The sequence below is a fragment of the Streptopelia decaocto genome, assembly GCF_964273445.1.
Source record: "Streptopelia decaocto genome assembly, chromosome: 4".
In the NCBI taxonomy this organism is placed as follows: domain Eukaryota; kingdom Metazoa; phylum Chordata; class Aves; order Columbiformes; family Columbidae; genus Streptopelia; species Streptopelia decaocto.
In genome coordinates, this window is record NC_138658.1 from 48,955,175 (window position 1) to 49,099,353 (window position 144,179).

Here is a 144,179-nt window from a genome sequence, read left to right on the forward strand (position 1 = left end):
AGGAAAGAGCTGAAACTTTTAAGTGATAAGAGAACAATGAGTAATTGCAATTAATAGCTGAGAAATGCAACACCAGCAGCGCAGTCCCCGTGGGCAGGCAGAGCAGAGGCGGAATTCAGCAGGAGCTCCATCCATAGAGCACCAAGACCAAGAGCAAACACCTACAAAGCGGCTACACCTGAAGGTCACCAGATAAGAGCTTGAATTATTAAACACTGCTAGAGCCCTTCCCGGCACCAGTCCTGAGGCACATGTTTGGCCACCACTTGCAGGTCTACTTGTGAGGGTGCAGCTCTCCTTCTCCTTCCAGTCTGGCACCAGCAACCTTCCCCGCTGGACCAAATCTCTCAGATGTGAGACCACATTATATTTAACAGTACACCTGTGTATCGATATATACACACACACACCTTTACCGTGTTATAATATTTTAATAAATACATTATTGTATAACATAGTAGGGCCTAATAAATAGAACCACAGATGTAGACTCTACATTTGGAAAAATACTATTAGTGCTAGAATTCTTTCTGTATTTGTATCTTTGCTGAAGACAAAAAGAAAATTTTAAAAAGCAGGATTCTTTGGGGAGTGATGGTTGTTATTCATTTGGAAAAGAGGACAGAAGAGAATGAAACTGATTTACTAAATGACAAAAGTTAAAAGCCAAGTCAAAGAGTTTCCTAGGCTGTTTCCCCTCTTATAGCCATTTTCCTTCTGTTTCATTGTGGATTAAGCAACTTCACAGTCTGAAAGTGCTGAATTTACAATGTTCTAAAGCTTTAAATTATGAACTCAGTATTGTATCCTCAATCATACAGCACTGTTAAGCTGAAGTTAATATTAAAAAAAGCCTTGTCAATAGTTTTTTTCTTTATTTTTTTTTCCTTTTCCTACTAGAAAACAAGGTTAAGATTTGGCTTTTATTTTAAGAAATTTTTTTTTTTTAGGAATCTAGTAAAATTTCCTTCAAATTCAATTAGTAAAATTCATTAGTAAAAGTCATTAACATTTTTTTAATCTTGTTTTAAAATGAAGTTTTTCAAAAATCCTAAATGTGTCAGTTTAGATATTTAGAACATCAACCGTCTCTCAAAAATAAAAATGTTAATATTTTGGTTAACTCATTCTGAGGCTTGAGACTCTCATGGCCCAAATAAACACATAAGATGAAGAGTGAAGTGAATTATAAAAAGCAGCTATAAAGAACAGGCGACATCTATTTGACAGCCTTAGATTGACCAAAAAAAGGAAAAGCTGTGCTCAAGTATATCCAACGATACACAAACACATGATATTGCACCCAAAACACTACTTAAAATCATTATTATTCAAGAGATAAGTAGTAACAAGTTAGAGAATAGAAAAACTGAAGCTGACTTAATGGGCAGTTAAGCAATATTTTTCTTCTTTAGAAACAAAGGCTCGATGTGCCACACAGGAGTCATGCTCTGCTCTGAAGACCAAATGGTTCATTTCCTCACAAACCTTTCTAGTGCAGTCAGCACTGTATCATCAGTATGCTCCATACAGATCTAGACACAGATCTACAGTATATAAATATTTATAATTTATAGAACATATCTTTCTCCACACAGCAAAAATAGAAAACAATGTTAATTATTATAGCTGTGCAACTCAAGCAGGGGCAAGCTTAAGAATGACACTTCCAAGCAGCTACAGAACATGAAAAGACTTAACGGTTCTACTAACGTGGGGAACTTGCATTAGCAGTTTGCATATCGCAAAAGTCATTAACTGAAACTTGTAAGAGCTACGCAGTAAAATACAGTAATCAACAGCACAGTCTATTATACAATCTGTAAAGAACTGCTTGTGTACATGTAATGGAGAGTCGTTGCTTGGGCTTTTGTGGGTTTACTGCTGGATAATCGGACTCTGTTGTGCGTCACAGGATACTGTTACGCTTGCCACATGCAATGAAGTTCTGCAAAAAGAAATGTGCATGACAAACTCAACATGCAGTTCAGTTGTGTGGCTGGGCAAAACTAAGCGAGTCTGGTCCCCAGGAGAAGTGGGATTAGACAGCTGTGGCCAGTTGTGCCCTGTGCCAAAGAGTGTAAATCTCAGAGAGCCAAAGGTTCCTGAAGATCGAAAGTGACACAGACTGGTCCCTGGGACAAACAAATCTTGATGGGAAGGGTCAACATTGCAGAGCACCCTGGAAGCAAAGAGAATGTTTTTGTTCTGTTTGGCAGATGTAGAGCCACACAAGAAATTATGGTAAAAACATGAGTCACGGATTTTGGGTGTCCAGTTTAGAATGCCTGTGCTTGCTTTTTTAACAATACTCAATGCTATGTGGTTATTGACACATTTAAAACACAATTGTTGACCGCACCTATAATTTAAGCAATTCTATTAATTTGATTTAATTAAAATTAATTTAAATTAGTTAAAACTCCTAACTGAGGCACCTACAAACTGAAGAACACAGAATCTAGGGCCCTAAGTGAACAGGTTAGATTAAGTGATGTAGTGGTACATAGAAAATCCATGAGGATGGAAAGGAAAGTCACCAACAACTGGAGTTTCTTCAAGGTATACAGGCTTAGATGCACATTCACAAACTCCATGTACATATGTAAACAAACTCTTCCGTAAAAAAATACCCTTTGACTCCAGCATTACCCATGGGCAGCATACTCCTTAACCCTGCGTGTCTCCATGGAAAACAAGACTAACTTTAAAATCTCAGTGCCAAAAATGGGTTCTTAAAATGCTGTCTTACTCAGGGCCCATTGCCCTGAAGTGATTCGGATCATCTGTTGGATCACACAGGACCTGTGAGACAGTAGTTACTGTTTGATGGTCAGATACAAAATCTCAATAATTTCTTGACAAAAGAAGAGATGAGGATGAGGAAAAAAGAGACATTGGTACCAAAATATTGGACGAGACTTCCTATAATCAAAAGAGAGTTCAAATCTGACCACAAAGCTGTGATCAACCTGCCACTAGGAGTCTTCCTGAGTCATGATAGTACAAAGCCAAATGTAACACTTGAAAAGTTGTGTGTATTGCAAGGGTCACCTAAGTATGTCATAATGTTCACATAAGCACAGACTCCTGCCTTGTCCAGCCCCAACAAAATATCAGGCATAAGCAGAATAGAGTAAGGAGAGTATTTCCTCCAGTCCTCAGTGGAGCTATCTACCTCAGCTGCACATCATCGAATTAGGACAATACTTGCAAAGCCCAGCTTGCAGTGCACCATTAAGTGAGATTTTCTTCATGTTTGTTCAGTGTGACAGCCAAAGAACCAGAGCTACAGAAGCTCTATTCCTGTCCAGGAGAGCTGCCCTTCATTAATCAGCCACTGTACGGACAAAAAGCCATCCTGCGCATCTGAAAACAGACACCACTTGTCATAAATACCCTGGAAGAGAATCTGAGAGCCACCTAGTGCTGAAATGGCATTACCCTGTACTGGTTTTGGATATGAGCTACAGCAAATTGAAGGCAATTTCTCAAACCAGTCAAGCTACAATTTGTGAATAAGCATACTGCACATAGAATGATGTGAAATGTGGTCTAGCAGCTAAAGCTACTGTCACCATTCCATTTGATAAACAAAAAGCATTCGGCATCCTGTCAGAGTCACAAATGGGTCTTCATCTTCTCTTTCACTTGAACAACCTAAAATAGTTCAATGAAAATAGACGGGCTGAGAAAAAATAACTTCAGTGACCCTTCTGGCTTACAATGTCACTGCTTGGTCTTGACACAGCCTCTGGTTGGAAGGGCTCCTGAAGAGCACCAGGACAGGTGCAGCTTTCCAGCAGCAGGAATCCAGCCCCTAGCTGCTGGAAAGGGGGTTCCAGCAGGCAGGTGTCCGAGCGGATGTAATCCCTGGTCAAATGGAGTCTTTGCTTCCCATCTGAAGAAACATTTGTGTGCTCCAAAGCTTACCTACTTTTTTTCCCCCCTCATCTTATCTGAGGAAACACAATCACCCGAAGCACACAGTTTGTCAAATATCAGGTGTTGGTATCAGGATACCAGACCCCAATAACTCATGACAGCGTTCAGCAGGCTGAGTGGGTGGCTGAAAGATGAATCTACTTGCCAGAAAAATAACATAGCAGGGTTTTTTAGTACAACCCACCCTTGTGCTGTCAACAGGGGACCTTGGAACAGGGTGGTTGGGAAGAACATCAAAATCCACATGTACAAGCTGAGGGTGCTTGTCCTTCCTCCACACATGAGGAGCGGATGAAGCAGTGACTGCCAAAGCTTCTGGGCTGAGAGCAGTATGGCACTGCTCATTACTACAGCCCCCACAAGGGCCAGCACAGGCTACTGCAAAATATCTACCAAGAAAAATCAGACCCATTTTTCCCTTAGCAATTTACAATGCTCTGACAGCTCTGTGAAGTCCAAGTACAAGATTTCTTCTCAAGAGAGATGTGAAAAAGTGCCTTATTTGCCACTAGAAGCAGAAATGGGAAGAAAAATATAATATCTTTTGATCTTGCCATAAGAGGCAGCACCTTTTCACATCATTTGCAAGATTAGGAAGGTACTAATGCTTCTCACTGGGCTAGGTGGGAATTAGGACCTGATCTTTTACGTACATCAGTATTACCCACTGAAACAAAACTAAAACAAACAAACAAACAAAACCACAAAACAACTACAACAACAAAACACCCAAACATTTTAAAAAGACAGAATTGCAATAGTAAGCCTTAATTAGTTTTCAGTGCCTTTAGCTAAGCTTTCCATTTGAGTGAAAGATGCTTTAGTTAAGCCACCTTCTGCCTCAATTTCTCTTGATAAAGTCCCTGCTTATGCAACAGATGTCACAGATGCCAGAGATCACAACTTCCTTCAGTACGCAATCATGATTCACATTGAGGGCAGATCCACTCTGTGTTCTCAGTAAAGCTTGGGTTTGTGGGTAAAAGAAAATCCAGTAATACCATTAAAAATCAAATAAAATAAATACGGGCAAAGAGGTTAAATCCTTACAAGGAACTTTAGTCCTGGCACTTCCTTTCTTTCACCAGCAAATGGGTCAATACCCTTCACCAACAACAAAGATTGAAAAAGTACTTCTTTCGCACATTTTATTTTACACATCCAACCAGGAGTGGTGTGGTGCAGTATGGTCTTTGCATCCACAGTGCTGATTATGTGAGATAACAGAACAACTGATTGCAGCAATGGGTGGTCATTCTCCACATGAAAAGACCAAGAAATCCCTTATGATGGATCTCCCAAAGCACAAATGCGAAGACACAGCTGTGTTTAGAAGACCATGTAATCTTCAGAAGACAGACTCTTCACCAGTTTCCTCCAACCTTTAATTATTTTTGTCCCATACTCTCCAACAAGTCTCTCCTGTTCATGTGATTTCATCTTCCCTGGCTCTTAGTCAGCTTATCCTTACTTCTGCAACGCCAGTTTGCACTTGTCAAGGCTTTTGGTATATTGGGAGTCTCTGCCAGCAACGTGAATTTCCACCTAACAGCTTACTCTGTGTCCTGCTCCTTACTAAGTCCCAATAATCTGCCTCAAGGTCTCAGACTCCCTTCACATTCTTCATGTCATGCATTCATGTATCATCCCACTCATCGCACAGTCCAGTTTCTTGTGAAATCCATACCTGTGATCTCCAACTCTCCTCTTCCCTATGTCACTTGGATCTCAGCTTCCTCCCAAGCCACCTGGTCTTTAGATCCCTCACACTTTCTGCCCAAGCACCAGCAGAGGAACCACTACAAAAGAACAGAGGAATGGATGTCAGATTTGATCCTAAACAAGAGGTTACAAGGAAAGTACTGAGCCTCTCTGCTCACACGCTTGCTTTGGAGATGTCACAGGCAATCCTGCCAGCCACAGCATTTGCGAGGAGAGAAGGTACAATCTGGTCAACGCTAGAGAGTATAGATGTTGAGGATTTATAAGGCTAGAAGAGACCTCAAAAGAGTAATCTGTTCCATCACAGTGCTCCAGAAAGAATCCAACTATATTTATTTATATATATATATATATCTATATATATATCTATATTTATGTTGCTTCACAACAGCTTTGTGACATTTGAAGCTTATTATGTCTCATTCACCCTGCTACTCTTCTTCCATTGGAGCTGAAATAACTCCAGACCTTTCAACCTTCCTCCATAGGCCATATTTTCTAAATCTTTAATTAACTTCATTCCTCTCCTCTGGATTCACTCCATTTCATCTACATCTTTCTTGAAGCATGCAACCCAGCCGCCTATGGTGTCACAGCTGAGGAGGACTATTATGTGGAGTGGAGGTATCACTTCCTATGTCTTCCATGCTGGTGAACTATCTATCTATCAATCTGTCTATCACAACACGATGTTTGTCTTTATTGCAGCAACTCCTCAAGTAATCTACCGTAAACCACTGCTCTTCTAAAGAATTATCGCCCAATCCCTTCCTTATGCAGTTCATAATTACAGTGTTTTTGTCCTGTTGAATAACTTAATTTTAATTCCATCTCTAGTATTTTCACAGTCCCTCTCTGATGAGATGTCAACTGCAGATGCAGCAAGCACCACTGAGGTCACCGTTCAAAATAATGTGTAGTCCTGGGTGTTGAATAAAGGCAGAATCTCTCATTTCATTTTCTAAAGTTTTCACAGGTGAATGCGTAAAAACTACAATTTTCTGAAGACAGAAAATCTGGGCAGGCTTTCATGAAGATGGTAAAAATGCAGATCTTTGAAAGAGAGACATTGCTTTAGCAGTATCTGGAGCCTCGATACAAACCAGAATGGCACTACCATGTTCCCAAAAGGTCCTGGGATAGTTTTTTTTTTTTTTTTCAACAAGGCAAAACACTGGTTTAATTAATAATTTGCCTGAGTTAAAACAAAAATTAGTTTGAGTCATAAAGACATGTGATGAACCTACAGCCCATATGGTTAAAACTTAGCAAAGCTATAAGCAACAGAAAAGAGGTTTTAAAAATGGGAGAAGAGTTCAATTTTGTTGGCAGATGATCCTGCTCAAACCAACTGTATCACAGGTGCACCAGCAGGTATCCACAGATACTAAAGATTCACATGAGTTTCTATCACTATTTTTCTCTTCTGGGCCAAACTGTTCCACAAATCACTGTAATTGTACTGTTTTTCTTTTTTCCCGTGCTAAAGAGTTTCAAAGGTGGCTTTATTAAAGGCCGTAGAGAAAGACAGCATGTTACTTTGAAGAAAATCAACTTTCTTTGAAGAGCAACATGAAAGTCAGTATCTTGTACGGTTCGGTTCACTTTAATTCTTTTCATCGCACTCCCTCCACATTTCAACTCAACAATAAACGTAATTCTTATGTGCAGCATCCTCCTACAGAAACCTCACCACAAATCACAGCTTTATGAAACTGCCCAAGTCTGACTGCTGACTTTCAAAATGTGCTGAGTAATTAAAAAAGACATTCAGGCAGGCTGGCAACATGCACAGCATTTTGCACACTCGAACACTATAGTGTGAGTAAAGCTTTTACTTATTTGGATCATTTTCGTATCATTTTTCTTAAGGCAATAAACGTGAAGAAAATAAAGCCTGCATATGTATTATTATTAAAATGATGAGCTTTTCAAAGCATCGATAACCATTTCAAAGGATTATTGGGATATGAAGTGTTTGGCTTAACTGATTTGACTGTATGTGTTGGTTATCACAAACGAAGGTGGTCAACAGAAAAGTCATAACTATCCTTACTTAGCTACATCACTCAGTCCCATGAACTAAAATCAGCTGAATATCACAGTATTTTCTTAAATGGCCTTGTTAGAGGCATGAAACTTGTATTTCTGTAATTTGGCATACAGCATGAATATACAAAGGAGAAATCCAACCATGTTTAAAAATATATTGATGTATTTTATACATTTATAGTAGCATTTGAATCATCTCTTCATGTGTTGCATAACCGCAGCATAAGGCATTTACCCAGGATAATATACAGCACATTCTTTATATTTTTCTTCCCTCCAAACTTAATTAACAAATCACTGTGATTCAGCCCATGTGACACACTGGCTCCTGAACAGTATTAATATTTTTTTTCTTATAAATCAATTTTATTTCTTTGTAAGACTTAATCAGTATAAGTGTAAATGCTGAATGTAAAGTGCGGGTAAATGCTGTACACTTCCATCAAGATATATTTTAGTCTTAAACAAATAAATTGTGTGATATGCAACACAGAGAATCAAAAGAAGTTAAAGTCCCTTCAGGAAGTGATGGGAAAGAGGAAGCATAAGATCTACACAACAACTCGCTGTTTCCTAAAGGCAGAACTCACAGAGTCTCCTTGGAAACAAACACACTTTTTATCCATCACTAATTGATTTAAATAATAGGTAAAAAATTAGAATTTGGCCCCTCTGGTGGAAACAATAATCTAATTAAAGTTAACACTGTAACTTCAGGTTGCCTTCTATCACATTATTCAAAACCAATGAATTCTATTCTAACATGCACTTCATACAACTTCATTTGTTACATGTGATCAATGACAATATATAGGTCTTTAGAGCATCTCAAGATTTACACCACACTGGTGGAAGCTCTTATGCAACTACATTGCCCTGAGTCTGTTGACTTCAAAGAAATCGACTGTACTTTTCTAACATGCCAGTAGTAGGCTTATCCGTATTTGTTGTAACTCTCCTATTTGGGCCTTTACAGAATAAAGATTGTGCATTGATTTTTTGCAAGGGAAAAAAAAAAATCCCTCCTAACAATCACAGTCAGCGATTTTCAAACATGAATAATTCAGAATAGGAAAAAAAAAATCTTCTACTGGTTTGTGGGGAAAAAAATCAAAATACAGTCATTTAAGCTTACACTGTCTACATAAAAATTCCGGTTCTGTCAGACTTCATTGTGAAACAACAACCAAATATATTCACAAACTCATCATCACATTTCAGCCAACACTTATTATGCCATGTACTTCTTATTTAAAGAGCTTACCTGACACACCTACATTAGGAATATATTGAAGTAACCCTAAGCTACATTACTCACACAGATATATCAATTTTCAGTGACTGAGATACCTGGCAAAACAGTATTCAGAGTTACTCGGAGGTAAAGCAGAAGAAACTACAAAAGTTATTTCTTATTGTTGTAATCAGAAGTGCAAAACTTAAAAGGCTGCTTTTTAATACCTGCAATTAAAATGAAATATTCCTACCAGTAAATATGTTTTGTTTACACTTTTAGAAACCAGATGATTAAAAAAAAAGCTTTTACCTAATACATTACCAATTCACAACTGCTACTACCTGCATACCCTCGCAAGAACACACACCAAAATGACACTTATAAGTACCAAGATTGGAGGAAAAAGAAAAAAATAAGAAGTCAATGTCTTAGCACAGAAGACAGCAAGACATTCACACTTTACACCAGCTGTGTTTGTTACCAGTGCACTTTTTAAAATTCCATTACACAGCATATAGGAAAAAACAATCATTGCTCATAAGTGTGAAGCAATCTCTCTAAAATGCAGGATCACTCAAATGGATATGGAATTAAAGGGTCTTTAATTTTACAACAGGATGCCCCAATATACATTTTCATATTGGAGAAAAAAGACCCAATAAAAAACAACAGCAATCTCTTTGTTACATGCCATTTCTATTGATAAAGATTTCAAGGTAATTCACATAATTATAATTAAACTAGGACATAAATATACAAGTCACTTTCATATAAAGTTTTGATACAGTTCATAGTGTTAAATTCAAGCTCATTGTTGCAATAAAATATTGAAAACCAAACATAACCTCTAATCTGATAAACTGATAACCAAGGAAGAGTTGGATTTGTTAATTTGATTCATTCTTGACCTGGATTCAAACCATGTGAAATAAGTTATATGCAGAACTACTGACTACTGCCTATATTTAAAAATATCAATGGCTTTGTTGAAGAAACTCACAATAACATTTATGCCTACTGATTAATGTTTCAATATAGTTAAAAGACTTAATTGTCTATGCAAAGTGCAATTAGAATTGTTTTGGTGATGGGATTTTTTTGAGTGTACGTTACTAAATACCAAATAAAAGTCAGTTCTGACTCCAATTTGTCACCTTTAACCTGTTAAAATATAGGACCTGATACATGTTACTGCTGTCAAATGGCTTAAAGAGCTCGGATTCTAAGAGCTTTTCTCATACAATTGCTATACGCCATTTAGGCTATGTACAGAAAATCTGTTTGAGAATATAATGAAGGATAGTATCTATATATCTATTATCAGCATAATATCTGTTATTAGGCCTGTGGTTGTAAATTACTCTCCCCTTTCTCCGTGTTCCCATCCCCCATCCACCCAAGAGCAGATCACTTTCAGTGCCATTATTGTCAGGCAGATTAAATTTTCAGGATGCACCATTGTGGTTCCCAGGTCTCTATTTACCCTTTGAACTGTGTTTTTAACTGAGCATTTTTACACTTAAAATGACAGAGCTGAGGCATAGTAACGTTTTGTGTACCATAACTGCAGAAAAGCAGATTTGTAATTGACTCACGTTAATAGAAGCAAAATTAATTTTTTTTTTAAAATCACATTCATTAAGTATCTCTTGATGACATAGAAAAGATTTGCTTTAAGCATATTTCCCTCTCTAAAACAGACGTTTTCGAACTGAAGAGATTGTGCGAGGCAACAATTTCCCACACAAAATAACGTTACCTCCAGCTTACCTGCCCGGGTTCTGCACAGAAACCCTGTGCCGCTGCCTCTCAGCCGTGAAAAGCAGCAGATTTCATAGCTCATTAAAACGCGATGGCAGTTACATGATAAATGGGTTACGGGAGCTTAAACAAAGCAATGCTGCTCTGGAGAAGCATCGTGTGAAACAAAGTCATCTTTCTGACAGCTCCTGCTTTTCAGCACAGCTGAAGGAACACAGGACTCTCTGGGAAAGCGCTAACAAAGGAAAAAGAGCAGGAATTTGAAAGAACGAGCCCAGCCACTGAATTCCCCGGCAGCAATCAAGTAGCATCTTCGGAAAATGACCCGCACGCCTCCTTACACCTTTCATTGCACAAAGGCAGCTGCACATCGGTAGGTAACTACTTACATGTGCTATTTCTTCGGCTATCCTCCCTGGGCATCCGCCAGCCGCCCGCCTCACACACCACCACGATCGCTCGTCGTTGGCGTTAACAAGCGAAATGCCACATGTAGCAAAAACCGCCTCGGATGGGCGACACAAAGCGGCAGGGACACGGGCACACCCCCACGCACGACAGCGAACGCCCCCGAGTCACGGCGAGCGCTGAGCGAAGGCAGCGCGCTGCCGCCGCCCGAGGGCCGGGCTCGGGATGCGGAGGGATGGGGAGCGCCGGGGGCGGCCGCGCTGCTCCGGGCTGCGGCGGGGCTCCCCCCGCTGCCGGCACCGCCACGGCGGTTGCGCGGAGGAAAGACGGCGGGGTCCTACCTGTTCTCCCTCTCTGAGCCGCTCCGAAGGGCAGAGCCGGTGGCTCCTGCCGCCGCGGGGTGCCGGTGCCGCCACCGCTGCCGCCCCCGCCGTGGGCGCCCCATGGCAGCGCGGCCGCCGCCGCTCACGGGCGCCCCGCTGCGCCGCGCCCCGGCCTCCGCCCCAGCCCCAGCCCCAGCCGGCACCGCGCCCCAGTCCCGGCCCTCGCCTTCCAGCTGCGGTGGTCGGTTCCTTCTGTCAGGAAGGCTGGAGCCATCCGCAGTCAGCGGGATCCCGCGGACATGTGCGCTATTTGGCACCCCCACCCCGCGCTGCCCGAACAGGAGGGATCCGCAGCTCCGACTACACCCCAGCTCTGAACCCGAATTTGTTCTCATCTCAGAGCTAGACCAAAGTCTGAATCCAGTGCCTGGCTAGCGCTATAACCAGACAAATACCCTTCATTTACCAAAGAATAGGAAGAACTACAAGAAACAAAACAAAAATCAGCTGTTCCCCAACACAGCAGTGTAGAAAAGAACCTCCCTTCTTTCCCATGTCCTTAAATCTGGTATTTGTATCAGCTCTTGTGGGCACCCACTCTTCCAATTCAGCTCTCTAGGCCAAGATTTTACTAGTGCTGGACACTGCTTTGCCTGAGTTTCCCGAGATCACAGTGAAACCAGATGCTGCACTTAGTTCCATCCATACTCGGCCACTTTTTGAACCAAAATTGATTATGTGATTGATGATCTCTCAGTGCTGAGAAACAATGTGTTTTGCCAGCCAGCTCTCCAGCTTGGGACTCCCTGGACAGAAAGGCCATACAGCTTTGGGTCCTGAGTGCTCCTTAACTTTTTGGCCCAATCAGAAGTGGACTTTCTGCTATTCTTAAAAGGAACTGGGTCTCAGAGAAGAATAACACCCATGCTGGGTCAGACCAAAGAGCCATCTCACACATTTTTTTTGTCTCTGACTATGCCCAATGCCAGATATTTCAAAGGAAGAATGTAAGTTTTGCCAAGCCTTACTGATAGTCTCCCACTCCTTAATGATTTCCAGCTCAGTGAATTACTGGGCCAGAAGTTATATTTCTGCAAAAAAAAAAAAAAGGCATATGTCTCTGAAATAAATACTAATTGCTAGAAATCACTTTTTCACCTTCGGTGTTCTGGAGATGACCAGTCATACAAGCCATGAGAGGTACAGTCCACTCCCTTGTCAGTTCCCTCATAACTCAAACTCATAGTACACAGGGCACACGTAACTCAGAAATTAAGCTCATGCAACAAATCTAGTATTTAGATGACCATTAAGTAAATATATTGACCACTACCTTTACATTAGCAATTACATATATACATATTTATATTCAAAATATATGAATACAAACCATCTCAATTACCGGAACTGAATTTTGTGGCACTCCATTGAAAGACACAGGGGTTTTGCTGCATTTTGCTTTGCTGCTATTGCAGCACTTACACATTTTTAGGCAGTAGAATTGGGTGGTACTGATAGGAAACTTCAAAAGTAGCCACCAGAAAACAGGTGAATCCAGCCTTTGCCAGTTCCTTCAGATCAGTCAAACTGCTCGATTACATCAGACCTTTCTTGACAGAGGTTGATCTTTTCACTTTCCTGGACGAGAAAATATGCTAAAATGAGTTGTGGTGTTTTTTTTTCTTTCTTAAGAATCAACAATTTCTGGAAAGCGATGGAGTCACAAACCTCAGTAGCAAAGCGATGGATGGGATGCAGGGACACAGGACTTTAATAGAAATGCTTTCACTTTAAGTTTATTAGACGTATCTAGAATTTGCATGGAGAAACCCCAAGCTGTTAAGTAGGTGCTGTCATCACTAAAAAAAGACATGGATCCACTAGGTGGCACAAAGACACCATTTAAAGGCAAGAAGCAAGGCAAGGAGTGCCCACCTCCTATTCAACATGTTTTATATATGCATTTATGCCAAGCAAATGGGCACAGATAACGATTGCACACACAGCTATAGTCCAGTAACCCACACATCTCTTTTCAAATAAAAACAAGCTCAGATGTCAACATGCTCCTCTAGACTTAGAGGCTCAATGAAATTCTCCTCAAAGAGCCGTATCTGCTCCTGCAGAGCTCGACTTGCTTGCGGCTGACTGATCACGCTGCAACTCATTTCTGTGTTTCAATTTAGGAAAACACAGCTGTCCCTGCTCAGTGGTATTAAAACCAAGAAAAAGCCGCTGACATTTTGATTTTTTTCCACTTTCTCCGTTTGCCATCACGCCATTCGAGTTAGTTTAAGCAAATAGTGTAACTCCTGCATCATAACCTTGAAATGGTGAAGAACACACCACCGACAAACCTGGTGGAGCAACTCTGCTTGGCTGCCGCTGAGCTAGCAGCACACACAGGTGGGGTAGGCAACTGTCATGTGATAAACTCCAAAAATCACAGTCTACCTGAGCTCTAATGTGGAAAAATGTCATATTAAGACAAAACAATGGTAATACAATTATATTTTATACCAATAATTTTTATGGAGTCAAAGATCATAATATAATGAGGGACAATTTCTCTGCAAGTGCATAGGCACTTACTTAGTCACACTGCTGTTAGGAAAATGTCCAGAGTCACAGAATTGTTGCCCCTCTGGAGACAGTCTAGTCCAACCCCATGCTCAAAGCAGGGTCATCTACAGCAGGCTGTCCAGGACTGTGCCCCATTGGGTTTTGAATACGTTCATAATGGAGATTCCACAACCACTTGGGCAGCCTACTCCACGGCTTGGCCAGTCTCAGAGAAAAAAAAAAAAGGCATTTTTCTTAGGTTTAAATGGAATTCCCTGTGTTTTAATTTGTTCCCATTGTCTTTCCTACCTGCCCTAGATACCACTGAGAAGACATTGTGAAACTTTTTACTCCCACCCATCAGGTATTTATGTACATGGAGATGTTCCCCCTCAAGCCTTCCCAAGGCTGAACACCCCCAGCATACTCAGCCTCTTCTCATGTCAGAGATGCTTCAATCCCTTAATCACTTTTGGGGCCATTTGCTGGACTTGCCAAGAAGAACCATGGCCACGTTGTATCGGGAGCCTTATGGTTGTGGAGCAGCTTCCCAGCTGCTGTGTGGGGCATCTGCCGCCGTGCTGCGCTGGTGGGGCCGTGACAGAGGTAACAGTGCCGCCTGCCAGGAGAGAGATGGGGTTTTTCACCTCTGCATCCCAAACCAGTGCTGATGAGATGCCAGTGTTTCAGCTGTTGCTGAACAGTGCTTGCACGCTATCAGGGCTTCCTCTCTTCCCCCATTCATACTGCAGGAAGAATGGCAAGGCTTTAGCTCCAGGAATTAATACGCTGCAGCTAATAGGATCTTTGTGTTGCCCAAGAAGGGTCAGAGGGTGAAATGACACCAGAATGACCGTATACATAAAGCTGAAAGACTTGGGCACCGAAACTGCACAACACTAGTTTCCTACGCTGCTAGCAGAGAAAATGAGGCAGTACAAGAATTCTTTCCCAAAGAATGGTTAAAAAAACCCACCAACCAACCAACCACAACAACAAAAAACCCAACAACAGTCTGTGGTCACATGATGTCATTTAGGAATAACAGCATGCAAATAGGTCATGTCACATGTGCAGCACTTTCTGTATATTTTAAATTGAAAGATTAAAGCCCTAATCTTAACCTTTATCAATTAGCATCACATAGGAATCTCACTGTTTCTTGGATTTAGAGTGACAAAAAAAGAACAAATTGGGTTTTCCAACTGAACCCTAGAATAGTTTATATAACTTTAGGTTAATTATCTAACTTTAGGGACATACTGCAAGACAGAAAAAAAAAAATTCTAAGACTTTCTTAAAACGACATTATAAGTTTAATTGAACAATTTAAGTTTTAATGAATTTATAGAAACTGTTCTTTTATTCTCCCCAGACTCCTTGGCTTCTGACAATACACTTCCTTTGTTTTTATAGAGAAACAGCCCAAATGATTATTGCTTCTCCTTTATTATTTTTCTAATGTAATTTGTCCCCCATTCCCAACTGCAGATAACAACAGCAGGCAGACAACTTGAATATCTGGATTTTTTTTCCATTATTTAATGTCTGCCCCACTCTGCTTTCAACTCACCCCAGCTGAGGCCTAAAATAGGTCACGAGGCTTCCGTCAATCTTCTGGACTTCCCAAAGGTGAGGACAGCACAGAAGCTTCTTGGAGTGGAGCCCAGAAGAGTCATGTTAATATCCCGAGTTACACGGGGCTTGTTTCATACATGAAGAATAGGGTAGTCCACAGATTTAAACCTTCCACAAATTTGTGCTTGTTTTGTGCTTCATGAAATGAAATACTTGATTTTAATGCAAAGTTGTATAAATAATACTTTTTTTTTCTTCTAGTTGCATCCAAAATTGTATCTAAAATAACAGTAACAGGAGGTAAAATGACAGTTCTACTGTAGTCTAAATATTAGTGATGCTTTAGTTTTAGAAAGCTGCACAGGCTTTGGTTAACAAAATGATACCATTTTTCTTACACTGCCTGTGCTCAACAATCCATTAATTCTTCCTAATTGATATTCACGTAAGTATTACTATTAATTGAAGTGTTATAGTTTTAATTGTAGTGTCAAAATATACATTTTTTTTTGCAAGAGGAAATAGAATATTTTCAATAAAATAGAAAGCTTGCTCTTTTTTTTTTTAAGATTCAGATTCCAATTTAAATGGGCTTATATACAAAACAAGATATTTAAAAGGCACCACTGAAGACATCAAGAGCAGAAAATGAGTTGTTCTCTCATTCTTACTGAACTGCTTCATCCTGAATAATTAATGTCAATTAGCATCAGTGGAAACTGCTGACTTAATTACAAAGAGTATGAACAACTAAGTAACACTCGGAGATGATGATCTCCTCATTCCTGTAACACGAATGAGAGACATAAAAAGTAAAAAGTATGAGATGCACCCACTTTAAATAAACAATTCTTCTAATGGCTCAGAAGCCTGATGTGGTACAGGTGTTTTCAAGTAATTCTGGATGGGTGTCCTAAGGTGGTTTTAATCAGTAAAATTTAATACATATAGATACACTATATAACAAAACTGACAAAATACAATACATGAAAAATAAGATCTTTATAGTTGGCAGCAGCAATTATTTATCAATGGATATATGAGTCAATATTTCATGTTAACACAATGTAGTTTATAACTTCTAACTGCAACATTTGTAGTGCAAAATAGACAAAATCTAAAAGGAAAAAAAATCCGTGTCATTTAATATGTTCTTTACACCTTAGAGATGCTTGTAAGGCCAGCTGGCACTCACAGTTTTTAATTCAAAATCAGGGAAGCAGAACACTATCTATTGGCCACTGCAAGAACATGCAACAACACACGCTCCCACTTCTCATCATCTGTGTGATCCCTGTGAATACACATCAGGTCAATGTGAATGGCACGTAATTATTAGGAAACTGTTTTCTTCAATAGAAGAATGATTTGATATACAATTATCTGCACAGATGGACTTTAAGAGCATATGATAAGATTGTGATTGCTGATCGCATCTTACTTCATAGCACAAATTTGAAGTGCTCCTCTGCTAAATATACCAGATATTTTAAATATTAGTTCTCATGGCATTTATCTAACGCGTGTCACAACATAAAGGCATGTGTCACCTCTCCAACAGCTTGAGCTTAACTGTGTGAAGGATTCCAGGTTTTGTTCTGATCTTTTATAACCAAACTTAAAAAATATTTCCAGATATCGTTAAAAATATTGAATATAAAATACTTTAGAATTAACTTTAAATTTTATAATACTTAAAGGATTTCAATACATCTGTAAAAATATCATTTTTCTCTTCACTTTTTATTTAATATTGGAATATTTAAAATGCATACTCACACAAAGATTAAACAAAGAAATGATCAGTTATTAGATGACAAAAACATTAAGAATAACTGATTTTTTTATTAAGAAAAAGTACAGTAAACAAAATGCATTCACAAAACAGATAATCAATAGTTTTAAATACCATGAAGAATGACATGTAAACAGAAAACACTTGTTAAAAGCCCAAACAGAGGAAATTGTCATAAGTATAAAACGTACACTGGCTCAACATTAAGACAATTATGTATGTTATTCTTCTATGGTAGCTCACACTAAGATGAGCAAATTTCTGTAACCATATGAGATCAGCAAATAGAAATAAAATAATAAAACAAAACCAAGAGACTGTCACATCAGCTACTTGTTTCCTTCTTATAATTATTATGTTTGCAAAACAGTAGTAAAACATAGCCAGCCTCGATACACAACCCATCAAACAGCCAGCAAAAAAATATCCATTCCAGCCAGTTGGGAAAGCAGAATTTTGCAAAGTTGATTACTTCACTGGTTCTCAGCAATTTCAAAGGTAACCACTGATTTGAAGGAAACAGAGGTAGAATACAGGTCAGCCTTCATTATTTTTTCAAAAAAGGTCCTTGTAATAAGGTAATGCTTCAGTTGCTCAAGTACTGGTCATTCCTTGAAGCTCACATTTCTGGTAGAGAAAGAAAAAATGTCAAAATAAAGCTATCTAGTATATATTTTACAAATGAAAATTAGGATAAAAATTAATTATTATATTTATTTTCGTCATTCTCTTTTGTTATTCCTGAATATCAAGTATTAGCATCTATCTAAATCTCTACATTCAATACATTGACTTACTGCTCAAATGCTTAAAAAAGTACATGTGAGACAAGGAGGAAGAGAACATTTTTGAGAAGATTAAAGCAGATTAGAGAAAAAGACAGTTTTAACACTACAGAACAGTCATTACAGAGCACACTTTACTATCATAAGATCCTAGGAAGGAATAAATAAGTAGGGTGAAAGTAATACAGAGATCATTTAAATATAATAAGCCATTGGTAGGTTTAAACTGCATATTAATCCAGTCGTTAAAAAACATCTTCCTTAAAAATACAGAGTTCATGAAAATTGGATATTTTCTGATAAGATATTGTACAGAGCCATCATTGTTAAAACTAAGTATGCAAATAGCGGGAAAAAAATAGTTCACTACATGGTATTCTTCAAGTATAGCAACTGGACTACTTTTACTGCTCTTGGGACTCACTGTAAAGCAAGGAAGACTAAAGACAGTTCTCTACTAATGATACTAATTCTCAGAAATATGTTATCTATCATTATCTCAATCTAAATGTTGGTTTGCAACATAACAGGGTCTGCCTAATAGCTCACCAGTAAAGAAAAGGCATAACTGCTCTTTCATCCCCACTACCAATATCTCATTTGCTATGGTTTCCTTATTTTTTTTTTTTTTTTCTTTGTCCAAAAACTTGCAGAAGAAAATTGCTGACAGTGTGGATCATGTCATGCCGACCTCAGTTCTCAGGAAACCTGTGTTTTTGTTAACAAAAGTAAGCTTAAGAACCAGCTACATGTATTTACCAAAAAAAGTAAAGTTTAAAATCTTGTCAGTTTGGAATTGTGTTTATTGGAGTTCAGCATTTAGCTACTTAGATTAATGAGCTGTTCTAGCACACTATATAGCTGTTATAGCATATGTATTTCCTATAAAAATCACTGTTTGTATCTCCCTGTCCTTCTGCTCTTCACTGCAATTTATTATGCAGTATAGGACACCCAGGATATAGAGTCTCAGGCCTGTAACACATTAACAGACATCATCTAAAGCAACAGTGATCTCTAGAAGAATAAAAACGTCAGTGAAAATGAACAAGTGAGTTAATTTTGATTTCTTTTTTATGGACTCTAGTGACCATGATCTTAGACATTCACAGCATTCAAGCACTAACATTGAAAAAGTGCACTAATTATTTTTATGCGCTTGTTTTGGAGACAGTTTCAACTACTGTATAGGGTTCAAATGCATTTTAGTTGGACTCTCTCCTATGGAATGTCTTTTCTTCATAGCTGTACTTGAGAGAATTTCATGGTATTTCTCTTAATACGAATAATTTGTTGTTTGGAGATAACTATTAACAATAATTATTTGGTAATATATATTTGGATATAATTAACGGCCATAATAAGCAGGCTATATATATTTGGAAGCTGTCAGCTGGTGCAAGACCATTAACAAAAACAGAAATAGGAATTCATTTCATTATATGGTCTTTGGAGAGCACTTTTCATCTATCATTTCCAATCAATATTTTCTAGTAGGAGAGTCAACAAAAGAAGAACTTAGCACCACCTAAAGTGTGCAAGAATTTCATACAATTGGAAAAGTATAATTTAGAACCAGTTTAAACATAACTCCTAAACAGAGACAATCTGCTTAAATCAAATTGCTTACTTTTCAGCTGCTGCTTCATCAGTTGTCCTGCCAACAGTACGTTCTGGAGAACGTGAGGGAGACCTTAATGTTGAACTGAGAGGAGGTGAAGCACGTAATGATGATGTAGAGAGACCATGTCGACGCATTTCCTGAATTGCACGCTCTCTACCAACAGATAGCAATTTTAATTACAAAACACTTTGGTACTGCAGGATGTTTAAGAAAGAAAAAATTTCTTTATTTTTACTTGGTGATTTTCACAATACTTTGCAAAGAGCCTTCTTTCCTTGTAATGTCACTCAACTTCTTGTTTTAATGAGAAGTGATTTTTAATTTTTTTAGATGCAATGGTAAACTCACAAAATTTAAAGGGAATTCATAAACTATGTAAGTTGTGGGTTTTTTTTTTTGTTGCCTTTTTTTTTTTATATCTGCCATTTTCAATATAAGAATGAGATTTTGCATGACAACTGAAATGTAATTTTCCATAAAAGTTCCTCAGTATTGAAAAAAGCAACAGTTTTAAGAGTGAGAAAGAAATAAGAAGAGTTACCTCACTGAAAAAAAGCATCTTACCGTTCAAAGCGTTCAGTTGTCAGTTGCCTTTTTAAAAAATCACAGTCAGTCTGCAGCTGTGCAACTTTACTTCGAAGTATGGACACCTCTCTATTATAGCTGCTTCTAAAAAAGATCATGAGAAGCAACGAAGTTTTCCTTGGACACCATCAGCTAGGAGCTTAGACCCAATAGAGCAAGATAAAACTAAAACAGATGCTGAAGATGTTCTTTCACACAGACCAAATCAAAGACAAATTAGAAGTAGCAAGAAGCAAGTGAATGCAACAGAATGTTTCTGGAAGAAGCTACAGTGAGAAATGAATGAGAAGCTGGCAAGCCTCTCACTACAACCTTACTATAATACATCATGGTTTTTTTCAGACAAGGGTAAACACAAACATGTTTTATAAAAACAGACGAAACAATTAAATCATTAATTTATTGATTTACTATGATGCAATGTCAGATGGTCTTTATGTGTACACTTAAAAAAAGAAAAAAGGAGTAATTGTCTACAAAAAATACAAACACAACAGATATGGCTTCAGTAAAATTATATTGAGTAGGCTGGAACTATCTGGCTAGAAATGAACACAACTGAATCAAATATAAGTAAATGCTGTATTAATGCAAGCTCAGAGCACTAAAACCCAGAGTTTGAAAGCTTATCAATTACACCCTTGGTGTTTGGACCCAACTGTTTCAACTGCAAGAATCAAAATGCTTGAAAAATCTTAAGTAACGTGATTAAATATTCTTCTCAGCAAGAAAAAAAAAAAAACAATATGAAATAAGTTGTCTAAACTAGAATCTAGATCGCTATGTTATTCCACAGAGTCTTCAAAGGCAATATGAGGCGGAGTGCTCAGAAGTCACTTTTGGAGAAGCAGAGATGTACTAGTTTATTGCTAAAGCACTGGACTTGAATTCTGACAAATGAGATCCAGTCCTAGCTCAGTCACAGGCTTCCTGTCTGGCATCCGCTGGTCTCTGACTCCAGAAGATGCAAACTACTCAAGAGATTCAATCCAAAAAGTACCGCAGAATATTTTTTCCTGTGTTCCCTATTCATCAGTAAAATTCCTAGAATGGTGTCTTGATCCAGTATGTCGAGAACAGATGCAGAAGACAAGAGGACCAGCTTTCGATGATATCTTATTCCAAGTCCCTCAGAGACAGACATATGCTTTCAGGATGGAGGAAAGAATTCAGGGCCCAATATTATGGTAAAATAAACAAAGAAAGCAAACAGCTTTGTGAGTTCTGAGGTTATTCCATGTCAATGACATTTAAACAAAATCAGATTCATAAAGTAAATCACTAAAAAATTAAGAAATATTTTAATTTGGAACCCCTATGCACAGTAATCATCATAAGAGATTACATGATGATACCCTATTTTTTTCACAAGGCATCTTGCTCATTAACAGTAGATACAAATAGCTTTCAACAAGTGGCTTAGCTATTAAGTATTCTCTGTTTATTTAATACTTAATCACTGTAGAGCCTCAAGATCTCATTTACTGTACTATCACCCAAACAGTGCTCTGAGTAACACAACTACTCACTCTTTACAGCTCAAAATCACAGCACTAGAGAACTTCACAAGCTAAATTTCATTTTGAGAATCCTTCTAAAGTCAGAGGTTGTATCATTATTACCTTTTATAAATCAAGTGGAAGTGCAGGCACAATAAGGCCAAAACTGTAAATAATACTAAAAAATATAGACACGTGACTTTTGTCAGAACTGAAATTTTGCCAAGTAAATGAATTTTTCTGTTTCACAAGACACAAACATAATTGTTGTATATTTCAGGCAGAGCTGTGAGCATTTCAAGTTCCTGATCTTTAGACTGCAACTACTACAACCTGTATGATAGAAAATAAGGTATATACAACTAATTGTCACACCTGAACATTCGCCTAGTAACATGCAGAACCTTTGAGGTAAACAGAGAAAAACGATTCAATAGACTAGCCACTGTTCCTCTAGGAGAACATTTTCCTTCTTCCTGCAATATCCCATCCTATTAACAATGCAAGTACTGACATTCGCCACAAACAAGGGAACCCTACAATGTGTGTGGAAAAATAGTGAAAAAATTACTATGAAGTTACTTAAACAGAGTTTTATAATGTTTGTATGCAAAGAAGCTAAAGCTAAATGAAAACCTCCTTCTTTGCCTTTTTTTTTTTTTTTTGTGGTAACTTTCATGTTTATGTTCATAGTCAGGACATTCCACTAGTTTATGTTCTTTTATGCTATTATTTTTTTTCCGCCAAGTAAACAAAACTCAGCAATTCTAAAAAACAAATTGCACAGGGGAGATTATTAGTGTTGTCACCTACAGATTCATTGAGATCACTGCTGCTTGAGGTGGACCATCACCTGTGGTAAACCACAGCCTTTACGTAAATCAACTAAAAGCGTTTTTCTTGCACATTTGGTCACCAAGTTACATAAAGCTTTTAACTGTTTAGGTATGCTATATTATATCTCATAAGGAAACATTATCTTCCATTACCTTCCATACATTTCCCCTCTCTCCTTACCTCTGTGTTTCCTAAGTGGGTTTATCAATTTTTCTGAAATTCTACTTTGACTTTACTCTTCACTACCATCTACATGCAGCTGCTGCTCTTCCTTCTTGCTATTTAATGTAGAGATACCACCTATAGTCACAGGCTAATGTATCCCCAGGAGAATTATCAAGGGCCCCAAGCCTGTCAGTATTCAAGATGCAGTTGGACAACGCCCTCAGACACACGGTGTGAACTGTGGGGTTGCCATACGCAGGGACAACAGTTGGACTCAATGATGCTTGTGGGTCCCTTCCAACTCAGGACATGCTGTGATTATGACACATATAATAGAAACCTCAAATTCCCTGCTCCATATCGTGAAGAAAATTTTTTAAATCCTCCACTTTTCTTCTATACGAATTTCATATACACAAATATCCCCCTTTTAACTTCATTGCTCCAAAAGGATTAGTCTTTATTCTGTAACTGTTAAAACATTTTTCTGCTCTAGGTAGATGCACACAATAAGAAGTTGCAGTCGGCTACAATGGAAAGTGCTGGCCACATTTAGTGTAGGTGGCAGGTTTAGTTCTATTTATACTTCAAAGGAATAATAAATGCTGAGAGTTTTCCTTAACATTTCATAGTAATAGCAGCAAAAATACAGTTGCTTTTTTAAAGCACTATGACTTCAGTATTTATTATGTAAGTGATTCCTTCTTTAATCAAAGTAAGGACAATGGGCATCTTCAAAAGGTAAGCAATTCACATTTACCACGGACCTAATTTACCTGGGTTTTTTTGTGAGCAGTAAACACATGGTAAAATTTTACTTTCAATTTGCTTTCAGATGCTTGGTGAATCCACTCTAAAGGAGTTAGGACTTCAGAGTACTATCCAATATAAAAACATAAAGCATAGTTCAAGACTGAGAAAATCTGTGTTCTCTTAATAATTCAACCATATTCAAACTCTTCAAAGCCAAACAGGAATATGATGTTTCGCTTAGAAAGCAGAGTTGAATTAACTTGTTTCCTGAAGCTAAGAAGAAAATGAGAACCTGTGAGAGAGGTGGTTAAATATTCTGAGAACTGATACACTCTGATGCAAAGGTTAAATATGCAAATCATACTGCAATGCATACATGCATTTATAGATGTACTCAGCAGCTAAATAAATTTAAAAATTATCATGGGTTGGCTGTTTCTGTAGTGGAAATAACGTCCAGTAATGTCTGCAACAGATCAGCTACTTTGCTATTAGGTAGTTATGTTCACTAACAGGCTCAGAAGGAAAGGATTTTAGTGACTGCACTGAAAAGATGCGAGAGTTTTGTCAGACAAGTGAACTTCAGGCAAGGTGTCACCTCCTCTGGCTGACTGATGTGAGAAAGAGTCATGACCAGCAGAGAAAGTGAAGCAGACTTTCTGGAGTCAGACTGGGGACAAAGCCAGAGCAAAACTGAGTGCTTATTCTCAAGACTGTGAGAATTCAGCAGGGTGTTCCTTCCTTTCAGCGTAGGTTTACTGCTTGTGCTAAACTGATGTCCACCAGGGTGCTGATTATTGAAAGTGATATGAAAGACCTGTAAAGAAACTTTAAATAAACAATGCCATGAAAGGCTAAGAGACATCGCTGCAAAAATCTGCTCAGCCATCAAGAATTTGACTCTGTGAATAAGTGTTGTCAAACAGAAAAAGTTTCTTTGTAAACCACGTAAGAAACACATATACTTGTTAAAACTTACAGTTTGCTCTCAGCAAGTGTTAGCTTGTCTTTCAGTAATTGAATTTCGGAATCTTTCTCATGGGATGTTAAATGGTTCTGAAATTCTTTGTCTCTACTAGTAGCCAGCAACGTTTCAAGATTCTGAACTGTAAGTCTCTCACTGGATAACTGCTTTTTCAGCAGCTCTGCTTCTGATTTTATATCTTCTAATTCACCTAGAACCTAGGGCACAAATTGTACACATTATTAATATACTGGTTTACAAACACATGGAGTTCTCTTTTGTGAAAAGCTGTTATAAAAACTGAAATTATTAGAAATTTCATAAAAATGAACAGGAAACTGAGCTCACAAAACAAATTAAAGCCTACAATTATTTAAAGTTATACTTAGTTAAAAACTATTCAAGCTGTGTTACTGGAAGCTGGATTACTGAGCGCTGGAAATGCTTGTATAAGCACCTAGAACATAATTGGCTTTTGACAGCAGTAGGCTTTTGCACAAGTACAAAAATAATCTTTACTATACTTCATTCTATTCCACTAGGTTAGCTCACAAATAGCTTCTTGGCTTTTGCTGAAAATGTTGGAATGCTTGTTTTCCTCATCAGTTCTATGAATATAAAAGAATTCTGTGGGGATGAGAACTACTGTTCTCAAGGTCTTGAATATTAGAGTAACAGACTGACCAAGTCACTAAGTAAAGACACAACAGTCAGCTGTAAAGAAAAAAGTTCAGAAATTGTGACTACTAAGAACTGTTTAAACTATTTCAAAATATTTAATGAACTTCAGCCAAGTCTAAATTTCAATTATTGAAAAATCCATTAGGGAAAAGTCTTTAGTATAAAAATAAGAAGTGCGCTATTCACTTTTTTATGAAAGTTGATAATTTGAATAAGTTTAAAAAACAGTACAAACCCCAAATAAATATAATTTGTCTCTGTGGTATAGCAGAAACTACTGCTGCCACATTTTGTAGCGATAACAAATGAAAGAAACTCCTCCTTGTACAACACTCACAGATATAGATCTGTATACTGCAAAATTTATAATTTATATAAAAATGTAAAATTAGTGATGTAAATTGACTCACCTTGCTTGCAGAAGTAATTTATTCTTTTCTCTGAAAACCATTAAAAGTGAAGGAAGATATTTTATTGTAGCAAATTAAATTTGCCTTTGCTGCTTACCTTTTCATAATCCATGCTTTTGGATGTCAGCTGTCGAGACAAAAGTTCTTTGTTAGACTCAAGTTTCACACAGAGTTCCCTCACAGAAGCCAGGTCCGCCAACACAGAAGACTTATCCAGTTTTTCACGTTTAATATCCTCTTCAAATTTGGACATATTTTTTGTAATTGAGGAGATCTGAGATTCATATGCTTGATGTGCAGCAATATGCTAAACAAAGACAATATGGAGATATATATAAATATATGGATACCCCTTCAGTGTTAAACAGTAACAGTTCTCTGTTGGATAACAGGGTTTTTTTTAATACTTTCTTTTCCCTTCAAAATTAATTTTCCCTATAAAATTATATTACATTCATTTCCTCTCCCTAAATCACAGGTAAGAACAACTAATAAACCAACTGTGCAATTTTTAATCACCATCTTGAAGAATTATACAAGTACTATACAAGAGCAGAATGAGGCTGGATTCCATCTTTGGAAAAGAATTAAAAGCTTAAAACCCCCAAGATACAATATATTTTTAACTTAGCTTACAATATTAAAGTCTCTAACTCTTTCTGGTTAATTAAAAGCATGAGACAAAATATGGTCAATTCACAACTACTATACTCTAAAACTTTATTGATCTTTATGAAGGTATTGCTTCTAAAATATGAAGCTCATTATTTTCTATGCTATGTGTCTAGGTTTCAGTATTATGGAATCCTGATTCTGTATTTGGACTGCTACTACAAGATTTTTACCTTTACTCCAGCCACCAATGCTTCAAATACTTAATTCAAAGCTTCAAAGAAATTTAAGAACTAAGCTTACGAAATACTCATAAAGCTATGTGCAAAAATTTTGAAGCAACTAAACAAAAGGTTCTTACAGAGACAACAACATAATAGCAATAATCACCCAACAGAAGAGATGTAAAGGTGTTAAAATATATGCTGTGATTCTAATGATGGGAAAGCAGGGAAGGGAAAAGGAAAGCACATCTAACCAAAATCAGTTACTGTTTCAAGAACTCAGTGTCCATATTTGAAATATTCACATATAGGAATTATTTTCCATTAAAGCACTAAAAATAGTATGCTGACTTTATTAAAAAACACTTGAATGTATCCCACTTTCCTTAACAGAATTTTATTGCACAACTTATTACCCCTTGAATTTCTTTTTCCAGAAGTTCCACTCTCTCTTGGAGATGTCTCCGATCTGTATCTACAGAAAGCAGTTCAAGTCGTATTGAGTTGCTTTCTCCTTCAGCTTGATGAGCCTTCATTTCCCAGTCTTCAGCTTGTGTTTGGAGCATTCGGAACTTCTCTAACAGTTCTTGGTTTTCTTTTTCCTAAATGAAACGGTAAATCATTCTGCAGTGATCACTGTACCTTCAAGTTGCTTGATCTTATGTCATGACTACTCCTTATATTTTTTTTTTCCCCCCCCAGAAGAAAGTAGATCTTCCTTGATTTTCTTAATCCCACTATCTGGCAATTATTCAAGGGCATCATTGCTTTTGCAGGTCCAAATAGTAAGTTAACACAGTGATGGCATTCTGTTTTATTAAACTTGGCAGTTGTTACTGAGTTTCAAGGCTCCCAGGAGAGGGGTTATTTTGGATGTCTCTGCATTATCAAGGGTCACATTACTGAGATGTACTGATCTGCCTACAGATTATACTTCTACCTTCGAAGCCGTCAAGGTCTCAAATCTGGAAATTTCAGTTATATAATTATGAACCCTGGTTTTCATTTCTTCTTTTTCACGTATTGCATCTTCAAGCTCAGTACTGATAGCCTAAAGAGATTACATAAAGGCAAAACAGTGCATTAGAGTAAATTAATCACAATATATTACTGTATCAGACTAAAAGTAATTGCACATGCCCTAGATTTTATTCTATCCCAATTTAAGTAATTTAGTCAAAGTCCTTTGGGGTTTGTAAGATTCAGAAATATCCCCTATTACTTTAGATACACCGAAGAGTTTTTCAGGCAAGAATAATCATGAATATCATACCAGTTCATAAAATCTGCAGCTTCCCTGATGACAAACCCTAATGATCTTTGGAAAATTCAACACACAGATGTTTGGGAGCTAGGACTTTTTTAGCTTTAAGATTCACCATCCCTGAATGAAGGAAGTTTTGTGTCACTAGAAAGTCAACTTTATCATAAAATAACATTTATTTTAAAGTAGAATTGCAAGATAAAACTACTAGATGCATTATTAAGATCATACCTAGATATCAAAAATGCACCATGGAATTTGTTTGAGATTTTGCAGCTGCTAACTCTGGCCCTCTCAGGTTCAGCTCTCACCTTGCTCTGAGTTCTCTATACTAGAGAGCCCAAAAGGCAAGTATCATCTTCTATTTCCCCCACATTTGATAATGAGGGTAGATGATATTGCTTGCTTTCTTTTTTTTTTTTTCTGGTATATTAATATTAATTAACAGCAGCCTTTTTACTGGGTGCCTTATGTAGCATATGCTGAAATCAGTTCACTTGTCTGTGGTAGCCTTCCAAAGCACACTGGCAAAGCTTTAGTCATCATATTATTATACTATTCAATATTTCATCTTAGTAGATACCTGTGAATGGCATCCCTAATTTCAATATTATACCCACATATCTATGTATATAAAACACTGAACGTTTTTGTTATATATCGTCCATGCGCACATTCTATTATACAGGGACAATTTTGTCATGCACTTGGAGCTGGGAGGCTTTTGGTCAGTAGTAACCAACTGGTGCACAAAACCTACTCATTTTATTCCTCAAACTGCGTGAGGGATTAATAAGACTGAATACACTTCAGGCTCTCCAAGCCATGGATCACAGACCCAGAGAATTCCAAGGAAGAAGAGACGGAGCAATGATGATTGGCAAGAGTGCAAACAGACTCCTCAAGGGTCCCTTATGCTCCTGAGTGAGCCTTACACACCAGTGACTGGTTTAACTTGCAGACCCCTGGAGAACATCTCAAGATGAAGATGCCACAACTATAATAATGATGGTAATCAAACAGTTTAACTCACTGAAACTCTCTACTATTTCTGTCTTGTAAAAATTTTATTTAACCTACACCATCAACTTGAGATAGCTCATCTTTCAATAAAATATTCAGTGATACCCTACGGAAATAGGTAATTCCTCAAGGCATTAAAGATTTTGTTTCAGCTTTGATTCTGTAACTGACGTGAGTTTAAGTGTTGCCTTTATAGCATGCACTTTACAAGAAATTGCATTTAGCCATCAGCAGCTGAGAGGGACTGTATACCTCCTGTCTGGAAAGCTGACCAGGAATACACATGAACCAACTCATAGTCTACTGAACAACCATAATTCACTTCCCACCTGTGTTTTGGCCTAAAGCTACTGGCTAGCTATTAGCAAGGAGGTAGATTGTAACTACTAGAGAGCTAAGGAAATATGAAATAATATAAAACTAGTACAAAGAAAAATATATAACATAAAACTCTGCAAGTAGTCAAATAAAGTACCTGAACAGAGTCTCCACAAATAACAAAACCCACACACACAAAAAGCTGCAATATACAGCTGAACACCAAGATACCACCTCACCATGACACCTACCTTACCAATGCAAAGACAATCCAATAAGAACATTTCTCCGGGGAAATAGATGGCACCTTTGAATTCACCATCTAAAAACCCCACACAACCTTGACACAATGGAAAGGGAACCCCTCCTATTCCCATGGACTGTGCATCCTTATTCATTCCTGAAATCAGGAAACAAATTCAGACTATTCAGGACTACCATCTCTTAAAAATAAATTTTCTTCATTCCCTGTGTCTTGCAGCTTTTGAGCCCTCTTGTGTTTTCTACACCGACATTAACCCAATTCATCAGCAAAAACAAAGTTCCTGCAGAGCGACACACATGAATGGAAACTAACCTTGCCAGAACTGGAAATTAAAAACCTGTCAATCTCTCTTTACAGTCACCATTACCAAGGCTCAAAGAACACAAACATTAAAATTTACATTCCAAAGCATTCTAATCTCAAAACATGGCACACCACAATCAATACACCTAATGCTGCATGGACACTAGGTGGATGACACTAATGAATTACGATGCACCAAAGTGAATTCGGATGTGCTAGCAATCTCCTCTCTCTCACCTGACTAATAATCCACTATCTGCTTTTGTGTTTTCTTGCTCTCTCTTAATAATCCCTTTTCCACAGATAATAGACGCATTTTTTTACCAATTAAACACCAGCTATCAAGTGATACAAACGATTAACACAATTTCATTATAGCAGAAACAATTATGCCCTGGATTTATTTTATTTAGATTTCTTTTTCTAATCTGAGTAATTACTTTTGCAGTTTCTGCCCAGCCATTTTTAATAGCCCAGTGTTCAAGAAATACCAAATCAAAAGTGAGGATATAGCGGTTTTGATGTACCAAGAAATAAGCAAGAAATAATTCAATACTTCAGTATTGTGTACTGCCTTCATACCTGGTTCTCTCTCGCCATCGTAGTCAGGTCATCTTGCAATCGTCTGTTTTCGTTCAGAGCTATTTCCTTCACTCTTCCTGTTTCTGCAAGCTCTGCATGGGACGCATCAAGCTGGCGACGTAAGCTAGATACCTCACGGTCTCTGTTGCTCAGCATGTCCTTGATATGGCTATTAAGTGAAAATCTTATTTAAGTTGTCCCTTCTTATACTATATCACATACTGCTGAAAATGATCAGATGTGGATTTTGGATATGTTTGTTTTTTTGGTTTTTTTGGGTTTTTTTTAATTTTTATTTTTTTTAAAAAAGGTAAATTTCTTGCTCTCTGAAGGCTGGAAAACTGAGTCTAAACAAATATAAGCTAAGGATTTAAAATGTCAGAATGCACAAATAAAATGGAATTCATCTTCAACTCGGAAGATGTCTCTGGCAAGATGTATCTTATTACACAAACAGCAATTAAAGATACTTATGTTTATCCATGTTTAGTAGTGGTTACAGTATATTAGCCATTGCATATTTTATAAACCATAAAGGAAGAAGACAGCTTACACTTGAAAGACAACAATCAAAAGAGTAAGGAAGAGATTAAACAGAAAAGTAGAAACATAACTATGTGAGTTTCAGTGAACTTCTGCATTAGTTTTTTTGCCAGATACTTCATGCATTGATGTACCAAATGCTCAGTTACAATGGTCTTCAAATGTTTCAATATTGGTGTTTAAATATTTCATTATTAAAAGCTACAGTTTTAAAAGTCATGCTTAAAAAGAGGCAAGAAGATCAGATGAAGCCCAGCTAAAAGCTACATAAATACATTTTAATTAAGACTGTACTGGTAGCTTAAGGTGGAAAAATTAGCTTGCCAATAATTAAGACCCAAGTCAATCTAATAATATCTAGTGCAGTACTTAAAGTACCAAAAAGGTACTTCTTAACCGAGAATTATGAAATGTTACCAATTTAGGAAAAGAAATATAGACAAACACTTGTTAATGGCTATCTTAGCAGCCTGCAATTTAATTGCAGGAGAAGTCTCTTCAAAAGTTGTGTACATCTCCCTCAACGCAGTACACTCCTTTACTTGACTTAAACAGAGTCAACTCAGTATCACCAAAACAACTAAAATAGCCATTTACTTTCAGTTTAAAACCACTAGATAAAATAAAACCACTGAAGAAGGCATCACAGTCTTTACTCACTCTGTTGAGGACTCCAGCTCAGAGAGAGTTAGACGTAAATGAGTAATTGTTTTTTCCTAGAGAAAGAAAAGCACAAGTTGTATGAAGTATTATTATATTGCAACATAAGAGGATACCTCAAATCAAAGAACTTTATGTTTATACATTTTAACCCTTAACCAATAAGCAATTGCATCTTTGCACAATCAAATTTCTAAGTTTCTTTTCTTTACCGAAGAAGGATTGCCTTGTCACCAAAAAAGATGCAAGTCAGCTATAGGTTCTCCCATCTCATGCTAACACCTTATATCTCAATAAATACCTCCAAGTACAAAATGTAAAAAATACTTCTTTATTTTCTTGGAGTGTTTAGGGAATACACTAACACTCATAATTTAAATCTTAATGAGTTTGCAAATGACTCTTTGTATTGGCTAGGTCCAAACATAGTGTTTATGTGATGCCAAAAGCTCTGCACAAGCTTTGTCATTGAGGCAAAATGTCTCCCTAAAATTTAACTGTTGTAAAAATCCCCATATGGATCACAAAGTAGTACTTTTACTGCACATACCTTGTTAGCCAAGTTGTCATCTAAGCATGCAATTCTTTCTGTTTTTTCATCTACAGTTTCTTGAAGACTGTCCTTTTCTTTGTCCAAAACAGTGATAGTATTTCTAAGCACATTGACTGCTTCATCCTGTGAAGCACTCCTCTGGTTTAACCTATCTATAAATAAAATAATAAGTACCTTCTATTTAGAAAACAGGAAATAAGCATTAAAATACCTAGTGATTACCTATTTTCTCCTCTAACTTTACAATTTCTTCTTGAGCTGACTGCAGTTCATCCTTTTTGAGAGACAATCGGTGCTGTAAATCTTCAACAGACCTCTGGAGCTGGTCATTTAAGAGCCTGGAAGATCAATATACAGTTGAAAGAAGTTTGGGATCTATTCAGGGTCATTAACTTATGGCTCTTAAGCTGCTTGAAGTGCTGGAACAGTTCCAGTGTAACCTCATGATAGGGTTATGTCATACCAACCATACAACCCCAGTATGGGGTTGTGTCATACTAACCCCTCTGGTAGAGAGGTTGCTCTGAACCCCTGCAGCAAGTCCACCTCAACACTGCTGCAAAATGGAGCAATGGAACCTCGGTGGAACCACCATGATAATCTGAAACATTCACTTCCCCTGATTTCTGTTATCTTCATCATGTGACTCTTGTTACTTGTGTCTTTTGACTCTTTGCTTTATAAAGATTTTGATATGTAGCTCATAGCAGTGATTATCAGCCACACCACATTTAAAGCAGCAACCAAATTGACAGCTACAGTTTTGATCATACTTTTAAGAAATAAAGAGCCTGAAGGATATATGAAAACATCTACCTACATAGTTGTTTTGCTTAGCAAGAAATATCAGTGACCTAGGAAAAAAATGCAAAATGAAACTCCAAGGTAATCAAATGGACTATTTACAAAATAGGTCATGAAATAAAAATCCCTTGAGAAGTGGGATCTTACAAAAGCTACAAAAGCTTTTCATTTAAAAACAAAACCCCACCAATCTGGAATATAGCATGCCCACAGATAAAGATTGCTCTCTTGCTCTCACTCAACTTGGAATGAAACTTTGCAGGGGGAGGGGAAGGTGCTTGGCAGCAAACACAGCTATAACAAATTGCCACCATGCAGAAAGTAGAATCAAATGCTGAAATGACTGTAGCCCTACTCCTTATCGCCTCATTTTTATAATATCAATACTTTCCACTAAAAGGAACCCAACAAAATATTTCACTTTTAGGAATATTGTCACAATTTTACCAACAAATACAATGTTTTACAAACAGCCTTCCTTGTGCAATTGGGAACATTAGATGAACTCCAAGGCCTGCTTCTCAGCTTCAGTTCTTCATAGTTATCTGCCCTGCTATTGTACTGTTACACAGTGTAGTATAGTCCCATTTAGGTGAGGAGTGGAGTGGCGTGTGAGCCACAGACCCTGGTTTCACATGAAAAACATCCAAAATATCTCATCTACAGCATTATCTATCCTGTAGTGAACTCTTACATCAAAGGCTCTAATTTCCACCTAAATCAAATACCAGATTTCAAAATTTCTGCCCAAATTTATTCAACACTCTATTTCCACTTTCTCTAAGCCGCCTTCTTGTTCCATCACATTTAGATAGCTGAGCTATTTAGATAGGGAGCTCTTTTCTAAAACAACTTTAGAAGAGTGCAGCAATGATCCCACAGGTTTAAATGGGCCTTAAAAATCCATGGGTATACTTGATCCTCTATTTCTGAGCAAGTTGGTCAGATCCCCAGAGATTGTGCCTTTGGATCGTAAGACATCAACTGTCAAAACTGTAGTATGTGTGTGACGGTATTACCACATGAAAGAGAATGACGCAAGAAAAACAGCTCAACTAAAATGCCATTACAGAATGACTGTGAACTACTCAGTTGTGGAATATCAATGTCTAATGCTTGGCATAACATTTTCAGGATTACTGACAACTCTGTAGAACTGGCACAATTTGGTCCTACTGCTGCAGGCTGCAAAGGCATCTGTCTTCCTTTTAAAAAACAGCAGTTGGAAAGCCTTTTAGAAGTTTTCTGTTCTGATATATTCACAAGCAGAGGAAACAATTACAGAAGGAGAAAACTTTCATTCACAATTAGCCATAAAAATTATCAGTATATCTGGTGCTCAAATAAGTCCAGGAGGAGCTTCCTGTGAAAAGCCAGCACAGCACTTTCTTCAGTCATACTTACTTTTCCTTAAGACAAAACCAATAGCAAGTGATTTTGAAAATATTTTATGTTTTTTCCCAGGAACTCTACTCCACTACACAGTCATAGGATAAGCAACATTATGTTAGCATCTGTAGAAGACCGCCACATTTTGTGTATTAGACTTACTGAAGTGAGCAAATCTCAGTTTTAAATTGAGAAGAATCATCAGATGTCTGGGCAAGTTTACTGGACTTCAATTTTAACTCATTTTCCAAAGAGTTTATTCTTTCTTTCAGGATAGAAATTGTAGTCTTCATTTCACACCTTTCCATCTCAAACTGCAATTTAAAAAAAACAAACAAACAAAACAAAAACATTGTATTGTTGTAGAAAGCTATCACAACTTGGCTTTTAAATAAATTGAGGTGCAAAACAGCTAACAAAATTAATTGCTTGAAAAGTCTATCCTAAAATAGAATAGTAGTAAAATAAATAAAATAGAAGTAATAAAAGCTTACTTCCTAAAAATGCACTTACTCCTTGAATATTATTCTCCAATTCTGAAATATCACGCTGCATCTTTGATTTCTCAAGGTTTGCTGCTTCTTGCTGAATCTGAAATAGAAATATAGAATTACATGTAATAAGATACAGATTTTTAGATTTAACCACAGAAATATAAGCTTAATGTTTAAGAAAACATTGCTCTACATTCTTTGATGAATCACCAAATGCCAAGTTCTCTCTATTAAACTACAGAGCATTAGCTGAAAATAGACCACTGCAGTTCAATATAACATCACTGAGTTTGGTTTTGTTGTTGTTTTTAAATAGAAAGTATATCTCTATTTGGTCCCAACCAAATTAATATTTGCGATTTGTTGTAGAAAGATTACTGAGCCACAGGGCAACATGAAAGGTTTCAAGCATATATAGTTTAGTGGCTCAAGCTGTTTGAAATTAATTTATGAAATTATCATCAATATGAAATGTAAGAAAAGATTACAAAGCTAACTGGTCTTTCTCCAAGTCTATGAAGTGTTTTTTAGATTGTCTGTTCTCTGACTTTTGTGCACAAGTGCAGTGAATTTATTAATCAAACTCTGAAACTTCCTAGAAATGCCCGAGATAAGCATTTTTGTGAGAATATTTCAAAGTGGCATACATACAAAATGTTGGTGGTCACCTACAAGAAGAAAGAATGGAGCTGGAAGCATACCTTTTCCACTGCAGGCATATGCTTTAAGCAAAGAAGTCGGTTACTGCCACTGCATTCAGATACACTACGGTTCTCTGTTTCTGTGGTAGTAAATCAAACTATGGAAACACTCATCATACAGTCAGTCTTGACATATGCTGCCTTTGGATCGGTCAGTTTATATGATTTTATATTTCTGAATCTTCAGGACTTTAAAAAAAACCCTGTATACATTATATTAATGACCTAATAGTTGGGGAAACTCCGCTGAAATCATATGCTCTTGACCACAACCAAAAAATATATGAATGCATATTAATACCAGACATCAAAAAGTCAGAGTAACAGAAAAATCATTGCATTAAGAAATATTTTTTAAAGGTGAAAAATAACAACACTTGGATTGCTACGAGTTTATGTTTGATAGTTCAGTTATAGGACATTTAAAATATATTCTGCTACAAAATGCAACAATAACTAAAGATTAGTTATATGAAAAAGTCCATAAAGTCCCCAGTTTGTGGGATAAGAGCCATGTGACACACAAGCATCTTCAAAGTAGTGCACACACACAAAAGTATTCTGTGGCTGGGGCTTCATACCTGGGTTCTTCACACAAGGTGATGCCGTACTTGCCCGTAGACACTTAAAGCGTGTTTTTCTCTCCCCTATGCCCACCCAGGAACTGAGTTTACGACGACAATTCAGACAACTCATTGAGCTCTCTGAAGTGAGTTTGAAATCAGATAAGTTCAAAAGTTATTGAAAAGGGGAACTGACAGACAGCCCAACACAAACATGACGTGATTGTATAAGCATTCCCTATATGCCACCTCACTGTAAGCAATGAAGCTATAAAAGCTCACCTTCAGTTTTTCTCGGAGGCTTTCTTTTTCTGCCATTAGTCTTCTAAAGTCAGTCAGTGCAATGTCTCTTTCTTCTTCCACCTGACTTTGAGAAACTAAATTATGTTTTGCTTCTCTTCTCATCCTGTTCAATTCACCCTGAGACTTTAAAAGGTTATTGTTTGTTAGCATATGTGGCTTGCAATTAGTACAGTGTATACACTAACAGAAAAAAAAAAAAAAGTTGCAATGCTGTTCTTACAATAGAGGTGCTATTATAGTCTTATTTTTCCTTAGATAACTAAAATATATTCCCTAAATCATGCAGTGGCATGACAACTTATGCTGCCAACATATTCATCACCCTTCTACTGTTCCAAGCATAGCCTAAATTCATGATGCTTTCGTATCAGTTTACTACTACTTCTTTCTTGCTTTGTAGCCTGTATCTTACCCAACTTTCTCATGTATTCTACTGATTCTTTTTTCCTGATCTTTCTCTTTTCCAAACGGCAGTACGGTACATTATAATAGCTTTGAAGTTAATACACTAATTTGGACTACTTAAGTTTGTTAACAAGTAATGATGATAGGTATATATTTTATTATTCTTGGTTGTATTCTAGTAGGTCTATCTCCTCCATTTCTGTTACAGAGAGAGGTTATTTCATTTTAAATAAGCAACAGTACAACCAGTATTGATCAATTATTTCAATGCCAATTATAAGCTATCTCTTCTTACCTGCTCATAAAGAACATTTAATCTATCTCTTTCTGCAGTCAATAATTTGACATTGGATTGAATGTCTATCATGTGTTTTTCAAATCTGTCTAACATGGACCGTAGGTCATCCCTTTCTCTGGTGATCAATCTAAGGTCTTCACTCTGCAAAGTGATTAATAAAATTTATGTTAAAATTAACTGATTAAATTATTTTTATAATTCATATAAAAAGAAGAAAGAATTCATGCTATTAGTAATACATGAAAAATACATAGATAGTAAAGTTTAATTGCAAGAAAAAAACATGCACTAGTGGTATAATTTAAATAATAAGAACTGTTAAAGAGAAAAAGCAAAATGGCTAACAAGATATCAACCTTTTTCTGCTTATCACATAGTTCTATTTCAAATAAACTGATCAATAATTAATTAATATGCTACCATAAAACGCGAATAGGAAAATAAAGTGCAAGTTCACTTGAGTTTCAGTTAATTCTTATGTTAAGAATGTAATTTTAAAAACTACTACAGTAATTTTCTGCTATGGAATTTCAAAATATATTTGATAGCTCCTTCAATGGTTCTACAGCACTTCCATTATTTTTTCAGCTTGTCTCGATGGCAAGAAATTTACCTTCTCTGGAGTCCTACGGCTTGGGCTGGGCCTTCGTTTTATCATTTTCTGAAGATACTCTAATTCTCGCTTATAATAATCTCTGTCGTCTTCTAAAGTCTTTACAAATGCATCTAGACGAGATGGAGATTTGTCTCCTAGGGCTATACCATATTCTACTCTCATTCTTTCTATTTCCAGAACAAGTTCTCGTTCTGCAGAAAAATAAATAAAAACAACTGTATAGGAACCTCATGAATTTCCGTGACATTTGCATTTGGGACGGACTAACTCCCAGCAATTGTCTGTGCTGCAAATTGTCTGAAAAGGATGTAGGAGTCCTGGTTGACTGCAGGCTAAACATCAGTGAATAGCGTGTTTTAGAACCGATAGAGGCCTAACGGCATATTGGGCTGTATCAGCAGAGACACAGATCAAGGGATGTGATTATTCCCCTTTACTTAGCACTCATTAGATCGCATTTACAATACTGTATTCAGTTTTGTCCCCTCTAGTACACGGAAGATGTTGCTAAACTTGAGTGACCCCAAGGGAGACCCTCCAATCTGGTCAGGAAGCAAAATACTTGTCCTGTGGGGAAATGCTGAGGGAACTGGGCTTGTTCACCCTGGAGAAGAGGCAGAAAGACAACACCAAAAGGGTCTTAGAGATAACACAGAGCCAGTTTCTTCACAGTAGGTAAACAAGGAACAAAGCTGATTAGTCGCTACAGGTAATTTACGGGTAATTACAAGCAATACAGGGGATTTTTTCTTTGTTGTTGTTTTTTTTTTTTTTTTTTTTAATTACTCAGGATAAATGAACATTGGAATGGATTGCTTAGAGATGCTGTAGAATCTCCATTCCTGGAGATTTTCAAGATCCAACTAGTTAAAGGTCTCAAGAAACACAGTCTGAATTTACTTGCACAGAAAGACAATAAAGACAGTTTTGGGCCAAAGAAATTATTTTGTATGAAACTGCCATAGTATTGTGTTAGCATGACCTGTGAGATCACAGAAAAAAGCTCAAATTTCAGTTCTCACAGACATATAGAAGACATCTTTCTGTGAAAAAAGTTTTCCCTTCAATTCTAACTGAAAACCTACAGTCGTCTTTTAATTTACATATATAAAATATTTTGGTATTATTAATTGTATCTTAACTAAGTAAGGTTTTTTATTTCAAAAATAATAGGTAGATAATTTACAGGGATCATCATTTGATGATTTACCTTTTATTTCTAAGTTCTCTGTTTTTTCTGTCAGCCTTTGCTTCTCTTGCTCGAGCTGGCTTAACAGCACTTCAAGATTCTCTTTATCATCTGATTTTCCAAAGAGTTCTTCACTTAGTCTCTCATTCTCCCTACGACATGAGCACAACTCCTGAAGTAACAAGTATTATTACAAAAATTAGAAGTGGAAAAAAATATTTACCATTTTGTTAAACTTTTAATATTCAATACTGTTTACTTCTGTTGAACATGGATGTTCTACACTTTAACATTTGTTAAAGGTTGTGATTGTTTTTATACTACTTTTTACTACTTCAAAGTAAGCATTACTTTTTACATAGTTTGCAATCAGTAACAAAACAAGCAAGATTAAACCTTGTTTAATTCAAGAAACCGACCAGAAGGACAGTGGGATGCAAACATGGAAAAAACTAATAACTAAAGCAGGAAATAATTTTTAATAGCATTTAGTAACACTGTTGGTGTTAAAGTACATAACAATACAGTCAACCCAACTCTGCAGCTAATCAAATGCTATTTGGAATGTCTTTCCTATAATCTGGTGCCCTGAAAACTAATTATTTTTGTATTTTCAAGTTCAATAGAAGTACTAAAACCACAAAACACTGTACTCAACTAACACACAACTTATTACGTGCTTGAAAGAGTTTGGTCTTCAAGGATTCGATAATACTGATGCTTTTCATCTGAGCTACTATGCTTTGTTTCTGAGAGAGCCAAGTATTGCGTAATTATTCACATGCTGATTAAGAGACAAAGTAATTTCTAAATGAAGAAAATCCTCTAAGATGTTGTAACCCACTTGTGATAAAAATGATTGTAATGGAAATTACAACTTCAGATAGCAGACATAAGGAAACGTACAATAAGGAGAGAGTCAACCACGCTGTCTACAGAGGTTTCTTTTAGTTTATTTTTGCAACAATATGATGTAGTTAGTAATTTATTACAGTGGAGTTTTGGGGTACTATAAAACTTCTCTTGTTACTTGTTAATTTTTATAAAAGAATCACACAGATGACAGCATGATAAAAATGCTACAAACAAGAATTGCAAGCGTTTTACTTACTGATTTAAGCCTTGTTACTGTTTCTTCAAGATCCTGTATTTCATTGTGTTTTCTTTCAATTTCTTTCTATCAACCAAAATTAACCTATATGTTAAAAGTTACATATTCAAAATGGCAACAATTCCTTTGTTACAAAAAACCTAAGGAAACAGACTATTCTTGTAAAAAATAAAGTATAATTAGTTCCTTGTAATATGCCAAAATTTAACTAGTAAACATCCTATGAACTGAAAGCACAAAAAATTTGTGGTATGCACATCCATGCTCTTTTGGAACACAAAAATTAAATAAATCATTGCATGACAACTCACAGAAAAAAAACCTGCAGACACAGGCATCACTGTTGCAAACATCTATTGCCAATCAACAGTATTAAATATGTCAGAATTTTATTTTGTACTAAGCTAACAGAAGAAGGAAGATAGACTGCCTCTTAACTAAACCCATCTCATCTAATACAGTAAAGAGACAAAATTACTGTGATTAATCATCTTTTAGTGAGAAATTTTGTATAATGTTACATAAACTGAAAAAAATAAATTTTTAGTCTTCCTTCACAAGCTCACAGATCATGTGCTACAATTCAAAGCTATAAAAATAGGTAAGAGCTAAGCAGATCCTTCACCCTGTAACACCCCAGTGATTACCTTTGCTTCTTCTATTTCCTTATCTGCAGTCTCGAGCACAATTTCCTTGTGTCTTTCCAACTGCTGTGCCAAGTGGTCTATTTCATTCAGTTCTTGACACAGTTCTTCATTTTTGTTGCTTAAATGCACTACTTCACTGGTCACATTTTGTTTACTGTCCAGGAGGTCTTGAATGCGATTTTCAAGTTCTTTGTTTGTTTGCTGAAGATATTCAACCTGAAAGATATTTTTCATTAAAACATTAATATGTATTATTAAACTAGGTAGAAAAAGTTCCTCCCAATCTTCTGAAATATATTATCTCTACATCCATAGTAAAAAAGGGACATCCTGTTAAAAATGACAAGATTTTCTATTTTTAGAACTTAATGGTTATCCACATGAAAAAATGTGACTTGTAAATTCACAAGGTGCAAGGTGAATGAATTGATTACTACACTGATTTTCATCTCATCTCCAAAACCTGAGGTGTATTCTAAAAACGAAGTACTGAAAAGCAGAGGTCTGTATAGAAAGCTGTCTTGGGCATTGGTCTGGTAGACCCAGTGTACTAAGAGTTTCCCTAAATTTCAGAAGATATCAGGACACACTCTTTTCTCCACCTCTGTAGTAGTTTCCTCAAAACTCCAGAAAGAACTATTATTGTAGACACAAAAGAAAGTCTGAACCCTCTCATAGTCGTGAATACTACTACATAGACGTATCCATCTGTTTATCGTCAGTGAATAAAAGTGGTTGGCACTGAGCCTGAGCAAATAGTCTTGATGACCCAAAACCTGCTTTATGCAGCTCTAGGTTCACTCTCTCTGTACAATCAATTTGTGTTCAGCATGACTTACTCATTCAGGACCACTGAACACAGCTGTACTGCTTCCAAGCCATAGCTCGTTCTGTAATTTTGGAGCACTGAATCCAAGCTAATAAACTCTGCAACGTGGCTCTCATGCCACTGTACATCATGCACAATCAGTATACAAAACATCTAACTCAGCTGGAAAAATGAAAAATTGATGGTATAAATCCAGAGATGGGCTTTACTTGATCCATACTCCAGCCTTTCTTCCTGTCTTGTATTATTTTATATCCTCATTCTGAGACCAATATTGAATGCATGCTAATACGCACAGTAAACACAAATGTCTTTATCCTAAGCCTCTCCTTTCCTTGCAAGTTATGTTGGAGTAAAGGTGGGGACCATTTGAATTCAACGAGGAAGATTCCCCACTGTCTGATGAGATTATCTACTGAACTACTCCTTATCCTAAGTATGTGTACCATTGTTAGCTCCTAAAGCATAAATGGAATGAAAAAAAAAAAAAAAAAGCAAGCTAGAAGTTTTGTGGGGCTTTTTTTAGGTTGCTAGTATTTTTAGTTTTGACTAAACAACAGTAATAAATCCATTACCTGCAAATTCAAATGGTTGATAAGCTTCTCATTACTTTTATTTCTCGATTCTAGAGAGAGAACCTCATGAGAACGCCCACCATCCAATGCCAGCATGAGACGCTCTATTTCTTTGTCTCTTAGTTCCACCTTTGAGGAAAAGAAAAAAAGTTCTTTGGTATGTTCTATAACATTTAATAGAACCTTTCTTCGTACAAACACCTATATAACATTCAGTAAAAAGATACGCACCTAATAATGCAATTTTTATCTTTACTATCATTTTTTTAATTTAATTCTAGATTTTTCTGAAAAAAGTTATTTATTTGAAAGAAAAATAAACAAATCAAATAGAATTCATTAAAAAAAAAACCTGAAACAATTCCTACTAGCTAATTTTCTTGAAGAGAAACCAACGATTTTCATTTAAAGTGAAGCTAATGAATATTGCAAATTAACCATCTGAGACTAGCATTTAAATTTAGGGGAAAAGCTTTTAAATCAGCTAATGCAGTGACTGCTTCAGTCACTGAAAAACAGGGAATACTGGAAGAGGAAAAGCAAGATGTGAACAAAAAAATAGGATGGTGTCCACTAACCCCAGACACTGAAAATATAACAACATATGAACAATTGATGCAATTCCCTCACTTAAACATTATGCGTATCTTATCAATCCACTCTAAAATATTGTAAAATCTGTTGTTCAGAAATTAACTTTCAGAAATTAAAATGGAAAAAATATAATGAGTCCAAACAGTGAAAAAAATTATCCTAAGATATCTGTAGATTGAATTACTATTTTGGATCTGTTCTAAAAAACCCTAGACACACACAGACTCTATTTATGACCATCAAACTTAGCTTATTTAATGTAATTTTAATACACAAAATATATCAGCAAAAGCAGTAGGCAAGTACTTTATCATTGCTGCTGTCTCCAAAAGCAAAGGAAATAGCTCAACATAGGCAAGTTAGAATAATTGTAGAACAATTACGTAAGTAATTCAAGCCCTACAATGCTTTCCCAGTGAGGTTAAAGCACAAATTATAATCAAGGCCATTGCAATAGCTACTACACCTAAATAATAATAAATCTGTAAATATACCTGTTTGCTATAATTTTTCACTCCACGTTCAGATATCTCCAGCTTTTCCTGTAGCTCTGTTACTTCTGCCTGAAGTTCATGAATTCTGAAATGTAGCAATATACTTTTATAAAGTGGATTCATGGAAGAATCATATGTTTACAAAAATTCAATATTAGTATTTTCTCTTTGCTCCTAAACATAAATATTTCAGAAAAAATAGTTTTGTTCATACAAAATATTAATGCAGAGCTGTTGTTTGAGACTTTGTAGCACATTGACCTTGGCTGGCTGTCAGACCCTGCCCAGTTGCTCTCTCACTCCCCCTCCTCAACAGGATGGGAGAGAAATAAGAGGAAAAGGCTCATGAGTCAAGATGAAGACAGGGAGATCATTTACCAATTATCTCCTCTGAAGTGTTGTTCTCCACAGGCCACATGGACATCCTGCATGACCACGGTCTTCTCCACGGGCTGCAAGGGAATCTCTGCTCCGGTGCCTGAAGCACCTCCTCCCCCTCCTTTTTCATTGATCTTGATGTCCTCACAGTTGTTTCTCTCATATTTTTATTTTCCTCCCTCTAAGTGTTACTGTGCAGCACTGTTTCTCCCCCTTTCTTAAATACATTTGCACAAGGGAGCCACCAGCTTGACTGATGGGCCAGTGGGTCTGTTTTGAAGCCAGGTGGAACTGGCTGTGTCCAGCACAGGGTAGTCACTGATATCTTCTTAGAGAGGCCACACCTAGCTAATAGCAATGTAAACTAGCTAAATAAGAAAAAACAATTGACTTGAACCTTTCATAGTACAGGTTCTCAAGACAAAAATAATATTACAAAAATCAAGAATATTTTAGTCTTCCAAAACAAATCAGTTTACCCTTAAGCAAAGCATTATAGTCAGCTTTTTTTTCCAGTGTATCTAAAATTAGGTATGACAGTAAAACCAATATAGAAATCTCAAGAGAAATCCTTTAATAAAACAAGCAGCTTATTAAATATCCATTTTAACTCTGCCACAGGCAGCACTGTCAATCACTAAGCAAAATCCTATTTAAGAACTATAGAGCTCTTAAAATATCATCAAATACCATTTTGTTTGAAGCAAATTTGAAAGGTAAAAGGAGGGTGGAGGTAGAAAATCACTGCAGGTATTTAACACCTACACTTCAAAATTTAAAAGTTTGCTACATTACCGATTGTCAGCCACCTGGAGAAGGTCTGCGATATAAGGGTCCTCTGGCTGAGGAACTGGGTAGGCACTAACGCCTGATGGAGGGACAGGCTGGTCTATCTGCATGCGTTGTCGCCTGAAGGGAATGTGTCTTTTTCTGCCACCTAAAAGCCCAACCCCAAATGCCTGTTACTTGAAGTTAAAGCAAGGGAGTCGTCGTCTTTAACACAAAATTAAATTTCCCATTTATTCCACTGCTTCTGAACTAGCACATGTCACCATTTTAATCTCTTTGTAATAAGTTGATAAAATTTGTACATTCTAGACAATACCATTCTTGCCCGTTAGTATCAGTTTTTTCATTCAGTTTTATAATAAAGAAACATGCAAAGTTCAGTATAAGTAATTTTCCTCAGTGTTTAAAACCCCAAATGTTCTACAGTTCAAACTTGTTGAATCTATTAGTGATTTACCTTACTAAAGAAGCTAAATTAAAACATCACAAAAGACCTTTTGTTTTCACATTTAAGAACTATTTTATGACTGGACTAACCTCTGCATAGTTTAGTAATGTTTTTTACTTCTATCCTATTGTCATTTCTGTGAATGAATATCATATGAAGCACAGTAGGTTATTTTCTTGCATGGTAACTTTATATTAAAAATAAAGCAAAACACAGTATTATTTCTAGAGGGAACAATTACTCTTTCTCACATGATTAAATAAGAATATACAATACTTGATGATGTAGTACAGAAAAACCCCAGAAGACTGATGACCAATGGGCAAGTAGGCAGAAAAACAAAAGTGTAATATGGCATCTTTGAAGCAAAGGACACAGAAAGGTGTGGAAAAATAGAGAGAAATATTAATTTCATCTAACTACCTATTAATTTCTCTCAGATGCCAAAACTACATAGGTAATTCACTGACTCAGAAAGAAAAGACTATTTCAAAATTTCTCAAAGTACTTCTCACTATTTCCCTTACCTTGAAAAAAAAATGAAGAAAAATGAAACTGTGGAAAAAGAAATTAGCCTGAAAATAACATCCAGAATATTTTAAGTTATCAAAAGACCCTTTAAATAATGTAAGCTTTCGGAGAGTTAGAATGTTATTTTGTAGACATATTTTGCACCTTGCTACTTTTAGATCTTGGTTACAAAAATCTGTATCAGTCACACATCATCAATTAGCTGTCAAAAAGATTCAAGTATCAAATAACCTGCCTCTGACTAAATTAGGTGCAGCAAAACCTGTTGATTAACAGTGCTTTCCAGTCATGTTTTAACTTAATAGTCATGTATTGAATCTAAGTTTGTATTCAAAATTGTCCCTAACACATGTGATGTGCTAACAAAACTTATTCCATGCAGAGAAAAAGACTGTGATTCAGAGCCAAAACTTTCAAAAGGTAATGTTATTCTATTGGATAGTTACTTTACTGTAGTAACTTCTCTTCCTAGAGATAAAATGATTATGTTCAGAAGAGCCAAAAAAAGCCCAGAGAAAAGTTAAAATACCTGTGATTATGTACACTCACCAGGTGTTTGCACCACTGCTTGCAGATTCTTCTCCTGAAGCTGCTGGATTTTTTCAGTCTTGGCTTTGTTCTCTTTTTCCAGCATTTTAATCTTATGTACATATTGGTTATTCAGAAATTTCAAGTCACCTGTTTCATGTTCAACTCTCCTTAAGGAGGCTTTCAGATCTTCAAAGGAGAGAAAAAGCAATATTATCTTTCTTATGCATTATTATTTTTTTGTAGTAGCAACAAAATAAGCCTAAAAAGAATTCTATATTCTTTTTCGATAACATGAAATTTTCAAATACACATACATATGTGTACTCATATACACGCAAACAACAAAGTATATATTTTAAAATGTTATACAAATAAAACCCCTTTGGCACATTTAACAGCAGTATTTAATTTTAAATTTAAAAGTAGCATTTCAGTGTATGAAAGTGTGTGTTAAAAAGTTCTAACATCTTCATGTTTTATTAAAACAATGACTTGCAGGACCTCAGATGCTGTTTAACTACAAAAGAAATGTCTGTGCATGAGCTTCATTCATTAAAGACACCAAAGTCAATGACAGCTCACACTCCTAAGTACAGATAAATGAATCTGAGGATCAAAGATTTAGACACAATTTTATTTTGGCATGCAAGGATTAAAAAAAAAAAAAAATCATAATTTTTATATTACCTTTAACATGACGATCAGATTGTTCTTTCAGTTTTAGTATTTCTAAATGCAGTTCATTATTTTCCCTGGTAAGTTTAGCATTCTCTGTTTTATAAGGTTCCAAAATAGCATCATAATTGCTGCATTCTTTTTCATTTTTTCCAGCAGATAACTTTGCACTGCGCAAGCTCTCAGTTGTACGAACTAGGTCACTAGAAAAAAGGAGCATCAGACACGTTAGAATTGTTATTAGCTTTTACACTGCAGATGCAAATATTTATTATGATCTGAGAACAAAAACCTTTCCCTGATACCATGTTAGCTGTAGAACAAATGGGTTCAAAGGAAGGCAAAGACATCATTAATGTAAGAAAAACTGGAAGACAGGAATCGTTCACTTAAATAATGTTGATCGGAAAGGACAGGGCAAATATAAAAAATAAAGATATTTAGAAAGCACACCAGGAGTTTATAGCTGATAATTTAATAAGCTCTCTTTTCTACATAGATATTCAAAACTGGAAAGATTATTTTATCCTCCAAGCACTATGGAAGTTGTAGCACTACTTACCACAGAAGAAACTTGAAGTCAATAATTAAAACGGCCAGAAGGTTACTAGTCTTTACATGGAGATCAGAAGCTCCATAAAGACAGATTAGTGGTAAGTACCTATAAACACTTCTGTGAAAATCATATCAAAGTTAGTGATTGAGAGATTAAACCTGTCTGTTAGACACTAGAATGAGACTTCAATGTTGAAAGCAGATTACTCCACATCTGCATATGTACGGTTCTTCTGTCAATATTAGATGCTAGAGAGCAACAGAACCAGAGTATTTACATGTGCATGTTTAGTCAAATATACTTGGATTACTAGGGAAATTACGCTGCTTGTAATTATATCAAAGCCATGAAATGGAAGATATATTAAGGAGGTCAACTGAATATTTGTTTTTCTTCTGTTATGTGTCCTGTAAAAACTGCAGAGATAGCAACTTCAAACTTCTCCAGATGAGATCATAAACACGGAGCTGTGAATGTTTTATTTTAAGCCACAGTACAGACAGCAGGGATTATTTTTATACAGTTAGTTATAAGTACATATCAATAGTGACTATTGTTAGCTCCCTTACGAGGTTCGACCAAAGATCCTTAGAAACAATTCTACTGAATTAAATGAAATCTTCAGATGTTCTCACCACTTAAGCAAACACATTTGACTTCATCATACACAAGAACTGAATGTTAGCTCTCAAATAGTATTGCTTGAAAATTATCTTCTGACTAAGCATTCTCCCTTTTATGTCAAAAATCAAACAATACCAACTATGATTACTATGTTTTTTAATGAATCTCCTTTTGAATACCTAAAAAGCTTTTCCACCAAAGGTAAACTCTCCACTCCCAATGGCTGTCGATAGCCCAGTTGATCTAGACGTTTCCTGAGATTAATGAACCTTCGCTCTGCAGTTGTAGTCATTGTAAACACACGTCCAAGGCAGCTTTTGTCACAGTCAGGAAAAATAGGACACCTGCAAAAGATTTTCTGTTACAGCATTTATCCTTTAAAGAAGGAATAATACCAAAAAAAGTAATGGAAAAAACAAATTTTGTGTAGGAAATACTCTGCCTAAGCATGCCCTTAAAATTTAAGTAAACCAAAAGAGAATCACTGTGCAACTGCAATAAGTTTTAAACATATTTACATATTTTTCCTTATAAAGAAATATTTGTCTTGGAAATTAGTTTCTTCCTTCCCAGTGTCTTAGAGTATGTATGAACTGAACTGTCAGTTCTATGTCCAGTATGTAAGAACTGAACTCTGAAAAGATATTTCTGTAGGAATACGAAGAAGTAGATTCTGAGTTTTTTGAATCATAGTCATCATGGTATCTTCCACAACGCAAATTAACAGATTATTCTCAAAAACCCCATATACTTATTTCTTTCATGTATGAATCATACTCTCAAAGTTTACAAGGCAGTACTTAACATAACTTATGCCAATCATTTGTAAAATTGCATAAAATATGTAAAATTTTAAAGACAGAATAACTTTGAACATCTTTTTTCTATGAGGGAAAACAAAAAAGAAAAAAAAAACAACACCAGTGTACAATAGTCCTACCTGCATCATTTTCTGGTAAATACAGTTCAAGGATCAGAGATTTAGTTTGGGTTTATTTTTTGTTTGTTTTTTCCTTTGACTGATTAGTTATATTTTCATTATTAACTTGATCTAAAAGAGGCTAGACCAGCACTACTGTATCTGAATCCAGATGAGAATTTTGGTTTTGCTATGTACATTTGAGAGAAAAAGAATTTGTACATGGTTATATCCTTCTGGATTTAGAGACGGAACGAGAAAAGAGATTAAATACTAAAGTTGATGCTCATCAATATGTGAAAACATCTCTTCAATAGTTAGAAATACTTTCGAAAAATAGTTCTTTCTGTAAAACATTTTCTCTCTCATTTCTTCAGAAGTTTCAGTATTAACCCAATGGTTATCATTGAAACCATGCTGTTTCACAATCCCCAAGATTTAAAAAATATATTAAATAAATATATGCAGGTATTTGAAAATAAAATTATAAATAAATAATAAAATGAGAAAGCATACAAGCTTCTCTCAAATCTGAGGGAGGAAAGTAAGATTTCATCTCGTATCAAAAGACTACAAATGAGTCTAGCAATGGGACTGTATTTGCCAGATACTTTTCCATGGACGACAGAAAATCCCCAGTCTTATGAGCACAGTATCTAACCCAGAAACTGCCAAAATGTTTGCTTGAAGATGTCCGGGATGTTGAGAAATTAACTAGGCAATGACATGGAGAATAACCCCTTATATATTGCACTGGGATTGTTAAAGGAGGAGGAAGCATACTTCCTTCCACTAAATGGTAACCGTCAATGTACTGGGTTGAAGTCAAGGTACTAATGTGTCCTAAATGTCTTTGGCAGCCAGAGATTAAAGCTAAAACTGATGAGACACTGTTATTTCTGCATTAATGTCGAGGATTCTGTGTTGAATTCAGGAAAACAGCAATTGCATTACTGTATCTAGATTCCGTCTCAGGAATACATCTTATATTACTACAGAAGCTGAGAACACTCGAGCCCGTCTCCTCCTTAAGAAGAATTGTATCAGCTAGAAAGATTAAATTAGTTTAAAACATCCATCAAACTTGATTTAATAGCTTGTATTTTGGAAAGAAAAAATATTTTTCTACTATTCATATTGAGAAGGTTTTACAGAAGACACATCAAGAACAAAACTGTGTCACAGCTTGTAAGGGAATAAAGTTTTTCTACAGTAACTGTGGAGAAAATAAATGGGCAGATGTTAGCACTCCAGTAACTGTGACTAGGAAGTAGACACTGCAATGGGCGTTTAAGTGAGGTGTAGTGACTTAAATATACTCTAATATTGAGAGGTACCAACAACTTTCTGGGTAAATCACTCTCCTTCCTAAAGACTGCCACTTTTTAATTCAAGACATTGTTGCCACCAGAATCATACATTATCTTGTATTCCGTGGAGCCACATCTGATCCAAAATTACTCCAGGAAAAGAGTAGCTGGAGTATAGGTCCAAAAGATGCCCAGAAATGAAAGTAAGAATTGGGGGTCGTTATTTCAGAGAGCTTAACAGAGTTATTAAATTCTTCAAAGACAGTAATTGTTGTACACTCTTTGTTGAAAAGAAACTATGTGTCAGTAATTACAGACCTCTGTCATTACAGACAACCATAGCATAAATCTCATATGCTAAACTTAGTCTATCACTAGTTTTATCATGACATTGAAAAGTATTCAGTAACTTCTCCATCAGGAAAACCTGGTTTTCTGGAAATAGAAAATGAATATATAAACTGCTGTTGAATACAAGATCCATATGACCCAATACACCATAGCTTTGACAGTTGCCACAGCAAGAGTATAAAAATATAAAAACCATAATCCAAATCTTACTCCTACGTACCTCCTCTTTCTACAAGCCTACAGTGCAGGGACTTGATGGGCCTAAAGTTGAACTTAAATAATTATAATAGTACCTGATAGACCTTTCTTAGACATGTCTAATTGTTTTCCTGAATCTTTTGCACTTTTACATTGAAATAGCCTGTGGCAATGAATTCCTGATTTTAACCATATGTCTGGAGAAGTATATAATAAATTCATGTATGTGTGCATCCCCCAACCTTTTTTTTTTTCTTTTTATTGACGTGGTTTAGCCCCAGCCAGCAACTAAGCCCCATGCAGCCACTTGCTCACACCTCCTCAGGAGTATGGGGAAGAGAATGAAACGGTAGAAGTGAGAAAACTTGTGGATTGAGATAAAGACAGTTTAATAGATAAGGCAAAAGCTGTGCAAAAAAAAGGAGATTCATTCACTGTTTCCCACTGGCAGACAGCTGTTCAGCCATCTCCAGGAAAGCAGGGCTCCATCACAGGTAATGGTTACTTGGGAAAACAAAAGTCATCACTCCGAACATCGCCCCTTCTTCTTCCCCCAGCTATATATACTGAGTGTGACATCATAGGGTATGGAATATCCCTTGGGTCAGCCTTCCCAGCTGTGTCCTCTCCCAACTTCTTGTGCACACCCAGCCTACTCACTGATGGGTCATGTGAGAAGCCAAAAAGGCCTTGACTCTGTGTAAGCCCTGCTCAGCAGTAATGAAAACATCCCTGTGTTATCAAGGGTGTTTTCAGCACAAATCCAAAACATGTCCCCATGCTAGCCACTACAGAACAAAATAACTCTGTAAGACATACTAAATATTCATTCTTTATTCATGCTTTCAGTCATTCATTATAGCATCTCCTGAAGATCGATCTTCCAAAATTTCCTAGGAGCTGGTACATCTTGTCCCTTTCCCATGCTTTTTCTGAAACTGAGATGACTCTGAGCTGCCACAGAGCAGCCATAAAGATTCTTTGCTGTAGCCTTCTCTATTCATGATTCCTGACTCATCATTTGCCTTTCTGATTTCTCTAAACTATTAATTAGATGCATTCACAGATGCTAACATCTCTTTCTTCTGAGCGGTAGCTGCCACTTTAGAGCCCATGATGTGTATTTACTTTGCCATTATTAACACTGTTCCTTAACTCCCACATTATTACTCAGTCCAGTGATCCTCTTTCTGCAAACCTTGGACTGCTCTTAACACATTCATATAATGAGCAAATGTTGTCCCTTGCTATTTAACCTGTTCTTTCAGATCAGTGTTAGCAGGAAATCTGCACATTCACCACAAGGTAGTGCTTTCTACCTTTTAATCACTTAGTGAGCTATTAAATGACCTTTTGGCCATTTCTTAAAAGCCTTTGGTAAAGAAGCTTCACAACAGCTTTTTGGAAATCTAAGTTTTCTACAACATTCTTAACCAGTCAACTCAATACAGAATACAATTTTCTTTAAAGAAACTTAACAGCCTTGTGAATCATGATTGAATAACGATGAAAGATGTGCTGGACTTACTAGATTTGTCTGTAAATTGCAAAGTACTGGAAAGCAATCTTAACAGCTCTGGTATTTCCCACAAGATAGATTATGTTAGCTGTCTAAATAGTTCACATAATTCATCATCTAAATATTTCATGCAATTTAGTGCCGCTACGAAGAAAATGCAATTTCCATTTCAGATTAAAAGCACAAAATCAGATAAACAAAAAGGAAACATTAATTGAGGCATTTCCAGGCAAAGATTTGTCCAGATGTCTAGACAAGTGCATCTTTCAGCTATTCACAGAAGAGCAAATAGTTTCAATTTTTCTTCCCTTTATGTTCACAACGACTAATAAAGAACAACTTCCATGTGCTTTATTTTGTGACATGTGTGGATGTTTGTGAGTAGCCTTCTGAAGACCTTGGTGTTTATGAAATGCACGTATTTGACACCTGTGAACTGTTCCCTATTGTTCTAAGTCACCAGTGACTGAAATTGAACATTGACATGAAAGATGAGCAACAATGGAACTTTAAATCCAGTTCATTTAGGCTATAAGCATAGAATCAATTAGCATAAAATTGTGTGAAAAAAGTAATGTTGTTAGTTATTAAAATAACCATTACAGGTGGAACACAAAACAGAAAAACTTTAGCACCTTGAAGCACCCCCTTTTCAGTCTGAAAACAATGCAGCAAAATTCACAGTGAGTATAAGTTAAAAACTGTTCCAGATGCAATACCTGTGTTATCAATAAGAAATGTAATAATAAAAAAAGCACAGCAAAGATGTCTCTTGGCCATGGAAGACGTAATACGGACATTGAGCCATGTGGAAGAAAAATAAAACTACACAGCTGACAATGGAACACAGAGAAATTAGCACAGACAAATTTATATGCTCTGAAATAAGTTTCCTTACTGAGTCTATAACACTAACACCGAAAGCAAGCATTTTTCATTTATCAGAACTGAAATGCTAAAGGCTTTCTCTCTCTCTGTGTGTGTGTGTGTGTGAAACATGTTTACAAAACATCTGTTCCTGTCCTGTAACTACTGGTCACATAGCTCATTCTGCTAAAAAGAGCTTGTTAGTTGTTTTCACTTGGGTGAAAAAGGCACCTAGTGGATCCCCCATTTGACTGCAGTAGTGCTCTAATACCTGCCTCTATACAGTCCATGGATGGCCACTTGGGAAGAATATAAAGCTGTTGTCAGAGGGGGTAGGGAGGCAGCTAGGAAAGCTAAGGCCTCCTTAGGATTAAACCTGGCGAGAGGGGTCAAGGACAACAGAAAGAGCTTTTTCAAATACGTGGCAGATAAAACTAACACCAGAGGCAATGGAGGCCCACTGATGAACAAGGTGGGTGCCCTGGTGACAGAAGATACAGAGAAGGCAGAGTTACTGAATGCCTTCTTTGTCTCTGTCTACTCTGCCAGAGGCTGTCCTGAGAAGCCCCGTACTGCTGAGGCCCCAGAGGAAGTCAGGACAATGGAGGAGTTTGCCTCGGTTGATGAGGACTGGGTTATGAAGCAATTAGGCAATCTGGACATCCATAAATCCATGGCTCCAGATGGGATGCACCCACAGGCGCTGAGGGAGCTGGCTGAGGTCATTGCTAGACCACTCTCCATCATCTTTGCCAAGTCTTGGGAAATAGGAGAGGTGCCTGAGGACTGGAAGAAAGCAAGTGTCACTCTAGTCTTCAAAAAGGGCAAGAAGGAGGACCCGGGTAACTATAGACCGGTCAGCCTCACCTCCATCCCTGGGAAAGTGATGGAACAACTTATCTTTGGTGCCATCTCAAGGCATATCAAGGATAAGAGGGTCATTAGGGGCAGTCAACATGGCTTCACCAAGGGGAAGTCGTGCTTGACCAACCTCATAGCCTTTTATGCAGACATAAAGAGGTGGATAGATGACGGCAGAGTGGTGGAGGTGGTCTACCTTGACTTCAGTAAAGCATTCGACAGTCTTCCACAGCATCCTTGCTGCTAAACTGAGGAAGTGTGGTCTGGACAATCGGGTAGTGAGGTGGACTGGAAACTGGCTGAAGGGAAGAATCCAGAGAGTCGTGGGCAATGGGGCAGAGTCTAGTTGGAGGCCTCTATCTAGTGGAATGCCTCAAGGGTCAGTACTGGGACCAGTACTATTCAACATATTAATCGATGACTTGGATGAGGGAATAGAGCGTACTATCAGCAAGTTTGCTGATGACACCAAGCTGGGAGGAGTAGCTGACACGCCAAAAGGCTCTGCTGCCATCCAGCGAGACCTGGACAGGCTGGAGGGTTGGGTGGGGAAAAATGTAATCAAATATAACAAGGGAAAGTGTAGAGTCTTACATATGGGCAGGAACAACCCCAGGTTCCAGTATAAGTTGGGGAATGACCTATTAGAGAGCAATGTAGGGGAAAGGGACCGGGGGCTCCTGGTGGACAACAGCATGATCATGAGCCAACACTGTGCCCTTGTGGCCAGGAAGGCCAATGGCATCCTGGGGTGTATTAAAAGGAGGGTGGTTAGTAGGTCCAGAGAGGTTCTCCTTCCTCTCTACTCTGCTCTGGTGAGACCACACCTGGAATATTGTGTCCAGTTCTGGGCCCCTCAGTTCAAGAAGGACAGGGAACGGCTGGAGAGATTCCAGTGCAGGGCAACAAAGATGATGGAGTGGAGCATCTCCCTTACGAGGAAAGGCTGAGGGAGCTGGGTCTCTTTAGTTTGCGGAAGAGGAGACCGAGGGGTGACCTCATTAATGTTTATAACTATATAAATGGTAAGTGTCACAAGGATGGAGCCAGGCTCTTCTCAGTGACAACCAATGAGAGAACAAAGGGTAATGGGTTCAAACTGGAACACAAGAGGTTCCACTTAAATTTGAGAAGAAACTTCTTCTCAGTGAGGGTAACAGAGCACTGGAACAGGCTGCCCAGGGGGGTTGTGGAGTCTCGTTCTCTGGAGACATTCAAAACTCGCCTGGACACATTCCTGTGTAACCTCATCTAGGTGTTCCTGCTCCAGCAGGGGGATTGGACTAGATGATCTTTCGAGGTCCCTTCCAATCCCTAACATTCTGTGATGCCAAAGGCTGTGCTGTAAAAGACAGTTACTGTAATACCATTTTTGAGATACATTGAATGAGCCTGCATATTTTTTGAAAATTTGTTTCCAAGTTGATTTGCTGGGAGTTCACTTCTGACTAGATATGCACACACCATGTTTGCTACAAAGTGTCACCACTTTACCAAAAGAGAACAACTCTTGGTCTAAAAATAAACAGGTCTTTTAAAGAGTCACCCAAACCTGTAGGTTTACACTGCAGTACAGGAAAACCCTGTCGACTAAGAGCCTGCTTATTCACCTGTCTCTCCAAACTGGAAGCTTTACAGACATTTCAGCAAGCCGAATCTATACCTACACAGGGACAGTTAGTCCCTTATTAAACAGGTTTATTTTTAATTTTTCCACCCTCCCCCGGGTCGGTCTTACCAGACATACCATTAAAAGCAGCTCTTGCAGGGCGCACTACTCAGGAGCAGCCGAGATGTTTCACTGAGGCTTCGGCAGAGAAGCAGCTCCGGCGCGGAAGGGCAACTGCAGAACCCAGAGGGAACGAGACCAGCCTGTAGGCCAGAGCCTGAGAGAGGCTGCCCAGACTGCTCAGCGCTCCCCAGGGGCCGAAGAGACGGAGGCGGCCCAGCGCCGCGTTGTCCTCAGGGCTGCTACAACGGCCGCTGCCGGGGCCGCGGGAGCTCCGCTGCTGCCCCTGCCACCCCCTGCCTGAGAGGGCCCCGGTCCCGCCGGCAGCACACTCCTCCTTCCCGTGTGTCCGCCCGCACCCCGGCGGACACAAGCCGTGCCCCGCAGCGCTCCCGGGCCGGCGCTCCCGCCCCGCAGACCCCGCGCAGTGTCCAGGCCGCACCGACTGTTTGAAAATGGCGCGCGGAGCAGCGGCCGCTTCCGACCCGTCACCGCAGCAACGGGGCACGCGCCGGCACCCGCGGCCTGCTGAGCCAACCGCCGCTCGCGCTAGCCACCCCGCCCCTTCCCGCGCGACCGGCAGCCCTCGCGCGGAGGGGCGGGCAGGGTGACGTAGGGCACAGCCGGTAGAGGCAGTTCGACAGAGCCCTGGGGGACAACGGCCCGGGAGCGGCGCTCCGCCGCATCGGGGCCACAAGTAACCGCGTCAGGAGTCTTCGACCCGAGGTTTAATGTCTCCGGGTGTAATTGCCGCTCTGTGCTGAGGAACGGCCGCGACAGCCGCTGCGCTCCGGTTGCAGAGAAGGGGAGAAACAGACGGTACCGCCACCTTTGCTCCTGCTCTAAAGGATCCTACTTGCACTTCCTGCCTCTTGTGCAGTTGCCTGTTGCACAGTTGCTGTGGCCAGACTTCAGGGATTGCAGTGCCTGATGTACAAGTGCCCGGTAGTCCTCTTACATAAGCCATCTCTACTAGTTTAAGGGGAATTCCTGCCAAGTGTAACCCTTACCTCCCCTTGCTGTTGCTTTGGCCACCTTTAGTCATGTGCAAAGACACGGTAAGCAGGTTTTATAAAACTTGGATCAAGTATTTCATTAGTGAAGACAACTAGGTTTTAATGAGCTACAAGGCTTAACTGTTAGTATGCTCACCTAAATCCGCATGTCTCAATGGTGCCAAGTTGTCATCTAGCAGGTTAGATTGTCTCAAGTTTTAGAACATACTTATGTTACTGGGTTTTGGTTTTTATTCTCACATCTGCATCTCAAAAACCCCAAATCTTACCTCTGTCTGCATGTTTACCTCTGTGGTCTCAGTTTGTGTTCCACATACAACCCAGCTCTATGCCACAACTTAGCAATTTCCTCAAGCTGTACAGAAAAACTGGGTCCTGGACTACAGGCAGGGCTTAAACCATGCTACATTGCACTTACTAAAGGGAAGAAAAAAAGTGTGTTGAGAAATAGGACAATTCTACTGCAATTCCCAGAGACAAAACAATGGAAACAACTGCATTTTTCAGCTTTTAGAAATAACACTCTGTAGCAATAAAGAATATGATGAACAGCATTTAATTAACAATTATAGTCACATCACATCTCAGAACACAAATTCAGTACTCCCACTGTACAAATTTCCACATCTGTACTTCCTAGAACAAACAAAAAATTTGATAGTCTTTAATACTTACATAATTTCCAAGATGCAAAATATTAGTGAAACAGTAGTATCCTTTTTGCATACTATAAAGGTAGTGCTTACTGCTTTTAGCAAGAGAAGGGATTATAAATAAAAGTATCTGAACCTTAGGGGAAGGGAAAAGCTATATCCAATGTGTTTCACAGAATTAATGCTTTCAGATGGTACTTGAACCAGTAGAAGAGCAACAAATTTCCGAAGGTTTCATTCTGCCCTGAAAGATGTTTAAAGCAGGAGTGTAACTTGACATATATGGCAGTTAACTACACATAACATGGAAATCCACCTTGTAAAAACAAATAGCATTTATAGTGTTTGATTCCCTTATACACAGGCATAAACTTTGCTAGCTTCTCTTTCCCTTTATAGAACTTAATGAGACTGTGCAATACTGGAGCAGTAGTCTAAAATATCCTGTATAGTGAATTCCATAGTAATTCCTGATCCAGGATAGCAGCGAGCGATCAGCCCTTCAAAGTGCTTGTATTGTCTTATAAACTCATCTTGCATGGAATGCCACACGACCTGCCAAAGAAAGCAAACTTTAGGAACTTCAGTCAACTGGCACAATCACTATATGCAAACTGCAAAACCTTGGCTCATTAACTGATTCTCACTTCAGGTGCCATTTTAAAACTAAACCTTGCTAATGATGTTCAGTAAAATGACTTGTTGCATTAAAAATAAAATGACTGAAGTTTTTTACCCATTAAGTTTAAGACCTTTTTTACAGGACTCCTACCAAATATGCAAAGCGGAAAACAGTAAAGAGGAAAGTGCCCTAAAAGAGGTATTGCTTTTGTCCTTAAAGAAAATGCTTCAAACCAGAACAGTGCTACTAATTCATATTTCAGACTTCAAAAAAAGTGTTAATACGTGTTTAACTCTTAAATCTACTCATCATTTACTCCAGTGAGAAAGTTTACTCAATATAAGAAAACAAATAATATAACTAAGAGAAAAAAATGTAATTTAAAGTGTATTCTGCTAAGGCATACCGGCTGAATTTCATATCAGGTTAACAGTTCATTTAAGTCTAGTTCTCTCTACTTCCAGTATATTTTGCAGAACAGAGATCACCCATCAATGCGCACCTGGGAATCCTAACGGAAGTTTCTTACAACTCTCTTTCTACCACGACAGTTCAAATCAACGGTATAACAAATAAAATCAGAGCAGGATTACAAGAAATTCCATTCAAAATTCATGTTTTTTCAGAGTTATGCTGAAGCTAGGCACTTCTCAGAGCATACGTATGCAAAGGCACTAATAAAAGCCTTTATGTAAACATTAGAATGTTTTTAAGACATTATTTAGATTACCTGAAGTAAGTTTTCTTCTTCACAGAGATGTTTATCTACCTTCTTGTAGAGATTATCCAATCCCTTCTTCACTTCTTTACCTGGATATTCCTTTATAACTTTACGAAGCTCTTGTTTATTAAAAGCCAGTTGATAGCTTACTTCTTCTTCTCGTATACCTTGTGCCACACGAGCTTCAACACCTTCAAAAAAATGCTAACAAACAATAACAGCATCAATGATTATCACAAATCTAAATTAACTTAATTTGACAAGCATATGTGTAGTCAAGTCTTGATTCTGCTTGATGACCATTGTGTGTTCCCTTCATTTTTGTTTTGTTTTTTTTTTTAATGGGGCATGAAGCAGTGCTCAGCCAGAAACACGAAAGCACAGCCCAACAACAGAGCATTCTGTAAGCGTTATACTAGTGTAAAACTGAAATAAATGATTTCTAGAAGCAATCAAGCTTTGCTTTGAAACATCATAACTAACACTGAATCAGCCTCAAAAATCTTCAATTAATGAGGCCACAGCCTGGAAAAACACTGGATCTTTCAGATAAACTGAAAGGAATTCCTATCTGAATAGGAATTTCTCTACTTAAACTATAACTGAACTACAGCAATATTTGTTCATAATAGCCCTCTTGTCTCACTGTCCTGCACCAGTTGGCTCAACATAATAAAAATGGGGGGATATGTACCTACGAACATGCATGTAGAGCCATGTGGAGTTAACTTTCTTTATAGCAGACCATATGATACTGTGTTTTGGATTTGTGGCTGAAACAGGGCTGATAACACACTGATGTCTTGGTTATTGCTGGACAGGTCAAACCTGGCCAAAGGGTATTCCACAGCATGTACCATTATGCTCAGCTATAAAAATTAGGGTTAGAGGAGGCAGCAGAGGTGGTGTTTGTCTTCCAAGGTGGCTGTTGCTCAGAAACTGGCTGGGCATCAGTCTGCTTGTGGGAGGTAGTGAGGGACTGCCTTTACATCACTTATTTTTTTTTTCTCTCTTTCATCTTCACTGATTAAACTATTTTTATCTCCACCCCAAAATTTTCTCACTTTTGCTCCTCCTGTTCCTCCCCTGACCTGCTTGGGGAAGGGGGAGGGAGCAAGTTCCATGGCTGCTTAGGTGGTGGTGAGACCCAATCCACAACAAGTGGGAAACGACAAAAAAACAGTTTAATTTTCAGAAAGAGAGTAAGTCTTAGACTTTTCAGAAAATGAATGGCTGAAATCCTGTTTACAGAAAAAGCAATGAACAGTGGGAAACATTCAGTGGGCAGGACTGAGTCTGCACATAAGTCAGCATTCGGTTTAACACTTAGTTCAACTTCAGACATACAGAACTTTCCTTACTGTTGAACAGTTCAGAAACTACAATAATTTTCTCTGCAGCTGAGGTGGGGAAAATGATCCCAAAGCTTCTGATTACTTTTCTCCTTGCTTTTTCCTTCCTCAAAACCATTTGCTTAAGACACAATTGATGTTTAGTCAGTACTATTCATTGCCATGAAAAATCTGGTTATTTTCATCCAGGACTGTTACCCTCATAAATACTCTTCTTAGGTATGCTCAAGTCTAAAACAATAGAGATTATGATAGATGCAATGATAAAGAGAGCAGATAGTGCAAATTAAACACTTGAGAAAGAGTATTCTGTACCATTTAAATGTATATGAACTCAAATATACTTACATTTAATTTCTCAAGAGGCTGTCCGAGTGAGTAGATTACATAAGACTGAAGATGATCAGTGTATTTCTGTTTGGCTTCTTTCTTCTCAGCCTCAAGACAAGAAATTTTCAAGCGAGAAAGTGTTGCAAAAATATGATGGAAGTTCTCCATCATGACCACATCTCTGGGTGTTTTCTGGCTTTCATTAGCTACTTTCTCAACTGAAAGACAAAGCAAAATATTTAAAACAACAAAACGACAACCAAATTCAGAAAAATGTAACCAATAACCATAATAGTGTCAGAATTTTGGATTTTATGTTAATGATAATAATTTGCATGAGTGATTGTCATAATTGCCACTAAATAAATTAGTATCTGAGAGCCTTCAAAAATAGTAACAGATATGTACAGGCTCTAAGATCATGAAATTTGTATGGCAAAAAAGTCACTTATAAAAAGATACAAAATAGAGACTACATATGGTCATTTATGTAAGTGAAAAATAACCTACATTCTGTGGAGGCTTACAAGCATGCTTTCATTATCCCTAATAAATTTCACATGATAGATCTATTTAAAAGTGTCATTTCCCTCTTAGCTAGAACAAAAATCTTCAGTAAGGTGGTGGGTTTTTTAAAATGTACTTCCCAGTCTCTCAGTTATTATTATTATTAGTTTTCTGGTCAAAGTTACTGTCAATCCCCAAATTTAATAATAAAAATGGATAATCTTGCACATACGTCTTTTACTTTAATGTCCCCACTCAAAAACAAAACCAAACAAACAATAAACCCAAACAAACAACAACAAAAAAACAACCATAGGGCAGGCAAAAGAAATTCTACCTATTGTTCCCTTATCGCACCTAAAAGTAGGCTGATAGGCTGAAAGAGGATGGCTTCAACAAAGTGCGCAATTAGGTCTCTATACCCGCTCACCCATTAATCATTTTGCTGAGACTACCAGGATGCCCACCATGAAATTGATTCTGGGTATCAAAGTATCAGTAAAGATCACAAATTCATTTCAATAAGAACACTGAATTGTGAAGTAGGGAGCTTGCTACTGCCAATTTTGTTCCACCTGTACACTCTTCTAACTACCTCTCCCAGTTCTACCTGAAGTACTACACCTTTCTGATCTTTCTCACTTCAAACATCACTTGTAAATTAAATATCCTGCTGCACTAAACATACTGCTTTCACTGATTTTGTACATAATTTTGACTTGGTTTCACCTTCATTCTTCTATCCCTTATCCTCTCCCATCATAATTTTTTGTTCTTTAAGTTTGCTCTGTACTTGTCTGAAAGAGATTTTGTTTCTTCTTCAGTGTTTGATTGGCATGATATTGAACTTTTAAAACACAGTTTTCTAAATTCTTCCTACACTACTTATCATTGTACAGTTTTGCTTGTCTATTGATATTTGCTTAGTTTCATCACTTGAATAGTAAACTCTTAAGGCCAGAAAAGCTGGGTGTAATCAAATAAACATTTTCAAAATGTACTGTCCTATCAGCTGGGATGCTCCTGCTGACAACATATGGACTCTACTGTACTACGAAGTAATGTCTCTTCACGATTTCCTAATATGTTCAGAACCACTATGCTATAATTTCCTCAAACCAGCTTTACTGCTACTACCATCTCCTCTTGCCCAATCTTCCCCTAAAAAAGAGATACGTTTCAGTGGCTGGGAATTACTATACATGGAGCCATTTGAAAATTTGCAGATAAATCAGGGCAGAGAGGTCCACTCATCTGTGTCCTCACATTTTAAAAGGGAATGTCAATTTCTCCTGAGTTCATTGGCTTGCATATCCCCTCCCACCCACTTTTTTTTTTTTTATGTTAAATAAAAGCAGTAGAACAAGGGTGTTGCTGCTATTTTCCAGACTACAGCTGGGAAAATAGGGAGGACTGGAGAGACATTCTGCTGTGTCAGGTTAGGACACAAAAGACCTAATCTGCCAAAAAAGGGTCAAATTCATAGCCAGAACTTGAGTGATTTATTTTGGATAGGGCTGGGAAGATAAACAGCATTACGGCAAAATTCCCAGGATCCCATCCAGATTCTTCTCTTTGTTTAAGCTACACTGGGGGAGAAAAGACAGGAAACCATTTCAATTTGAGCATGTTGTGCTTCTCTCCTGCTAGAGTCTTAACCACTTCCCTCTGTCATAACTGAAAGTTAGTTACAGGTCTGTACAAAGGGAAATATCTACAGTTTGCTCTTAAAAAACATATTATGATCAAAAGATTTACACTTGCTCTCCTACAGATAACAGAGAAAACCAAAACTTCACCACAATATCAGTCATGACATTTGCAATGAAGTCGTAAAAAAAAAAGTCACCTGTTAATTGGAGCAAAATTATATATAAACAGGAGGAAAATCATTTTAGTAACTATAGCAACCTCAGAAGACCCACCACTGACAAAAACAGCTCTAATAAGTTTTGTGTAGGCTTTATCTAGATCTCCTCGTCGTTCTGCATTTTTGAAAATCGATTCGGCGAGGGCTGCGAACTCTTCAAATTCAGCAACAAATGGAAGGATCCCAACTTTACTCTTCTTTGAGATTTTTACTTCATCCATCTGCTTCATTTGATTACTCTTAAATTTAAAACACAAACAGATGTTAGCCTCTAATACACGACTTCAGGCCATGTAACAACTAGTAAAAGAAGATACAGACATACTGAAAAATAGACATTTATTCAAACATGGAAGTAATTTCATCTTTCAATTAGTGCATCTACTTAGTCTTCCTCCCTTTCTCCACTCAAAAAGTTATGAAGACATACTATAACTGGGAAGAAAAAAGGAAGATAAGCAAGCAAAATCTTCCAGCTTTTCTTCTCATTCACTTAGTTTAAGGAAAAAACCCCACACAAACCCAAAACAACTTATCCACCAGAAACAATTAACAATTTTCATTCCATAATCTAAGAAAGAACTTGGCTTTTCTGATTCAGCCAAGCTAACAATCCCTTTTGCTACAGGAAGTTTCTTTAATCTTCTACTGAAATGTTATTTCTGGGTATTATCCAGAAAAAAATCAGCTTCAAAATATTTTAAGCATTAAACTGATCAAGAGTGGTCAGTCCTATTATGTTGAACTAGAGTCAAATTAGCTTATGACAATAAAAAGTTATACTGGCACCTACGTTTTCACTAAACTTGCTATATTTCATATAATGATAATATTGTATCAGTGAAAGCAAGTTTCTGACAGTAGAAGCTGCCTCTGCTACTGCCAAAAGATTTGGCATTCTATCTAAACCAAGTTTTTGTTAGATATAATATAGATATAACTGAATACACCAATGAGACATGTTTGGCATATTATACTCAAAGTGGGAAAAAAAAAAACCCTTGTAAGACCATGAGGTTTTGTTTTGGTAAGTAAAAAAGGCTGGGAGCTATAATTTACTTGACCGACTTCAGAAATCTCAGAGTACAAGTTTAAACAAATGACTAAAAATGTCAACTACCTTACAGTAGTGAATGAGTGTTACAAATGCCTAATTATTGAGGAAAACTGGAATGGAGAGGAAAAAGAAACAACCACCAATTATTTTGTATTTTTTGAAGCTTTGGCCAGTAGAAGTGCAATAAAGTTACTCATTTTTACTTCAAATTGAAAGCAAACATTTAACTATAAAGAAATATAAAATCAAACGAGGAAGGAATGGGCTTCCTATATTATAGTTAGCTTAATTAAAATAACTAAAGAACTTACAATGCATTTATCAAAGTTCCTTTTGACAGTCACCAAAACATTTCCAAGTGTTGTGCTGAGAAAGGAAGCTGGGTCCACGTTTTGTGCTGTCCATACATGATGACTCATCTTAACTAACATATAAAGGGAATTAAAACTATCAATCTTGTCCCCCAGCGCTATAAGATTATTCAGCTCAGGTTCAATACAACGAAATATTTTTGTCATCATTTGTCGGATCATGTCCTTCCTATTAAAAATGCATAAGATAAAAATATTACTCTGACAGTTTACTAGGCTATTTTACATGTTCTTTGATTTACTGGATATAGCACTCTCATTTGCATTCAACAAGTCTCATGATTTTCAGAATGCTGCTAAGGGAAGAAAGGCCAATGCCATACAGTAAAAAAGAAAAATCAATAGTCACAGGTATAAAATATTCCAAAATAAATTTTCTGTGTGGAAGCTGCCATGCACTCTAATTCGGAACTTTGCTAAGCATATTTTCCAAAGTATAATATTACAGTTCCTAGTTTCACTTTGCAAACTATTAGAGAATTAAGGATCGTTTTTTATACCACTATAGACAGAAACATCAATCCAATACAAAAAAAAAAAAAAAAAGATATTTACTGACACATTCAGCGTCTAGGTACAAATCAAGAGTTCGCTATTCATTTTCACTGAAAGGGAACAATTTCGGATTATAGAGAAAAAAGTTTTATATGCCAAATAAATTCACATGTAAGCTTAAGAATCGATAATAAACAGCGGCAGCACATACTCAGATGATATAGTTTGTGGGACACCAGAAGTGTATGAACGAGATAAAGTTCCTCCATCCATTTCTTCCACTTCATTCTGTAAGAACAAGGAATGTATACACAGGAGGCTGAAAGCTTGTCTCTCATTTTGTATTTAAGTGATAAGCATATCTGACAAAACCAACCTAATCAGCAGGTGGTGCTTTCTGCCCCCACCTCCCCCCGGCCCACCCCCAAGTAGCAAACACAGTGGTTTGCAAGGTTCAGGTAGTTTTCTGGTCATGTTCCCCAGAATACACCACAACCCACAGTTACTCCCATTGCCTTCCTGCGTAGCGTGATGAAGTGTTTATTGCGACCTTATGAGGAAACAAAGCCATGGTAAAATAAACATGCCAGTCCTTTAATAGATTTTGTATTCATCAGCCAAAAATAAAGATTCTGCCACCTAATGGAGAAAAACAAATTGCTGATCACCTGGATCACAAAATTGCCAGATAAATTCAGAAGTTATCTTTCCAACAGGTCTCTGTGAGGCCTGTTCAACATTTTTCACTTCAGTGACAGAATTAAGAGTCGTACCGTTGTTGTCCCCGAGATGCTCTGATGTTGCTGTAGTTTGAAAAATTTACTAATGAAGTCCTGTTCTGCCAGACACAGAGGCTCTAGTTCACTTAATACTTGCTCAAAAATCTAAAGAAAAACAAATATTTTATCAACACACTGAATACCATGCACAGCTAGCAATACTAATTTAAATTGTTTGTTGCACAGGTTGTTCTACTTTCTATCTTCAGTAAGCTTTAGAAGGCTTATTCCATTTAACAGAAAATTGTACTTATATCTTTAAAAGTGATACCTGCATCTTCAACAGTCCTTTCTCTTCTCACCCATATAACAGTGGGAAAAAAAGAACAATATTTTTTTCCCACAACTAGAAGTTTTCTAGTCACAGCCTGAAGACGGACTTTTGTGCTATAATGAAAACATTCACATTTTAATAGTAAGTCACGGGTTCTGTCACCCTCTTTTCTGCCTGGGTTGCTGAGAGGAAGAAGAAAAAATTAAAAGCCCCAGGGAAGTAAAACAGGCAGATAATACTTTGTCTCAGAAAAGGACTGAGCAAAGACTTGAAGTAGTCAGAAGAAAAATACTCAATTTCATCAAGTAATTCAATAGAGAACAAGAGAATTATTTTTATCTTTTACTCTGATAACAGATCCTTTTCCCTCCATAGTACTGAGGAGTTAATTCCACAGGAAGCGAGGAGTACTATCGCTTTTAAAGGCTCAGGAAAACAGAACACCAAAACCAACCAAACCAGATGTTGAGGACAGGAGGTTTTTAAACAGATGCTGAGGATGCTCCAATAATAACTTAGCACCATTGGTTAAAACTGAAAACTTATGACAACTTGGATGTGAAACCAGCATAAATAAAATTTCAGAGCCATGCTCAAGTCCTGGCTAAAAGAAGATTATTCTTTCTTTTCTTTCACTTTTGCTTGCATACTGGCAAAATGAACACATGAATTTGTATTGAGAAAAAAAAAATCAGTTGAGAATCCATCAGTTCAATCCCTATTTGCATACTAAAATTAATAAACCATTTGTATGCTTGATATTTTTTTACAAATCACTCACAGCATACAAATGAACTAAATGGAATCTTATAATCAGAGAATAATACTCTGATCTATATATTCCTTAGAAATGCCTTTATTAGATGTGTGGTGCATACAGAATTCGAAATTGGCATGTTTTAAGATTTAAACAGTACAGATTTATAAACTATATGAGGAGGATACCCAACACGCTACTAATACAAACTAAGCAGGAATCCTTTTTGCAACTTTACCTTATCAAATTTTGTTCTATCAGCCACATCAAGGTCAGAGGCAGACATGTTTCCCATATCCAACAGTGAGGATGACTGAGACCTACGGCTTCCTGAACTCTGAACAGAGAGTTTATTTAGGCTAGAAGTAGACCCAGTCAGTTTTCCAGAACTTCCATGAAGACCTGTGAAATAAAGACACTATGAAGGAGGGAAGCAAAGGCAGAATAAAATACTCAAGAAGAAAAGGTTTGTTACAGAGTGCATGAGATCAAGAGTTGCTAGTAAACCTACATTAAAATAAACTAAATTTTTGTCTAAGCTACGAATGCTTCTGCTATAAACACATTCTTTTCTTGTTACAAGGTAACTGAAATACTTCAGCAAGTTTCAAAGCATCATGTTACCTATGAAAGCCCTCATTGCAGAGTCTGGAAAAAGGTATAAAAGGAACAAAACTGTGAAATACAGAACACTGGGACAGATACTCTTCTTGAAAGCTTGGAAGTAAGGACTAGTTATGATCTTTGAGAATGTGCTTTGGGCAAAGGTGCCACAAGCAGAAGACTTAATCCACAAGAGGGAAGAAATTAAAAAGCTTTATACACATACAGGTACTTTTTCATCTTGAACTTGGTCTTTGTGCTGTTAACATCCTTTTGTCTACATAGTTTGCTCCAGCTATTTTGTTGAATCTACAATACCATAGTAACTCTACTGCTAATGCTCCCCTCTCCTTTTGATCATAATTAATATTCTGACTTTTTTTCTGGATATTGTGGGGCCTTCTAGGTGAGGAACATATATTTTAGTTTTTTTCCCAAGTTTTCAGAAATGTTGTAACGGGATGGAGAAAGCTAGTAACAAAAACAGACCAAGAAATCATCAATGTTTGACCCCCATGTAGACTTCTCACATCTCAACCACAAAGAAGTTTAAAAGCAATCCTGCAAGTTTCATGTAACTGCTATGTTGGTATCTAGTCTAGGGACACAAGACAAAGTCTATAGATCTAATAAGAGTTGTTACCTCAAACTACTGCAAGAATTGGGAAACTACAACAAGCTCTCAGGCACAAGCTTACAAAACCAGTAGAATGGAAAAAACCAAAAGATGTTGCCGTTACCTGCAAACCTTCTCAACTTCTATGTTGGGCCATTTTAACTGTGCTTCATTTTTGCCTTACAAAAACAATGATTCTGCTAATGCTTATTTCATTCTGAACGGACTGCTTCAGTGTTAGGTAGATTTTCCATGATGTAGCACTACATCTTTACATTGACACACATGCATTGACAATACCAACTAATGCAACTAGTTATACTCACTCTCAGTTTCCTGTTTGACAGCACTTTCTTTTCGAGGCAGTGTAGCTGGGATGGATTAGGTTGCAAGCATCAAAGACAAAGACAAGTTAAAATGCAGTTTGCACAAACCATGCACAAGATGCAAGTTAAGCTCTAACTGGAAAGAAACATGCAGAGAACTATAAGCAGCAAGTAACTAAATTGCAAACACATTTAGTTGGAGAGGTACTATTCTAGAAATTCAGTATCTAAGCTACATGGAAAATAGACTAAGTTTATAGATATTAAACTTTACTTTTTCTTATACAGTGTGTTCAAAGAACATTTTTGGCAACATATTTAAGTTCTCCCAAATATAAAAGTCCATTAAATTAGGGTTTTATTTGTCAGAGTTAATATTGCAAAAGACTCAGTTTCCAAGACCAATCTTCATATCAATAATAGACATGAAAAAATTTAAATATATTTATGTAATTTTGTACTGAGTCAGAGATATTGTCCACCTCTTCAATTTAAAAACCACACACCAACACTGCAAAATTATTCATATCAACAGTAAGACTGGCTAAACTTTTCTGTTGTTCACCAATCAGGAAGCTTACATAGAGAATACATCTTTTGTATTCATGCTGCACCAAAAATTGATGACTGAAAATTCCAAGAGGAGGAAAAGAATATCAATTATAGTAAAAAAGGTGCTTTTTTATTTTTCCTGAGCTTTGTTTGTGGTTTTTGTTGTTGTTTGCTGTTGTTTTTTTCCTCAGAATAAAAGTTTCCTCAAGTGGACTTCAATATGAAATTTAGAGTAAAAGAGCATCTGTAGTAGAGAATAGCTAACCAGTAAAAGGTATTTGCATACATACACTAAAAGCAGTATGTGGTATTAAGAAGATCTTGATGAGGATGGATGCTACAAGCCCCCAGAATGGAGCAGGCAAGCAGAACCTACTGTAATAGAATGAGTAAATACTTCTAAATGCCACAAACATGTCTTAAATACCAGTTGTTCTCAAGTAGGCAACACTACTGACAATTACAATATCAAACTCAAATTTAATTCCAGCCTAGTTTTCAGATCTTGGGGGTTTTGGTAGTTTTTGAATAAAAATGTTTATGCCTGATATATTTGGCATATGCATCTGTCATGCATTGGTCCCACTTCTTCATCGTCCTCAATTTCCAAAAGTGTGGGACTATATCACAGAGTGTGAAGAACTACAGGTAAAGATCAGGCCTTGAACAATCTGTGAGCCACAGTTGCTTTTGAGAAGGCACATCATATAAATGTATGACAGTAGTAGCACTCTTTCCCACATTGATTTTATGGTATTTAAGTATCAAAGTCTTGGCTTTATCAAAGGAAAAAAAAAAAAGAAAAAAGACTACTTAAGACAAGTGTGAATGCTCACAACCCAGATTTTTTTTTGCCATAAAAATGCAGACAAAGAACCTTGCAGTAGCACAGAATGCCAGAATTCTCCCAGCATCCCCTCTGCGTTTGAGGCATTCAAACAGCAGTGCTATTCCCAAAGCACAAAAAAAGGCAAGAACACACACCAACACAGCTTGGAAACAGGTCCTCTTTAGTGTCTGAGTACAACTGGAGCACTATGCACCTACACTATTGCTTAAATAAGTTTACTATTAAGAAGTGATGTATTTTGAATTAACATGCATATAATAATAGTTCAACCACTACCTTTAACATAGAAGCCTTTGACATTACAAACCATTATAAACTGTTACAAAATAAATATAGAACTTGATATTTAAATGGTGAAATGAAATCATTTATGTAGGGAACATCTTTCTAAAGATATGTAATTTGCTTTCCTTCTTTATAAGACTGGTACTGAGGACTGAAGTTTTTTTGATCTAATTCATTGTCAGATTTGCCTCAGACATGTGGCCATTGATAACCATTACTTAATGGCTTAATTACTATTCATAACTTTAATAATTCTAGGAGAATCCCCACTGGATACAGCTTCCAGTCTGGGGTTTGTGACTGGTTCCTACCAGTTTCTGAGGACTGGGCACATTGGTCAAGTTTTGCATCAGTTTGTCACCAGCATAAACATAAACATACTCTTTGAATGATTGTGAAAATGTTATTTTAAAAAGAAATCAAATTAGGAGAACTGGTTAAACAAAACCTTTGCTACTGTCCTCCTTGCCTGTTCTGTGCAAAGTTCAAATATGCTTGAAGTTTGCACAAATACATGACAGAAGCCTTCCAGAGGTTTATGAACTGAAGGACCTCTTTCTCCAAAATGCCTGATTGCTCCATAATATTTACAGAAGTTAGGAAATTGCTACAAAAACTGTCTCCTCACAAATGCAAATCACAAAAGAAATGCCAGGATAAAGTGTTTAGAATGTTTTAGAAATCAGTTTATATTAGGAGAAAGTGTTTTGTTGTTGAAGCATCAAGATTTATGAATTTAACTGTACTGACAGTGACACATTATGGCACCACTGGCTCCCCATGTCCAACAGCTTGCCAAGACTTATCTTTCCACTCACCTCACCACTCTCCTGCTTTCTTCCTTTTATTACTGTTTTCTGTTCTCTACCATCAAACTCCAAAGCATAAGTTCGAGACCCAAAATAGGCTTGACAGAACTTACTAGCTAAAACTGCACATCATTTCTGAATTTGGAGTTTGGAAACTGGTGAACTGTGGCAAATATAAATATTTTAAACAAATTTTGAAATAGCGCACTTTAAAATATAGAATAGCCAATACATAAAAACACCTATAGCATTGTTGCTTTCTAGGTATTCAGGCTATTTTTTTTAAAGCTTCACTTCCATATTCTCACTAGACTACTTAAACCTAGCAGGAATACAGACACCCTTAACCAGAAAGACGTACAAGTTAACGAAAGTATAATTTCTAGTCTCAGACTACAGAGGTAAATCCCACTGAAAACACAATGAAATACACAAGAGTCCTTCGTCAGATTTAGCATTAAAACTAGCTTCTTCAAAATCTACCCAAAACTTATTAAAAGCAGAAGGAACACACATATGCTGCCCAAGTTTTCTTTACTTACAAAGGCTGATTTTTCAAATTTGTTCCAGTAACAAAGCAGGATAGTTGAAGTAATAAAAAAATGTTTGGCAGTTTGTTAAAAATTGAGAGCAGATTTGAAAATCTGAGAAATATCCTTCTATCTTGACCAATTTAACAAGATTCCAGTTGTGCGGCTTTGGCCTTCTAGAATTCAGAAGTTTTACCAATTGTATTTTTCATCCAACTTTCCAGAAGTAAACGAATTTACACCATTACATAATTTGCCCTAGATGTCGTTATGAGTATTTTATAAGGAAATAATGAGATTCGAAGCAAGATATACGACTCTGGGAGGCTTACCAAACTTTTTTCCTTCTCTGGTTGTGCCCGTCATCTTGATCTTGGCAACTTCAAAGAAATCTTTGATTTCCCTTTCGTATAGTCGTGATAAATAATCCATATAATTCTTAAAAGAAAAATTTATAGTTAACAGGTATACATATTGACTTTGCCCTATTATAGTTAGATAGATCTTAAAAAACAGCAATCCAGCAAGTAGGTAAGTTCTACTAAACAACAAACTGGTTTGGACTATATATGAATTTATATATTTATGTAGCATGCACAAAAATATATTCATGATATTTAAGCGTGTTATATTCATTTTCCTAGTGAGTTCACTGCGTATCAATCAGAAAGCGTTAATTCTCCTCCACAAGAAAAAATACGCAATGTGGTACATACAAATAGGATTACTAGCAGTAATATATCATAGAGTTCAATTCAAGGGTAGGACGGAGAGAATTCAGCACCATTCTCTGCAGCCTCTTTTACTAGACTCTTTCCATGCCCCAAAGCACATAGGATGCCATTCCTACACATTTTCATGAGCACGTGACCTCCTTTATTACTACTCTTACAAGGAAAAAAAAAACCACACCAAACACCTAGAAAACTTTGAGAGGCACAAACTCTGTGTCTACTTACTACAAGATTTAATCAATCCCAAAGTAATTTGTTTGCAACACTGCCAAAAATCAGCCCAAGTTTTAAACAAACAAGAGACAACTGAAATAAGTTTGAAGATTATCTGGTTTGTTTAGATTTTTAGTACAAAGGTTATTATAATGTTTTATTTATTAAAGATCGCCCAAGAATTTTTTTCCTATGTTCTTCAGAATTTATTTAGCACACATAATACATAAATATATTTTGGCTTCTTTGTTAGACGATCACAAAGATGTCAACCATTCTTTGAGTATTTGCCTTACACTGAAAGCAAAAGAACAATTACTTCAAAGTCATTTTAAGAGTAATTTAAATCTTCCATAGTTGAGTTTTTAAGAACGATAGTACTTGAATAAAAGAAGTCTGGCTCTATAAAGATTAACTTTCCCTTGATTTCCATCTAAACATTTTCTCTATTTCCGCAGTATTTTTTTTCATTCCATGTCAGTTTTAAACAAGGTAGTTAGAAGATACATATACACAAAGGTAAATGTTTCTGCTTAATGTACTTTACAAGAGACCTCTGAAGTTTTTGATATTCCGAGTGAAATTAAGGTCTCTTGAAATAAAGATGTAACATAAGCAATAAGCACATCAACATGAAAATAACTTCTTTTTCTTACTAGACATTAAAATTGTAAACTTGTTTTACATAAATATTAATATCTTATGACACTTCAGAAGAGAGACATAAAATCTTGGAGAAAATACAGGATACAACAAAAACCAAAAACTTAGATTTCCTGTTCCAAAGAGGAACAAGAAAAAAGGAGCAGTGAATTAAATTTAATATAAAAGAAAATTAAAAGGACATGCACATACACACAAGTTATTCTTTTGACTCTCAAACCCAGTATATTATGTACATTCTCTAGCAGCATTTGAGCACTTCACATACCTTTGTTAGCCCTTCGTATTTTCCATAATCTGTGTTCTTTAGCCACTCCATCAGTTTTGCATATCGAAGTAAATCTCTGTGAAATGGATGGTGATTGGGTAATGTCAATTCAGCAGAGTGCTGGGCAAGAGTAGAACTCTGATCGTGACCCTTGGTAAAAGAAAGCATTAAAGTGAATCTGGAAGCACTATACAGTAGTGCCGGAAGTTTCCTGAAAAACTTAAAATGAAGAGAGCATCCCTCTCAGACAAACAGAAAAGCATCAAAATATCTCACATAGAAACTAAGTCCAGAGACGTAGATTGAAAAGACGCCTAACATAATACAGACACTGAGGTACTACAGTTGTGGCAGGTAATACATCTTAGAAAACTTGTTTATTGTAAGGCACTTTGCCTCCAGGGTGAGTTAATTCGACATTTTTGCAAGAGAATGCAAGGTATACCTGAGTGAAGATTTAATGACAAGTGTTCAACTGTTTCTGAAAAATTCTAAGAGATTATTACATTATTTCTCTAAACAAACAAACAAACAAAATCCATATCTGCTTCTTTTTGAAGATTTGGTTCCCATACAGTGTAAGACATTTCAGGTCCACAGTCAGTCAGTGACCTCAATGTTAATGATGAGCTTTATGCTACACCTCTGAAAATCTGCTCCAATTCAACCCACTGTAGTCCACACTTTTGCCAAGCCTTAAAAACAGCAGTACACACATGTTCTCTCTCCCTTTACACAAATACAGACATGTGCACACACACACTTTCAGTAAACATTTATTAAACAGTTTACAACATGCAGGACAAATCAACCCATTTAACAGCAAGCTACTAACTTCACACTCCTGCTTTTATCTGACTTGTCTCTCAAAAAAAAAAAGAAAAAAAAACCCACAACAACAACAAAAACCAAACAAACAAAAAACCACACACACACAAAAAATCCCCACTATCCTTTAAGTGAAGATCACATCATAGTGCTTGAACAATATATGATTTAGCTTTATTAAGATTTCACTTGCTGGAACTCGCAAGCTTCCTGGACAATTCTGGAAGCAAGCAAGGTAACATCACACTTCAGTCATGCAGCACAACACACAACCCTTTGCCCTGCGCTAGTTGAAGGGAGGATATGACTTAAGTTCAAAATGGCTTTACTATTTCCTGTAAAGTCTATTTTACTGGGTTTGTAATAAATACTGCAACAGAACTTGATCTTTAGTGTGCCATGGCAGCACACAAAGATTCTCCTAATTGGTCTCCAATTCTTGTAGCATAACATGTAGGTGGTTCATGTATGTCAGTCAATGACAGTCCCTGACCCAGGAAGCATTCCTGGACAGTTCTGTCTTGGATAGGACAAGCTGGCAGAATATAAGCTATACAGTTTAAAAACTTATGTATGTCTGCAAGTCAGAACAGAAGCCAACACACAGTCAAAACTAAAGAAACTTTGGCTCACTTTTCTCCATTGCGATAGGTACTAATCAGTTCAAGTCTTTGGTTAAAAAAAGCCATAAAATCTTCCACAATACAGTCACACAGTTATATATCTTTATTTTTTGAAAGAAAAAGGTCTTGATATTATTTGTAAAAGACCAATCTTTAGTAAGTAGCACAATGCAAACATGCCAGGTTCTAAGTAAAGCTGGCATTACTTTTTGTATCCAGCACAAACATTAACTTACTTTAAGTCCTGTTTTCTTAACTACATAAACTGAGACACAAATGGACCCAAAGAAACAAGCCCTAGATGACTTCATTCATTTATTCTCACAGACAATGAGAAGAGTTACATTGTTAATCTCCCTCCCAAAAGCAATCTTGTATTCTGACTCCAACAAAAAGCTAACTTTGTGAAGTGTAGTTCATGCAACATATAATTTGGAATTAGAATCCAACCAGAATCAGCCACACAGCTGTTGATGTAATTAGCAACTTCAAAACTCTATACTGTGTGTACTCCCGGACATGCGTATAACAAGTATTTTCCACAAATCTTTGATATGCTTTTTATGAAAAACAGGCATAGAAAACCATTTATGGTTCTCTCTCCTGTGCCCTGGTATGCAACATTCCTACAGCATGCATTTTAATGTTCAAGTTCATTATAGCTTAACATAATTTACCTGGTGGTTTTCACAGCTTTCTTCAACTAAGTCCAAAGGCTAGTTCATATTACTGTTAGGAAATACTCAGCTATCCAAGTTCTTACTGCTTCTTTCATCTAACAATTTTATTAATGTCCCTTTATTAGACACAACTTTTTATTTTTGCTTAGTAGTTGCATTCTTCATAAAGCTAGATGATAAATCCCCTCCCAAAATAAATTTCTCTCTGTTACCAAATGATACTGAAAGCTTGTTATTCAACTATTTCTTAATTTCAAAGCTTCAAACTATTTCATATTTAAAGACAGAAAGCCCAGAGTTGCCTTTTATTTCAATGGTGAACCTGGTTGTTAATAAAAAAGAAAAATCTTTAAAGACACACAGTAAGGTTAATCAAATATTATTAGGACACAATACAGACAACTATATTAACTGTTAGTAACAGTTACTGCAAACAGTTTTTAACATTGCAGTGAATGGCAATCCAAAGTTGCATTTCTGTTTAAATCTTTCCATATTTATTCTCATTTTTATGTAAAGGAGATGAAGTGCCTTAATATCTTACAACAGTAGTTCGAATCACAGCACTGGGTTTGTTTGCCTTTAAAAAAAAAAACAAAAAAAAAACCAAAAAACAATTTCATACTTCTAAGGTTATATATATAGTTCAAAATGTCAATGCAACTTTGGTCTTCCATTGAAAGAGTTTCAAATCAGAATGTCTTGCTTTTAGTAGCAGCTGTCTAGACATCATCATGTTTTCATTTGCCATTTTAATTTAGAAATCTGTATCTGCCTCAGTTTTTTCTGAAGTGCTTTTTTTTTTTAAGAGAAACATTCTAAACAAATAATGCAATTCCTCAGATGTTGAAAGTAACAAAGTATTCCAGCTGGGCTTTACAAAAATGGGTGGTTGAGAATTTGCTACATTCTATTCATCAGATCAAACAAACAAGGTCATTTTAGTAAGACAACACAAAAATCTCTTGTAGCTCCAACGCTTGAATCTGTATCTCAAAATGAAGTATACAGTGAGGCCATGGTTTATTTACCAGCTGATTAATACCTCACAGTCAACAGCAGTTCAAATCTTTTCAGAGGGAAGTTTATATGAAAGACAATGTGAGGCCACTATCAGTACCAGAATTAAAAAAAAAAAAAAAAAAAAAATTGCAAATTGGTAACAGCATTCTCAATAGCACTGAAAACTCTCTTGAGAGGTATTTCATCTAATACACATAGTATTACACAGCAATAATAATCTCTTACCATTTTAAAAAATAAAATCCTCAGAAGAGAGCATCAGAAAAGGCATTCTATTAAACAGCCACTTTTGTACGCAAGTCCAAAATCCAAACTTGGTGAATGTATTTACATAGGACTTACACTAAACAGCTTCTACTTGTTCATTTAAAGGCCAGGACACAGTTTGTGCTCAGTTTTTCAAAATATGAAAACTCACAAGAGAAACATACTTTCTTACGAACAGAAACTACAGGCAAAAAATATAAAATGCTGTAGAACTGGAATTCTGCAAAGGAAATAAAATGTAGGAAGCACATTGCCATAAAAAGCCAGGCTTGTACTCTCAAATGCAATTTTCTATAGAATTATCCAGCCCAACTCTATTCCATTTTCTGCACACAGTCTAGTACATAAAACAAAAAACTTCCAAAACTTTGATTGTGCTAATATGTATAAAAACTGATTTTTTTTTTTACAAATATTACAATGTAACACAATTGTAGTATCTGTACAGTTCTACACATATTACAATTTCCTGAAAATATACACCTCATTCTGTGTTTTAGCAATTTCTGGAGATCACACTGGAGGAATGTTAACTCATAAACAGATAAACAAAGCTGGAGGCCTAATAAGAATAATGGAAGCATAGGTCTGATGCTGTGCAACCGGTAAGGATAAATTTCTTTTTGTAAAGCCAAAGATGCAGCTGCTAGGTAAGTCAAGCTCAAAAAAATTAGTTAGAAAAACTTGTATCAAACCCGATGTACTCACTGCAACTGAAAGAGAGCAGCGCCTGTTACAGAGCTGAAGGAAGTTCTGATTAAACTAATTGGAGATAAAAAAAAAAATACAGAAATGAAAGAAAACTGATGCTAAGACAGACACCCAGACTTTAGGAAACAAGCCTTAGGACAGTGATTTCTGAATATTTGAATTTAAGACTCAAAAACCAAGGTTTATTCATCTTACTTTTAATGGTTTTGGGTTTTTTATGGCCCTTGAAGTTCAGACAGCAAGAACTCCTATGTTCTCAGTCTCTGACATTCTTCAAAAAATAAGTGCTTTTTCTCCTCAATTAACCAAGCCTTACAATTAAAATAAATTCTTATATACCACACAATGTGTTTAATTCAGATAGCAAACCCATCAAAGACAGGGTTTTTTTTAAATATGAGACTTCTGTAGGAAACTATAGTTTGGTATGCTCAGTATGCCTGAAGTGCCTCTAGCAGTCCATTTGTTTACTGCTTACATCACAGAACATGTCCAATTTTAGGTGTATTGGTTTGCTTGTCAGGAAAAGTTTGTGACTGAAAATTTCACATAAAATAGTAAGAAATAATACCTGATGAACAAATACGCTGTTCAAATGACTGGCAAGTCTCCGTGCAAATTGCTCACGCAAGTCACTAAACCGCTGCTGTTGCTGTTTCACTGCTTGAAGCATATCATGTCCTAAAAACAAAAAGAACTTCACAGAGTACAAAACATACAGTAATATATTGTATGCGGGAACTACAGGGACCAGAGGCAACAATTCCCTCAATCTACAGAAAGAACACCTGGGACTAGTTGGAAAGGCACATACAAGGTACTACCATAATAAATTTTGTACATTAGATTGTAGTCTAACAGAAACATTACCTGGACGAAGAGCTACATTCATACACTGCAAAAGGGCATCTGCTGCATTAGTGCAAGCCTCAATGCCTCGAGAAGATGTCAGATCTCCCTCCTGAAGGGCCTTTATATGACCTTTAGACAAATCCATGTGATTCTACAAAATAATGGATAGTATTGTCATAGAATCATAGAATCATTTAGGTTGGAAAAGACCTCCAAGATCATTGAGTCCAACTGTTAACCAACTCTACCACTAAACCATGTCCCTAAATACCACATCTACATGTCTCTTAAACACCTCCAGGGATGGTGACAACCACTTCCCTGGGCAGCCTGTTCCAATGCTTGTCCATAAGCCAGAAGCAGCTTAGTTTGCTATGCTGCTTAACAATAATGATAAATATAACACAATTCCATCATTATAAAAATATACTGGTTAGTGCAATAATAAAACAGAATAAACTGATTATTTTAAATGAACCTCATATATGGTTGCTAAAGAGGGTAGCAACCTACAAGAATTTTATACCTGATGTGAACAACCATAGTGAACACAATAAAAATGCTTACCACTAAGAACTCTATTTCTGACAGTAGCTTCACATTATTTGTGTTGCTGAGATGGATTAGGTGGTTGCTTTCTGAAATTTGATCCATTTGCTCTTTTACACTCTGAAGCATTTCTTCATAACTGCTCAGCTTCAGCTCAATTTGGTCAACTTCCTTTAGAGCTTCATCCAGCAACTTCATCAAGATATTCACCTGTTTCTCTGAGGCCATAATTGACTGGATATTTGCCTGTACAGAAAATTAAGCCACAAGATTTTGAGGTACTTTCTTATATCTTAAAAGCATTCTGCTATATCCTTCTGTCTCCATCACTGTCAAATACTTTCCAAAATTCTTGATGAAAGAGACAAAACAATATAAGCTTGCAGCATTTCTCATTTAAAGTGTTACTGAACACAACAGTGCCTCAATCCATGACACTTATTAACTTCATCAAGAAAAGAGATAAAACCAAAACTTTGCCCAAATTTGTAGAATTGAAGTATTGATCTGCACAAAAATAAAAACCAAACAGTAATCCCTACTATATTGGAACATTTTTAGTTCCAGAAAAAAAGCTTAGGTGATAAGATCACCTCTTTGATAACAGCCGTTTTCAAAATATGAGAGAAACATCCACTCAACAATTTGAGGAGGTTGTTGACTGTTCTCTCAAAACTGTAACCCCTACATCTCCCTTAGATTTTAAGTGACCTCTAGAATGTTGGGTTGTTTAAAAAGCAAAATAGCCAACAGTATGGTACCGCTACAGACAGTCCAATACTGCAATGTTGTTAGGCTACACCAGTTTCCCAGTTACACTGAGAGTAGTATTTTAGGCGTAAGAGTTCACATCCATGGACATGAACATCTATTCTCTCTCTCCCTGCACCCTTGCCTTCAAGAAAGGTCTATGTAGAATGCCTCTCCTGTTTCTTCTCAAGTCATCATTCCAAACCCTGTGACTGACCCCAGAAGATCTCACGGTAAAGAGCAAAGTTGAAGATCTTTAAAATCTGATCATAGGATGTAGCTCTGCTACATTTATCTTTAAATATGCAGCAGAACATGTTAGCTACCTTTTCAAAGAACGCTACATAGTCAGTATCAATGAAAACAGTTCAACATGCTAACACACTGTACATTACAAGAAATGTTTACCCCATCCAGCACTTGTAGCTCTCTTGACAACTTCTCTGCAAAGGCTTCTGCATTAGAAATAGCATATTCACAGCCTTCCATCATTATTTCAATATCCTGTTCTTCTCTTGCATTTAACTCCTGGTATTCATCCACAGACTCTTCATCACCTCCTGTTACACTTTGGTTCTCTCCACTTGGAACGGATTCTTACATAGAGAATGGAAATAAAATACGTCAGCAAGTGCAGAAAGTCACAAGCATTTTAAGAGTACTTAAGTATGTTCCACTACCTTTAAGTAAATTAATCCTTTAAACAACTTTCATAACAAGCACCTGCTACCTGCATTCCCTTTTCACAAATCTCAGTCTTCCATGGGCTTCATTATTATTTCCAGAACTGGTTCCCAACAGTGATGTTTTCCAAGTTACGCTATATCAGCAGAATACAAATAGCCACCTTCCTTTATTGCATGTACAAAGGGACATGCTGTGTCACTCCGTTCACCTGTCACACTATGAATCAGCATCAGAATACATTACAGCATTAACGCTAGACTTGTTGGCAGAAGATCAGTAGAAGTTAGACTCTCTCTTTTGGTAGACAGAATATAAGGGAAACATATTGCAGTAGATAAAGAAATATACCACTGAATAAACAAAAAATATATTGATGTTCAAGATAAGTTTCATAGCAGGAAAAAGTACTGAGGTAAGTGAAAATTCTATAACAATGTTTTCATGAACTACGATTTCTCATGGCAGTGCTTATTTAATTCAACAAGCCATTCCAATGCTGACAAATGTTTTTTACAGAACATTAACACAGTCCAGCCAGAAACTGTTCAGGACATTTGAAACATCTCTCACAATTTGATAAGTTATCCAAAATACTATTTTAAATTCTTTTAAAAGGCATATTATTTAAGAAAAATTGCTTACAAAGCAGAGTAAAGGAAAAAGGTGTTACGCACCTTCTGCAACTTTAGGCAGTTCTGAAGAATTAAAAGGTATGGAAAAGCAGAGGAAAGGAAGCAGAGAATGTTAGCTAGACAAAGGATGAACAATGTGTATATTTTTTAAGTGGCAGCAAGTTTGAATGTTTTAATAGTGCACTAACTTGAAAAATTAGAAGTTGGTTAAAAGCAAATTTCAGTCAACACCAAAATACAGAAATGCTATCCTCCCTGTTTCACATTTCTAATTCACGTTCTTCTGCACAAGCTGGTCTAGTATTCAACATCAACAGTTCATCCACTTCTGACAGACTCCAACATGACATATGCTTACTCACTAGGCTTTACTAAAAAAAAAAAAAACACAAACCTATTAAAAGATAACATGACTGTAACAATATTTAATACAGCATGAGTAAACAAGATACAAAGCCCTCTTGGCAACCAACCAGTCACATGAACTGTAACAGGGTCCATCAGAATGTAACATCTGCTAACCACAGTTTGTAAACCAGAAATCTCATCTAAAACCTCACATAACCTTTAGCATGCTACTGAAATGACACTTAGTAAAGCATTTTTCTACATTGGGGAAAAGAAAAAGGGAACAAAAGCAGATTTGTTACACATTTAGCCCTACCAGATCTTACAGGTAGCTTTTATTTTGGTCAAGACCCAGAATGTCTTAGAAATACAATATGCTTATCAATATTTAGAACTTCATTAATGAAGTATTTTGTCTCGGTTCTCAGTTTTCTAGCAGAAAATCTGTTATCTAATCACCTTGTTTATCTGAAGGCTTAGAAAATATAAAATCAAATAGGAAAAAACATCAGGATTAGGATTCTTTTTTATAGTATATCTGATTTACATCAGTAATTACTAAGCTTTATGCTTAACATACAGTTGTAGAAATTTACCTTCCAAAAGCTGTGAACTAACGTTAATAAAGTCAATTTTCTTCCTAAGATATCGCTGATTGAGTTTCCAGATACATGAAATGAAGGTGTTCTTTTCCACTGTGCTGCTCGCAACCCACTTGTACACTTTATCAAAATGCAAGTCAAATTCAGGATTCTCCTGCAAAAGATATGTTACAGCCTCAACAGTCAAATGATTCTCTGAGCAGCAAAGATTGTTTACTCATTTAATTATTGAGATGACAGGATAAAAATGAAATTACACAGATGCCAACCTTGAGCTGATATAGCAACACTGGCACCCTGGTGCACCTTAATGAAAGTGCTAAAACACTGGAAGTGAAGAAACAGAATCCACACTATGAAGACAGTATTTGGTCAAGCCAGATAAGGCAACAATAACACATAATACAGAGATCTGTAAGAGTTTCAAGAAACATATGACAGTGCTATCTGCTCTGAAACACTGTCCTCAGAATGACTAATGCCTTGTGTTAGCCTTCTGAAACTAAAAACACTACCTGGAATTACTGAAAACATATACAACACAATTCAAGGAGACTTAGAGGAATAGGCAAGGGGAAAAGTTATGAACACTTTATATATTTTATAGATATGATAGTGTTTAATAGCATCGAACAAGACAGAAAGACTATTTGGTATTTTAAAGGTAAAAAGCTACCACAGAAGTATTATCAACTAGATTTGTTGCCTGATGAGAACACTGCTTTGATAACAATTCAATAAAGTACTTTCCTTTCTGCAGCCACTTATGAACTCAGTATGGACTCTAACTGGTAACAGTCTATTTTAAAAATCATATTCCTAATATTTTACAAGGTCCAACCTCCTGACAGAACATGTTCTTGCCTCAGATACATGTTAAATTCTTGCAGTTTGTAAAAACTACTACTATTGCTTCTACTTATTACTTATATTGTCACTACTATCTGCAGAAGCAGGCTGCACATGAAACTGCAAATGATGGGAAGTGGTGTTTCCTGTAGAGGGCAATAAAAGCAGCTCTGTTTTTTTTTGCTATAGCTTATATTGATAAATATAGTTACCATACATTTCTAAGCAAAGAGTATCATTACATAAAATTTGACCTGACAACTAGTGCAGGAAAGGCCTATGGCAAAAGAGTTGCAAAGGATCATATTTGGAAAACAAAACATGATGCACCTATAAACTTCAATTCTGACATTTTTTTAATGTGAGAGAGTTTGGCATTCAACATTTGGTTTTTGAAAGAAAATTTCAAAATCACTCTTTAGAGTGTATTTACATTACAGCATATTTCAGAAAACAGTTAACTGAATTCTGGTTTGCAAGAAAAAGTCCTGAGAGATGGTATAATTTTAAACAGAACCTTAACCTGAAATAAGGAATTATCCAACGGGGTACTGAAGAACAGCAGGAAAAATCTAAAATCTAGCCAACAAGTATATGGATAACTGAAATAACAAAACATATTAAACTTATATTTAGTGAGTGGGAAATTCAAGAATATTCAACTTCATAATTTTCTGCACTATTCTTCCAAAGCACCAATTAAAAGAACATAGAACCAAACATCATAGGATGAAGATTTTTCACCTCTGCCTATGTGTACATCTTATTAATGACAACAGATTAATTTAAATCACCAAAAATAGGTTACTCTTTTCTATGGAAAAGAAAAACACCTCAGGACTGGATGCTTTCCAACAAACGGCCAATGTCACGATTTAGAGAAGAGGCATAAGAGCTCATCTTCAAAAGCTTATATACTGCTCATTAAGAATGTTTTCAGTGTCCCAGTAAAAAAATATTCCATGTTGCTCAATGTCATCAGTAACAAGATAATTTTTTTTTCAAGGGGATACTAAGCTTGGAGTAAAAATGTACAGAAAACTTGAAACAAAATAAAAGTACTGGTCCTTAGCACAAGCACTGTACAGCCACAGAAAGATCACTACAATAAAAAGGGCCGATATTAAGTATTGCTATTCAAGCATATCTAGACTACTCTTACTTGGTTTACCAGGGTTATATTCTTGGAAAAGCTAGAAGAAAATGCAGGCATAAGCAACACTAGAATTTAACACACTAATTCCGAATTAATGTGTTACCAATCTAAGCTTTAGAGCACTCAGTATCAAGAAAGTTAACTCTAACTAGGTACCAAAGGGATGTTGTGAGGAGAGCAGTAAACAAACAAAAAAAGTTACACATACTTTAACAGCATCTTTGGCATCAACAACAGCAAGATCTCGAAGTCCCCATGCAGTCTGCCTTTTGTAGAAGTCTCCCTTGTCAGATTTTTTTACTTTTACCACATTGACTTGCACTGGTCGTTCTGTGGTCACTGTTAAATCAAGTAAAAGAGTAAGCTCAAAATGCACAAATTACTTCAACATCTGTTTCTGCTGACATTAATTATCTGTGGGGGAAATTCTGTAATATTCATTTGATTAAAAGAGACTCTTTGAAACACTTCGTCCATCATTTCCACAGTTGAGTTTAACTCTCAGTCAACCAGATGCACATCACTATACACCTTGTGAAGCAATTAATGCAATTTACATGTATTTCTTTGATACAGCAGACCTCGGACCATGGCCACCTCACTGACAAAGCACAGAGGTAAATGGAGATTACAGTCAGAATAAACACATTTTCGGAGATTTCCCAGTCAAAAAAAAATTGTAGCAAGCTAATTTATTGACAGATTGACCAAAGCACCTAATTTATTGAAGAGACATAATATAATGCACATACACTCAAAGGAACAGTAGAACTCAGTAGTTACTGTGCCTTTCCAGAGCCCTCTGCCTTGGACTCTAACTAGTACACTTGATTGCATTTTATTTAGGCTGATCAGCCCAAACACCTACTAAACCTGCTTTTAAGCACTATATACAGTCTACTTCAAAAGCTCACCAGTCCCACACAAATAATTTTGTTTCTTTCATTTCACATTACAAGCAGATCTGGGTACAGGGTTTTGTTTCCTTTTTAGTAGAAGCAATAAAGGAAGTATATGCTACGATTTATTTTCTCCATTAGAACGGAAAGCACCTGCTTTATATTGGGCAAGAATAAATATTTTAAGTACAGCTAAGACATATGGCAACAGAATAAAAAACAAAGGTGAAGACAAAAAATACAGGGTGGTATCAGTACATACCTGTGGCACACAAAAAGCAGTTTCTCTTCTTTTTGCCTGCTTTGCACACATTCACAATGCTCAACAAGCGTTCATCATTGGGAGTGAAAATATCCCTCTGTAAAGCATGCTTGATTGCAGTCATTTTCTCTCAGCTGAAAGATTTTTAAGAAGTGATAATACATTCAGGCACATTTAACACACATACACACACACAAAAGAACCAGTCATTTACTTACAGCAACTACAGTTTTTTGAAATTAAGTTTTACAGGTAACTTCATAAATCATAATTTAGACAAGCACGATGGACAGGTAGAAGACGAGCCCACTTTAGGAAAAAGTCCAAGATAAGCTTACTTCAGTTAGACAACTGTAATTTATCAACACTAGGATGATCCTTCTGCCAAATTTAATGGAGAACTAAAAGCTTCTTAGTAGTAAAGTGGAATGTGAAGCATTAAAAAAAAAAAAGTTGCAATGGGAATCAAGAAAAAAAGAGACTCCCTCACAAAGCAGTGTAATTTTAGAATGGATATGAATGCCATAGATCCAGTAAAAATCTGTGTGAAAACAGGTGAACTGAAAAAAAAAAAAAAAAAAAAAGACGACAAAATCTGACAGGATGGAGAATTTGAAACTAAAGTCACTACAGTGATGACCTCAAATGAATTTTAAAGTCCAGAACCTATCAAATATACCAAACCAAACTGAAAATAATGTTCCATTTAGAAGGAGAAAAAGTGTCTCCAGCTCCCTGCTTTGCAGGAGGACTTCTGGAATACAATCTGGACTGACATACAACATACTGTATCAATCCACCACTCATATGCTACAATTCCAAGTCTAACAAATTATTAGTTTCGAGTCTTGGTGTACCACACACACATCCTAAACCTCTTCTGGTGGAGAGAAAAATCAGTCTGTTTCAGGATCAGTCCCTGCATGCTCCCTCACTCCCTCCTCCCTTGGTATCATAACAGAAATTCAAAATTAGTACTTGACACCATATTATGAGAGCATCCACAAGTATCCTGCTCAAACAGCTTGTTTAAAGCAGAATAAGTATATCACTCACAAACCTAAGCCAATAAAACAACAACAACAGAAAAAAACAGTACTGGAGTTTTCCCAGGTTGATACCTCTGTAAAGAACACAAAATCATAAGACATTACAGAGGGCCCATGTAATAGAATGTAATACATTTTTATTAAATTGGATTTATCTTTTGGATATTGAAGTACCTTTCATAAAAGTTTCCTTCCTTCTGGAAGACACAAACTGTGGGGACAGATAAATACCTAAGGCAACAAACCTCTGAGCCTCTAGAAATACAGTATTGGGTTTGTTTGTTTTATGTTTTGCAAAGACCTGCTTTGCTGCTCTTGCCAGCTACCACATACTATTAAATGTAACAGGCTGTTCCTCTTCCTCTTTATCCTTAAATGAGGATCTGGCAATTGTTACAGTAAGGCAGAATAAAGAAATGCATCTTTGTAGCTGGCAGGAAGTTTGACTCCAAGACCATCTAGATCTGAGAAGGCCACAACACAATTTTGCAAAGGTAAGTGCATCAGGTTTGACTAGTTTGCTGCCTTTTTTGGATGCATGGACTGGAGCTCAGAAACTGAATACTTTTTTTTTTTTTTTTTTTTTTTAATTATGGAGTTTCTTATCCAGCAAGGAAGAAACAGAATATTTCAAAAAGAGAAAGAAAGTAAGCATGTACGCTTAGCAATACATCAAGATATTTCTTCTAGGAATCAAGTGCTGACCTTGAACCTCTAAACAAATGCTAAAAAAGACAGACTTCTGCTGAAAGACAGTAAACAGACATTACTTATTCACTCTCATAGCCTGTAACAGAAAACACAGGAGATTGTACAAGGCCATCAAGGATCCCTTTACACCTTCTGGTACATTGGCAGATACCATTTAAAGTCAATGATGTAGTTGTATACCAAATCAGACCATTAGGTTGCATGAATGAGGTGCACTCACTTTTAACAGCAAAAGTACTTTCCTAACACCACCTAGAAGTTTGCTTTCTAGTTTTTCTTCTGATTAAAAATAGGGTTTTCAGATGATTTGGGGGAGGTAGGGGAGCAGAAAAAGAGGTAGAGAGAGATGGGGACAGTGTATCTGTTCACAGGGTTCCCGCTACAACTGATTCACCTCCGCAGTAACAGCAGCAGGAGAGAGTAAAGGCTGAGAAGAATGGGCTGTAAGAAAAAAAAAAAAGCGGCTCAGACTTATGTGACGCATTAACAACTGGTTTGTTTAAAAAGCCTTCACTAAGAGTTCTGATTTTCTTTGGCAGTGCCTTCAAGCAAGTATGCAACATGCTCAGACGAAAGCATCTGTATTTCTAGCATGTTCACTTATGATGAAGGATTTGCAGAAGTTAGATAAGACCAGCATTAAACTAACTGTGCACCAAACAAGAATAAAATTCCAAGGAAATCACAAAACTCTGAAAGAGACTTCCAAAACAGACAATAGTATAATCACCTGGTTTCCCAGCACAGCATAGTCTAGTCTACAGATTTTAGAAATCTGGGGTGGGAGGATGGCATGACACCACCCAATACTCAAGCTTGCCAAGATCAAATGGATAAGAAAAAAACAACCAACCAACTCCCCAGCCCCTCCCCAACAATACACACCCACCAACCTCCAGAAAATGAAGTAATCAGCAATATTCACCCAATTCAGAACAGTTCCTCACATTACAGAGAGGTTCTAGGTAGACTAAAAAGAGCAACACTTAGACATCAATTTCAATGTGTTTATTTAAATGCAGAAGCTACAATATAACTCTACACTTGAGCCTTAAAATTCTACAGCATTTTAAAAATATGGTTAATACATATCACATACTACACTGTCTGATGCTGAGACAATATATGGAGTTAAATTAGGTTGGATTTTTCTCTTGGAGACACCTGGGTTGCTTTCTCTGACAAACATACAGCAGAGACAAAAGGTTCCCTTGGCACTTAAAACAGAAGAGGCATTGACTTTTCTTCCAGTCTTTTATGTCCCACTGTCTCAGCTCAGCTGGCTGCCACCACATCTCTCATCTTAGGGAAGCTACTAGCTTGAAAGATTACTAACCCAAGGGCTTTGGGAAACAAGGGACAATATACTAAGCTGGAATCAGTGTTGTCAAGTGTACAGAGCTCAGGGCATCCAAAGAAATGCTGTTTATATGAGACCCTGATGGCAAGGTAACACACCAAAGCTCCCATCTAATAGTTTTCCTCCCCTTTCATCAAATGCTGGGCTCAGCTTCTGTTTCCAAAACTGCATCAGGTTGCCATTCCTGTTACTCTTCAACAAGTGCATAAAACGCACACACAAAGTACCAACAACTCGCTGTATTTCAGAAATATCCCCTTTCTTTCCTGATTTCTGGTTTTACTTTCTGCTCTGAATCACAGTGAGACTGCTGCAGCTCACCAGCTCTCCCATTTCAGTGCTAACACAAGTTGTCCAAAATACACTTTTCCCATGAAACACAACACATTAAACCTGAGATCAAAGACTTGCTCTGACATATAGTCCAACTTCTTTTACAAACTCAACCTCCTTAGTCACAGCTGTCAAAACTTCACAAAGTGCCAGGACAAGGTACATCACCACGTTCTTCAAATGTGACTCCTGCTGTCCCAAGTGAACACAGAATTAAACACAAAGAACAGGACATAAAGCTGCTTCCCCAGAAAAATACTTCAAGAGGGCTGAGACCATGCCAGTCTCTAATAAAGCCCTTTAGATACTGCTACATTTATTTTTCCAGTAATGTTAAAAAAGCCTCGGCTACATGAAATCTATCAAACGCACCACATCTCAGACACAGCCTAGCCAGGAAACACACGGGAAGGACTCGACTGAGTGATGTGATCGGGCTCCTCCTTGAGCACTGCTCGGCCTAACAGTAACATTCCCGGGAACGCCGTTCACAGCAAAAAGTCGTTCAAAAGATCGTTAATTTAACAATAAAACTCCGAAGAGCTACTAATAGCAGCGGCGGCCCCTCAAGGGCCCCTCTCGCACCAGTTTCACCGCCTCCCACCTGCCAGTCCCGCAGAAACTGCCCGCAGCCAGCCCTCCGCGCAGCCGCCGGCGGGAGACAGCCGCAGCCCCGGCGCCTCGCTGCCGCCACGGCCCCACCCTGAGCCCAGCGGCCCAGACACAGCCAGGGCGACCCGTGGAGCCCGGCCCGCGGAGGGAAGAGCGGCAGGGCCCCACAGCCGGGGCGGGGAAGGGACGGAAGGAGCCGGGGCCGCGTCGCTCTCACCGCGGGACCGGCCGGGCCGTCAGGGAACGGGCCGCCTCCGCCTCCCGCCGCAGCTGCCCGCAACGGCCGCTTCCGCTCACGTGATGCCAGCAGAGAGACTAAAGGCTAGGAAGTCTGCACACTCCGCGCAGCTCCCCCTGCCGGACGAGATGGGTGCAATGGGTGTGACGCGTGTGAGGGCCGTAACGCCCGCCCCCCGGCGGAGCGGGGCGGGGGAAGAGAGAGCGGGAGGATCGAGCCAATAGGAGCGCGGCAGGGGCGGGGCGCGGCAGGGCGGGGCAGGGCGGGGCGGTGCTGGCCGCCGTGTGAGGGTGGAGGAGGACCTGGCAGTCGTGGTGGACAACAGGTTGACCGTGGGTCAACAGTGTGCCCCTATGGCCAAGAAGGCCAACGGTATCCTGGGGTGCATTAAGAAGAATGTGACCAGCAGGTCGAGGGAGGTTCTCCCCCTCTACTCTGCCCAGGTGAGGCTGCATCTGGAGAACTGTGTCTGTTATCTGGGCTCCCCAGTTTAAGAAAGACAAGGAATTACTGGAGGGACTCCAGCGGCAGGCTATGAAGATGTTTAAGGGCCTGGAGCACCTTTCTTATGAGGAGAAACTGAGAGAGCTGGGTCTGTTCAGCCTGGAGAAGGCTGAGAGGGGATCTTATCAATGTTTATAAATATCTCCAGGGTGGGTGTCAAGAGGATGGGACCAGACTCTTTTCGGTGGTGCCCAGTGACAGGATGAAGGTCAATGAAGCACAGGAGTTTCCATCTGAATATGAGGAGAAACTTCTTCACTTTGAGGGTACCTGAGCACTGGAACAGGCTGCTCGGAGAGGCTGTGGAGTCTCCTTCTCTGGAGACATTCAAAACTCACCTGGACGCACTCCTGTGGGTGAACCTGCTTTAGCACTTGGGTTGGACTAGGTGATCTCCAGAGGTCCCTTCCAACCCCAGACATTCTGTGATTCTGTGAACTGGATCTAGCTTCCTGTTCAAACTTTGCTGTGACAGAAGTTTTCCACATGATCAATATACTTCACTCATTTTTAGCATTATTCATGTAAATTAATATAGTATTTCTTCAAGGATTGCATGCAAAGTTACCGGACATATTTTCCAAGTTATTGTTATAAATTGCCAAAACACTGACTTTTATAATGTAAAACTTATTCCATCATTCCTGTATCCTTGTTCCACTTGTTTGAAAGCATTAAATATGACTGACTGATAGAGTCTTGCTCAATGTACTTCTATTTCTGACTCAGAAAAACGTGCTGTATACTTCCATTATACATCATTCATGAGGGCCAAGGTTAAAAGAGAAGTAACAGTTTGGTAATTTCTCTATTCAGCCACAAAATGTAACTGTCTTTGTCAAGATCTATAAAGACTGGACAAGGCAGCTATAAAAGATTGAACAGGGTTTCATAAAACTTTTGCTGTTGTTGGAAAAAACATTCTAGTTTCTTGTCTTTAGCTGTTTATTTTGCTTCTGGACAAAAAACCAAAACATAGTTTGTTAATGCTAAAATATGGCTACCCATGTTAAAACTGACATGAGATCATCTTATGGGATGCACAGAATCATTCCCTCCTCTCCTACTTCAGCTTCCCACAGTTGCTCTTCAGAAAGTGGCTTTGATCTTCTAATACTGACTTCAGCTCATGTCAAAACATTCATAAATTACAAATTACATAATATCGTACCTCATTTTACTGCAAGAAGGTAGATTTATATGTTGAAAGTGACTGAAAGTGTTGAGGAATAGGTAGATGACAGGGAAAGAAGTAGTACGGACTTTCGCTGGGCAGAGGTGGATTCCTGTTTGTGTGACTCTGATATACAAAGGCAAACAATGAGAACTCACCCAGAAGGCACAGTCTAGAATGAGATCTCCTCCCTGATCAGTTTCACTTTCAAAATTATTTTTTAAAACCTGCATTGATTTGCATTGGCTTAATTTTAGATGTGGGAAAAGATTAGCTACCCATGAAAGACAAAAACACAAGAAAAGTGTCTTTCTGTTTTAAATGCAAGGTCATAGGTATTAGATGGTGAATATTATCTTAAATCCATGAACTCCAGTGGAAGTCCATCAGTGTATTTTCTGTTGATAATATGGACCTATCTTATCTGAATGATGATGTTAGATGTTTTTTGAAGCATGCAGCTGGAGGAAACTTCTGTATTTTTGAAGTACAGAATAAAACAGATATGGGATTGATGAATGCTACAGACAACATATTTTCAAATTCTTTTGTCATAGGTTTCCCCATATTTTTAATACTGAGGTTAAAAAAAAAAAAAGGGAAAAAACATCATCAGTCTTATGACAGCCTCTATTCTCACTCTGCCTCTTAAACAAGTAAGCATGAAGGTCTGTTTGCTCATTATCACTCTTCTTCACTTTCAGGCTGCCACGTTTTTTTCTTTTATTTGGAACAGATATGGCTCATAACAATTCCTCTGTTCTGAAGAAATCCTCATTATATCCACAATACCAAATATTCATTCACTCCATCATTGAGTTGAAACCTTTTGTAAGAAAGCTACAAATCCATTCATGATAATCCTTTACTCACGTAAGTTTCTTCCTATTAAGTTTTGGAGAAGTCTTCTAGGAGAAGCAGACGAATCCCTAGATACTGTATTTCAAACTACATTCTGTACATGCAATGTCAGGAAATGTGATGTAGGAAACAATTTGGCATTAATTGAAAGATGGGCTATTTGGCCTGTCAGGTCTTTTCCATCTATAATTTAGCAAATTCCCTGTCTGCTGTGGTGCCGCTGTGCTGTGCTAACTGCAGAGTGACAGTCTCCGACACCTCAGGACAAAGACTTTTCCATAGTGAAATCAGGTCCATCTCACAATTGCACTGCATCTTGGTATTTGACATCTTATAAAGAACTGTGTAAAAGAAAAAAGTCCCTGGATTAGGTCTGCAAAATCTTTTAAAGTATTTTTCCTTTTGATAATAACTGAAATAATTTACATGGACAATGGCCCTTCTTTCCTTCTGTTTAGTGAAGAATGTCTAAAGTATCATCAGACAGAAGAAATGCTAAACAGATTTTGTGTATTATTCCACATAAAATGCAGGTTTATTTGTCTGCTAATATAGTCAGTTTAATGCTTATACTGTACAAGAATAGAAAGATATAAACTACTGATGCAAGTCCATTAAATATGGTTGAACATTATAGTAAGTTTTAACTGATCAGTTTCTAGCAAGGTACAGACAATTATTGGTCAGGAATTCACCATACCTGTACTTGATTTCAAAAGAATGCTCTGAAATCTTTATCATTAGATGTTCTGGTTTTTTATTACAATTACAAGATGAATGATGGGAGATTATCCACGCAGAAAAATGTTTTCTTGTGCCTATTAAGCAAATAATTTGTAAACATTACAGAAAACATTGTGACCACTACAATTAATACACACTCCAAACAAGACAATATGTCATAGGTGACAGTAGTCTGAATTACACTTGCTACTGAAGGTGATTTTGTGGAACCCAGATATTGGGCAAATATTTATTGTAGCTGTGGATCAAATGTTACAAGACACATATTTGAACTGGATTATCCCAATTTCTTTCTGAAAAGAGCAACTGCATTTCATAAACATGCATTTCATAATACAATCCTTCTCTCTAACAGTATTTAGGTGGCAAATGTAAGATTTAAGACCTACCCATTTCCAGAAAATTTGAATTGTCCACATAAACTGCCTTTACAACTGTCAAAGTGTATGCAACTATTAAGATTTGGGTTAGAATGTATGTAATTTACAACATATATCTAGAATAAATATATAACTTCTGCAGGTTAGATAATCAAAAGGTATGGCCTATACAAGCAATAGGGTAACATTTAAAAATTAAAGTAGAAAACTGTACATTTTATACAGTTTTTCAAATAGATTCACCTTTATTTGGTGTTATTTCCATTTTTAATCCAAAGTACATTTACACAAATGTTTTCAAAGGTGGGAGTCCCTATGAAAGACATCAGTGAAATACGAATCACAGGACCCTTGTATGACCATCCCATTTTACAGGTGGCAGGCACTAAGAGAGGCAGTAACCAGCTTGTGATTTCCTAGGAGCTGTTTCCATTGACCAGCGTTAGGTATGTAGCTGGGTTAGTCCCACAGTTAGTCTCTCTGTATTCTCTTGGCTGCCAAAAGGGAAAGGACATTTTCTCCTGCAGGATGTTCTGACCAGATGCTTCTACTCATCTTTCAGGTTGGCATTTGTCTACTGACTTTGGGAAGAGCAGCCAGGTATCTTAGCTGACTGACATTGGGCAATGTCACAATGCTTCTTATTGTCAGTGTTGTTCCTCTTCAGCTCTTGGTCAATACAGCTTTTATTCATCCTCTGTTTCTGCTGTAATATAATTCTGTCACAAGTCCAGCCGCTATTTTTTGTTATGGGTGGGACCTTCCAGATCACTCAGTAGACTCCATCCCATGTTAAAGAGAACTCAAAGTACTAATACACATTTAAATACTACACTGAACATGCTAACACATAGATAGAGACTGGTGAAAATTGTTCTCATAATTCTATGGATTTTGAGAAGTCTATCATGCACCTACTAAGTAATCGTAGTAGCCAAAACCTGCTGTTTACATAGTGTTTTGTTAACTCTTGGTCCAGAGGTAGAGAAAAGACATAAACAAACAACTTCTGTTCCCTAACTGGGCCTGTTCATATACATAAACAATAAAGTGCAAGAAAGAAGATGTTAATGATATAGGAGAAAAAATTTCTGAAAGATCTGATAAATAAAGCAATTCTACTTAAGAACATTAATTTTCTGTTTCTAAGACAGTACCACAAATAGTGGAAAGGCCAAAGGGTGTACTACATATTCTGAGGCAAAAGTAATTATAACTGCATAGGTGAAAAATTGGTCCCATGGTACTTAAACGCAAAACTCTGATTCATCAGGATGAGGATTTGATTCTTGTATTAATGTATTTCAGGTGTGATCTCTTTAATGGAGTTAAAATGGAAATGTGCATCATTCAGGTACAGACCTCATTTGGTTGCTTTATTTTTTCTACTTTTAGGATATAAAAATTAACTGTTAACGCTCTTGATACGCTAAAAATACTTCAAGCTATAAATGAAAGATAATTTATACCTCCATGAACATAAGACCAAATGCTGAGCTCTACTTACGTAAGCAATCACCGCTGACCATAAGAGTTATTGGTCCTGTGTTGAAAGTCTCATATATTTATAAGTATTTGCCAGAGTGAGGCCTTTCTAATATATATAAATGAATGGTCAATTGTTTATATAAAAAGTATGTTCCATTTTTTATGTGTATGTAAAATTAAAAAGCAGATACTGCATATCACTGTCTTTTTGATCAGATGATTTATGAAATGCTGGTCAGTGAAAGTCAACCGGTCACCTTAATGTTAGAAAATGCATCTTCAGGACAAAGGGCACAGGGAGAGACATAGAAGGTTGGAAGCATAGAAACATATCCTCATCAGTACTAAGCAATCCCTATTGTTGGATGACCAGATTGAATCATCATTTAGGTAGGTGTCATCAAAGTTTACAATCTTCAAATCCTTCTTAAGGTACATTTCATTCAGTTTGTTTAGCGTTCGAACAAAGGTATATTTAGATGCACAACTATAGGCTTCCAGATTGTAGACTTTGTGGAAGTGCATATCAAAATATGGATTGTCCTAAAAAAAAAAATGGAGAGACAATGAAATTTTTACATGCATTACAGATGGTAGATGGCAATCTGTTGTTCTCTGCCCAGCCACCTTCAGGGCTTTTTCTCAGTTTGATGGACTCTAAAGGACTTTGCGTACTTCTGCTATTCAGACTAAAGGGTCTTTTAAAACTGTATAAAGTAGCGGTTCTTAATTAGCTGCTATTCTTTGCCATTGGGAGTTTTGCCTGACTAAAACTTTCAGTTTGTCCAAGCCATACTCTGCACTTTATTTGGATTATACAATCTTGTTTTGAAATGAACCAACTTGTCATGTTGCCTAAAACTCACTATATGAAAAGCACTTGCCTTGGACTATAACTATATGTGTCTGTCAGAAGAAGAATATTGATTTCTCTTCCTGCCTAAATTGTATTTCTCTGCACTTTCTGGCTTTTTGGCACAATTAATCCCAGCAGCAGCTAAATTCTGTTAAATTCTATGTATAGAAATAACTATTAGGAACATTTTTAGTAGTGTTAATCCCCCTCTAATTATGAGTTTGGGGTTCATTCAGGCTTTTCTTTAACCAAAAATGAGACAGATTTTTATCATCCAAGTTGTAGAAGGCTGAATCATCTCTGAAGGGTATTTTAGCACAACACTTAAGAAAAAAAAAAGCTGAGGTATAGTCATGCAGGCAGGTGATAAGGAAATCCTTTGGCTACCTTGGTTGGGGAAGGGACAGGAACATCTCCAGAAGCAAGGTAACTTGGAGAGGGGACACAGAGTATTATTCACTTTGACTTTCTTTTCCTCCTCTGCCCTAATCTGCAAATTGCTTACAAGGTACAGGGTTACTCTGAACCTGAGCTCACCTCCTCCATCTCCCAAGTTCCTTGTCTTAGACTTGAGGGTGATGTGCACAGGACACGAGAACAACCACAGTTTGTAATTTCCCTTGGAGCAAAGCTCTGAAACCTTTCTTGTGGGCTCTCGATTTCTCTTTCACTAGGAAAATGTCATCTGAATTCCACTTTATGTTCATTTGAAAGCACTTTCAAAGGGAAAGAAGTCATTTTTTCCTGGACTACATTTATTATGCATAGACAACTGTTAAAATGTCTTTGCATACATTAAGTAAGATTCAGAGATTGCTTCTTCCACGCTCAGGATCAGAGCATCCCCACACGTAGGAAGTCAAGGAAGGGAGCCAGGAGGCCTAGGTGGTTGAATAGGGAGCTGTTGGGTATGCTCAAGCAGAAGAGGAGAGTTTACAGGTCATGGAAGCAGGGGCTAGCCACTTGGGAGGAATATAAGGCTGCTGTTAGAGGATGTAGGAAGGCAGCTAGGATAGCCAGGCCTCCTTAGAATTACAGCTGGCGAGAGGGGTCAAGGACAGCAAAAAGAACTTTTTCAAATACATAGCAGATAAAACTAATACCAGAGGCAATGTAGGCCCACTGATGAATGGGGTGGGTGCCCTGGTGGCAGAAGATACAGAGAAGGCAGAATTACTGAATGCCTTCTTTGTCTCTGTCTACTCTGCCGGAGGCTGTCCTGGGGAGCCCTGTACCCCTGAGACCCCGGATGAAGCCAGGTCAATGGAGGAGTTTGCTTTAGTCGATGAGGACTGGGTTAGGGAGCAATTAAATAGTCTGGACATCCATAAATCCATGGGTCCAGATGGGATGCATCCGCGGGTGCTGAGGGAGCTGGCTGAAGTCATTGCTGGACCGCTCTCCATCATCTTTGCCAAGTCTTGGGAAACGGGAGAGGTGCCCGAGGATTGGAGGAAAGCAAATGTCACTCCAGTCTTCAAAAAGGGCAAGAAGGAGGACCCGGGTAATTATAGACCGGTCAGCCTCACCTCTGTCCCTGGGAAAGTAATGGAACAGCTTGTCCTTGGTGCCATCTCAAGGCATATCAAGGATAAGAGGGTTATTAGGGGCAGTCAGCATGGCTTTACCAAGGGTAGGTCATGCTTGACCAACCTCATAGCCTTTTATGAGAATGTAACAAGGTGGATGGATGATGGCAGAGCGGTGGATGTGGTCTACCTTGACTTCAGTAAAGCCTTTGACACAGTCTCCCACAGCATCCTCACAGCTAAGTTGAGGAGGTGTGGTCTAGACAATAGAGTAGTGAGGTGGGTTGCAAACTGGCTTAGGGAGAGAAGCCAGAGAGTGGTAGTCAATGGTGCGGAGTCTAGTTGGAGGCCAGTATCTAGTGGAGTGCCCCAGGGGTCAGTGCTGGGGCCAATATTATTCAATATATTCATTAACGATTTGGACGAGGGAATTGAGTGTACTATCAGCAAGTTTGCTGATGACACTAAGCTGGGAGGAGTGGCTGACACGCCGGAAGGCTGTGCTGCCATCCAGCGGGACCTGGACAGGCTGGAGAGTTGGGCGGGGAATAACCTAATGAAATTTTACAAGGGAAAGTGTAGAGTCCTGCATCTGGGCAGGAACAACCCCAGGTTCCAGTATAGGTTGGGAGATTACATATTAGAGAGCAGTGTAGGGGAAAGGGACCTGGGGGTCCTGGTGGACAACAGGATGACCATGAGCAAGCACTGTGCCCTTGTGGCCAGGAAGGCCAATGGCATCCTGGGGTGTATTAGAAGGGGTGTGGTTAGTAGATCGAGAGAGGTCCTCCTTCCCCTCTACTCCACCCTGGTGAGACCACATCTGGAATATTGTGTCCAGTTCTGGGCCCCTCAGTTCAAGAAGGACAGGGAACTGCTGGAGAGGGTCCAGCGTAGGGCAACCAAGATGATTAAGGGAGTGGAGCACCTCCCTTATGAAGAAAGGCTGAGGGAGCTGAGTCTCTTTAGTTTGGAGAAGAGGAGACTAAGGGGGGACCTTATTAATGTTTATAAATATATAAAGGGTGAGTGCCATGGGGATGGAGCCAGGCTCTTCTCGGTGGCAAACAATGATAGGACAAGGGGTAATGGGATCAAGCTGGAACACAAGAGGTTCCACTTAAATTTGAGAAGAAACTTCTTCTCAGTAAGGGTGACAGAGCACTGGAACAGGCTGCCCAGGGAAGTTGTGGAGTCTCGTTCTCTGGAGACATTCAAAACCCGCCTGGACATGTTCCTGTGCGACCTCACCTAGGTGTTCCTGCTCCAGCAGGGGGATTGGACTAGATGATCTTTTGAGGTCCCTTCCAATCCCAAACTTACTGTGATACTGTGATACTGTGATACTCTCCTTGGCATATTCTTCTGTATTTTGTAAAACATTATTTAATTCTACTTTGGGTGTTATTCTATATTGTATTACTGCAGCCTCATTTTACCCTTCTGAAGTTGTATCCGAGAGATTAGGACTTTTTTAGCAGTCGGATCAGCCGGATCTAGCCAAAGCTATTTCATATTCACACACACAAATACACAAATATTTGATTGATCCAAGTAATGTGAGATGAAGCTACATGAGAGAGGCACAGTTTCATGAGCTGGTACACCAAACAATGCACTTACATGATATTCTACATATTGACTTTGTCACAGAGAGAACAGGTTCATACATTCAAATGACGGTGTCACACTTTGCATAAAAATATTTTTTTAAATTTTGTTTTCAAATACACATTAAAATCTATGGGATTAACTCAGTTTTACCCTGGGAGCTGCAGGTGGAGAATTTTTATTCCTAGTTATGATGACCAAATTAGAAAACATCCAGCTTGTCCCTTAGATCTCACAGAGAATGAAGATTACAGCAAATAAGAAAATCTCTCATTCCTTCTCCCCACAACAGTGCAAACAGGATCAGGAGCCTCTCACATGCAATCAAACCAAAATTCCTTGGAGGTTTGCTTTATTTTGGTTTTTACATAACTTTATTTTTCAGATTATTTTAATTGCATTTTAATTCTTGTATACCAAATTGCAACGCAATAAAATTATACTCTATGTATTTTATAATACATAACACTTACAGTATCTGCTTCTTTTCCATCAATCATCTCCAGATCTTTCAAAAACCACTTTTCAACTATTTCATATTTCTCCTCTCGATCCACTCGCCAGTGTTTAACCATACATATTTCTATTTCTTCACTTCTAGTCACTGCAAGAAAAACACTGTTTAGATGTGCAAGAAAGTACTTCCCAAAGGCTCCATTAATAAGAGACTTAATCAAACTCCATTTTAGATAATAACTTAAATGGTGGCGAGCAGGGCTGTATAGAGCTGTACAGGACCTCATAGTTTTATTTTGCCCAAGCAGCAGAAATAATAGCATGTTCTCAGCCTATGAAGCTTGCCAACTTACAGTAGCTTTAGGACTTACATTACCCATCCTGTGAAAAGCAAATCTTGTCTGTGCAAAAGCCTTCCACCTGAATTCAGCAGCAGTGTAGTGAAAGCCTAATTCTGCCACTGGACCTGTATGGATAATCCACTTATCCTGCTTGCTTCGAGGGGGAATCGTTTGGGGTGCTGATGTCAGAAGACTGCAAAACTGCTACCAAGGCTCTGTATTTACATGACGTGTGCTATATTTTCCTTTCTGTAGATGAAGTTTCCTTATGAGGCCATTACTTTTTTAAAGCAAAAAATTTTCATATAAAATATACAAATAGGACACTTAAGAAAAATAACATGGAAAATATTTCTTAAAGCTTCAAGTTGCCCAGTGCAATCTTTATAGAAATTACTATTTTCTGACTTAGGCAGGAAACATGAATAAAAAGAGCACAAAGACACTCTTTGCAATAATTACCATTATTATTTGATTACATTGAGTGCTGCATAGGAGACTGGATTTCTGTAACACACAACAATGAGTGTGAAAAGCACCGGAGCCTGAACGATCTCCTGTACATCCAGCATGATGGCTGTAGGATCACTGCCCCAAGCCACCCAGTAGCCCAAGGTAAGGCTGAGATGTCACCTATATCTGCCAGGAGCATTTTGACATCGTAGCGTGAGGCTATAGATGTAGAAGCAAAATTCTTTTATTCCTAAATACTGCCTGAATTTTTGAAAACCCATTTTGAAACTTAACTAATTTTATCCTATTGCTGTTAAAACATTTCTTACTTCACACCTGTATATAAGAAAATGTGTTTTAAATAAAGACAAACAAAGGATATATGTTGGAGATATGCATTCTTACCATTGCAAAGAAAACCAGTGGATAATATATAAATTGATTATAACTTCTCTCAGCCTATGGCTTCCCTGCTTAGGAAATTCAAATCACTGTTGCTCAATGGTCCTATAGTTGCTCAATGATTTTTAACCAAAGGACCACCACTGTGTTACCTTCTATGTAGAAGTTGCAATGGTTTTCATTTGCAAGTAAACCTAGTAGGCTGATCTTAGAAAGTTCTGTTCACACTTTAAGTTTCTCACATTTTGTTTGTTTGTTTTCTTGCTTGTGAGAGAATATGTTGTCTCCCTTGGAGTTAAAACAAAAGGTAATGACCCCAAGCCCAAAAGCCCCCAGTCCTGGCAGAAATATAAGAGGACGTCCTGGTGGCCCTCAGGTCCCACGCACTGCCACTTCACTCCTCTGCCCCTCATGCAGGAACAGAAGTTGCATGACATAAGAGCAGAGCACAGACGTGTTAGGAATAATTGGGGCCAATATTATTCAATATGGGGCCAATATTATTCAATATATTCATTAACGATTTAGACGAGGGAATAGAGTGTACTATCAGCAAGTTTGCTGGGAGACACTAAAGACACTAAGCTGGGAGGAGTGGCTGACACACCAGAAGGCTGTGCTGCCATCCAGCGGGACCTGGACAAGCTGGAGAGTTGGGCGGGGAATAACCTAATGAAATTTAACAAGGGAAAGTGCAGAGTCCTGCATCTGGGCAAGAACAACCCCAGGTTCTAGTATAGGTTGGGAAATTACATATTAGAGAGCAGTGTAGGGGAAAGGGACCTGGGGGTCCTGGTGGACAACAGGATGACCATGAGCCAGCACTGTGCCCTTGTGGCCAGGAAGGCCAATGGCATCCTGGGGTGTATTAGAAGGGGGGTGGTTAGTAGATCGAGAGAGGTCCTCCTTCCCCTCTACTCTGCCCTGGTGAGACCACATCTGGAATATTGTGTCCAGTTCTGGGCCCCTCAGTTCCAGAAGGACAGGGAACTGCTGGAGAGGGTCCAGCGTAGGGCAACCAAGATGATTAAGGGAGTGGAGCATCTCCCTTACGAGGAAAGGCTGAGGGAGCTGGGTCTCTTCAGTTTGGAGAAGAGGAGACTGAGGGGTGACCTTATTAATGTTTACAAATTTATAAAGGGTGAGTGTCACGAGGATGGAGCCAGGCTCTTCTCGGTGACAACCAATGATAGGACAAGGGGTAATGAGTTCAAACTGGAACACAAGAGGTTCCACTTAAATTTGAGAAGAAACTTCTTCTCAGTAAGGGTGACAGAGCACTGGAACAGGCTGCCCAGGGGGGTTGTGGAGTCTCCTTCTCTGGAGACATTCAAAACCCGCCTGGACAGGTTCCTGTGCGACCTCACCTAGGTGTTCCTGCTCCAGCAGGGGGATTGGACTAGATCATCTTTTGAGGTCCCTTCCAATCCCAAACTTACTGTGAAACTATGAAAACTGTGAATAATAAAACCAGGAGCATGTCCTGCCCAGTGGTGAAATCTGGACAGACTATTTTCAACACTCCACACCCCCCTCCTCCCCAGAAAGAAAAGTTCTTTACTTTTCATGCTTTTTAGATATTGATTGTTCTTGTACTCAGTTAACAGAGTTAAAGACAATTTAATTTTTTATACAGAACATGAGCTCAGATCTACCATGTCATTCTATTAAACTCTAAAAGCTTTTCTTGGGGAGGGCATGGCTATGGCAATGCCTTCACAGAGCACAAACCACAAACTATTTCCTAAGGTCTTCCATGAGGGAATGTCTTTTTTAGAGTCTTTGTTGGATGATACAATGTTATCCTTACCATTCTTCCCGGGCATAGCAATACCAGGTTGGGAAAATCCCCCCAAATGGTTGCGTTTCAGCTTTATGTTCTTTCAGGGTTTATAAAACATTTAATGAAAGGACACTATTGCCTTCACACAGTAACTAGGGTTTGGTATTGTGAAAAGGAAGGGAAATAATGTTGCACATATGGCACAAAAAATAAGATTGTTCCATTATTCACACCAAGATCTTGATGTAATATAGACTTCTAACAGCATAGTTTTCTGAAGTTTTGCCTACATATCGTCTGACTATTTTTTTTTTTTAATTATGGTAATATGAAATCAACAGGAATATACTGAAGTTGCATTGCAGGGATAAGATTTTAGATAATGAGTTTTGGTCCTACAGAATCACTGTAGATTACAGTAGCTGTTGGCGGCTGGATGCAACCCATCATTCAGAATCAAATTTCCACTCTACTCACCACTTATTTGACTACGCATGTATATATTAACAGAGTTTCGTATTGTATACTCGGGAGATCCCACTCTTAATACTCTAAATAAACTTTGCTTTATGTCTTCAGAGATTAGAGGCTTACTTTAATGGCTTGTACTCCTTTACCTTAAAAATAAATTTTTAGTAAAGATTCTAAAGTTGCATAATGCTATTTCTCCCCTTTGAGAGTTTCATAACAGTGAAGTGTTTAGTTCTATCACATGCAACTCCTACCAGATAGCTATATAAACTATAAACCAAATTGATATTTCTGTACATTTAGAAGCTCTACAGCACTCAGGAATCCATTTCTTAGAATCATTTTTACAGTTCAAAAATTTAAAGCCCATTCTGCTAAAATTGTGGGAACACAGGGAATATAGCTTGCTCATTATTTCCAGTAATTTGTAAAACAGCTTAAATATTCAAAAGACTTTAGATATTTACAAAGAAAATGATCACAGAATATGGTTCTCATCATCCCATATTGGAGAAGAAAAAGTCTCAAGTGCATAGATTATTTCTACCTGTTTAATGTATTTTGAACCTGAAAAGGAAATGGAATGGAAGCAGCATTCACTTCGACCTAACTGCTTATGGATGAGAGAATTTCTTTGTCAGTGTTGTGAAATAAAATGAAAAAAACTCCCAAGCTTTTCTGAAACCTTGTCCTTAAAACGTTGTGAAACAGACACACTTGAAATCAAATTTAGTAAGTAGCCAGATAATTTAGTTTATCACTCACAGCTATCTTGTTTTACTCACAGTTCATGCTAATTACTAAAGCAAATGTGTATTTATTTAAACCACAAGTCTAGTTTATTTTTTCCAAGGTAATTGGGACATTAGACCAAGACAAGAGATAGTGCAAAATCTCTAAAAATTACCGATGTTTCCTGCAACGTGAATGCACTGTTGCGCTTTCTTATGCAAAACATAGTCAGAACTACCGTAAGGTGCTGCTCTTTTAAAAGCACGTGAGGCACTCGCAGCGCTGCCACGTCCTGACCACTTTCAGCAGTTGTGTTGGAATCGTCACGTTTCTACGCTGATATTACAGCTCAACCCCGTATGAATCAGAAATCGGAGAAAACGCCGTTTACGAAGGCTGCTGGCAGCGCAAGCACGGCGGGCTGCCTTTCCTGCCGGAGCTGCCGGCCTGCGGGGGTCCGGGGCTGCAGCCGCCCCTCGCCCAGGAGCTCCCCGCTCCCGCCCCGGCCCCGCTCCGTCGCACACCCGGGTACGCGCACGCTCGCATCCCCACGCACCGCCATCCTTGGGCACCTACCGCCCCTCGCCCACCCACTCGTGGGTCCCCGGCTCTGCCCCGGTACCTGCGGCGCACAGGTAGCAGCGCTCCGCGCCCGAGCCCTCCACCTCGATGAACTCGTGCAGCCTTTGCCGCCGGGGGCCGAACAGCTTCTTCGCCAGGTCCTCCTTCACCAGAGAGGACATCGCCCTCCTTCCTCCCGCCCCGCGGAGCTGCTCAGCGGCGGGTACCGGCCTCGCGCTCCCCACAGCCGCCGCGCCGCGCTGGACACCCGCGGGGGAGCGCGGCGGAGGCTGCGCCCCGGGCGCGGGGGAGGCATCGCTGGCAGCGGCCCCCGACGGGGTCCCGCTCCCCTCGGCCAGCCCCCTGCGCCGCCGGGACCAGCCGCCGTTAAGGCTTCGGCCGCCGGTGCGGAGAGAGGCCGGGCGGCGGATCTCTCCGCCCCACGTGTGCCCGCCCACACCCTCCCCGGTGGGACGCGCCGGGGGCAGACGGTCCGTGCTGGCCCTGCTGCCCCGCCGGTGCCGGGACCGGTGCCGGGACCGGTGCCGGGACCGCGACCGCGACCGCGCGGGGCCTGAGCGAGGTCCCGCGGCCGTGGCGGGGCGGAGATGCCGTCGGGGCGCCCGCCCGGGCCGCCTCCCTGCTGGAGGAGGGGAGCGTGAGCGAGAAAACACGCAAAGTAATCGCAGTAAAGACAGTTTACCAAAAGAGAATTGCCAATCAGTGCAATTCTTTATATCAGTAGATAAAAGAGTCAGTAGAATTTATAAAAGGAATTACATAACCTTATGGGTGGTACTGCTGGTACTGCACTCATAGCTTGATGGCTATTAATAGCGTTAAAGGAAAATTACCTCTGCCGCTCCTCATAAACAGGTGAATGCACCTCCACACAACAGGAGTCCTCAGAGGGCAGGTGCAGCCTGGGAACCAGAGGTAACTACTATGCTCAGTATGTTTACATACGTGAGGGGCCTTTTACATCAGACGTGAGTAGATTTGCAGAAATTTCAGATGTTTCTACCACTCTGCAGGTGTGTGGGTGAAGTTCCTGAGGGCAAGTACTCTTCTCATTTCAGTATCTGCGGTAGCCTGTGTTGGAGTTTTCCCTTTGGACTAATTTCTGATTGCTTGCAGAAGTTGGATGTTCTCTTCTGATTTTTATGCTCAAGCTTAGTATGTCTAAATACCTTATTGGGTTGTTCATTCTTTCAGTCTCAGTGTAACTTAGAAAGGAACCTTATCCTTAGAGTAAAACTAAGCACTAAAGTGAAGATTTAGAAGGTGAGGTAAAAAAATCTGAGGATTAAAAAAATTGTGGTTTTTGGCAATATCATTAGGACAATTTAGTGCCATGGGTCTACAAGGTGCTTTGGTGATGTTGAAGCAAAATGGAGTTAAGTAAACTGATGTAAAAGTAGGAAGAATCATCCCCTGCTATAGATGCTAAGCATATTAGCTAGATGAGGGATTGAAAAGAAACTAGAAGGTTTTGATTTATTCTGCTTTCTTTTGGTCCCATGTGTGTGAAAACACAGTTGTGTTTCTTAAATCTATACACTAATTTTCATCCCTCCTTTGAGAGAGTGAAGTTATTCTGAGCTTCAGGATTGGGATATATTTTATTAGTACAGGGCGTAAGGACAAATTTCATCTCCTACCTTTAAAGGCTTATTTTAGGAAAAGAGTATGATGCTCACTTCCAAACTGAGACAACTGCATGTCAGGAAAGTGTCTTGGTGTGGAGACCTTCCACAGGACAACTGAGGCTCAGGGGTGCTCAGACGCCCACCCAGAACCTTGATGACCTGGCCATGCCTTGAAAGAGGGACTGATGTACAAACTGGCTTGCAGTTCACGGTCACTCTTTTTCTGCCAGCCTTTGGCGGAATTGCCATGGCCTGTGCCCCAGACTTCAGTTCATCACCACCAGTGTTAATAGTATCATGGCTGGAGGTTTCAGTGTTCCTACTCAGTGCCAAAGTCCTTATTAAGAAGCTGATTCTGACTCAGCCAGTCAGTAGCTCATGTTGCATCTCAGATGCTTGAATATTTTTTTTGCAGTTGTGAAGCAACAAAGATAAAGACAAAAATACCCCCTGAAAAACACCTTCAGCTCTGGAAGAATTTTCGACCAGTTTTTCCCTTGTGAAAGATTCAGTTGGTACTGGAGAAACTGCCTAGATGGTGAGTGAAGCATCCCTGGCACCTTGGAAGTGATGGACCTGAGACAAGAGTGGTGTGTAGCTCTGGTCTGTCTTCAAGTAGATTCTCATTTCTCACAGTTTGATGAAACTGTAAGTCTCAGTTTTCTCAAGATGGTTTTTAGGTTTGATGTATTAATACCCTTAAACTTTTTGTCTTTTCAGATATTCTTGCACACGTATATTGTGCCACTCTGCTCAGTAGTACATGGCTAGCAGAAATTTGTGCATTAGCAGAGTTTTACACTGAAAGCCGTGACTGGGCTTTGGGTGGGGCTTTAGGGCTGTGTAGCTGCTTATCTGAGCAGTACTAACGAAAGTTCAGGTGCTTCTCTACCTCCCACCTTCTTCTGTCCATGCCTACTGTAGGGAAAGAGCATTGCCTGCATACTGACTTAAGCATCTATTGTACATGCTGGGTAAGTGTGAGGCCCATGGCAAACACATTCATAAATAAATGCATATTGTCCCAAACCATGTATTCTTAAAGCAGAGACACAAATAAATTACAGTTTATATATTTAGAAATATTTTGGGGAAAGAAGGAGCAAAAGTTTTTATAACATATAATAATGTTATCATTTCTACCTGCTAGATGCAGCTGTCTAAAAAAGAAAACTGCTGTATAGATTTTGGTAAAAGGTTCCCCTGGATTTATTTCTGTTCTGTTGTATAAGCAGGTAGTGCTCAGAAGATCCTATCCTGTGATGTAACTGTTGTCTTCATACCTCCTCTTAAATCAAATTATATTTCAAAAAGTATTATAGAGATTAAATTACTTCTGCAATATCCTTTAATGCATCTTTAAATGCTACATTAAACAACTGCTCTGATGATATACACAGAAAGGTACAATGGTGATTTTAATGTTGAATATTTTAATAAGAAACAGAAAAAAATAATAATTCACTATTGCTCTTGATTCTTTTGATTCTTTATTTACCCATCCTCTGTTAGAATGTAGTAAGACAGTTTTGGTGCAGTATTTTGGATAATGCCTTTTTTTTTTTAATATGTACTCTATTCTTCATAGTCTTTTATCCCTTCCTAGTTTACAGTGGGGAGAAAGTACCATTGCATTTTGGAGGTGACTCACAAAATAATTTTATTCCTTTCTATTTCTCTACAACTTCACTGATTTGGGTTGACTGGAAATAAGGCTTGCTAGGCTTTAGAATCTCCTTCCTCTACAGGATGCATAAAGCTAATTTTTATGTCTCCTTGCTTGGTTGTCAGTATATTCAAAACTTCGAAGGATGATTCTTACAGCAGGTAAAGAGCATCTGCAGTGCCTGCCCAGAGCTTCTCGCCTACTTACACATTTTTCTGTTCCCTTGCTCTGTTTCTGTCCTCCCTGTTGCCTTTCTTCTGATATTATACCTCTTCCTTCTTTTTTCTTTCATTTTCTGCAACATATTCCTCTTATAGTTGTTGAGGCTCTTTTTAGATGACTCATGCAAAAAATAACAAAGATTTCACATACAAACGTAGAGTTTAACTGAGCACAAGTAAGCATTGTGCAGGCACATGTGCAAGCATGCTCTCACTGGGAAAGAAACATCTGCAATTAAAGGCTATGATAGGAAATCCTCATGGTTTGTGATTTGAAGCTCTCCAGGTTACTCAAATTTCATCCCACTCAAAACCTGCCATTATGAGCTGCTTCTTTAATATTTTCTCATGCTGGTATTATTATTGTTGAGTGGAAAGAGAAACGGTTTCTTAGAGGCTGAGTGGATGTTTTGAGTCATGAGATTTCATATCCACCTTGGCTGCAATATTGTGAGCCCAAATCCTCACAGTTCATAATTGAAAGCCAACAGTTGGGCAATAACTTACCCAACCAGCAAGGACACACCAACCATGGACCAGGATCAACTTCCCATCTTGGCATCCAACACCCTGGGTAGCCTACGAATGCATGCTGTATAGACATAAAGCAGAACAAACTAAACTACTTGTTACCAGGGCCACAAACACATTTAAATCCAAATGTAACTGGGATTTACCCGTAGCTGTGCAGAGAGGTGAATTACAGATGACTGTGAAAGCTGCACAAACTCTAACCCAGGCTCACAGTGGTCTACAAACGAAGACCAAAGGTCTACAATGTGAAGTATTCACGAGGAGAGTGTTGTAGACCTTTCTAATGAATATTAATTACTTCTGTTGCTTTTTGTGCCCTGTCTTTTTCCTGCAAACTTTTCCTGTGTCCAAATACTGTTTTCCCTGCTGTACCCAGGACATTAATAGGTGTAGTAGCAGGTCCTAAAAGGATAAATCTTTCTAATCTTTATTGTTTCTCAGTCACACTGTTCTGGTAAAAATCAATTCACCAGCTTTAGAAACAATATTTATGATGTGTCCCTATACTCCTTTGGATTCACTAATATGCGTTAGTATATACATGTAAGTATATATACATGTAAGTATATAAAACCCATTAAACCAGTAACAAAGTTTCTTTTTATTTCCTTGGGCTTCAGAGTAGTCATTACTGGCACAGTAGAACAGCCACGGTGTTTAGGTGGGACTTGACTGTATTCTGCATGCTGAAGCCCTTCAAAGGGCGCACATTTAATCCCTCTCTCAAATTCCTGGCAAAAAGCACAGCCTTACAAATCAGTGTTTGCTGGAAGCACGTTTCCCACTGCTCCTTGTTTGATAAAGTTACCGAAAAAAAAACAAAAAGGGAAATGCAACATTCAGAATAATCTCTCAGAGCTGCAAAGGATCCCTGTAGGCTGAAAAACATGATCTATCATTTTATTTAAGTTAGGCTTTACTTTCCTACAACTGTTGTTCCTTTTTGAGGTTTCAGCCAGGCATGGTTTTCTCTATTAACACTTGGTTTGTTGTCTATAAGTATTTTCACATCTTTAGGGCTCCAGACCACTTTGTTAATGCTACAGGTGAGATTTTAGAGTACAAACTAGAAATCACAAAAAACATTCTACAGTGAGCTGGCTGTATAGAGGGGTTTCAAAAGCTGACTTTGGAAAGCTAATTCTGAACGATCACCACCTGTTTTTCTTCCTCTTGTTACTAGTGATTTACTTTTCTCAGGTCTCTTTTCTCACTGACATTTATAGGTGATTTGGCTCCCAGTTAAGGATAGTTATTCACATGTTTTAATAGCTATACCAATGAAATTAGATCCCTGTGCAGCGAAGCATAAACCTAGTTCAGTTGTACTGAAAACTACTTGCAGCGGCAGAGATAACAGTGTTTCATGAAGAAGTGCTGTTCAGTGAGATATGGCTTGAGGCACTCAGTTTTAAAATAGAAACATAGAAATACATGCTGGAGAAGACATCAGTTGCTTAAAATGTTCTTGTAGAACTATTTTTCTCTTGAAATCCTTTTGGGTTCCCATTAAAAGAGTCTTGTACCCACCTCAGGATATATGGATGCTCAAACAGAGGATGACTTAAGATCTTATCAGTTCAGGTAAAGATTATTTGGTTTCTCTAATGGTGTGATGTAATGACTCACTTTTGAAAGTACTACTGTTCTCTTTTTTCTTGGAAGAAAGAGTTGATTTGAGATTTTATTTAACTGAAGCTCAATTTTGTCAAGTTTATATTGAGTTTATATTGTTTTATCATCCTCAAAATGTAATCATGACCATCCTTGGGATAAGTGGTGCCGCACAATGCCAACATCCCATCCAAAGCTTTCCTTCCAACAGAAAACACACACTTGTTCTGCATAGAACAACAGTGACCAGATGCTGGTTTTTGGATGAATTTAAGAAGCATATTTTGAAATGTAACATGTAAGTAAGAAGTACCCAATTCTTCTATGAAGAATTTACAAGTGTTGAATTTTAAACATGTATGAGCTAAAATTTAGGGTCTTAAATAAGTTATCTTTATAATAAGCATTTAGTTTCCTGTTCAGCAGAGCACATAATAATGCATTGATGAATTGGAGCCATATTTAATTAAAGCATAAAATCCTGGCATGACAGATTCAACACTTTGTTATTTAAATATAAGACATTCAATGTCATACAGGTGGGTTTTTTTGTTTGGTTGGTTTTGGTTTTTTGTGGAGGTAAAACCCTCAAGACAGCAGTAAAGCAAAAGCAAAAAAAAGTTTTAAAAAATCTTGTAACTTTCTGGGCATGCAAATAACTACTAATCTTCTTACCGCTGGAAGCTTTTGAAAGTTCAGGATTTTGACAGCTGTGTTTAACACAGTTACTCATGGTGTCATGTGTTATAAAAATACAGGGAAGAAAGCACAGTAAAGGTTTATATTGACCAAGAGGTCAAGAATTATTTAGATAAATATATTTCAAGTAAATAATGTTGTGATGCCAGCTAAACTGACCTTTTATGTCCTCATTCGCTTGTAAATTTTCTGAATAAACTCAGTTTGTCTTGAAGAGTTACCCAAAGCAACTTTAACAGATATTCTGTCAAAATACTCTTCATACTTTTTAATAATGATTTTCATCTCTGCCTCTGTAGTCTCTAGTAATAAATATCATTTATCTTGGCACAAGAACCATTCTCTTCCCTCATGAAAATTGAACATAATTATTAATGTAGATAGTCAATTACTTCAGATTAATGTGGATTTATATTTAAAATCAATACATCAACGTGATGCAAAGCACTCTTAAAACACTATAAACTTCTGCTGGATATCTAATCCATTTTTTAAAAATTCATAAAGAGTCGGGAATCTATACAACTGCATAATTTGTATGGATACTGTATTTAGAGGATGAGCACATAGTTGACAGTTCTGTAGCTTAAAATACATTTTATTTTATATAGTTCTTTATAAGTTCTTACTCTGTCAGTTACTCAAATAGGTTCATGTCAAATACATTTAGAGAAGAAATAAAACACAAAAATGTTGAGAGTGAATTTAATTCATCATGGGAAGAGGCTAGTAAGGGAACGGTGGACGCAGCTCCAAATGCTTTCAAAGGTGGCTGGCATTGTCAAGCAGAAATTTTGGTCAATTATAAAGTACAGGGTTCAGTATAAGAATAATTAGCTGAAATTTAATGACCCAGCATTTGCAGATTATGTGAACTGATCTTAAACTAGTTTCTAACTTCCTCTTTGTGGAACCAGAAGGATTTCTTGAATGAAGGCAAATGGCAGTTCTGCATTGCCCAGTTTAGTTGGAGTCCTGGACATGGAAGAAACTATAATACTTGAAGCTGAAACTGCTCACAAGACTAGTAGGTCATTTGCCTTTCTCAAGGCAGGATCAACTCAGTCTAGCTCATTTGTCTGTTCTGCTCCTAATCTGAGCCACAACTTCTACAGTGGTCATAAAGTCTCATGTCTTGCACACCAAACTGCAGCACCTAAAGAACTCTGATACTGCTCTGTTTGCCTTACCCATCTGACATCTTTAGGGATCTCTGGGTGCATAAAATGGGCATGATTTGATGGAAAGAATTAGGAAAAAAAAAAAAGTAGGTGGCCACGGCAAACTTCTGCTTTTTTTGACTTGGGAACTCTCTAACATTTGGTCATGAAAACTTGGATTCATTATGTTTTTTTCTTGGTCTTTATTAAATTCTTACATTTTACTCCATAGCTGAAAAAAAAATAGTGTAAAATATTAGTGTAAGTTGAGTAAAATAAAACTACAGGGTGTTTCATCTTTATTGTCTGAATTTTGAGTTAGAACTGGAGAATATTTCACAAAGATGGGAAAAGTGTGGATCAACCTCTTTTTATCTCTGCCAGGCCTCAGTTGATAACCTGGATTACACTTGCATCACCTGTTACCCTTTGCTTCCTCATGGTAATGAAAGGTCTTGGCTGCCTGAGCAATGCTTTTCAGCTGGCTAATGTTGCATGCCTGGTTAGCGTTTTCCTATAATTAGGTTTCATAGTCTCCATTTCTCTCCTTCTGTAGACAGACATATAATACATTGATTGTTTTCCCTCCCATTAGAATCTTGGTAAAGAGCTCAGCGATGACAAAGACAGATCCTCACACCATGGAAGTGTAGACCAGGACCCTACACCCGCTTTGGCACAGCCAATCTCTGCCCACGAGTGGATGGGACTGGAGGCACTGAACCAAGCCAGTCAACAATGCTCTGATGGCCAGGAACTGTGTAATCAGAAAATCACCGGTCCTGTCTGCTGGAAGGTCTGTTCCACCTGCAGTGTTCATTGTGTGAAGTAGATGTATCTGTAAAATAGTGATTTAGGAGGAAGTTATTTTCTCCAAACATACTTGATATTGCTGTTGGAAAAGTTGCTGCAATCAATGAGAGACAGAGCTTCAGAGAGATCTGCCCTACATGAACCACACCAAAGAGCTACAGCCAGAGATCTGTATTCTTTGCCAAAGACCTTTGAATCTTTTTATTTTTTTTTTTTTCCTAAGAAATGTCTTAAGAGAAACCCAACCAGCTAGTTTCAACTAGCATAGACATGGGAGTTGTTAAGTATGCTGTAATTACTTTGCTTCCTTTGAAACAAGTACATCTATATTAATTAAAATTACAAAATACTCACAGACAAGGCCTTCTTTTCTGTAAGAAAGTTGAAATTCCAATTTGGTCATTAAATTAACTCAGTTCTCTAGTGTAGTTAAGTTATTATAGATGGATGCAGCCTTGTTGGCCTTATTATTAGTTTGAAAAACTGGGTCAAATTTTCCAGCTTTTTTCTCTACTGTGTGCAAGTCTCATTGGATGCTGCATGATAACTTGTTCAAATTCAGACCTTTATTATTGTTTCTAACGTCCCTCTTGTTTGTTGCCTAAAGGCAGTCATGCGCAATAACACCTGCCAAATCCTTCCTTATGTTGAAAACTTTCCATGTTTGGTGAACTCAAATGCTCCCTGTTCAGCTACTGGAGAGTGAAAGCTTGAAAATATTCTGTGCTTTTCCACTCACTTATTTATACACTAAATCCTGTAATAAGCATAGGATTATTTTGATTACACTGGCAGCAGGAAGTTCAGGTGCTGTACTCCTATGGGACAATGACACTTCTTCTATTGCAAGCAGTACATGTTGAAAGTCAAGCAGCTGGATTTATGGGAGAATCTTTACTAAACACTGGTTCACATGGGCTTCTTGAATTAGTTGTTATCTGAATGAAATTTTAGCAGAAATTGCTATGGATCTTTGAGGTTGAAAATACACTGTGCAAAGTGACACAGCAAAATATTATATGAAAATTGTAAATAAATAGCTAATATTTTATTGTATAAAAAGGCATGATTGAATCATGAGACAATAGTGTGACGTCTACACACTGTGACCACGTGAGCAATTAATACAGAAACCCGGCAAAACTTACAGCCACAACGCATTAAGCATATAAATAAAGTATTTCTGCTACTTTGCCTCTTGAAACTCAAAACTGTTCATATTTGTCACCTCCAAAAATGTTTTCAGCAAAGGATAACTGAATAAAAAAAGCAAACAGTGTCTTTCATTTCAGTGCAGTACTTGATGGGTTTTGCAGTCTTGAACAGATAGAAGCAGTCTTCATGAAAAAAAAGTGTTGCTTACATTGGTCATAAAATATAAAATACCCACAAATGTGTCATTTTGATGAGAAGGTTCATTCAATTTCACTGTTTAGTCAAACCCAGCTAGAGACTGACTTTTTTTTTTCTTTTCCATTTCTTGGTAAATATTTCAAACAACCTGGAAACAATACTGAATAAAAGTAGGATAGTGAAGTTTCACTGTGTGTGCCAAACACAAAAGTGTTTCAGAATCAAGCCCTTGTGTTGAACTAATGAAATAATTAGTTTATTCTGGACGTAATTAAATTTGGTGTCCAAAGACCTTTTGCCTGGTGGCCGGCTGGTTTTGCAGCAGCGTTGCACTGTGGCTGTGTGGGAGCTTTTCCCTGCTCAGACGTCGGACCAGGGTGGTGAGAACTGCTGTCAATGTCCTAACCAGAGGAAAGGTTTTGATCGTAATTAATGTCCACATCACTTCAGTTTCCTCTGGCGTGGGTGCTCTGACAGGACAGGGGCTCCAGCTGAAGCACTGACCGGGCTGAGTGGGCTCTCTCCAGTGCAGGTTTTCAAATGTCTGTCTATAACACTCACCAAAAGGTGGAAAAATGTGGCATGTGGCAAGAGCCACATGTGGCAAAGCATGCGCTTGTGCACGTGCATTTAGTACTATTGTGTTTTCTAGGCTAGAATGTTGCAGATTATTATGTTGGCTTAAATTATAAATGTACTTTTAAAACAATGTACATATAGCAACACATGTGCCACTGTTTCCTTGGTGTATCCCATGTTTTCAGTGCTTTGCTTTGCTCTTCTCCAGCTGATTACCCTTGAAGCAAGTGAATAATCTCATTGGAATCTCATTTAAATCTCATATTTAAAACAAAGCACAAGCATAAATGTTTAAGCCATTTTGAAGTGGTTTTCTTTCATTAAAGTAATAACTTTCAGCACACTTTTTTTTTTCTTTTTTTTTCTTTTTTTTTTTTTTTCCTAGAGACATTGGCAGAAGTCCAGCAATGAGCTGGGCAATGTTCAACTTAGGCTGTCTCATGCTGGAAGAGTTATTCAAAACCAGTGATTATTTTACAGGTAACCTGGCTGATATTTTTAACATCTATGTATTCTCCGTAGTAAAAGTACACAGGAAGAGTAGATCTGGTACCAACAAGACAAAACAGCCATATTAGGCCGAAAGAGAGATTTCCTATACTTCTCAGTATCCTGCCTTGATTCTGATGCAAAGTGTCAGTACAGAAGGAATCCAGGTTGGATCCATGCAGAGTGGTCTTTCCTAAACTCAGCTGCATCCTGGCAATCAGTGTGTTAGGGACTGCCTAAGCCTGAGGTTATGTTCAGTCCTTCAGTAGACCTACCTTCTATGAAAGGATCCAATTTCATTTTTGAATGATTTATACTTTTGTTCTCCTGTGGCACTGAGTTCCATAACTTAGTTAATATGTAGGATAAAAAAGTATTCCCTTTTGTTCATTTTAAACCCACCATCTGATAATATCTTTGAACATCTCCTAGTGCTTGTATTGTAAGAAACAGTGAATGGTCATTTTCTATTTCCAAACTGTTTTGTTTGTTTGTTTGTTTTCCTTTTCTGAACTGTGATTTTATAGGCGTTTATCACATTCTTATCCTCAATAATTTAATCTGTAAATTGAAAGACCTTAACCTGCTCACACTCTCCTTATATCTCTGGTCAGTCTTGCTACATTTGACTTACATTTTTTCTTGTTCTACTTTTGGAAAGAATCTCTCAGCTGAATGTAGCAGCCCATCAAAATGTCACCTATTTGTCATTCACTATCAGCTCTGGATTTCACCAACCTGAAAAATTTTGTATAATATATTTTGTTGCCTTTTTATTTACTCCCTTTTTTCCCCATTCGCTTGTCCATATCTTGGACAGTTTAGGTCCCAGTGAAGATCCCTGAAGGTCCTGAAGTAACTTTTTTCATAGTGAAAACTGACGATTTGTTTCTGCCTTTTATTCCCTCTCTTTTCCCTACTCATGGGAGGAATTTCCTTTTTACTCTGTGTCAGCCTTAGCTGTGTCAGTCTCTCTATTTCTAGTTCCCTTCAGAGACTTCAGAGAGAGCTTGTAGAAATCTCTTGGAAATCTGTGCATACTCCATCAGCTCGACAATGTGTCAATGTGATTGTCAGCTCTTTTGGACAGCTTAATACATGTACAACCATGGCTTACCTCTGCAAGGCACATGCTTTCTTCTCTAATAGGTTGTTTCACGTGTGTTACTTCTTATCCTGTTAAATGTTACAATTCCTACCAATTTTTGTGGTATGCAACGTCAGACACAAAATGTTGTCAGGATGTCACCTACTGAAGGAGACAACTTATTTGATTTTACCCATTCAGTCCTCAACTTTGTTGCTGCCTGCCTGTGTGCGTTGACCCTGCATATATGTACAGACTTCTTCACTGATAGAAGATTTGACCACGTGTAACGATCTGCCTGGACAGATCACAATGCATTTTTTTCTACCTTCTCTTACATTCTTGAAGCAGCAGTAAGAAAACAAATCAGACTGGAAAGCTCAGCACCTTTCAGACCTGGACTCTGTAGTGGAGCGAGCAGCTGTCAAATTAACTACTGTATGAAGCTAAAACTCAAAATAGAAGGTTGCAGTTGTTGGCTGAGTTTGTATTTGTGTAGTAGAAAACATTTAAATAAAACTATTTTCTATTAAGTGTTTCACGACCTGTACATTATTGTATTTTAGAAAGAATCTGTTGTATAGTTTTAAGATGTAATTTGGTACTTTTCTGAAGAAAAATAAATTCATATCTCAGGCATTTCCCCATGGCTATTGTAGAAACTTTTATAATTAAAATGTGTTAAGTATCCGTGGGGAAAGGCGGGATACAATACACATGATTGCATAGGTGAATATTTGCATATTTCCCTTATTTCAGAACAAAGATTTTGAAAAGCTTAAGTATTTGCTGAATAGTTGCTCCAAGTGAAGAAGCCAGCAAGACTGCAGGCGGGCAGGTAAAATAGATTTCTGCTGATAAATAATTAATCCAGTAATACTGATGCCCCATATACATAACCATTGCATTTATGCAAATATCATTTAGAAGGAGAAAGAGCATTTGCTTGGAGTGTGCAACATTATTGATGATTCTGACATTTCAGACCATCTCACTTGAAGCTGTCATTCCTACCTTGAGTGCAAGAGCGCTAATCCAGCTGATACCAGCTTCCTGATCTTGAGGGACCTGCTCCTGGCAGTCTTTGCTGCGGTATGAAAGAGGAGCAGATGACAGTATCGAACACTGGCAATGTGTATACTCTGGGGAAACTTGGCCCTTCAGTATGTATTATTAGGCATAAATACTACAGTACTAAAATATGCCGTTACATTGACAGAACTGTGACTATTTCTCATACTGAAGCAGCAATTCGGGTTGAGTCTTGGCTGTTGTTTTACTGAGGAAACCATTCTGCAGAGAGGAAAGAGAAAGAACAAGGGTGAAATGAGATAATTAAGGATGCATTACTTTGATACCAGGGCGAAGAATATTCAAGGTGGAATATTTATTTCTGTATGCATTAATTTTTTTAGACTTTCAAACTAGTTCAAAGGCAAGCTCTATAGGGCTATTGATCTTTTTTTTCTCACAATTAAGCAGGATGAGAGAGACAAGATGTTTTTCTGCACTTTACATTTTAATATCCTTATGTAAATACAGTAATCCTTTTATATATAATAATGAGCAAAGAAATTCAGCTTCCATTTTTTTAAAGAGGATATAAAATAAACAGGCTTCTTAGAATTAATAGGGTTTTGTTTAGTTGCACTAATAGGATAAACCTGTTCTGTAAGCGCAAGGCTTGGTCTATAACATTTAGCAAATATTGACAAATACCGTCTTCTTTAAGAGACTGAAGTATCACCTGTCTCATTCATCATGAAGGTGACTGATAAACAAGGTATCTCTTCTGCAATACTTCCAAGTTTAAAATTTTTGCAAGCCATTTTTTTGTCACTTCACAGAATTGACAGTATAATCAGCGTTCTATTCTACCAAACATTTCTTAACTTGGCAAATGTGTTAATGAGGCAAAGTCTCATGGTTCTGAGTAATGAGGTAAATTCCATTTACCTTCTCTTTATATCAGAAGGCGGTGAGGTGGAATAGTCCTGTGTGCACTTGAATAGCAAACTGTAGGCCAGATGACAAAGAAGTGGACATGGCAACAGCTGGTACCACTTGTTCCCTTGTCCCCTTTCACTTCAGACATCAGAGGAGCCCTCACATGGGGCCCTGAATCACAGACAGACAATAACATCACTGGAAGACCTGGAGGAATAGGATATATAAGGAGTAGCATGCAACCTATTTGGGGAAGGTGAAGGAATACGCAGCAAAAGACTTTCAAGCAAGGAGGTTTTTTGCTGTTTTTTTGTTGTTGTTTTTTAACACAGTGTTTGACCTAATAAGAAAAAAAAAAAAGAAAAAGTGGAGTAACAGAACTAGAGAAGCCAGACAAGCACTAACTTTGCAATGGAAGTCAAGTACTGCTGTGACTGAGCCAACAAAAACTTTGTTTGCAAACTTTTTTGCTAGTGAGCAATTCCCAATGGGCTTCAACTTCACCTTCACTGCAGTGCACCTTTGTGTGGCTCTTCTGTGTTCTGTCAGCTTCCATGAGCCCTTTATTAATAAAAATTTGGATTTGTTTTTTAAGACACAAATAATGCTGAGGAAGAACAGAGCATTTCAGTTTTTACCTGGTAAAACACATCTCCAGCTTTGCCAAGCCGTAGTTTTTCAAAAGTTAGAGGAAAGAATGCTGTACCATTCTTCAAACAAGCAGTATTTTCAAATAAAAGCAAAACCAAAGTCTCATCATGAAATGTTAATCATACCTCAAACTCTTGACCTTGCAAAATAACATGTTGACAAGTATCTTTGACATTTTGCAATTTAAGCCAAAGTCCTAGCAAAATAATGCTATGCAACATAGAAAAATCAGTGTGTATATAGGATACTCTTCAAAATGTCAAATATGATTATTTACATTTTAAATTCTTCAAACTGTTTGAGAAATTTCCTAGCCTCAGGTAGGTTATCCTACTATCTCCCAGTTCCCCCCAAAACTTTCTCTAACTTCCAGGGGTTTGCCTTGTTCAGGGCTTGTGATGTGGATGAAAGTCCATCAATACAGGGCTTAAGTAAGTCTTACAGTGCAACAACTGGTCTATTGATAAGCACCAGGAACATGCTAACAAGTCATCGAATTTTTTTGGAGCTCCTTTCTCTTGCATTTTGGGATAATATACCTTAGAGTAGATTAAGCCAAAGTAATTTGAAATTGGATGTTTGCACATGAAATGAGGAATAGCAGCCTTGCTTTACATTCATTTCCTAATTTTATGTTGATTAGCTTCACTGTAGAGATAAGCCATGCAGAGATGAAATGTAGTGCTTTTGCAGTAGAAAGAACCTACCCACATTAGGAATGGACTGATTGACTGCCCTAAGGTTTCTTAATCAACTGTGGTAAATTTTGATGAAGTAGATGGCTGAATCACTTAATTCCACCAAGAAACATGGAAACTTTACTTTGGATCATAAAAGAAGATTCTACCTTCCTTCTTTTGCTTTCTTTAGTAGAACAGAGTGAAAGCTTTTAACTCTGGAACACACTTATGTCTAAGCTGTGGTGAGGATAGATGAAGGCTGTATGAGACTGGGCTGTCAGTATGAGACTGTTAGATTCATTATAATATTTTGAATAGCATTAATGATCCAAGGTACTGTGGGGAACACATGCCTGATCTTGGTGCAGTCAAGTAATTTCATATTTCCACTCTGTTCTGCACCAAATGGATCCCAACTGGATTGCTGAGCAACCCACACTCCACCAGCTATTAACAAATGGCAGTTGTTAATATTACTTTAAGCACAAGCACATAAAATCATGTAACCAATGTTAGTGAATCAGCCTATATCTACCTTTCTAGGATTTCTTATGAAAATAAGCATATAGGTATGCATTTTTAAAAGGTGCATATATACCTGTCTGCTGAGGTCAAAGGGAGGTGCTGCAGGGACCAACTGCTTTGGAAAACTGCAGTGCTTCCTTGGTTTTGGGGACCCAGTAAGCTGAAAAATTGGCTCCTTTGTAAGCATTTCTGAAGGAATGACCTGCAGATATGACATGTCTCAAGACAGTGTAAATGAATTTTGCAATTACTTCTGCTATTCCCTTTTTCAGGTCTTTGAAAGACCAAAACACACAGACTTTCAGAATGCTTCAGGTTTTGTGCAAAAATTGATATTTATGTATCTAATGTACAAGCATGATTGATGTTTTGGAGAACTGCTGAAGTAAACGTGCATGCTAGTTATGAATCAGGTTTATTCGTGTTGATTTGATAGTGATTGTACAGGAGAGATACCTATGTCAGTGACCTTGTGGGTTGTTCTGACTCCTAGTATAATCTAAAAATAGTCTTGCTAGCCATATAATACTTCATAAAGTGCCAGTTAGGGAATCTTATACTTGATTTTCTAAGAAATGTTCTGATGTCCACATTTTGCTGCCAACATTTTATAATTACCGATGACATTGCATCATGTTTAGATTTTTGCTTTTATATATGTGTCTTTTAGGTGTGAAGTTGGAACCATTATTTTAAGGCAAGAATGTGCGATGGGTGAATGTTATTTAATATTGTTTGGAAAATTCAGAGACTGAAAATTGATGTATATTGATGATGGATGTTGATGAGTGATGTCTGATGATTTTGGTTTGCATTGCTTATGTTATATTGGTAAACGGAAGAAGTCGTGGAGAAGACATTGCTGTCCCTGGGACAGCCACATTTCTTCTAGACCTGGAGAAAGAACATCTGTGCAGGAGGAAACGGCAAGCTGGGGTAGATTTTGTGTATGGAGAAAAAGTTTTGAGTTTGTACCATGGCAGGTAGTGGTGGTACAGAAATGACTGATGTTACAGCAGACATGATCTAATTTTTGAGGCAGCTGCACTACAATTTGACGTAGAAGTTTTTTTAGAGATAAAGCTGATTTTTTTTTTAAGCGTACAAATAAGGAACATTTTTTATTGCCTGTTCTGGGATTCTTTTTGTATTTCTAAACTACTTACTGAAGGTCTTTTTAAGTGACACATTCTTCTTTCAAAGGATGAGTCCCTGAGGCTAGAAGTCTCTCTAAGTAGTTTTCTAAAGCTATTACCCAGTGTATTCCTGTTCTAATGAAAGCAGTAGTTTTTATATTATGATGTGCCAGGTACTGGAGTTAATTGATTATGTTCTCTGTAGGGAACTTTGAAGTAAGAAACTTGATGCGTCTCTGTTGAGAATGGAGAAATGGGGAAACTTACTGACCCTATTAGAACACTGCAGTGTATCTGTAGGATACTTTGTGGTATTCAGTGATAGCCCAGAAGTGCTTTTGGTTATCGGTGTGTGTAATGACATACACAGGAAAGCAAGGAGAGACTTTACAGAATTATTTAATGGAATCAAATAATGGTTCTAGATGGGTATAAAAGGTTAAGTATTTTTAATCAGAGTCTTTTGTCAATACTAAGCAAATAGAAGTCAATATTTAATATTTGCAAAGCTAAATCAAGATCCAAATAATGCCTTAGCTGCACCGCAATAATGCAACTCAATTTGAAAATGTCAAAGGAAACATTCCGTATGTTTTAGCAAAGTGTGTTGGTTCATGATGGTCTTGGTTTTGTGTATTTTGTTTTTAAAAAGAACTTAGCCACAACATTGAAATACAGTTTTTTGTTCTTCCAAAAACTGTGAAAGTAGTAAATGTGAAACCATAATCACCTACACTGCAGAATAACCTATTGAAGAAAGTATGTGTAAGAGGTGTTGTTCTGTATGTAAATATTGTAGAGAGGAATGGAGAGAGGGAGAACAAATAACTCATTGACTTTTCTTCACTAAGAATAATAATCAACTACTAATGGAGACAATGGATGAAATGGTGCTGATGTGGACTTTGTGTGTGATTTCCCAGAGTGTTATTTCTTGGTCTTATCAATAAATTTTAAGTTTGAGTGGGCATTTATAGGCACAAAGAGTTAGTATCCCATATAAATAATTAATTTTCTTTAACATTGGGAGACTTTATAATGTTCCTAGTAAGCAGTGGTTCGTATAGTCTCTCAATACATCAATCTTTCTTCTATTTCCACTCTTCATCTTACTCAGCAGTACAGTTCACACTTTTCAGTGCTGTTAGTTTGAGTATGTGTGTGAACATGTATGGGAGGGAAAGAAACAAGTAGATGCAGAAACAGAAAAATGAGCTGCATCCAGGGAGTGGAAGACCTTGGGAAAAACTCAAGAGAGATTATGAAAATTTTGTGAAGACCTTGGAGCATAAAGCAAGAAAACTGTCATTTTCCTTCCCCATTAAGAAAACAAAAAAAAAAAAAAAAAGAAGAAAAAAAGAAGAGAATTTGCATTTTGGATAATATCATACTTACAAAACAGTGTTTTGCTCTAAGATTCAAAATTATTGGATTAATTTCTGACTTGAAAGGGCTGTTTGAAACACTGTCACCTTTACACACGGTGAACGCTACTTACCTACTGACTGGTTTAGTAATGAGATAACAGGCTACACAAGGAATTCTAGCTGTTCAGTTTTGGTGTTGATAAGAAACATCAGCATTTAGCTTAGTTTCTGAAAGAAAATGCAGCATATTTTACTGTCAGTCTTGGAAGTTGTCATGAAAGTCTGGATATAAAATGACTTTTGTTATCGTTGCTGAAACTGTCCACAATTCAGTTATGTCAGTTATAATTATGATAAACATCTAGGTATGTATCTTACAGGCATACACACCTTATGGTAAAAAATATGAGTTTGTAATTTATTTTCAAATATAAACAGGTTGACTCAAAAAAGAATCTTCTCTATTCTTCTCTAACTGGATTCATTCCCTGGTACTGAAAAGAGTTAAAACGTGATGCTTTTGCACTTTTACTAATAAGATAAATGTGATGTAGCACCAGTATGTAAGATCAGGATTGTGTGATACGAACGTGTCATTCCTACGCAGCCACTTTTCTGAGCATAACCGCACTTTATGCGCTTCCCCACTTGCTGGAAGTGCTGCGGTAATGCGCTTCCATCAAGGGGTTTTGAGTTAGAAAGCACATTACTTTGTTTGCCTTTGTCAAAATTAACTCTGATGTGAGATTCTTACTGCTGTTACCAGAAGAAGTGAATTGTTAAGTCATGAGAGGAAGCCTTTTGGTTATATTCTCAGCTGCCTCTTTTGTGGAGAAGGAATTCCCTCTGCGCTGCTTTCTGGGCCTGACTCTGGGAGGGAGGGGTGTGCTCAGTATTTTTCAACCATCATTAATTTCAGTGGAACAGAGAGTTCCAAGCTTTTCTCAAACTATCACAGGATTCAACTCCATAATTTTGCAGAGAAGGATGTAAAAGGGTTTTAAAAATCCAACTCATTGTATGCATACTTGAAAAAAAAGTCTATTTACTACAGTATACTGGCAGTGATTGATTAATGGACGTACTAAGGGATAACAAAAAGATACTATAGCATTTAGCTGTGAGGATAATGGCCAATGGCCAATAATGGCCAAATCTGCACTTGGGATGCATAAGATATGGGCGGTCCATAAAGCCTAGGAAAACAGCAGCGGTATGTGAGCTGAAGTACTGATTTTTGGAAACTTGGTAGCAGTATTTAAACACATTGATGATTTTCAAAAGTGAAATTTTCATTATATGCCTTCTAAAACCAAAGGTTTATTTCCTGTAGTGTCCAAATTTCTCTTCCTACCTTGGACTAAATAATATAATACAGCTGTAACTACTTCAGTTATTTTTTATGCAGATGTTAAGGTTTGGGTTTTTTTTTTAAGATAAAGTTTTTCAGAAAGAATGACAGGTAACTGGCTCTTATTTTATCTGCAAAATGCTACTGACTCCTCCTGCTCTGCAAAGAAAAGTTTTAAGCACAGAAGGAAGTGTAGAATTATTCCTGATAATCTATGAATCTTCTATTTATAAACTACAACCAAACCCTACTGGGGAGGAAAACAAACACCCAATGATGAGGAATCTTTAAATAAATCACCCTAGAAAAAAACAACTTAAGCAAAATAGGAAATGAATACAAACTAGGAACTTAAGCCCCCAAATCAGAGGACAAATAGAGTTTTCACTCTACGAAATGAGAAATGGCCAAATGTCCATCAAGTTGTTTTTATTTGCTACTGTCATTGTTTTAATGTGGAAGATACTTGAGTACCTCCACTTCTGACCAAAGTAGATGCTGTGGAACTGTATGTACCTGCTTTGCCTTGGTGAGGATTTGAGATACAAAATAGGGGTCTCTTCTGTAGTTCTGAAGCTGCTTTTACTTAATTTTGCCCAGCCCAGAAGTGATTTTATCAAATGGCATATTTAGCTGAAAACATTTAAATTTAAGGTTATAACCTTTGCTGTGAAACCTAACATTTTGTAATGAGTCTGAAGAGAGGATGCCAGAGAGCATTTTCTCTCTTACAAATTAGGAACCTTCCATAATACATTTTTAAGAGTGTAATTTGTTTAATCTTGAGAGACAGCTGCAATAATCTAAGGTCATTTAAGTGAAAAGAAGCTGCAAAGAAAGTCAGAGCAGTGCCACCTGGGTCAGAACAAACATTTAAAGAAGTAGCATGTTAATACTTAAAGAATTTATTCATGCATTTTTTATGACTTCTAGCTTTTGTAGTTGAATGTAATGAATGGATCTCCAAGAGGTTGAGTCATCATGCCCGTAGCTGATGCCAGTTTCCAGGCATTAATTTTAATTATTGATGCTTTCCCTAATAGATCTGATGGCACATTTTTAAAGTACAGGTTCCTTTCTTACTAAAGGCATGCCCTGCTGCTGGGCACACTGGCTGTCCCTGGCAGAGGTAAATATGGGGCTTCCACGTGCTTTTAAAATTTAGGCTTTGTTTTTCAGTTTTTGTTTTTTAATTACTCAGTGTGGTGCTTTCACCTCTAGGCTAGGTTGTCTTTGAAGAAGCTCATAACTGGAGAAGCAAAAATTGTGAAGGGCTTGGGGGGTCTTGCAAAACCTGTGAAGCTGCTTCTGAAGGCAGCACGATGCTCCATTTATGGTTTCTTTAGAAACTCTGTTCACAAAGGATGTTCATGTGAGAACTTCTTCCTGCACTTTTAGATAAAGGCAAGGCCGTGCAGGTGGTGTAGTTGCTGGAACCAAGTGGGAGCTGCCCGTGAGCTCCACTGTTGCAGTGAGGGGGCTGAGGTTGTCCTAAAGTCAAGGGACGTGGGCATCACAGCCCATCCTGAAGGTCACTCTGGACATGCAGCAGGTTAACTACCTACTTGAACGCTGAAATTGTAAAAGACTGGCTGAATCAGCTGAATGTTCACTAGCCTGTGGGGCCTAATGGGATTAATCCCAGAGTTCTTAAAGAGTTAGTGGATGTTACGGCATCATCAATCATCTATCAAAGGTCTTGGGAGTCTGAGGAGGTCTCTGCTGACTGGAAGCTGGCCAGTGTTATTCCAATCTAAAAAAGGGTGTGAGGGAAGACTTGGGTACGGCAGACTTGGAAGTTTAACCTCAGAACCTGAAGAAATTATGGAAAAGATCATACTGAGTACTATAGAAAGTCATCTAAAGAATAATGTAATCTTCAGGCACAGTTGGCATGGGTTCACAAAGGGAAAGTCTTGTTTAACTAATTTGACATCTTCTATGATAAGTGGATGAAGGGGAGGCAGTGCATGTAGTTTTTCTGGATTTTAGCAAGGCTTTTGATACTGTCTCTCACAGCATCTTTCCAAACAAGTTGTCCACCTCTGCGGTGAGAAGGTTCACTGTCTGAAGTGCAGAGCTCAAAGGGTTGTGAATGGGGCTACATCTGGCTGGTGACCCGTCATCAGCAGTGTTCCTCAGGGTTCAGTTCTAGGGCCAGTCTTGTTCAATATATTAATATTTATCAACAATCTGGATGCAGGGGTTGAATGCACCATAAGCAAGTTTGTTGATGATACCAGACTGGGAGGTGCAGTTGACTCTGTCATGGGACAAGAGGCCTTGCAGAGGGATCTAGACAGATTGGAGCATTGGACTATGATTAATGGAATTAAATTTAACAAGTTCAAATGCTGGATCCTGCATCTAAGACAGAGTAACACTGGACACAAATATAAATGGAGCAAGGAGTGGCTGGAGACGAGCCCTGCAGAAGGAATTTGGAGGTGCTGTTGACCAGCACCTCCATGTGAATGAGCAGTGTGTGTCCTGGCAGCCAAGGGGGCAAGCTGCATTCTGGGGGCATCAAACACAGCATGGCCAGCCAGTCAAAAGAGGTGATTATCTCTTTGTATTTAGTGTTAGTGTGGCCTCACCTCAAGTATTATCTGAAGTTCTGGGCCCCACAATTTAAGAAGGACATGAAGGTCCTTGAATGTGTCCAGACAAGGGCAACAAAGCTGGTGAAAGGGCTGGAAGGCACGTCCTGTGAGGAATGGCTGAGGCCTTTGAATCTGTCTAGTTTGCAGAAAAGGAGTCTGAGGGGCAGCCTCATGGCTCTCTACAGCTTCCTGAGAAGGGAACATGGAGAGGGAGGTTGTTCATCTCTTCTCCCTTATATTCAGTGGTGGGACACATGCGAATGGTTCCAAGATGTGCCAGGGAAGGTTTAGACTGGACATTAGGAAGCATTTCTTTACCAAGAGAGTGGTCAAATGCTGGAACAGGCTTCCTAGAGAGATGGTCAATGCCCCAAGCCTGTCAGTGTTTAAGGGGCATCTGGACAAAGTCCTTATAACATACTTTAACTTCTCATCAGCCCTGAACTTGTCAGGCAGTTGGGTTATATTATAGTTGTAGGTCCTTTCCACCAAAAATTATTCTATTCTATTCTATTCTATTCTATTCTATTCTATTCTATTCTATTCTATTCTATTCTATTCTATTCTATTCTATTCTATTCTATTCTATTCTATTCTATTCTATTCTATTCTATTCTATTCTGTTCTATTCTGTTCTGTTCTGTTCTGTTCTGTTCTGTTCTGTTCTGTTCTGTTCTGTTCTGTTCTGTTCTGTTCCATTCCGTTCCATTCCGTTCTACTCAGGTTAACTGTCATGTGGATCACTACCTCCTCAATGTAGAGCAGCCTCCTGATGAGCATGAACACACTCTCCCATCTGGAATAGGTCCTCTTTCAATTAGAGAGTGAATGACCACATGCAAGTTTTCACCAGCAAGGTTCGAACTGAGCCATGTTTAGATTGCGGCATCTTCGCAAACAAAACCTGTCTTGTGTATGTAAGTCATCTCTCTCACTTAGGTGTGTTCGTATAAAAGCTGTGAAGGGCAACAGAGTTACATGTATATTTGATTGTGTCAGATCAATCAGGGCGCAGTGTAATTTTGTGCTAAAGGTAAAAGCATATAAAGAACAGAGATCATGAGTGAAATAAGGCAGAAAATCAGCAAAAGAAACTGAAAAGGCACTGGATGGCCAGGAACTTCTAAATTTTAATCCTGACATTATACTTGCATCTTTAATCAGCCTTTTAACACTGTGTATCTCTTTCATCTTTTGTAAAATGGAGTGATTATGGTTCTTCCTTCTGAAACTATTGACTTCTTACAAACCCTTCTTGGGTATGTCTAGTCTGTGAGTGGTGGCTATGCAATGCTGGCTCTTCATGATGCCATATCACCCAGAGAACGTGTGACCCACTGAAAAGATTGGCCACTGTGTCCCCACTGGTGTGTCTAGAGAAGTTGGAACAGTTTATGGCGTGGACTGGTGCACGGTGGATTGGCCACCTTTCTCCCCCTTCTCATTACTACGAGGATATTGGCCTCGCACAATTTTAGTAGCTTTTGTGTACCAATGGTGTGTTAGACTGTTTCTTATGTGATTAAAAGCATTTGAGTCTTTCTGGATGTTTTTTAATCAGCTAGTAGTTAAGAAAGACAAAATTAGCTTAAAGGATATATGCAGTGATTTCTCATGCTATATTATTATTTGTATTTTTTACTTGTTAAGGCCTCACTGGTGTATGAGATAGATACTGACCTGATGAACTTGCAGTCTAAATTAGCTTATGATATAAAATTAATAAGATATTACAGAAGTCCATGTGTATGTGTAGAGTATGTATAAATGCTAAGAATGTATTTTTTTTAAGAAACTCTAAGGATAATGGGTAAATATGATATAGTGGAGAAGAGTCAGTGTGGCTTTTCTAAAGCTAAGTCCTGCCCCATGGAATGCTTTGGCTTCCTTGGAGGGGTCAATAGGCACATGGATAAACATGATCTTGACTTTCCAAAGGCTTTTGACACACAAACCTGGGAATAAAGTTTGTAAAAGTACTTGAGGTTTAAATATGCATTTTGAAAATTGTGCTAAGTAACCATTTATATCTTCAGGTGAGTAAATACTGTGAAAGACGTGTCCTTATGATTTTACAGTATTGTCACCTATGAATGACCAACATTTACACTGATTAACACATCCCAGAATCCTGATACCAGCTTTGCTATCATCAGATTTACCGATACCTTGTTTCTTACTCTACACTTTTCTGCAGAGCTACAGCTTTAATTTTTTTCTTCCATTATTTCAAACATATTCTTGCAGATTTACTAGATGAAAAATACTTCTAAGGTAAATTTTTCTGTAAATATCTGATGACAATCAGATAATAATACCTGGCTATAACACTGCCATCTAATATAGATAAGATGATCTATGTGACTTTGTTCATTTTCTCCAGATTTTATCTTGCTTGTTTTTCTTGTTCATTGACAATCAGGTCTAAACTCTACTGACATTAATTGAAGTCCTTCAGTTGACTTTTGAGTTTTGCATCAGGTCATAATGAACAGACAACTGCAGAGTGATGATAAATATTCTTGTCCAGTGAGCCAAATTAACGCTTAAATTAATCGTGTTCCTACCATAGAGATGCTGTGAATAAATTCACTTGTGTCATTAAAATCAGTATTGATTTAATGAGAAATATGTTTGATTTTGAAAATGGAGATAAAAGGCAAGGTAGTGAAGCCTGCATTAATTAAATGATAAATACAATAACAGAAACACAAAAGAGAAGTATAACGGAAAAAGAAAGAGATTTATTTTAAAGCATCTTCATTTTATCTTATGCATAACTAGTATACCTGTTTCTTGTCACAATTACTTCTTTACTTTTATACCTTTTTTTTTTTCTTTGTGTCAATATCATGATACTTGCCTTTCAGATATAAATTAAAGCACACAATAACCATGATCTGAAAGTTCATGCATGACACCCAGTGGCATGTTCATTAGTAATTTAAACAGTGATGCTAGCTGGTCGCAAACAAACAAAAATGGATATATTAGGTCCAGTTTACAAATATCAGCCACACTGAACTGAATTGAAATTAGCTTGGAGAAGAGGAGACTGAGGGGTGACCCCATTAATGTTTATAAATATGTAAAGGGTGAGTGTCACGAGGATGGAGCCAGGCTCCTCTCGGTGACAACCAAAGACAGGACAAGGGGCAATGGGTACAAACTGAAACACAGGAGGTTACAGAAACTTCTTGACAGTGAGGGTGACAAAACACTGGAACAGGCTGCCCAGGGAGGTTATGGAGTCTCCTTCTCTGGAGACATTCAAAACCTGCCTGGATGCCTTCCTGTGTAACCTCATCTGGGTGTTCCTGCTCCGGCAGGGGGATTGGACTAGATGATCTTTCGAGGTCCCTTCCAACCTCTAACATTCTGTGATTCTGCAAAATTCGGTTTAATTGCGCTTTGATTAAACTGGTACAAACTCTCAGAAGAGAAACTTTTATTTGTTTTAAAATGCTCTCATGCCTTTAAAGTTACCAAAAGAAGAGAGGACAGTTTTAAACTGAATTAAAGTTGTCAAGACAACACTTTTCTTATTTTTTATCAGGTAAAAATCCAAATTTTAGTTTTCCTTAGAGCACAAAGTGTATGTAAGAAAGCAGTCTGTTCTGCACTGATCTATGTTCCGAAGTCTTCTGACTATATTAATATTAAGCCTGTCAATTCCTGATTTCTGACTTACACCATCACTTAGATCTCTAATTTCTTTCATTGGCTGTGTGAGGGACTCTCAATTAGTAACAACACTTCTTATTTTTATAATAATTTTATGGAAATATTGATTCTTTTTCCTGTTATCTGGATACAGTCCACCACATACCCGCTGTTCCTCTAGCTAGATCTGTGTGGTCTTTTTACCATAACACCTCAACCACATCAAAACACTGTAAGTGGACCAGTACTTAAGACCTCAGATTTTTCATGTCTCCGGGTGTGCCACAAAAAATGGTGCCATTAGTCAGAGTCACCCACAGATATTTGGTACTAAGGAGCATGGGTTTCATCCTACAAGAAGTACCTGGACTCCAATTCTGTATTGAAAAAGCAATGCATCTTAAAAAGGTATTCTATCTATTTGCTAATGTATTTTAATGTATCCTTTAAATATTTTTTCCATCTCTTCAGGGTTTTTGTTTGTTTGTTTCATGGTTGTTTTGTTTTGTTTTGTTTTGTTTGTTTGGACATCCTGTCACCTAGGGAGCTGCACCAGCAAGTTCTTAGGATGCTTTTATATCGTATACAAAATGTTGTAAATAGAAAAGTGTGGTGTAATCTCTGAAGGTGTGAGACCATTCAGAACATTGTTCAATAAACCTTTCCCAGCAATTTTTCTTTTCCTGAATCTGCCTTCTCTTTTTGGTATGACTGACCTTCTTTCAGACTTCTTGAACTCTGCAAAATATTCTGGGGTTTCTTTTGGTAACCTCAGCTAGAAACATGGCTGTTGAGGAGCATAAATCATGTCCATCCGTAATGCTTAATGTTCCATTACCACATTTGCTGTTTAGTTGTGCTTTTCGATGTAAGCACATTATTAATGTATACTCGTAGTTTGAGCCCTGAAGTGATGTGGCCTTACTTTTTACAGCAACTCCCTTGACTGAGGGAAAAGGATTTGTTCCCAGCATTATTTTTAGAAATTTGATGTGTTTAAACCTATCTTTAAAATATTTCTATTGCAATTTCTGTCAAAAATATTTCCCTTTTTTCTTAAGAAGACTGGAATATGACACGCATTTTTGGCAGCAATTTGTGACTGTATATTTTTATGTAATTTTTTTAAAAAGGCAAAATATTTTATCGAAAATTTTTAATGCATATAATATAATTAAAAATATCAGTAAAACTTTGAAGTAGAAGCTTTAAACTTTCATTCTTGGAATAGGTTTGGGGTTTTTTGGTGAAAGTGATGGGGAAGACTGGGACAGGCCAGAGAGAGTGAGAGATACTCAGGTGCTGTTGTCACTGATCCATGTCATCCTGTCCAAATTCCTTGTGTGTTATCCGTACATCAGCCATACGCAGGGAACTGCTTGCCCTGTGTCTGTCATCTCCTTTGTGCCAGCACGAGTTCGTGTTGGCTGTGCGGGAAACTGAACTGGGGGTTTAATCCAAGTTGAAATGGATCCAACAGCAGCAGGAAGCAATAAGCTCCCCAGGCCAGTTTGGCCTCATAATTGCTTTTGCCAGCAGAAGGAGAGGCTGATGTAGATGCAAGAATGAGCAGCAGCAGAGGGAACTGAAATAATTTCTGGCTTACTTGATTTTCAAGTAAAACTCTGGTGAGCAATCAGGCCTCTAGAAATGCAGGTTTGGGGACAAAATCTTCTTTTTCAATTTGCATAGTACCCGAAACAGAATACTGGCACTTTCACTTCCTTCTCATTTTACAAATAGAGTGTGTATTTTGTTCGTTTACAATTTCTAACCACTTTTCCAATATGTCGCCAAGTGTCCTGTCCTTTTCCCTTCTAGACTACATTAGGTTTATTCTCCTTACTGTTTTTGAAAGATTACAGGGATTGTAAAGGGATTTGGCACATACTGAATATATTCCTTTATGAAAAACAAAACAATATTTATCAGGAGTAAGGCTCTTTACTGTGTCTAAATGGATAGAGTTCCCGAAAGTTGAGTGGTTTCTTTCCACAAAGTTGCAGTTTCTAATTCGGCAGCTGTAGTGGCAGGGCTCCTTCTGGGGGGATGGGGTCATCACCAGCCTGGCTAGGAGGTGAAGCCAGAGACAAAAAAGACAAAAGAATCCTATAAGAAGGTACCAGCCAATGAGCAATTGCCGACACGCGTGTGCAGAGCACGTGGACAGTGCGTGCAGCCAATCACATTACTGTATAGCGCGTGCTGTAACCAATCATATTATTGCAAGGCGCTTGGACAGGGCAGCTTTTGGTATAAAGCTTGCTCGGCTGGACAATAAAGTTGAACCCTGTGAACATCATATTAGTATGTCACGTTCTGTCTCTCTCATGGAAAGCAACATTTTGGTGACCCCAATGTGATACTTTGTATCGAAGATGATAATCGGAAGTGAAGACGCCAGAGGGCAGCCAGGCCAGCGAAGGTAAGCCGGGGACTCGAAGAAAAGCCAAAAGTAGGGCTACAGGGAATCAGGTGGCATGGGAAACGCGGCATGCTGTGTATCAGACATGGGGTTTTGGGGAGGCGGCGAGTCGCTTATACCCTCTGCGCCCTTTGAGCCATTACCTGCCTCTGACGACGAACGGCAGCAACCAGCAAGTTTCAATAAGCCAGGACAAGTTAATCCAGCTGACGACCTTCTGCTGGAAGAATCAATGGAGTACCGTGATGGACAACAAAATCACCCTGACTTCCAGGATGAGGGACACGTGCAGAACCTGAAAGACTTGCTGAGATGGCAGGAGATGCAGATGCAAGAAGTGTTAAAAGCAATGAAGCGTCTAAATGATGGTACAAGTAAAACTTCACAGTTAATAGCATATAAAAAGGCATCAGCTGCAATCAAAGACGGGTTGGAGGCAATTGGCAGGGAATGTGAAAAACGGGAAAAACAGGAACGGGAGGGGGCAGAATTGGACCTCACTTCTGAGGAGCTCTGAATAAAAAAGGAGTGAATACAAAAATGGGCAAAGCAATGTGTAGAAGATGGGATGTGGTCAATAAGGGAAGCAGATGAATATTTGCGAGCTCAATATGGAAAAGGGCTAGAGACTGGGTCAGCAGATAGGTTTGCGAATATGTGTCGACTCACTGATCCACAGGTAAACACAAGGGAATTGTATAGTAGTGACAGTAATGACAATTTGAATGCTGCCCCTGTGCGTCAGGGTAGAGATCTTTCTTGAGATCACTCTTATAATGCAGTAATGAAAGATATGGGGACACTGCAACCAGATCTTCCTACCCCAACCATACTCCCAAAAGACTGGGATATAATAGTCATTGATTTGAAGGATTGTTTTTTCACGATCCCATTACACCCAGAGGATTGTGAAAAGTTTGCTTTTACTGTTCCAGTGCTTAATCATCAAACTCCCTTGGAAAGATATCATTGGGTAGTGTTACCTCAGGGAATGAAAAATTCTCCTACTATTTGCCAACAGTATGTAGGTTTGGCTTTAAAGTCATTTAGGCAACAACACCCTCAGATGATCATCTATCATTATATGGGTGATATCCTTTTGTGCATTGAAAAAGAAATTAGTGAGGATACAATAATTCAGTTGACGAAGCAATTAGGTCAGTGGGGTCTGGTTGTGGCACCAGAAAAGGTACAGCGAACCGCACCATGGAAATATTTAGGATATGAGCTAACTCAGGCCATGATTAGACCTCAGAAGCTTACTATGAAAGCAAAGGTAGCAACCCTTCACAATGCAGTGAAATTGGTAGGGGACTTGCAGTGGATAAGGAATGTTATGGGAATTACAAATACAGATTTGCAAACATTGTTTAGTCTCCTTCGTGGGGGACGAGACTCCCAAGAACCATGGTGCCTTACACCAGAAGCACAAAAAGCGCTTGAGCAAATTGCAAGAAAAATTTCACAGAATACCATTCAGCAGATAAGATCAGAACTGCCTGTTACCCTTTATGTCTATAATACCAATAAGGAGGTGGCAGGACTTTTGGCCCAGTGGAGTATGGAAGAAAAGGATCTGCTGTTAGTATTAGAATGGATATTTCTAAACAATCAAAAACAAAAAAACATCATTCAGAGGTGGGAAGCCATTGCCCAGGTGGCAGTGAAAGGACTAAGCTGATATCTGACCTTGTCTGGGTCATACGTTGCCAAAATTGTGATCCCCATTTCTCTCAATCTGTTTGAACAGATCCTTCTCAAACATGACCATCTTGCCTTAGCTCTCACCTGGATTCCGGTGCAGGTTGACAATCATTATCCACTGCATCCCATATTTAAAGCCAACCTCCCCTTGGAGCCTGTGTCAATTGTTAGGGAGCACCCATTAGATGCGATAACCATTTTCACGGATGTGAGTAGTCGCTCACGCAAAAGAGGTTTTGTATGGTTTGAGAATGGTCAGTGGCATTCACAGATTGTTGTAGCTGAAGGGTCAGTTCAAATTTTAGAGTTGTAAGCGGTGATAGCAGCATTACAAAAATGGCATAACTGCCTAATTAATCTGGTAGTAGATTCCCTTTATGTTGTGGGAGTTGTACGAAGAATACAGAGTGCTTTTTGCAGCGAGTTTCCAACCCCTTGTTGTTTGAGGCATTATTAGATTTGTGGAACGTGTTAGATTATAGGACAGTGCCAGTATTTTTAATGCACTCTAACCTACCAGGTGGGCTAGTTGAGGGAAACAGCATTATAGACAAACTTGTGGCAGTGACAGATGTATCTCCTCTTGAACAAGCCAGACAAGCTCACGGGTTCTTCCATCAATCCTCAGCATCGCTCTGAAAACAGCTTGCCCTCACCACGGAACAAGCTCGATTCATTATCGCAGCTTGTCCTGATTGTGCTCGTGGAGTGCCTCTTGCAACAAAAGAGAGTGAATCCTTGGGGCTTGCAACCAGGCCAATTATGGCAGACTGATATTACTGAATTTGCACCATTTGGCCGACAAAAGTACATTCATGTGTCCATGGATACCTGTTCAGGACTGCTGTGGGCTACAGCTCTGACTTTAGCAAATGCAAAAGCAGTAAAGCGTCATTTATTACAAGCTTTTGCTGTCATAAGAGTTCCTACACAGATCAAAACAGATAATGGCCCCGCATACCATTCTGACACACTTGCAACATTCCTCGTCCAGTGGAAGGTACAACACCTGTTCGGAGTCCCTTGTAATTCCACTGGCCAGGCAATTATTGAGCACGCACACTGCACCTTGGAAAACCTTTTGTCCGTTTTGAAAAAACAAGGCAGAATTGGTGTAGGTCCAGAAGAGGTTTTGGTGAAGGCACTGTATGTGCTGAACTGGCTTAATCCTAAAAGTGAGGCTGAAATGGAATATGTTGTTGTGCACCATATCAAAAATGTCAAAGATTTTTCTGAAAATGTACCTAAGGTTAGTGTGTTTAATCCAATAACACAACAATGGGAAGGGCCTATGTCATTAATAACCTGGGGAAGGGGATATGCTTGTGTTTCTACAGGTAACCATACAAATTCATGGATTCCTGCGAAGTGGGTGAGGCCTTGGCTAGCTAACAAAGAAGAGAACGATCACAATGATGACGACCCTTAACCTCAGATGTGTTATGGCTTTTAGCAATGGATGTAGCCAGTGTTGAGCATACCACTTTGCAAAACAGGGGAGTGATTAATTTTTTGTTATTGGCCCATGGCCACGGTAGTGAAGAGTTTGATTGTATGTGTTGTTTGAACTTAAAAGACCATTCAGAATCTATACATAAAAAGATAAAAGATTTGCAGAACATGAAAATAACAGAAGATGTTGGGTTTTTTTGGGTCGGATGATTGGTTTGGTTAAAAGGAATATTGAAAACAGGTCTGTTCTTGTTAACTGTAATTGTATTGGCTTTAATGTTCTTACCCTGTATTTTGCACTGTCTTCAAAGCATGATACGGCGTGTTAACATTACATTAAATGAAAGAGGGGGAGATGTAGTGGCAGGGCTCTTTCTGGGGGGATGGGGTCATCACCAGCCTGGCTAGGAGGTAAAGCTGGAGACAAAAGAGACAAAAGGAATCCTATAAGAAGGTACCAGCCAATGAGCAATTGCTGACACGCGTGTGCAGAGCACGTGGACAGTGCATGCAGCCAATCATGTTACTGTATAGTGCGTGCTGTAACCAATCATATTATTGCGAGGCGCTTGGACAGGGCAGCTTTTGGTATAAAGCTTGCTCGGTTGGACAATAAAATTGAACTCTGTGAACATCATATTGGTGTGTCACGTTCCATCTCTCACATGGAAAGCAACAGGCAGCTGGTGACATCTGGTGCCAAGATTACAGAAAGTATCTCCTGTGGCAGGTTAAAGCTGGTGTCTGATTCACAATGAGTAAATGGTGGGAAAAAAGCTCGTGACTGGGATTGTGCTTACATGTTACAGAGCATGCACAGGTCCTGCTGGGAAGTTCTCTGTTCATCTTTTATTTACCTTATATATGTGGAGAAATTTGAGATGAGTCTTGTAAACTTCTAAAGGAAATAGTCAATTTTTTCACTCTGTAATAATAATAAACATTTAAATAACACTCTATGCTTCTACCTCTTTGTAAAATGCAGGACATATTGTATTATTTTAAGTCAATTTAGCTACTTTGGAATAATGCTGTGAAACTGAACAAAAATTAGCTTTTACCTAGTGAATCTTAAACACGTAAATTGAGTCAAAGCCGTTAAATAACTATGCAAGAACCATAGTGAGAACTAGTACCGGCCCAGATTAGAGAACGTCTGATCTCACACAGACCTCAGCAAATTCTGTTCTGCCTTCACCTACTAGTCAAATTATTTCAGGTGGAAAAAAGAAAATCCACTGTCATAGGCAGGAAAATGTCCACCAGAGGGTGCTGCATGACAGCTAATGGAGCCAGGCCAGGCAGAAAAATAAAACAACGCTGACTTTGTGAGGTCCTCTTAACAGGATTACTGAGAAGAAAATTATCATGTTATTGGAGCAGGAACAGAAGTAATTGCTGAAATGACAACTTTTTTCTTAGAATTTGTGTGTTATTTTATAAGAAAATCATTAATCTTCTGTATTTTTTCTCTATTGTCACAAGTCTGCTGAAAGTAGATTTGAACAAAATTGACAATTCTATTGAATAACGTTTTAAAGATTTTTACACATTGCATAAGCACACAAAAATCTATATTCATGATTACATCTCACATCAGACAACTGTAATATACTCATACTACAGTAGGAGACAATTTCTTTCTGAAAAGAGTGGCTCATACGTGTTTATATAAATTTCTCACATGATTTAGTCATTAGCCATTTTAGTAAGATAATTTGGACTTGTTGAACCCGAATGATTTAATATTTAAATACAGATATTTATGTTGATAACAGAAACCACTGTTGTTGTTGGAAGAAATCTGATATAATGTACAATCCCGGCATGAACCTTGTAATGTGTTTTGCACCTGCCTCGGCTCTTGACAGAAGAGCAATGATGACTCGTGGCATGTGCTACAATGATCTTACAAGGACACGAATCAAAAAAGAAAAGCTTGTGGATTCATAGCTTGATGAAAATGAAGGGATGCCATCCAGACTGTTACTGGGAAGTAAACATTCAGTGATAACAGCTGTATATACAATCTGTCTGCAGAGTTTCAAATGCAGGTAACCTCAAACACCCATTAAGACATATGTACCATCTAATCTTCTGCTTGTACTTCCTAGCCCACCAAGCTTTCTTATATTGGACAGATTTTGTTGTGGATTTTGAAGGACTTTACTGGAGGCACTCTTACTGACCTATGTGAGACAAGACCTCTTCTGATTCATCCCATGCTGTGTTACCAGCCCAAGGGGCGAGCACCCTTTGGAGGGCAGCTGCTCTCAGGCTCTGCCTATGGCAAAGCAGGAGGGGGCAGAAAGCCCCTTCCCAGGGTGAGTTGTCTCTGACAACCCTCATTTGATATTTTGTAATAAACCTCAGAAAACCTCTGGCTAAAAATACAGTCACTTTTCCTAAAGGAAATAAGAAGAAAGTCACCTGAGGGGAATTTCTATCCATTTGTCCCTTTCAGATTTCCAGTCACACTTATCCATGTCCTGGCTCTTCAAACAGACTGTGATTTAATGATTTTGCAAAACTTCAACTTGGAAAGTCAGGCTTAGGTAGCATTATATATCCCACTAAAAGAAGGTCCTTGAATTATTCCCGATTTCCTTCTTTGTACATAAAGATCTCATAAAGGATAGTAAGACCTTGAAGGTTTTGTGATCTCTTGGCAGTAACAAGAATAGAAATTTGTAGGCTCATGGATACTTCTTTTCTTGTCATTCCGAAGAAGCTGGTAATAAACTTGTCAGCCTTAGACTTCAACATTTTTAAATTGATTTTGCAAAATTTCCTCCTTTTCCCAGTGCAAATCCAGCATTCTGTGGTGGATTCCTTCATTTTTTTCAGATTCACAAGTAGTTTTGCTTGCTGGAAGACATATTTTTGTATGTCTTTTTGTCAACAAATTTCCAAGACATCTGCTTGTCACTAGTTTTTTTCCTGAGGAGAGACATTCTTGCTTCACGATAGTTCTTTGGTCTTTTCTCATCTCCTATCACTACACGATCAGACTTTCCCTGTATCCATGTCTACTTTCACTAGTGTATTTCTGCCAATTGAGATCTTCAACTTTTTTTCAGCACACACACAAAAATGAAAGATTTTGACAGTAAGAACCTTTGTCATGATTAATTTGTCAGCCCCACCTCCATCCCTGGGAAAGTGATGGAACAACTTATCCTTGGTGCCATCTCAAGGCATATCAAGGATAAGAGGGTCATTAGGGGCAGTCAACATGGCTTCACCAAAGGGAAGTCGTGCTTGACCAACCTCATTGACTTTTATGAGGACATAACAAGACGGATGGATGATGGCAGAGCAGTGGACATGGTCTACCTTGACTTGAGTAAGGCATTTGACAGTCTCCCACAGCATCCTCACAGCTAAACTGAGGGAGTGCGGTCTGGATGATCGGGAAGTGAGGTGGACTGTGAACTGGCTGAAAGGAAGAATCTAGAGAGTCGTGGGCAATGGGGCAGAGTCTAGTTGGAGGCCTGTATCTAGTGGAGTGCCTCAAGGGTCAGTACTGGGGCCTGTATTATTCAATATATTCATCAATGATTTGGATGAGGGAATAGAGTGCACTATCAGCAAGTGTGCTAGTGACACCAAGCTGGGAGGAGTGGCTGACACACCAGAAGGTTGTGCTGCCATCCAGTGAGACCTGGACAGGCTGGAGAGTTGGGCAGGGAAAAATTTAATGAAATATAGCAAGGGAAAGTGTAGAGTCTTGCATCTGGACAGGAACAACCCCAGGTTCCAGTATAAGTTGGGGAATGACCTATTAGAGAGCAGTGTAGGGGAAAGGGACCTGGGGGTCCTGGTGGACAGTGGGATGACCATGAGCCAGCACTGTGCCCTTGTGGCCAGGAAGGCCAATGGCATCCTGGGGTGTATTAGAAGGGGGGTGGTTAGTAGGTCCAGAGAGGTTCTCCTTCCCCTCTACTCTGCCCTGGTGAGACCACACCTGGAATATTGTATCCAGTTCTGGGCCCCTCAGTTCAAGAAGGACAGGGAACTGCTGGAGAGAGTCCAGTGCATGGCAACAAAGATGATCAAGGGAGTGGAGCATCTCCCTTATGAGGAAAGGCTGAGGGAGCTGGGTCTCTTTAGCTTGGAGAAGAGGAGACTGAGGAGTGACCTCATTAATGTTTACAGATATATAAAGGGTGAGTGTCACGAGGATGGAGCCAGGCTCTTCTCGGTGACAACCAATGGTAAGACAAGCGGTAATGGGTACAAATTGGAACACAAAAGGTTCCACTTGAGAAGAACTTCTTCTCAGTAAGGGTGACAGAGCACTGGAACAGGCTGCCCAGGGAGCTTGTGGAGTCTTTTACTCTGGAGGCATTCAAGACCTGCCTGGACACATTCCTGTGTAACCTCATCTGGGTGTTCCTGCTCCGGCAGGGGGATTGGACTAGCTGATTTTTCGAGGTCCCTTCCAATCCCTAACATTCTGTGATTCTGTGTAATTTACAGATCATGTCCTTCCTACCCTGCCAACCAAAAGGGCTGCAAAGTTTATTCTTCAAATAGTATAGCGATAATTGAGGGCTACTGCCTCCCAAGACTTAATTTTCTCCTGTCCAAAACTTGATCTTTACTTAATAATAAATGTGAGAAAAGAGCATTTGTTTCATTTCTATCTCAAGACATATCACTGTACCCATATTTCCTCCAGTCCAACTCTGAATTTTTGTGGAGTTCTTAATTTTACAAATATTGCAAAATTAAATAAAAATAATAGGGAGGAAATCCCACGAAGCTGAAATTGGTTTTTTTTTTAACTAAATACATTGTGTTTAGATAATTTGAAATCAAAGCTTCAATTTAACTTAAGTTTGTTTTTCTGAGATGTTGTCCTACTTGGCCAGTCACCACAGCAATATAATTATTCACTCTCACAGACATACCTTTTTGATTTTAGTGCTCCTATATTCTCTCAACTTTTTTACTTACAATGCACCTTCAGCTTTCTCTTCGTCATCCTGTGACGATTTCGTTCTCTACCACTAGGTCTCAGCATTGCTCTCACATTTCAGAATATTTCCAGGCTAAGAAAAATTGCTGTTTAACTTCAGCCCCAGCAAGGAAAGGATTCACTGATAGAGTCGAAAGCTTCATTCTGCTTTTCTGTAGCAAATGATCTTGAGCACTCTTAGAACAATTTTTTAAAGAAAACTCTAGATGCATAGTTAGCTGCTGTCTACTATATATATGTATTATATTCACATGATCTCTGTAATGAACGTACCACTTGTTCTTGGTGGTTTACAAGGAACAGTTTCCAAAAACTCAAAATCCAAATGTAAGCAAATGCAGGTGAAGACAGGATTTCAGCACAACAATGAAAATAACAACTAGGAGCCATTAAAGTGTATTTTACAAGATGCTAAACCTACAATCCAGTGATGAAAAAAAAAAGTATTCTCTAGGAGTATTGTGGAATATCATGAAGTAAGAATTAAGAAAAAAATCAGAAAAATTTGAGAACATTTCTGGAAAGGCAAAGGGAATCTGGAAAGACCAGAAGGAGTTTTAGTTATCTGAATTGTCTGACAATGGTAGTGGACTGTTTTGTGGGCTACTGGGTGAATACTTAATTATAACCTGGAAAAGACAAAATTACTTATTACATATTTCTGTTATTTTGAGGAAGAGTTAAGCGGTGGAGATCATAACTTCTGTGGTGATGCAGAAATATTTCTCATTCATGGAGCAACTAGGAAGAATTTCAGAAAGAGTGTGGCCTTGCACCATCACTTCAGAGGTCTTTGGACCACTTGTGTTGACTGAGCAAATATTAAGGTACCCACCAAGTCTAAAGATGTTGGAAGAAAGTAAAGAGTAACCAAATCACTTGCTGATTTGGATACACTTTTCTGTATTTTTGTTATAGTACGTGTACAGACATGGAGAGCAGACAGGACTTCTCTGTCAGTAGAAATACTTGTAGCAGAGGTATACTTTTTTCCTTCTTAAAGATAAGGGTTAACTGAGGCAAGAATTAATTTCTCCTATTTCTCCATGTGAGTGTTTTTCCATTGCAGCTTTTATTCATTTTGAAAAACAATAAAAGCACTTTAGGTAATTATTTGAAATTTTCAAATATTTGCTCTGTAATTCATTTCTAAATGAAAATGTCTTTGCTTTCAAAAATTACTAGGATTATTGTTTTAATAGGTATAAGCAATGAGCACAAAACCAGACAATTATATTTTTAAAAGAGTATCTGCTTATAATGAAATTTATTCTACTGGTATTTTCTTTAAATTTGCTATTTTACATGGAAGATGTTTATGCTAAGATTTTTATGGTCATTCCACTGCGTTATTTATATATATTAAAGTATACGCTTCATCTAATAGTGTACTTAATGACTTCAAGAAACATTTTACGAAGAAACCAAGGTCTCAGATGATGGTTACGTTCTGTTCTGTCAATTCATTTTTAGTAATTTGGACAGGATGATTTATCATTTAGAAAGATGAGATATTTTTAAGTGTAGAAGCACTTAATATCCTTGCCTATATGCATAGGTAGAAATCTACCTATGCACTAAAACTGACCAAGGATGAGCATCATTCCCTGGTAAAGATACAGCCAACAAATACATATTATTTGGAAAGAACCTCAATATTTTTATGCACTGTGGATCACTTTGAAGTGTTCATGATAACCAAATTTATGAGCAAATAATGATTTGTGGCACATTTAACCTCAGACAATAATGAGCTTGGGTAGAGGAACAGATGCAGGAACTTGTACTTCCAACCCAACACACCCTCCACATTGCTCTAACACGTTGACAGATGGCAGCCTCCGTGACAGCACAGCCCTGGCTTGGCTGCACATCTCCCTTGCAGGCACTGCCAACGCTAATGCAGTTACCCGGCTTCTGGGCTGCGGTCTGCAGGCAGCTGGCCTGGAGCGTGGGCAGGGCAACACACGGCTGCATCCATCTGGATAGATGTCCCCCATGGTACTGAGAAGGGAGGCACCAGAACAGCCTTCCAGCAACAGCAGGTGTGGCCAAGCCCCCCTCAAACATCGGACTTTGCTCTGACTCACATGAAACTCATTGAGCTGATGACTGCAATTATGCGATATTGCTTCCTGATCTTGACAATGGAAGATGTCCCCTGTCTTTTGTCCTGCAGAATTTATTCCTATGACTTAGCCAAAGCCAATGGGTTCAAATACAGTGAGAAAAAAGCCTTGGTGTTTTTGATGGCACCAATGCCCATTATCGAACACAGTTTTGAACACGCTGTTGTTGCTGGAAGTTAGGAAGCTCTTTCAAAGCAATCTCACAGCGGCTTATCAAGGATGTGCAAACCTCCAAATAGATGCAGTTATGCACCTGACTGAATAAAACGGGCATTATTTTATTTCTGCATTACAGAAGAAACTGGGGGTGTGCATGTGAGAAAGAAAATGAATTTTGCAGCAAAGATATGCCTTGAGCTATTCTTTCACAGCAGACACTTTAAATTCATCTGGTCCACTTACTACCAAACTGGCCATGAAAGTCAAAACACAGAAATACTTCAATTCAGAAGACTTACAGACGTAATGGCCTTCTCCAGGGTTGGTTCTGCAACCCATTTTCACAGCCTGTGAAAGGTGCCTTGCATCATCTTCTCTCTGCATGCTATTTGAAAATACTTCTCCATTCTTCATGCCAAAGCAAGAAGCCTCCCATGTTGTTCTTTCCCACTCCATTCTGGATTTTATATTCTTTTCAGAGAATCACAGAATCACAGAATGTTAGGGATTGGAAGGGACCTCGAAAGATCAGCTAGTCCAATCCCCTGCCGGAGCAGGAACACCCAGATGAGGTTACACAGAAATGTGTCCAGGAAGGTCTTGAATGCCTCCAGAGTAAGAGACTCCACAATCTCCACAATCTCCTTGGGCAGCCTGTTCTGTCACCCTCACTGAGAAGAAGTTTCTTCTCATATTTAAGTGGAACCTCTTGTGTTCCAATTTGAACCCATTACCGCTTGTCTTACCATTGGTTGTCACCGAGAAGAGCCTGGCTCCATCCTTGTGACACTCACCCTTTACATGTCTGTAAACATTAATGAGGTCACCCCTCAGTCTCCTCCAAGCTAAAGAGACCCAGCTCCCTCCACCTTTCCTCATAAGGGAGATGTTCCACTCCATCATCTTTGTTGCCCTACGCTGGACTCTCTCCAGCAGTTCCCTGTCCTTCTTGAACTGAGGGGCCCAGAACTGGACACAATATTCCAGGTGTGGTCTCACCAGGGCAGAGTAGAGGGGAAGGAGAACCTCTCTGGACCTACTAACCACCATCTTTCTAATACACCCCAGGATGCCATTGGCCTTCTTGTCCACAAAGGCACAGTGCTGGGTCCCTCAGCACTCGCAGGTACATCCCATCCGGACCCATGGATTTATGGATGTCCAGATTGCCTAATTGCTCCCTTACCCAGTCCTCATCAACTAAGGCACACTCCTCCATTTTCCTGACTGCCTCTGGGGCCTCAGCGGTACGGGGCTCCTCAGGACAGCTTCCAGCAGAGTAGACAGACATAGGCAGCATTCAGAAACTCTGCCTTCTCTGTATCTTCTGTCACCAGGTCACCCATCTCTTTCATCAGTGGGCCTACATTGCCTCTGGTGTTAGTTTTATCTGCCATGTATTTGAAGAAGCTCTTTCTGTTGTCCTTGACCCCTCTTGCCAGGTTTAATTCTAAGGAGGCCTTAGCTTTCCTAGTTGCCTCCCTACATCCTCTGACAACAGAGGACAACATCCTCTGACAACAGTTTTCTCTCTTTTGGGAGAAAACTGATTGACTGGAAAGGATGGAAGTTTTTCTGATCCTACATTTCTGAGTTTCTGGTGCTGACACCTTAAAAAGAAGTCATAGGCCCACTCTTAGTTCCCTCCAGTTGCCACTGTTATTCCTAGAGGCTCCCTTTTTACCCTATATATGGTGGAGTGATTGCCATGGCATCAACCTTCCTGATTCTCTTTTGTTTTAAAGGCTGTTACATACTGCCACAAGGACGAAGTAATTTCTGAGGAACAACACCAGGAAAATTATCAGATTGAGTTGTCATCTCTTTGCAGTGTCATACAGTTTTTTTTTAGTTAAGTAGCAGATGCATCATGAAATTAGACTCCATAAGACATTTAGCAGGTCATTTCTAATGTTATTCCATATTTGTCTAATCTTTACAGGGAGATTTTCTTCCTCTCCCTGGGTCCAATTTAATTTAGAACAAAAATAGTCTGGATTTTGCAGGACAGAAGACCTAAAAATTAAATTTTTTATGGCTTCTGGATATTAAAAAATATTGAATCAGGCACCTTATAAGTACACTGGTCCTTCCTCTGCAGATCTCTGTAAATTTGCCATATGACAATATAATTTCCAGATACTTCTGCTTGGTCGGAAAAGAGTGGATCACATGGGAAAGCAATATAGATATCATTATTAACATACAGAATTTTACTGTGACACCGTTATAAAATTTTAATTATATTAAAATGGAATGGCTTAGCAAATGCAGGCAGTGGCATGTATTACGTTATGCACACAAACTTTCTGCTGTCATCTCCCCTTTTCTCTGCCTCATCTTCCTGCTGCCCCCGCTTTGTCCTGGCATGGCTGAGAGCCAGCAGCATCCCAAAGGGCTGTGCAGAGAGGAGCACATCCGTGTTGGTTTCTTCCTTCTTGCTTTAGGATCTGCTTGGCATTATTTCTATATGTACTGTACACCTTGCTTTTTCTTCATCGAGTCCAATTTTCATCTGAATGAGCTATATACGGTGTGTTTTACGTGTTGGGTGATTGGTCTCCCATGCCTGTACTCCTCCAGGCTGC

General features: G+C 38.1%; 3 protein-coding genes across 9 annotated transcripts; all 3 read right to left on the reverse strand.

Moving 5' to 3' along the window:
• Nucleotides 1-17,306: 17,306 nt before the first annotated feature.
• CEP135 (centrosomal protein 135) lies at nt 17,307-55,771 on the reverse strand. Of its 2 annotated transcripts, XM_082050337.1 has the most exons (26): nt 55,350-55,771; nt 47,757-47,921; nt 46,410-46,600; nt 45,741-45,908; nt 44,219-44,360; nt 43,046-43,130; nt 41,958-42,086; nt 40,554-40,769; nt 39,907-39,972; nt 38,817-38,967; nt 37,604-37,797; nt 36,988-37,131; nt 36,267-36,410; nt 34,740-34,817; nt 34,389-34,540; nt 32,256-32,371; nt 32,031-32,185; nt 31,481-31,536; nt 30,278-30,446; nt 27,463-27,573; nt 26,939-27,124; nt 25,784-25,993; nt 24,611-24,813; nt 20,357-20,461; nt 19,799-19,945; nt 17,307-18,010 (listed from the first exon to the last, which is right to left on the reverse strand). In XM_082050337.1, the coding sequence occupies exons 2-26, from the start codon at nt 47,867-47,869 to the stop codon at nt 17,989-17,991; spliced, it is 3,453 nt and encodes a 1,150-aa protein (XP_081906463.1). In that variant the 5' UTR covers nt 47,870-47,921; nt 55,350-55,771; the 3' UTR covers nt 17,307-17,988. The 2 variants fall into 2 exon arrangements, with proteins under 2 accessions (XP_081906463.1, XP_081906464.1); XM_082050338.1 differs by lacking the exons at nt 17,307-18,010; nt 19,799-19,945; nt 20,357-20,461 and adding an exon at nt 20,498-21,524.
• Nucleotides 55,772-56,887: 1,116 nt separating this feature from the next.
• EXOC1 (exocyst complex component 1) lies at nt 56,888-88,664 on the reverse strand. Of its 6 annotated transcripts, none has more exons than XM_082051070.1 (20): nt 88,585-88,664; nt 84,303-84,436; nt 83,350-83,480; nt 81,131-81,290; nt 80,229-80,249; nt 79,276-79,463; nt 78,136-78,363; nt 77,587-77,719; nt 77,288-77,397; nt 76,714-76,767; nt 72,585-72,734; nt 71,039-71,144; nt 66,374-66,537; nt 65,099-65,209; nt 64,537-64,613; nt 63,771-63,999; nt 62,458-62,641; nt 60,044-60,243; nt 58,353-58,547; nt 56,888-57,555 (listed from the first exon to the last, which is right to left on the reverse strand). In XM_082051070.1, exons 2-20 carry the CDS (start codon nt 84,424-84,426, stop codon nt 57,403-57,405), a joined length of 2,718 nt encoding a protein of 905 aa, XP_081907196.1. In that variant the 5' UTR covers nt 84,427-84,436; nt 88,585-88,664; the 3' UTR covers nt 56,888-57,402. The 6 variants fall into 6 exon arrangements, with proteins under 6 accessions (XP_081907196.1, XP_081907195.1, XP_081907197.1 ...); XM_082051069.1 differs by having other exon boundaries at nt 88,360-88,642; XM_082051071.1 differs by lacking the exon at nt 88,585-88,664 and adding an exon at nt 86,283-86,762.
• Nucleotides 88,665-94,035: 5,371 nt separating this feature from the next.
• Nucleotides 94,036-103,133, reverse strand: EXOC1L (exocyst complex component 1 like; the record flags this gene model as incomplete). The annotated part of the gene is made up of 3 exons (XM_082051399.1): nt 94,036-94,299; nt 98,226-98,356; nt 103,013-103,133. 3 exons carry the CDS (start codon nt 103,131-103,133, stop codon nt 94,036-94,038), a joined length of 516 nt encoding a protein of 171 aa, XP_081907525.1.
• Nucleotides 103,134-144,179: the final 41,046 nt, after the last annotated feature.

What these genes read in the sequence shown, in the direction of transcription:
- CEP135 (XM_082050337.1), bottom strand. Translation starts at nt 47,869, where the DNA reads ATGACTACAACTGCAGAGCGAAGGTTCATTAATCTCAGGAAACGTCTA. An exon ending in TAAATGTTCTTTATGAGCAG is followed by an intron (nt 36,411 to 36,987) that starts GTAAGAAGAGAT and finishes AACCTTTTAAAG; the next exon opens with TCTCAGGGTGAATTGAACAG. An exon ending in AGACCTTGACGGCTTCGAAG is followed by an intron (nt 27,125 to 27,462) that starts GTAGAAGTATAA and finishes CGTTTCATTTAG; the next exon opens with GAAAAAGAAAACCAAGAACT.
- EXOC1 (XM_082051070.1), bottom strand. Translation starts at nt 84,426, where the DNA reads ATGACTGCAATCAAGCATGCTTTACAGAGGGATATTTTCACTCCCAAT. An exon ending in ACTGCCTAAAGTTGCAGAAG is followed by an intron (nt 79,464 to 80,228) that starts GTGCGTAACACC and finishes TCTCTATGTAAG; the next exon opens with AATCCGTTCCAAGTGGAGAG. An exon ending in AGCTACAAGTGCTGGATGGG is followed by an intron (nt 78,364 to 79,275) that starts GTAAACATTTCT and finishes TTTTCTGTACAG; the next exon opens with GCAAATATCCAGTCAATTAT.